The sequence below is a fragment of the Calliphora vicina genome, chromosome 2 (genome assembly GCF_958450345.1).
Source record: "Calliphora vicina chromosome 2, idCalVici1.1, whole genome shotgun sequence".
Taxonomy (NCBI): Eukaryota; Metazoa; Arthropoda; class Insecta; order Diptera; family Calliphoridae; genus Calliphora; species Calliphora vicina.
This window is the reverse complement of record NC_088781.1, coordinates 102,949,847-103,094,025: the sequence shown is the minus strand read 5'-3', so window position 1 is coordinate 103,094,025 and position 144,179 is coordinate 102,949,847. Positions and strand designations below refer to the sequence as shown.

The 144,179-nt window shown below is 30.5% G+C and overlaps 5 protein-coding genes across 6 annotated transcripts in view; 2 read left to right on the top strand and 3 right to left on the bottom strand.

Annotated features, from left to right (window-relative positions):
• Window positions 1-32,158: 32,158 nt before the first annotated feature.
• On the bottom strand, window positions 32,159-37,831 carry LOC135952343 (uncharacterized). Its single transcript, XM_065502232.1, has 2 exons — window positions 37,443-37,831; window positions 32,159-33,034 (listed from the first exon to the last, which is right to left on the bottom strand). The coding sequence occupies exons 1-2, from the start codon at window positions 37,737-37,739 to the stop codon at window positions 32,309-32,311; spliced, it is 1,023 nt and encodes a 340-aa protein (XP_065358304.1). The 5' UTR covers window positions 37,740-37,831; the 3' UTR covers window positions 32,159-32,308.
• Window positions 37,832-52,248: 14,417 nt separating this feature from the next.
• Window positions 52,249-82,180, top strand: H2.0 (Homeodomain protein 2.0). Its single transcript, XM_065500587.1, has 3 exons — window positions 52,249-52,850; window positions 81,232-81,797; window positions 81,861-82,180. Exons 1-3 carry the CDS (start codon window positions 52,280-52,282, stop codon window positions 82,086-82,088), a joined length of 1,365 nt encoding a protein of 454 aa, XP_065356659.1. The 5' UTR covers window positions 52,249-52,279; the 3' UTR covers window positions 82,089-82,180.
• Window positions 82,181-96,623: 14,443 nt separating this feature from the next.
• On the top strand, window positions 96,624-118,631 carry LOC135952101 (breast cancer anti-estrogen resistance protein 3 homolog). The gene is made up of 9 exons (XM_065501896.1): window positions 96,624-97,052; window positions 101,481-101,639; window positions 101,766-101,958; window positions 109,365-109,752; window positions 109,813-109,915; window positions 109,978-111,182; window positions 111,246-111,701; window positions 111,760-112,166; window positions 118,425-118,631. The coding sequence occupies exons 1-9, from the start codon at window positions 96,872-96,874 to the stop codon at window positions 118,567-118,569; spliced, it is 3,237 nt and encodes a 1,078-aa protein (XP_065357968.1). The 5' UTR covers window positions 96,624-96,871; the 3' UTR covers window positions 118,570-118,631.
• A 6,802-nt stretch (window positions 118,632-125,433) lies between these two features.
• Window positions 125,434-135,026, bottom strand: LOC135951520 (beta-galactosidase-like). 2 transcript variants are annotated; one of them, XM_065501182.1, is made up of 7 exons: window positions 134,664-135,026; window positions 134,169-134,210; window positions 128,088-128,275; window positions 127,870-128,020; window positions 127,455-127,797; window positions 126,636-126,783; window positions 125,434-126,567 (listed from the first exon to the last, which is right to left on the bottom strand). In XM_065501182.1, exons 1-7 carry the CDS (start codon window positions 134,790-134,792, stop codon window positions 125,502-125,504), a joined length of 2,067 nt encoding a protein of 688 aa, XP_065357254.1. In that variant the 5' UTR covers window positions 134,793-135,026; the 3' UTR covers window positions 125,434-125,501. The 2 variants fall into 2 exon arrangements, with proteins under 2 accessions (XP_065357254.1, XP_065357255.1); XM_065501183.1 differs by lacking the exon at window positions 134,169-134,210 and having other exon boundaries at window positions 134,621-134,788.
• Window positions 135,027-141,113: 6,087 nt separating this feature from the next.
• The window catches only part of LOC135951585 (beta-galactosidase-like), an 8,846-nt gene continuing 5,780 nt past the window's right edge, over window positions 141,114-144,179 (bottom strand). The window contains exons 2-6 of the mRNA XM_065501263.1: window positions 143,194-143,354; window positions 142,984-143,134; window positions 142,581-142,923; window positions 142,320-142,467; window positions 141,114-142,255 (exon numbers count right to left, since the gene is read on the bottom strand). Coding sequence (XP_065357335.1) covers window positions 141,211-142,255; window positions 142,320-142,467; window positions 142,581-142,923; window positions 142,984-143,134; window positions 143,194-143,354 — 1,848 coding nt within the window. The 3' untranslated portion in view covers window positions 141,114-141,210. The remainder of the gene's footprint in view (window positions 142,256-142,319; window positions 142,468-142,580; window positions 142,924-142,983; window positions 143,135-143,193; window positions 143,355-144,179) is intronic.

Sequence of the window (144,179 nt, the reverse complement as noted above, 5' to 3'; positions counted from 1 at the left end):
ATAGACACAACGTAATTGCATGGTGATCGGTCCGTAATTGGTCATAGCCCCCATATAAGGCCAACTTCCGAAAATCACTCAAAAATATAAATTATTGAAATTTTAAAAGAAAAATGTTTTTGCTTTTTTACTTAGTGTAGGGTAAATTTATATTTTAAATTTAACCACAGGATCATAAATGGATTTTTGGCGATTTTTTAAAAAAAATGAGAACCGAGGTGACCAATTTTGAGGCGCAACGCACTGCCCTATTAACGCCAGGAAGCTGAGCAACTGCAAAATACCTCGAAAATACCTTAGCTCCAACCACGTGAAATTTCGTAACACTATTTCCAATAGTTCCCGATATACCGAATTATTTCCAAAAAAAAATAAACCACTGTGCACCATAACATATATATATTTTGTTTAACTTAATTACACTCATTAAGAAAAAAAAACAATATTTTTTAAATTAAAGTGCATCTTTGCGTTAATATGAATTAAACAAACCTCATTATACCGTCATCCCACCCATTGTGCGAATGAATATTGAAAAATTCGCTAAATTCAATTATTGAATGACTCAACGCCTGGCTGCTTGCTGTCTTTATTATCACAACCACAAGAGGAAAACATTTTCGTAAGATTGGAATTATTGAAAAATTAATTTGTTGTTAATAATTTGTTTATTAATTTATAAACATAAATATTTATTTGAAAATTCTTTAAAATACGTACCTAAATACAATTGTTTGTTTTAATAAGAAATTTTTATTTATCTCATATATGAAGAGATCATTTATTAAAAGAAAAAATATTTTAGTTAAAGCTAATTTATATTTTTGCAAGCTAATTATGTTTATACCCTACACCACCATAGTGGGGAGGGTATTATGCGTTTGTGCAGATGTTTGTAACGCCCAAAAATATTAGTCTAACACCATTATTTCACCTAGCCCCCATACAAATGTCCCCCGAAATTGGACTTTATCGGTCATAAATGTTTAATCTATCTATGTAACTACACAAATTTCGCTTCAAATAAGTTTTATATATACAAAATTCATGTCACCAAATTTTGTTACGATCGGTCCATAATTAGTCATAGCTCCCATATAGACCCGCTTCCGAAAATCACTTTAACGTGCATAAATCGCTTAAAAATGTTGGTATACACACAAAATTCAACATACTTAACATAATAGACATAAATAACACCACCTAATTTTATGGTGATCGGTCCATAATTGGTCATAGCTCCCATATAAGGCCCACTTCCGAACATCACTCACGAATATAAATTATTGATATTTTAAAAGAAAAATATTTTTACTCATTTACTTGGTGTAGGGTATTATATGGTCGGGCTTGACCGACCATACTTTCTTACTTGTTTATTTTTTTATTAATTAATAATGATATTTCAGTAATTAATACAATTTGTGTGTATATTTATATCGATATTATTATTATTATTTAAACAAATAAAATTAAATAAAAAAGTTTTATAATTTTTAATTCTAAAATTGTTGATTTTAAAATAAAAATCAAATGGTCCATGTATGTAAAGGCATCACGTGAGAACGGCTGGAGCGATTTGACTGAGTTTTTTTTATTCGATTCAAAATTTTCAGGAGATGGTTTGTAAAGAAAAAAATTAAAAAATTCCGGGTAAAACTCGGATTTTTTTTGAGGGTCATACCTCTATAGTAGGTATTGACATACTTTTTTCACATTTTTATTCCCTATTATGTTGTCAATAAATCCCCATGTGATGATCAAAAAATTCTGAAATTTGTTTAACACAATTTTTAAAAATTTGAAATTGGAGTTTTGAAACTGCCGTTAAAAAAATTTATTTTTTTTGGTCATACCTGCGAATAGGTTAACGGTATCCTACGAAGACAAAAACTCATATACAAGTAAATATGGATATATTTTAAGTAAAAATGAGCTTTTATTTTAATATTTCGCAAAATATGTTAATTTTGTTCATAAATTTCTTGTTCTAGTGGCCTGAGACACGTTAATGGCCTGGCGATTTTTTAATAACTTTAACATTTTTTAACCAATTTTTGTCTTTTATTTCTTATTAGAACGACAATTACGTGTACATTTCGATTCTTTTAAATTAAATTGTAAAAGTCATTATTTAATGGCAAAATTTTTACAAAAACTGAAAAAATTGCATATTTTCCCCTCGTAAATGCACCTCAAAACTTCAGCGTCGTTGCGCCACCAGTTAACGTTATCCTATCATCCTAATATTTTACACAATGTGCTTCTACAATACATAGAACAATTCTAGAGGGGGGACGGTCAAAATTCGCAATTTTATTTTTTTGGAGCACTCTAATGTACATTGCCCACTTTCAGCGTACAGCATCCTAAATTTATCAAGAACACAAAAAACAACAACAACGCCAAACGAAACAAAACACCAAAAGAAAAAACAAAAACAAAATACGCAAGGCAATGAAACCAACACACATCCAAACATAAGTTTAATTGTATAAAAAACAACAACAACGCCAAAAGAAACAAAACACAAAATAAAAGCAAAATACGCAAAGCATGCACATCCAAACATACGTTTTGTTGCTTTTTTGTCAAAGCATGCAATACATTGTGTTTTTTGATGAAATTTTCAGAGGTTGTCTCGGATTTTTGCTCATATCTCCGTTATTTATGGACGGATTTTGCTGATTTTAAATAGCAAAATTCTTGAAAGTATGTCTGACAGAATTGTTGAAGATTTGGATCCCGGAGATATCTGGGGCCTTCAGAAAATTGATTTCAACAGACAGATAGACAGACAGACGGACATGGCTTAATCGACTCCGCCATCTATAAGGATCCAGAATATATATACTTTATAGGGTCGGAAAATTATATTGTGGAAATTACAAACGGAATGACAAACTTATATATACCCTTCTCACGAAGGTGAAGGGTATAAAAATAGGTGTGTTCTAAAATAGGTGCAACAAAAAATATTTAATTATCATAGAAGAATACCTAGCCACCGTTTTGAATTGTTTTAGAGGTGGTGAAATGTGGCACCCTGTAACTTACTTTGTAATTCTCTGTTGAAGGCCATTTATTTCTTTAAAGATCATTTTAAAACCTATTTTCTATTATTTAATTAAGATTGTCTCATTCGATTGCTTATTTACGATTTTGTAATTCTAAATTTCTTAATCCTGCCACCACAATTATTAAAAATAAAGAAAAAAATATTCGAAACTTTCTAGTTAGGAACAATTTTCGTATTCTGTAGATTGGTGACTATTAAAAAATAAGAAATAAATAATTTTTTACTTGGACATCATTATCCCATGTTAGCCTGAAGTTTATGATACTATTTTAAAGCAATTTTCAATCAGTAACACGAAGTCTGGTTATGTTTTAACTAATAGTTAAACTGACAGTTTTCATACTAAACTAATTTTAAAGGACTGTATAACTATTAGTTAAGGAATAACCAGACTTCGTGTTAATGGAGGTTAATATGTTAAATTTAGAACATCAAAAATCGAAAAAACATATGTATAAGTTGTAATGTCAACTGTTAATAAAGTTACGTTTTTACTTTTTAAAAACGGTGGTTTATTACCTTTAAATAAATCGGATACCTTTGATTGCAAATAAAAGCAGTTTAGTAGTTTAAAATTGTAACAACTCTTTATTTATTCAAATATACACAACAACTGTGTTTTTATACAAATACATGTTTATAATTCACAATAATACACACACTTAAATTACACTTTCTATTGTACAACAATGCAGTTGATGTTAACTCTAACATCGCCTATGACAAACTAACTACCGACTGCAACAGCTGATACTATTTATACAGGGCGCCATATTCCTTCCAGTAGCTTTATGAATGACCTTAACGGACAAAACTAGAATGTTCGAATTTTAGAGTTTTTAACAGCTTCAAACAATACTAATAACTGTGTGCTATCAATATTGTTGATGGACATGTTTATAAACATGCTGAATGTTGCAAGCAGTCGTTACATACCGTTAAATTCGAAATTTTATTTATTAGTGTTTCGGGAGTGTGACTTATATGAGAGCTATGGTAAATAATAATAAGTCAATTCCAATAGGCTTAGACCTAGTGACATCAGTCAAAGTTTATTCAATTCGCTTCAAAATTAGAAAATGCCAAAGTACAGTCAGATGAAAGAACATTACTTTATCGACACATAAACTGTAATAGAGAAGATTATAACCTATTAGGAGCAGTATTTTTGATAAAAAGTATTAATGATATAACATTTTACAATCCATTTGTTAATAACTGTCATTTTTATTGGCATAATTATAATTTCATACTTAAATTTTACAACTACAAAAAAACAATTTTAACATATAAATTTTATAATATACATACACATACATGGCACAAAATAAATAAAACCAATTAATTAATGAATGACTCCTATTTAACACCCATTTATCTTGATCGTTTAGTTGATAAACAATCATAAAGAAACCATCAAGGAAGACATAAACAGGAACAAATGCAACACAATTCAAATTAAAATCATTAATTCACATTCATGAACGAACAAATATTTATGAAATTAAAATCTTAATGGAAATTTTGTGGTTGTAGTTTTATGAAGTGAGAGACGATGTAATCAATCAAGTGCTTCCAGTTGTGTCCATCATTGAGCCAGTCGATATTCAAATGAAAAACTACAATTAATAATGGAAAAAAAGAGATTCCTCTTACAAAAGAGAGAGAGAGGGAGAGATTATCTAATATAAACAGTTAAATAATTACAGCCAGAGCTGTCTGATGAATTTGGGAAAAATTCGTCAATATCCCGATAAAAAGTTATATCGAATTTTTAAAATCGTCAAAAAATCGGAAAATTTTAAAGGTCGTAATTTGTAGTAGTAGTTTTCAAATTTTATTTTAAAAGCAAACGAAAACATAACAATTAAAATTGAGGGTTGCGGGTTCGATTCCTACCAGAGACTCTGGACTAGCAAAACGCTTCGCAGTTTGTGTTCGTTTAAAAAAAAATGTATATAGTCTCTTCTACTATAAATAAAGGGTCTTCCAATAGGGACTTTCGAACTTTGGCAGTTGATAGCGGCCATATGGTTGAATATACATTTGTCGAATTGACTGTCACTTATTCAGTTTGTTTTACCAAACCACCATTGATGGATATAGCATTGAACAATATGAAAATGGATGTTCTGTTCCTAGCGCTTCTCAAATTTTTCGGTGTAAAATTGTCGAATTTGGGACAATACCAATCCATATGAGATCATAGAGCGTCCAATGAATCCGAAAAAATCACGTTTGATCATCGCTGTAGCGAATTTTATGAAAATCGCCCCAAATTACACCAATAAGCGGCGATAAGCCCCAATAAAACACTGAATATGTTAATTCTAGAATGTATACCAAGCTAGTTTCTGTAATTCTTTTTATATTTATGTGAAGGGTATTTAAGATTCGGCTTAGCCGAATATAGCACTCCAACATGTTTTTCATTTAGGAGAGACTACCTTGTGTTTTATACTCCACCAACTGCTGCAGATACAGATCTTCTAGGTGGTTCGTAGGTTGTTCGTTTAGCCGGTTGGCTTTAACTGTTTTTGATATTAATGTTTGTTACATCAATACAACACTATGGTAATAATATTGCACCCTTGCTGTTGATAACATCATAATGATCATTATTTTAATGATAATGATCTGTATTTGTATAATGATGATTATTATAAAATCAAGATTTGTTATTATTACAAATGAGTTGAGTGGCGCTGACTTTATCAGTGCCAATGAGGCGCCTCATCTATCAATGAATGTTGGTGGTGTTGTTGGCGATGATCTTGTTGTGGTTGATCATTGTGATTGTATATTTCATCACTCTTTATATTTTGTTGTTGTTTTTGATTGTTCAATATTGATGATAATTCATCAGAAATTCCACAGCAACAACAACATTGTTGCTGTTATTTTATCAATCGGATCAATTAATTACTCCAACTAATCGATTGTTTATTTTTGTACTTTTACTTGTTTCACTTTAAAATAATTTCATTAAAATTTGTTTTTATGGGTTTTGTTCTTCGTTTTTTTTTATTTTTTTTAAACAAAATAAACACTTTGTTATTTTAAAGAGTTGCTGTGTGATTTAAGATTTTATTTGAATATTTTTGCTGTTTGTTTATTCTGGTATCTCTAGATTTGGTAATAATTTGAATTAATGATATTTTATGTGGATCATTTTTAATTAATTGTGATTTATTGCTTGAAATAATTTTGCTTAAATTTTGTTAATTTTTTTCTTTTATATAAAATGAATTTTAAAAGATTTTTATAAAATCAGTTTTCCGAAGTTTAACAATTTATTGCTACAACTAGTATTTTATTGAATATTTGTCTGGCGTTAATAAATTGTTTTAAGTGTTTATAAAAATTGATTTTTTAGAACGTAACATACACTTGTGTTTAGAATGAGAATCATGCGCCACTTATTTTTGAATGATTTTAATATAATATTTTTAGTTTTAAAGAAACACTTGTTATAAAATGAAAAATAAACTATATCGATACCAATTAGTCTGCCTTCCAAATTTTTGATAACAATTTTGAAAGTAACTCGCAGCGTTAAAACTACACCATTCATTAAACTATAAGTTCCATTAACAATAACAGAATTAAATATCAAAACTATAAATTTATAATTTCTTATAACTTAAGAAATATTTGTTAAAAAAACCAGTTAGAGTGCCGAATTTTAAATACCCTACATAAATATAATGAGAATTACAGAAACTGCTATAAATAATTATTCAGTGGTTTTTATTGGGGCTTAGCACTGAAGATTTTTTTAAGTTATGTATTTTTGTTTTATATCTTGTTAAAAAGACAAGTTTACGCAGAAGCTATATTCAAATATTTTAAACGTTATCTAATTGGCCATTTCAGCAGACTTTGTAATGATATTTCCATTTATTTGAGGCTTATTTTGGTTGAATTTCATATCAATAACTTTATTTAGAATATTTTTATGTCTGTTATCATGATTCAAATATACAAAGTTACTCCACTTCTCTCTCACAAAAATATTTTTGAAGTTTATTGGAATTATTTGAAATTAGTTTACAAAAAAACAATAAAAACAAGTAAGAAAGTATGGTCGGTCAAGCCCGACCATATAATACCCTACACCAAGTAAATGAGTAAAAATATTTTTCTTTTAAAATATCAATAATTTATATTCGTGAGTGATTTTCGGAAGTGGGCTATGACCAATTATGGACTGATCACCATAAAATTAGGTCGTGTGATTTATGTCTATATTAAAGTTAACTATGTTGAATTTTGTGTGTATACCAACATTTTTAAGCGATTTATGCACGTTAAAGTGATTTTCGGAAGCGGGTCTATATGGGAGCTATGACTAATTATGGACCGATTGTAACAAAATTTGGTGACATGAATTTTGTATATATAAAACTTATTTGGAGCGAAATTTGTGTAGATACATGGATAAATTAAACATTTATAACCGATAAAAGTCCAATTTCGAGGGGACATTTGTATGGGGGCTAGGTGAAATAATGGACCGATTTCAGCCAGTTTCAATAGGCTTGGTCCTTGGGCCGAAAAAGTAATATGTACCAAATTTGATCGAAATATCTTCAAAATTGCGACCTGTACTCTGCGCACAAGGTTTACATGGACAGCCAGCCAACCAGACGGACGGACGGACGGGCGGACATCGTTTAATCGACTCAGAAAGTGATTCTAAGTCGATCGGTATACTTTAAGGTGGGTGTTAGACTAATATTTTTGGGCGTTACAAACATCTGCACAAACGCATAATACCCTCCCCACTATGGTGGTGTAGGGTATAAAAATCGTTTCCACATATGGAAAAAGGTCATATAACGTTTAAGACAAAGAATAATAACAAGAAGTGAAACGCTGTCAAAAAAAACCTAAGTCGGTTGTCAAAAAAAACCTAACTATATGAATGTATTGGTAACATACTGTTTATATGTATTGGTGATAAAACCACTTTCACCACACTCCTCAAACACACATAGTTGTAAAAAAGCGACCTTAAAAATTATAACAAAATTATATTACAATTCAATTTAAAAATTTGAACAATTCTCAAATTATTTATTGTATATTTGACCTGGAAAGGTTTTATAAATAGATTTTTCATCTTTTTATTCAATAATTTCTGCAAAAATTAAACTTATTTGCATTTTGTATTAATTTTCAATACGAAATTTTACAAATGTGTTTTTTTCAGTTTTAATTTCAACACCCAAAAATTTAATGTCAAAAAAAATAAAATAAAATATTTTTCGTTTGTGCAAAATATGCATGTTTCGGTTAATTTAAGCGTTTAAAAGTGTGGAAAAAAATTAAAAAATTGTATGTGTTTGTGAAAGAGTTTTGAAGTAAAATCTCTCTCTCAAGTGTGTTGAATTCACATACTACCTGTATATGAGAAGAGAGAGAGGTTGTTGTTGTAGAAAAATTTAGAGGCTTCCCTTCTTGTTATTCTTTGGTTTAAGAAATGTTTAATTTTAATGTATGTATAATTTATATTAATTCATAAAAGATACATATTTAATGAAATAATTTGTTTCTTTTGTTAACCATCCAGATTTTGTAAAATCAAAAACATTGTGTAACCGACCACTTAAATTGACCTTAGAAAATATAACTTCGTCCATGATACAGTGGTGGCCACCAATTTAAGACAAATACTTGAATTTTTTCATCAACTGAATTTTAAGTGCGATAGAGCCAAAATAAAAGGACCTCTAAGGGTATGAAATTTATTATTAATGTTTCTAGTTTCTGAAAAATGTCTGGAAAAATCGGTAAAACATATATGGACAAAGATATGTGGAAATATGTTGACCCACCGAACATCCGCTGTTAATAACATGATATGACCGAAACTAATGGAACTAAAAATACGAAATTTGGTCCCAATATTTTATAGTAATAAAAATATAATGATATAAATGTGAGCAAATATGTTTATTTAAAAAAGATTTTTTTTGGTCAAGTTGTAGAAAAATTTTATGTGTTCGTGGTGAATATGTATGAATTGACACAGTCGAATAAAACACACGTGTGTGTTAAAACAGTCCTCATGCATACATATTTGTGGAAATATTTGAAAAAATAATTGACAATCACGTGGAATTTAGCAAACAATTTTTGTCTTAAATTCCTGGCCACCACTGTATGTCCATGTTGAAATAAACGTTAAAAAATTAATTTTAATATATCGTCCTTAATAAAACAATAGTGTATAATTTTGTCTGCCATTTCAAAATAACTGAGTTTAAAATTTTTGTGTTAGTAGGCATCTAGAACAAAAGTAATATTTCAATTGATCCTTTGACCCATTTTGTGGAAGTAGAATATCACCAAATTTTGACCACATATAGAATCAGTTCTGTAGATGCAATAAAAAAATAATTGTGTTTATGCTTATACATTATTGTTTTATTGAATGGACTACTTTTATAAATTTCAGAATACATTATATAAAAGTTGTATTATACCCTTCACCATAAGTAAGGTTTTACATAAGTTTGCTATTCGCTTTGTAATATTATAATACATATTAATTTGTCTGGATAAGAGGAGGCGTACTCCGTGGGAGAGCTTGTCCATCCGCCTGTAGAAATAAACATTTATTTCTACAGTAAAAACGGGATTTCATCGAATCTTGCTGTCAGCTTTTTTGAGCCATACTAGAACCAGAGAAAGTATTCTTAATCAATTCGCTGACGAACATTATGATGGGGCATCCCTCAGGCTTCAACGTGTTTAACAATATGATACATGTCCATCTTAATGAAGAGCGACTATTGTTTATTTTGTTGCAAAATAAAAAAATCAAAATCTTACACAATTTGTTTCTATTTCTTGTCATCCGTAGCTTTTTGTGTTTTATCTTTCTTAGAGACTGTGTAAGGGATATTTTCCTTTCCAATGGCACAAATAGTTTTTTCTTTTTTATTTTACAATTATTTAAAAAACGAATTTCTTTAGTTTAAATTTTTTGTTTCTGTTTTATATTTTTATTTTTAAATAAACCAAAAATGGGATTTTATAAATGAATACGGTAGCACGATTTTTCATAATTCCAATAAACGTCAGAACGTTAATATGGTGACAAAAAGAGAAAGTGGAACTACCTTGTATTTTTGTATCATGGCTGTTATCATAGACAACAACTAGATAGGTAACTGAGAACTAAAAACCTAAGTCTGTTGTCACAAATCTAATTCATGAGAATGTATTTCACTGTTATAGTGATTCTCAGAAGTGGAACTTATATCGGAAAATATGGACCGATAGTCACAAAATCTAGTAAGAAGATTTTTGGATAAAAAAATAACTGGTCTGTATAAAATTGTGGTTGGAAATCGATATTTTGAGATATGTACGTTGTGTGCAGGTGATTTTGGCCAAAAATCATCAATATCCCGATAAAAAATAATAAAATCATCATTTCGAATTTAATAAATCGTCAAAAAAAAAATAGGAAAATAAAAAAGTCAAGATTTCTAATAGTCATTGTAATTTAAACAGTAAACGAAAACATAACATAAATCTAAATATTGCATTCCATGTTCACCAATAAAATTAGTAAATTCATTGAGTATTTAATAAAATTAATTTCTACTATACGTAATCTCTTGAAATTATTTAAAAAATCTAACCTTTTTGAAATTTGCTTACAGAACTCAATAAAAATTATATTTTCATTATGCAGAAAATCGTCACTTTCGAGAACAAAAAAATCGGAATATTGTCAAATATGGACCGATATATACAAAACCTAGCAGAATGATTTTTTCAATTATTAGCCATACATCAGAATATTTGCGATTTCTATGCATCACAAGAACGTTACTTGTAAGATTTTTATGGATTTGCGGATACAAATTACTGATCATTATAAAACTTTAGTTCGATATCGATATGTATTAGTTAGTTCTGTAGGTTAAAATGTGTTTCTTAGTTTGGTATTGTAAATTTAATTAATATTGTTTGTGTAGTTTGTACATGAGAGTGTTTTACACAGCCGGACATAGCTCAATCGACTTAGAATTTCATAGAGATTAAGAATTCTTGGGTCTCAGATGAATATTCTGTATATGTACTCTCATTTCCCAATTTGTTGGTGGTGGAGGGTATAAAAACTTGTTTGTGAGATCTTCATAAATAGAAGATCAAGTACATAAGTATAGGATATTTTCACCCATTCGACTAGAAGTATCTGAATGTCAAACATAAATATAAACATTATTCTCATACCTAACAGACCACTCTTTAATACAATTCTATTTCAGGTTCATCACCACCCTGCAGCCAAACCCTGCATTCTACCTATTCAAATTTGACATTGTCTTCCATAATAAATATATTGATGCACGCAGAGAAAAAATATAGTTGGGCATGGTTACTGTAACCATTTCAATATTGTTACAAGTTTTTTAACTATATTATAGTCACAGTAACCATTTACATGATTTTGGTAACCATAATATGGTTAATTTATGATTCACATGATTGTATCAACCATATATATGGTTACAGTAAACATATATATGTTTGTGACAACCATTCATATGATGAAGGACTTATTATGGTGCCGAGAGGCTTAAGGCTTATCATAATCTGAGAACAACATATTATGATAAAATTATTCATCATAAATATGGTTGCCACAAACATATATATGTTTACTGTAACCATATATATGGTTGGTACAATCATGTGAATCGTAATTAACCATATTATGGTTACCAAAATCATGTAAATGGTTACTGTGACTATAATATAGTTAAAAAACTTGTAACAATATTGAAATGGTTACAGTAACCATGCACAATTATATTTTTTCTGTGCGTGTGGGATAAGTTTACACAGAAAATGTTTAAATCTGAAAGGTACTATAGGATAAATATGATTTCTAAATTTAAGAATATTATTTTATTGTTTGTTTTTCTCTATTCCAGGTTAAAGTTTGCTTTTAAAATCGCCACACGAAGTGCTGCTACTGCATTAAAATCTTATATCTTGGTGAAACTTTATTCTTTAAAATCAAATATATTTCCCAAGTGTATTTTCCAAATGATTCCCCCAGTTTAGTTATATTGAGTGGGATGACGATAAAGTTTGTGCTGTAGAGTAGAATAAATCATTTAATATTTGTCAAATTGTAATTATTTAAATTGTTTTAAATTTATAGTTAATAAAGAATTAATAAAATATTTTTAAAAATAAATGAATAAATCATAAATGCAATTGTAATTTAATAGTTTGGGTTATTTTTATAAAATGTTTACATGGCTTGTTAAAGAATAATTAATAATTTATTTTGATATTATTATTATGCTGGTACATATACAGTGAAGGGATTTTATCGAGGTAGGTCCTCCAAAACTAGTCGTGTATATGGCTAAAACCATTTGAATGTCCATAGATACGTTTGTAGTTCAATTTTTCAAACACGTGACATATAACATGCAAAATAGTGTTGCATACGGGTGCTATGTTCATGAACTTTGTTTTTTTTAACTTTTCAAGAAATTAATACCCACAAGATATTTAAATGCATTTTAGTCACAATAAAATTATGTCAGTTTAGTAAGAAAATATATGTATAAGAATTTAATAAAGTTCAGAAAGACAAGAACCACCTGATTTATATAATTGTTCACGTGTTTATTCAGTAGCGGAGTTCACTATTAAGTGCGAATGGTCTTACATCATTGCAAATGCAATATTTTATAGGTTTTTTGTGTATTTTGTTATTGGATTACTGTTATTGGATTTTGCATTTGCAATGATGCAAGACCATTCGCACTTAATAGTGAACTCCGCTAGTATATTTTCCTTTTACCAATTATTGTACTGTAATATGTAGCGTATACTTAATATATAATTATAATAAAACACTTATAAGACATGTGGTCATATAGAAGTTAGTAAAGGTATAAGTTTAAATTGAGAATTTACGCAGGTTTTTTAATAATATTTTACTAAGAAATTATGTCGTTACATTGTGCAAGTGCATATTGTTGGAATACACAGCATGAAAAAATCACAAGTACGAAGCCGGACCATATAATAACCAACACTGAGTATTACAATTTCAATAATTTTTTTTTCCTGAGTGATTCTCTTATATGGAAACAAATTTGTTTATTCCAGCATTAACATTTTCAGTTCTTCAAAAAATTATCGAAAACTATTGTAAATAACTGCTATTTGAAGTTGTTGTTAGATGTGAAAACAATATATTTGTAATCGTACACTGTACAAATAACACAGGACAAAAATGAGCGAATTCACTTAATTGTGAATAAATTCGAAAAGAATCCATCGCTTTTGCGATGAAGCTATAAATCTGAACAGTTTCTACCGTTTTCGATTTTTCATGATTTTTTTAAAACAAAAAATTGCTATTTTACGTAAAAAATATATTTTTTGTTTCAATTTGTTATTATAACTCCGAAACTACATATATGTGAAATAGCATGGGGAAAATGTTCAATCATTCAGAACATTAAATACTCAATTTTATGTACATATATCAAACAGAAAAACAAAAATTTTGTGAAAATGAGCGAATTCACTTAATTGTGAATAATTTCGAAAAGAATATCGATTTTTATGATCGATATCCCGTTTTATTTCTATTTGATGTGGCTTTGCGTTTAATTAATAAACCTGAAGGATTTTTGCAGTCTTCAATTTTTCATGAGTTTTTAAAACAAAAAAAAATTGCTATTTTCAAGTAAAAATGTATATTTTTTGCTTAAATTTATTATTATAACTCCAAAACTACTGAACCGATTGAAATGCAATAAATTAACGGCTTAAAGTTTATGCAAATCTCAACTCTTCTCGTTTATTTTAATCGGACTAACCCCTTTTGAGTTATCATTAATTATGTGGAGAAATGTTTAACAAAATTTTTAATTTTACTTAAAAATGTTGCTAAAAAAAAAATCTACCCATAGAGTTGAAAAATTTGACCATTTCTGTACTTATGTAGCCATGATGCATCGAATCTATAGAATGGTTAGTCGAGCCTTTTTTTTGCTGTTGACCTGTGTAATCATTGGATAAAGTTGTAAGGTACAAAAAATGTTTATTTATAAAAATCTGTATATTGGTAAAGTGTTATATTGAAGTGACCACCAAAGTATTGTAGGGATATGAAATATTACATGAAAAAACATTTTTGTCTTCTCCTTAAATAACTTTAAATTAAATTTCCAAAAATATGCATTTACGTTTATTGTTTCAACATGAATTCAATGAAATCTTATAAGAGTATGTTCTTTTTTTGTTACACATCAGATAATCCATTTGGGACTAAAACTTTTTATTAGTTCGGTATTATATTCATAAAATGAGTTTGAAGCTGAAGAAGCATGACAAGCAAAAATAGAATAATATAAAAATCTGTCACAATTGGGATGTTAAAAGTTAAACTTAAACAACTTTGTCCTTCTAAGCAAAAATTATTGGAGGATGCAAAGAAAGTTAAAAAATTTAAAATGAATAAAATCATACAGTAAACTATGCAGCAGTTATTTGTAAATTTTACAAGTTATACACTAACGTCTCTATATGATACTAATAACAAAGAAAGATTCATTAACCCTTCGTTAGTCGCAATAATTTTCAATCGAGACTAGTCGCTATGTATCAATTTGATATCCAAAAAAAAAGGTACGTTTCAAAAATAAACTCTTCACTTTTAATTTCGAAAACATAAAAACAATATTAAATGCAATGTATTTAAAAGAGTAATACAAAAAAAATTGCATTAAAAATATTTGTTTATCAAAAAATAGCTTTGTTTATCAAAAAATAGCTTTTTTTAGGGTGTTTAAGAAAATTTACAATTAAAAAATGTTTGCCTGTGTCTACCAGATCAGTTGCGAGTAACGGAGGGTTAAGTAATGGCAGATACACCCAGAGGAATCGAACCCGCAACCCCCGGATTGATAGTCCTGCTATTTATAAGAGAAATAGAAAGATTCAAACACAAAATCATCTGATGCATAGGTTGATACGAAAATTAAAATTTAGCCAGTTATTCCTACTAGCATAACCCGGTGCACTTCGCTACCCTAGTAAAATTAAAAAAAAAATGGAAATACGAAAATAACACATACAAAATTTAAGGATCTCTCAATTACTTTTCAGTTGATGTTCGGAAATAACTAACTAATTTTGTATGGGACCTTTTATGTAAATATCAAGCTTTACTTTAACTTTCCTTTATAAGGGAGGAGTCATTCCTACTAAGCCGATCATGCTTAGCTAATCTTCGAACAGGGATCAGGAATAAATTCGTTTTTAGCTAACCTCCTTAGAATGGTAATAAATTGATTGATAAAGAGTTTAATTTCTTTTAGAATTATAGTTCTCCAGATATTCAAAATTAATTATTTACTTTGCGCCACAATCACTAATGCAATCCCGACCATTTTCATGCAATCTGTGTAAAATGGTAAGAGAGCTATGCGGACAAAGTTTGAAGAACCTTGCAATTATTACTTTGTATGGGAGGTGACTCACCTCCTTTTCCGACCCCTCCCATTTTGTGTGCTATGCCCTCTAATCTAATTCCGCCTATATTCAGCTAAACTCCGCACAGTAATAAAAAATTAATTCGCTAAAAGTTTAAACACTTTTACAATTATAGTCGAAATTAATTATATACTTTGTATAGGGTTTTTTTCTAATCCCGAACAATTTCAGTGAAACTATGCAAAGTTTGAAGAATCTTGCAATTATAATTCACAAAATATTTAGAAATAACTATTTACTTTGTATGGGAGGCGACTCACCATTTTTTCCGACCCGTCCCATTTTTGATTAACCTTTATGCAGTGATAAGTAATTGATTCGTATGAAGTTGGAAAACCTTCACAATTATGGTTCGCACATATTATAAAATAACTATTTACTTATGTACAATTACATATTTACCCCCATATGCATAAACAGTTTTTAAATTTACCCCCATATGCATAAACAGTTTTTAAATTTAAAAATTGTTTATGCATATGGGAGTTAGAAAATAAAAAAAAACACCTTCAAACTATATTTTTGTGACTTTAAATTACTAAAGTCTTCTTCTTTGTTTTCTATAACAACTCTCACTTAAAACAGAGCGAAATCAATTCTGTTTAATTGTTTCTCTTATTTATTTACAACAACAAATTGGACAAACACGCATTGCTTTGGTTACTTTTTAGCATAAGGTTCACATGTACACGTTTTTGCATATGTGTTAGTAACAAACATCTTTAAAAGCTTATAACTCCTAAAAAACTGAACCGATTTCAATAAAATATATATTATGCACTTCTGTGAATAAATCCCTTCAAAATGGTATATTTCTTGCTTAAATTTAATGTATAATGTGAGCGTAAAAGGGGTCTAAAGAAATCGACTTGCCTATTAACATTATGATGTATTTGAATCATATACAATGGAATCATAATAAACCATCTCAGAGATCTGAGGTGGTGGTTGGAAAAGTTTTTCTTCAAAAAAAAAGTCAGTTTTCGGTCAATTTTTCTTTAGCCTGTACGAACATGACCAGTAACTATTTGACTCTAGTTTATTTTCCTATATCTATATAATTTTCCTTTAAAGACGACAATAGAGGGTCAAGGGTCTTTTATTTTTTTATGACAATTTAAGTATTTGTCTAAAAAACATTTGTTCTAATATTTAACTGAATGCGTGTATATCTTTATTTTAGATCTCTTTCACATTTAACGTTGAAAATAACTTTACTTAAGCAATATCCCCATTTATTTAGTATGCAAATCGAGTTATCGAATATTCAAAATCTTCAACTATTTTTTAGTTTAAAGTCATGCTACACATATTAAAACAAAGCCAAGTAAAACAAAAAGGACTCCTATCCAAAACTCAACAGTTTGTAGAGTTTGTTTTGAAATCTGATTTTTATAATTCTTCCACTCTCTACCCTTAATAAATTGGGATTGTTTAGTAATGTGGCAATGTTTAAATGCTTGATAGTAACCAATGTATAATAGGGTGGCCCTGTTTGTGTGAATGCAAAATAAGGTTTCCATTTTACCAACTAAAATTAAAGTTCAGTTTGTTTAAAGATAGTATTACTCAAAATGTTTGTTCTTTTTTAAGGTTTTTATAATTTTTTTATATTTCTCACAAAAGAACCATATGATATGTTAGTATCATGTGAAAGGTCTTTGAAAGCGTTTTCAAAGATGTATCTTGACTGTTCGTATAAGTACAAAAATATTCCAATTTTTTCCCAAAAATTTTAAGAGGTTTAAATTTAACAATAGAATTAATTAGAGTAATTTGTTTAAATAAATACGTTGTAAACCCCATAAAAGTTCACAGAAAAGGTTTTTTTCCTCGTTTTCGATTTTTTTTTTGAAATTTTCAAAATCTATTTTCTGATGTTAGCTGTATTCAAAACAATCACAATATGGTGATCAAAATAAGCATAATTTCATAAGCTTTCCATTGATATAAATATAACACTTTCAAATTTCTTTGTGCTATAAAATATACAACATTTCATGCAATAAATTGTATTTATTTGTCATAAAGAAATAACAGAGAGTTTATTGTTTTCCGACTTTATACACGCAGAGAAAAAATATAGTTGGGCATGGTTACTGTAACCATTTCAATATTGTTACAATTTTTTTAACAATATTATAGTCACAGTAACTACTTACATGATTGTGGTAACCATAATATGGTTAATTTACGATTCACATGATTGTATCAACCATATATATGGTTACAGTAAACAAATATATGTTTGTAACAACCATTCATATGATGAAAGACTTATCATATGTTGCTCTCGGCTTAAGGCTTATCATAATCTGAGAACAACATGTTATGATAAAATTATTCATCATAAATATGGTTGCCACAAACATATATTTGTTTACTGTAACCATATATATGGTTGATACAATCATGTGAATCGTAAATTAACCATATTAAGGTTACCACAATCATGTAAATGGTTACTGTGACTATAATATTGTTAAAAATCTTGTAACACTATTTAAATGGTTACAGTAACCATGCCTAATTATATTTTTTCTCTGCGTGTATGTACATAGATAGTTTAGGACAAGTTGTTTGTATCGTAAAATAAAATAAAGGGAATGTATTTTATAAAAAATTAAATGAATGTAATTAATACTAGAATTTTTTGTTAGTAAGGCTAGAAATAAATTATTTTGTTACTATTGCAAATATAAGATATATAAAAGGTTTTGTAAATTAATATAATAGAACTGAGAACTATAATATAATTACTTTCCTATCGTTGTAAGGAGTTTGACTAAAAATAGGCTGGATTGAAACTTTAATTGCAACCGTGTGACCATTGAATGTACAATATAAAAAATATCCTGCGATTTAAAAAAATCTTGATACTTTTCTTCAATGTCTTAAGGAAAATATCAAGATTTTTGTTAAATCGCAGGATATTTTTTATATTGTACTTTCAATGGCCACACGGTTGCAATTAAAGTACAATGTACTTTGTATGGAAGATGCAATATCAAAAGTTTAAATACTTTACAATTATAGCTCTCCAGATTTTCGAAATTATCTATTTACTTTCTACGGGAAGTCCCATGCCCACTAATCCAATTCCAAACATTTTTTGCCGAACTATGTAAGATGATAAGAGAGCTATTGAATAATTATAGTTTTCAAGATATTTGGAAATAACAATTTTCTTTGTATGGTAGGCGGACTCACCCCCTATTCCGATCTCTACAATTTTTGGTTAAACCTCATGCTGTGATAAGAAAATTGAATCATGTAAAGTTCAAAGAATTTCATAATTATAGTTCTACAGATATTCGAAAGTAACAATTTATTTTATATGTGAACTCTCCTTTTATTGAACTATGTAAAATAAAAGGAGAGCTATTCTGACAGGTTTGAAGAATCTCGCAGGTGTAGTCCTCAATATATTTGGAAATATAGTCGTAATATTATATCATAATATTTTCTGATGTAATCATATTATGATCAAATTATTCATTTTGTGATCAATGTAATCATGTTATCATTTAAAGTAATCTTTAGGAATACAAAATATAATTTAATAGGTTTCAGTTTTAATATACTAAATTCCCAAATTTAAATATTATTGATAAATTCACTGAAATTTATTATTGTTCGCTTTAGGAAAGCTAAATATGCATATACAAATAAAACTATAGAGCGAATGATAATTACAGATACTTAAACTTTACTTGTAAATATATCATAGCTTTAACAAACAATTAAAATTTTTGAATATTATTAGACTTTTTTTGATATGTTTCCTGTGAGAGTAATATGAAAAAAAAATCAAAAAAAATACTAAAAAAATTACATTTTTATCCTTACAGAATACAGAACTCAGGGCAAACATTTTGAGAAGCATTAGCTTAGAATGAATTAAACTTTTATTTTAGCTGTGAACTTTAGTTTGGGACTCCCCTAATGTACAATCGTTGCAACTGTATGAGAGTGGTTGTGTGGGAATGCAGAGTAAAGAAAACAATATAAACTAAAAAGAGAGCTTTATTCGGCAGTGCAGAATTGTATATACCCTTCACTTAAGAATACTTAAAGATAAAGATTGAAATAATTGTTTTGCTGAAAAACATTTTATTGGCGAAAAAAATATTTTCTTAAAAAAATGTTTTGGAGAAAAAAATCTGGTTACAAAATATATCTCAGCCGTTGGTTGCTCGATTTTCCCGAATTTAATTACAAGCGGAACTAGATCTATGGAGGCTATATTGATGTATCAATCATCTATGTATGTTATTTGCAGGCTTCAAAAAGTTGATGTCGACTACGCTATCTTTAATGATCCAGATTATATTTACTTCGCAAATAAAAAATGTAAAAATTACAATCGGAATGACAAACTTATATTTACCATTGCCACTCACGTTGAAAGGTATAATAATGGAAATAAAGACAAAAAATTGCAACAACTTTATTCTGACATCTTTAAAGTACGTTATGCTTTGCACGAGAGGTTTGTTTTTTTTTTTTTGTTTTTCTGTTTTATAGTAATTTCTGTTTTTATTTCATTATCATTACTTGGTTGTCAACTCCGATAAAGTTTAAAACGTGTATAAATATGTGTATGTGTTCACTCCTGTATTCGATTTAACTCATACGGCATATACTTTCATATATGTAAAGGAAATTGTTTGGGAAAATTATTTTAAATCTAAACCTATAAATACAGACGTATGTTACACGTACATGTTACGAAGTATATATAAAAAATCATTTCTAAATCTAAGATATGTCACATTAGTATTTGAATAACATTATTTCTTTTGAGAAACATAGCAAATTCAAAGACTGCAATGTTTATACAATAGTTTCATGCGATCGGTAGAATTGGACCTGAAAAATTATGATGAAAATAGATAAGTAAAATAAACTTATTGTTACCGAATAAATTACATCTTTAATAATATATTTCAGGTGATGCAACTTCTTCATCATTTTCTCCAGCAATGCACATATTTCAGACTTACTCCGTACATAATTGTCGCATCTGTATTGTAGTTTTATATAATTTTTATTTTAAAGCAAAATGTTAAACTTTTCGTCAACAAGAGAATTGAGCAAAACGTGCAGGAATGTAGAAATGTAAATAACTAGGAGAAAATATCATATTAATGTTGAATCAGAATTTTCAAACCAGTTAAGATTCATTCAAACCAGGGGGGTAGTTGTGTAATTCGATTGGAAAAGAAGTCATATTTTCATACTCTCAACCACTAAAATTGGTGAATGAGAGTATATATAAGTTTGTCATTCCGTGAGTAAACTTGATAAATATTCATCTAAAACCAAAAAAAAAATATATATATTCTTGATTCTTATGAAATTCTTATTTGATTGAGCTATGCGCGCCTGTCCGAATAAGGATAACATCATAAATATCTTATAAATATCGGTATCGTGCACAGATCAGTTTACAAAAATCATAATAATATTTTGGTGAAGGGTCCCAGCTGTTCTAGGACACTTTCCCGAACTAGTGATATTACATATCATTAAAGGTGACAACTAATTACATAACCTGCTACGTATTTTAATACGTACATGTCCTAAGCAGGGGTCAGTTGATCCTTTGTTATTACAACGAGACTGTCTGATAGCTGGTCCAAAGTAGTCAACATATTGAATACACATACGGGTTACATAGAATCAGTTATCTTACTAGCTACCTAACTGGTTACTTGATTGACTACACTTTAGGTTACTTAGAGACATTTAAGTGACAATTGACTTTAGGCTAGGTTACATGGAATATCAGTACTCTTAAACTGTATGAGAATAATATCAAAACAATATCTATAAAACCAGTTTGTACGAATTACTCCCAATAAAAAGTGGAGTATAAAATAAAAGTTTAACGCGACTACACTCTAGATTAAAGTAACAATTGGCTTCATGATGGATTACATGGGATGCATAAAGTAACCAATTGACTTATCTCTGCACTACAAAGAGCACATGCACGTCAAATGACCCAAAATATATAAATTGGAGTCATCCAAGTGGTCAGACATTAGTGTTACTTACTGTTTATAAGGGATGCATTCATTATTTGCTTAACTGCAGGGGCATTACATTCATTCACAAAAAACTAAACTAATATTTTATTGCTCACACACTATAACTTCATACGTCATACATGTTGCTTTTGTGAATGGATTTAATGTTAAGTCTACTCCATTCTGTTCACTTCAGTCTCAACAAGTTCTGAGCAGAATTTATGTTTGGAAACAAATGATCAAGAAAACGATGCAACAATAATTGTTGTCAGCATTTGAACAGTGTAAACAATTTACAATAAAAATTTCAGATTAAAAATAACATTTAGTTTTTTTCTTCGTTTTTTATTGCACTTTATTTCATTCCATTTAACCATCATCTTATTGAGTTTTAAGACCTTAAGGTTGTTAATCATGCTGTAAGAGTAATTTGTGACAGACCAATAAAGAAGTTCAATAAATCGTGCTTTAAAAAGACCAAATTTATAAGAGTATATATGAAAATATCATAAATTTGTCAATTAACTGTGTAAAATGTTTTCAGGTTATTTTGACACTGTATATGTTGGAACACAATTGGGTCAACAGTCCACTTAAATCCATGTACATGATCACATTTCTACGGTTACAATGATAACGATTTGATATAAGGATAGTATTTAAAACTGTAAGATGTTGAAAAAATGGAATGGAGCACATTTATAATTTTATAATTTATCTAATGAAGTACCATATAACATGTCTTGCAAACAAGAATCAATTATCATATCTTCCTTTTGACAATCAGATTCTAACTATACCGTTATTTCTAATACCGTATTTCATGTTGAAAAGTCCAGTTAAACAATTTTCGTAAATTGTTCATTGAGTTTACTCAATAATTCCTGGCAACAGACTTGCATTAAGTTTATTAAAATATGGTTAAAAAGTATTATTTAGAATGTGTGCGATAATAAAAGATAAAGTTGAGCGCACACAACAGGACATAATTGTTAATTTATTAAATTAATAAAACAACCAAAAAATAACCACAAATGATATTCAATATTCAAAGACATGAAACGTAAATAAAAATTAAGGAAAAAAAAACATATGAAAACTATAAACTGATTTTTGCTAAATGATCAAGAAAACGAATGTATTGAAAAAATTTCGATAAAAAACAGCGAAACTGTAATGGCCAACTTGTGGGCCCTCAAAGTATTTGAAAATTGCACATAAAAAACGAAACAAATATTATTCAAGTAATCGAGAAAAAAATATGTTTTTTATTTGAATGAATAAAATTTTTCAATTTATTTAGAATAAAAAATTATTCGACCAGTTTATTTTCTAGTTGAAATTAAAAAAAAAAAAATAGTTTATAATGAAATTCCAAGTTGGCTACATGGGAAATTTTATTAAACACGATTTTTATTTCTTAAAATTTGTCTCGTTTTAAATATATTTTATTAAATTATTCTATTATTTTTTACTTTTTATTCGTTCGAATAATCGAGGAAATTTTAAAAATCAATCGAATAATAACAAAAATTTATTTGATTAACATAAAACTCGAAGAATTGACAACCCTAAAATCTTCAATAAGCGAATCGACAAAAATTTCCGAAATGAAGTTTGAACGCTATAAAGTAACATAATTTTTGCACCGAATCATTACTGGCAATGAAAAATGGATCCATTACAATAACCCGATGCATAAGAGATCGTATGTAAAGCCCGACCAACCAGAGCTGCTGAAATCTAGCTAGACTATCCAGTACCGAACATAACTGTTTAATTTTCAGCGATAATTGGCCGGATAACGTCCAGAATATGCGGCCAGATATGAAACTGTAATATATATTCCATCATGACAACCCTCGGACACATTTTGTAATACCTGTTAAAAAGTATCTAGGATGAAATGGTAGGGAAGTTTTGCCTCACCGCACACTGTGGTAAATCACAAATCTAGATGGACAAAATTAAAAAATAAATGTCTGGCAACATTACTTCTGATCATTTAATGAGCTTCTCAATACAATAGGGAACTGTAATTCATGTTTTGTTTTTTTGGTTTTTAGCTCCTATTAGGAAAAACTAAGCTTTAAAGTCAATTGTTGTCAACAGGTACATTAAGATTTCAAAGATAAGTGTATTTTTTGTGTGACTATGGTTTATGATAAAAAAGGCTACGGTGATTTTATTGTCATAATTTCCATTGTAACTATTAAAAAAAAAACTATTTTTGTGAGAAGATCAGAAATTGGAAAAAATTAAATATTTCCTTTTTTCAAGTAGAGTTAAAGCTGTTTATTCCGCATAGTTCCGCTGTAAAACTATATTTGGGTTAATCTGTCAAGTGTTCACTTTAAGGTAAATCAAAAACATCTTGCGCATTTTTGCGACCGCCATACATTTTTTTTCACTTTTCCAGTATGACCACACAAAAAAAAAATAAAATATTTCCTTTTTTCAAGTAGAGTTAAAGCTGTTTATTCCGGATAGTTCCGGTGTAAAACTATATTTGAGTTAATCTTTAAAGTGTTCACTTCAACGTAAATCAAAAATATCTTGCGCATTCTTTCGACCGCCATAAACTTTTTCACTTTTCCAGTATGACTTCTACTTTTTCAGGAAAGAAAATTTTTGAAGAATGGGTAAAAACTCCCAAAATACATTGCGAAAATAAAAGTTGGTTTTTTATAATCGTTCATATATTTGAACTCATTTTTTATATGATTCATAAGTCAGAAGTGAACCCAACGTGATTTATTAATTTTGTCCAGTTATATTTGCGATCTACCACACTGTGCACCGGCTTTATATTTTTATTGTATGGTCCTCTATATCAACTTTTTAATTTGAAATTTCAAGATAAAAAGTACCAACTTGCTTCCCATACAAACGGTACCATCGTGCGTATATTGGCTGATAATGAGCGGAGTTGGATAAATGGGCGTGGCACCATCCATATCAAGTAAACAGTTATTTTCGGATATATGTAGAATTATAATTGTGAACCAATTTATTATCAGTGCATGGAGTCTAACCAAAAATGGGACGGATCGGAACAGGGGGGTGTGGTACCTCTCATATAAAGTAAATAGTTATTTTCGAATATTTGGAGAACTATAATTGCGGAAGTCTTAAAATGTTGCCCGAATATCACCCCTATTATTTTACATAGTTTGGCTGAAAATGGGCTGGATTGGATTAGAGGGCATGGAAGCTATCATAAAAAGTAAATAGTTATTTTCGAATATCAGGAAGAATGAGAATGTATTCATACTTTATATTAAACTATTTCATAACACGTTAAGAAGTTTAACCAAATATGGGAAGGATCGAAACAGGGGGTGAGTCACATCCTATACAAAGTAAATAGTTAATTTCGAATATGTGGAGAACTATAACTGTATTTAAACTTTATATGAATCAATTTCTTATTTCTGTTCGGAGTTTAGATAAAAATGGTCGGTATCGGAATAGTAGGAGTTGTGAGAGTCGTTAAATATTGTGTAAACTACGTTGATGCCAGTGTCCTGTTATGCCAATTATTTTGATCGGAGGGATATAGTGTGATTATCAATACCTAGCATGTGTTACTTTGGTACCATTTTACGTATTGCAAATGAGTGGTATCAGACATAAAAAGTAAAAGTCTAACTGGGTCAAATCGATCAAAACGATCTCGGTGGCCAGTTCACATCACCTCTACATGAGATGACCATCAAATCGCTCATGTTTAATGTCCAATGTGACATAACCCATGTCTTTGGTGTCTATATTATCCAATTCAGGTCAAAAAAGTCGTTCTCCACGAAATATGGATCGATAGCGCCATCAAAAAGAGATTTTTTTCGGGATGCATTGGATGCTATTGGATCTCATGTGGATTGTTATCGCCTCAAATTCTACAATTTTGTTTGTTGATGTAACCAATCATTCGGATCATTGCCCGAACAACAGATCCATTTGGATAAAATAATTTCATCATATGTACTTGTAATTGAAAGCTATATCCGCCCATGGTGGTTTGGCAAAACTGAATAAATTGCAGCCAGTTCGACAGATGTAGCTTCAACAATATAGCCGCTATCAACAACCAAAGTTCGGAAGTCCCTATTTGAAGATCCTTTATTAGAATGTGCCGAATGATATACTATCACAACACAAACATAATAGGGCTTTGATTTTTAAAAAGATCTATCTAGTTCAGCCGACTTAGTTCATTTTATATTTTTATAGCTAGAAAACATCGACAACAACTAGATAGGTAACTGAGAGCCAAAAACCTAAGTCTATTGTCAAAAACCTAATTCATGAGAATATATTGCATGTATTTTGTTATTGTATCACCCGTATGTGTGAAAAGAGAGTAATTTTTCCATATATTTTCCATTACTCCTTCCGTTCTATGTGTTTATTCTATGCTAGAAAATATCATTATTGAGTAGTAACATACAAATTGTTTATTGACATTATTAATTTGACACCAAATATAAAAGTTTGCACATCCCTTCCATTTAAACCATTTGACCAATAACGCATTTTAACATGATCGTTCGTACTCATATGTAAATGTGGCGTATACGGTAAAATAAACATAAAAATATTTGTCTTATCAGTCTTAATCATCAGCAGCAGTCTTAACATGATGTGGGTCTCATACAAGCAAATAAATAATAAATATTTTTAATATCACCGACGACCAACGATCATGTCTCCAAATGAGAGAGCGTCCAGTGTCTCAGTGATAATTGGTGCAAAGCATCGCTAGAGAGACACAAACAGAAAACGCATCCAATAAACCAGCACGTGACTTTTTTTGTTTGTTTTTTTTTTATTAATCGAATAAATGCCGTGAAATTGGTTTATTCTTTTAGTTTATTTAAATAATATTAAAAATGTCTCATCCCATTCACTTCTTTTAGTTTTCGTGGTTCGTTCGTTGTTGGATTTTTGGTAACTTGAGATGTTGTGGCTAGAGAATTAATAAAAAATTATATAAAAATGGTAATAAGCGTAAAATTTACCATTAAGTTATGAGATGTTTGCGTGCATTTAGTATATCGTCTGTGGCTGGATATTTTTTTGGTTCAGAGGCCTACTGTGAAGTTGTAGTCATGCAGCAGTTTACATGTACCAGATATCTTTGGCATCATTATCCAATGTTTTACTATGTTTATGAAGATATTTCAACGACTTAAAAATACGCTACTCATTAGTGAACATTTTAAGGCTGAATTAATAGGTTAATATCCTAAAGAAGTTATTAATTCGTAGGTATTTCATGTGTATGACAATATGAATATTTTGAATTGTTGCTGAAACTGTCAACATTGGAGTGACATTTCCAACATTGATTGAATACATTTTATGTAGTTGGACCCTAAAGAAAGGCTGATTTTTCAAATAATCACACATTAATTTTGATATATTCGTATAAAGCAGATTTGTTGCTTACAAATATTAATCATTGTTACCAATTATTTCCCATTTCATCACTCCACTGTATAGAGTGTAGCGTACTAAATTCATATATTCCGATTCTTATCTGGAATAAAATCATAAGACAACACAAATACATTTTATTCAATAAACACTCTCTCACAAACACAAGCCACACTCACATTATCCGTCTTCTCCACCTCCGCTATAACAGCCGTCGTTACCGTTGTTGTCGTCATCGTCTACACATAAAATTGATTAAACGGCGATTAATCATAATCTTCTGTTTCGTGTCATCATTGTCATGATTATTGGTCTCCATGTTGGTGGCATTACATGTATTTAGTGTTCCAAACTCCTTTGGTGGTAGTGATAATTGTTGTTGTGCTGTTGTTGCGTCTTGTTTGTTTTTTTTTTTTTTTGTCTTAACGTTTAGTTCTCATGTTCCTGAAGACTGCATAGTTTTGTGTGGCAGAGACAATTTATGAACAATCCAACATAATAAAGTGTTAACGGAACGAGTTATTGAACGAGTTATTAAATCACATCTGAGTATCACATAATTCAAAGAAATAAAAAATACAACAAGACCCAGACAGATTTTAACACAGACATAAATATTTATTCTGATAAATTTGTATAGACAGAAATATTTCGTTTGTTATTTATTTATTTTATTGTTTTATACGAGTTTTATTGTATTCGATTAAAATTTAAAATTTGTTTAACACAGAAGCTGCGATTAATTATTCAGAAATTTTATTACTACATACAAAATGTTATAGGTTTTTTTTTTTTTTAAATTGGCCATGAGGTAGATATGGCACAATTCGACATAGGGATACATCTGCCAATTACACCGATTAACTTGAAAACAAAGTTTTCGATTTAGTTTCATCAACAATTCAGCCCATTTTATGAAAAAAAATTCCCCGGGAATTGTTTCCCTTCACTCATTTTTCCTATTCAAATTCTATGTTAATAAAACGAAAAGGGAAAAAACTCCCGGGGAATTTTTTTTTCATAATTGGGCTGATTTTGTTTTCATTTATCGATCATGTTTGACAGTTAAATTTAACATATGATCAGGGACAGTGGTATATGTTGTTCTATGGTGACCGAAACCAACTCATCATCCAGGAACGTACTTTTTTGATTCCTTTTTTTTAAGTAAAAGCAATAAAATTTGATTATATTGGGTGTAAGACTTAAAAATGCGGGATCTACAATAGATTGCGTTAATTTAGAACGCGGTTTTGAATAAGTTATTTGTCATTTTGAAGGGTACATAAATAACTGTCATTTATTCTTACTTAGTTATTGAACATTATAATGTAAAAAATGTTTTTTTTTTTGCTTCGAAATTGTCGAATTCTGTGCCAAACAAAGCGTCATATGCGGGAAGTTTTGCTTTATTTATTTAATTTAAAAAAAGTGACGAAAAAGCACACCGATTGCTTACCAAAGCTTATGGTGAATGTGTTCTATCGTGGAGATTTTGACGCGGAAGTTAAAGATCGTTCAGGCCAGGCAAACAATTTTAAAGACCATGAATTGGAGGCATTACTCAATGAAGATTGTTGGCAACAAGAGCTTGCCAAATCAAATGGGAGCTAATCATGCAGCAATTTCAAAACGTTTGCGAGCAACAATATTCATCCAAAAACAGCGAAATTTGTACGAATTTAATCAGAGAGATTGAACGAGCTTGAACGCTATAAAAGATAATCATTTTTGCACCGAATCTTTATTTGCGATGAAGAATGGATCCATTACGATATCCCGAAGCATAAGAGATCGTATGTGAGGCCCGGCCAACCGCCCTATAGTCCAAACCTTGCCCCGTCCGAATAATATTTATTTCGATCGATGCAGAACGCTCTCTCTGGTCCTTCTACCGTATTTTTTTATTAACATTAGGCCGCCTTTTTTGCAATTTTGCGATTTTTAATACTCCCAAGGTCTGAAATTTTTCTCAATAATTAAAAAATTATATGTTAAACATTTGAGAAAATTCGAATAACGTTTAGAGCATAGAGAATTATACATAGAGACCAGACACTCCGATTTGTCAAACAAAAATACAACAAATAATATTTCTTATACAACAACAAAATACATTGTCTAGCATGTATTTTGTTGTTGCAAGAGATAGGTTTTTGGCAACAGACTTAGGTTTTTTGACACTTCCGCCTCGTCTCTATGTTACTCTATAGTTTAGAGTTTATACATTTTAGTTGAAGTTTCATGAAATAATTGTCATGAATTCAGAGGTCTTGGATTGTAAGCTTTTCGTTCAATTGTTATGAATTGTGTCTTAAATATGAAGAGTACATACTACTTAGACATCGCTTCACTTCAGTGATTCTTTTTAAATGTTGCGCATGTAAATGAGTAAATCTTTGCAGTTCCCATTCACTAATAATTTGGTATTGCTTCGGAAATGTCAGTATTATAGTTTCCTTCTATTGTAACAAACTTCCTACGAACTCAAGTTTATAATTATAGAAAACCACAAACAATGTATTTCCAATTTATTTTCGCTATTTTAGTTTTGCCAAGTATTTAGCACATGTAAAGAGGATCTATTTAATAGTATAAATAATTGTATCCTTCCAATAGTTATGAGTCCTTTTATCTCACATAAGTGTGAGATGGAAGTGCAAGAGGCAGCTTCATTTCATAAATATATGTTTTATTGAACTTTACATAATTCCAGCAATAAACCAATCATCTACACTATTAATATGGATTGTACTTCTTGTAAAAGTTACCACTACCATCCATCCGCCTATCCTTCTTCTCCTTGTTCTCATTATTTGCCACCTAAAGGTGAATTATGAAATAAAGTATTCATAATTTCGTTTATGGTTTACAAATCGCTACAAACACAACATCGTTTATTGATCCGATCAGTGATCACGTGTTAAAATTTATTGATGGTCGAAAATAAAAACATACGCTACGATGTCCTGCTGTTCGGACTATGAGAGTCAATACGTGTGGTCGTAATACTCAAACAGAAATTGTTGTCAGACCAATAAACTCAAACACATATTCGTTACACTGATAGAAATAAACATTTGGTTTTAATAACACTGTTTAACAAATTTAGACTTATTGATTGGAACAGAATAGCAACCCTACACATAGAAAACAGATTCGTAATAGCAACCAAATTTGTTGTCAATCGCATACACTTATAGTCCAGCTGGTCTGAATTTTTTTTTACAGTGTGTCAAAGTTTTAATTTTTTGATCGAAAGTAGCATTATACTAACTGAAAAAAATTTTGTAAGTTAATATCTGAGAGAATTCTTATTGTAAGAGTTATATCGTGGAATTTTATGGGGATCATTTTTGTGAAGGATCCTAACCATCTATCTATTCTCTTTAGGGGTCAATTTGACCCTTTTTTCGAGAAATTCAAAGAAGGTCCTTTCAAAAAGGACATTTAAGGATTAACATATTCTACGAAATTTTTGCCGTAAAATTTCTTTACGCTAAATTAGCAAAATTACACGCCACCTTGGGTCTCACACTTTTTTAAAAAATCGCCAAAAATCTATTTATAATCCGAATAAGCTGATATTTAAAGTATAAATAGTCCTAAAGAAGATCTACAAAAACGTTCATACACAGGTCAAGATTTATTTAGGTTTATTTATTTATTTTTTTTAATTTTGCTCGATCTTTTTTTAGTTTTTTAGATACGGAGGTTAAAATTTTTTTTAAATATCGTCTATATTTGCTATAAAATTTCGAATACTGCTATAAAATTTCGACCCCCACTGAAATTTTCCTGCAAAAATTTTCGTAGAATATTTCAATCCTTTTCGAAAGGACTTTTTTTGATTTTCTCAAAAAAGGGTCTAATTGACTCCTAATGAGAGGAGCTAGAGGGTTAAGATCTTCCATAAAAATAATCCCCATAAAATTTCATAATATAACTCTGACCATAAGAATTCTCTCAGATATTAACTTATACAATTTTTTTCATTTAGTATAATGCTACCTTCGATCAAAAAATGAAAACTTTGACCCACTGTCAAAAAAATTCTGACCAGGTGGACTATAAGTTTATTCTACAAAAATTATCTACTCAACATGTCCTTTCAGAAGTATAGGGTCGCTATTCTGTTCCAAAAATGCTGTTGGAGAATGTAATTAATTGAAATAGTCCTAAAGGTGAGTATTTCGAAAAATTGTAATTCGAGCTCTTGAAATATACTTTTGATCACAAAGACTGATTTTAAGGAATTTAGAAGATCTCACTTTGGATACTTTGTTAAGATTTCCCATAAATGTATCCTACTTTTCTCCAACTGCATTAAAGTGTATAAAATGTTAAACATTTATGCCTGCCTTCCTTCCTGCTGCCATCGAACCAAGCAACCAGCTTTATGTGTCAATGTTGTTTTTCGATTTGTTCGTTTTTATCACGCTTATTCTCGTAAATTATCTCATATTTTCACTCTTGTAGTTCTCATACTTTATCCCAGGATCTTTTACATTCAAACACATTCTCTCGTTGGCACCAACTTTAAATTGTGGGTACAACTTTGCATGACTGCATGTAAGCATTTGTTGCACATTGGGAGTTTGTGTTGTGTTGCAAATCTGTTGCATCGAATTCTGGTTCTATGTGTTGTTTTATCCTGTGTTTGTATCTGAGATTCGAGATTGTTTGCATGTTATCTCGTCATTATTGACACATTCCTTCCAATAGTTCTGTTTTTGTTTTGGTTTCCTTAACATTTTTTCCTTCGTATATGTTTGGCTCTGTGGCATGGATGTCAATAACGTTTAAGTACTGCATTCATGAATTCATACATAAATAGTCAGTTTGTTATGAAATCCATTGAAATTTATTGAAAATTGGCGTAACATATTCGACTTTGTGTCATAAAGTAAATTTGCTTCGCTTTGAGTTTGAATGCATGAACTAAGTATATTTTGTATAATGATTGGTTAAATGGTATCGATTCGTGTTAGTACATTTCCAATTGAATCTTATTTAAGAGGAAGTTTGACAAATTGAAATAAAGTATATCAAATCTGTAATTTATTTTGCTCTATTTTTCATTTCAACAAATATACAGAAGAGCAGATGAATGTAAATCATATGTAGTTTAAAAATTAAACAGAAAATGTTAAAAAAATAAATTAAAAATGCAACATCGAATTTGATTAAAGTTAATTACTTAAAAAAGCGATAAGCGATACGATGAAAATTGTTCGTATTTACGATAACGATTTTGACCTTGAACACCACCATATTTCTGAGGAAATGCTTGCTGGAGACAAGACAAAACACCACGTGTCAAATATTTCTTAGATGACCAACGACATGTACATGGTGGAATACAACCTCGACAAACTTCAACGAATTCCGAGTCTGGTGCTAAATTCGGCAAACACTTAAACCGCCATGGTGGCCGGCGATCCAAATCGCTCCAATAACATTCACAAGGAGGCAAACAAAAGCAACGTTGAGAACGTTTACTAGCTAGTGTAGCTGGAGCTGATTTTGCCTTACATGTATATAGATTCGATCTGCGTATACCACCAATTAATTCTGTATATTCGGGATCTTTTTCGAAACCCAACCAACGTTCTAAAATCTCCCAGTGCGAATAGTTTGGTTCTTTTTGACGTATCATTTGCATTTTGCGCCACAGATCAGAACATCGCGCATCTTCATATTTTGCTCCTGTCTTTAGGCGAAATAGTTTGTACAATTCGTGATGGAATTCTGGATAGAGAGTAAGACTACGTCCAAATTTAGTCATTTCAAAATAAAACAAGGCGCGTATGCCTTGAGTTATAGCTTTAATATGATCAAAGTCTTTAATATTCATGGCGGAGAGGGCAGAAGCATCAAGAAGCAATAAACTGTGTCCAGTGATGAGGTTTTCGCGAAAAGTGTTCTGAAATAAAACAAGATTGTTTTAACGAAAATCTAAATAATGAAACTAATAGCCTGTTTTCATAAAATTGATGAATTCCTAAAAAGCAATTAGTCTACAAACGAATTCGTTTAAAAATTATAAAATTAGTTTAATAAAGTCGAAAATAAAATTTCCTCGTTCATTGGTAATTGCATCAGTTGAGAATGGCTGGATATATTTGTAAAATTTTTTCTTTTAATATTCGTCATAGTCTAATTTAGGTTTTTATGTAAAAACGAATTGACCACGCCTACTTTGTTCGATTTATCTAAAATTGGAAAACGGCTGCACCGATATTTTTTTAAATGTTCGAAAAATTGACCACGCCCACTTTTTTCCATATATCTAACGGTCCAGAACGACTGGACCAATTTGGGTAATTTTTTAAAATAATCCACAAAAGTTTTTTACAGAAAGCAAAATTGCTCGCGACCACCAATACGCCCACTTATCAAATACATCTGCAAATATGACATGCTTGAGTTAGTGCAATGAGTATTCCAACGATGAAGTCACGCAATTTCAATAGTAGTAACGAAGCAATTTGGTGCATTTTTTCATTTGCCATTCATGAAGGACAACTGTTGTTCATTAAGCCGTGCATTTCGAAAATGGTCAAAGAGTGTTCTTTACTCAGGAGAATGTATTACAACGAGTTGATTGACCGCCATCTACAACATTGACCAGATTTTTTAAAATGTGCCGCAATGATGACTTAGCCCGAATGTTGCTATACTCCGAAATACTTGGAATCAATCGTTAAAAAATTTAACGGCGGAAACAATGAAATCAAGTTTCTCCTATTTATTTTCCACCGAAGTATTAGGTCGAATTTACTCAATCCATCCAAGAAACTATGAGTGTTTATATTTGATTATAGAGAAACATATCAACGCTAGCGATTGTTAGAGAGTGACACTCGTTGAGAATACACCCTCGGAGATGCTGTGCTTTCGTCAAATGCTCGTCAAATACGAACATTGTTTTCGATAATTATCTCAACTGCTTCTCATCAAACCGACTGAGGTATTATCCGATGCGCCATGCATTTATTTAAGAGTTACGACACGAAACACAATTTAATTGCGATGCCTTGAGGGAATCAGTTCGAAAAAACCTTCCACCGTTTAATCGACAACAAAAATATGTGTACGACACTCTATGAAAGTTGTAAAAAATATAACTGGAGTGTTTTTTTTTTGGACGACCCCCTCTTACTAAAACAACTTTTTTGATCGCGTTGATTTTGGCAACGATACGCTCGAATGTTATTGCACTGCAGATACCTTATTGGCATTGAATAAGCAAAAACTCAATGAAATTTTCAACGTTTTTTAAATTTGTCATTCCAAATAACAAATTGTAAAAAAAACTTGTCAAAAGGACAAGCGTCTGGACATCGAAGTAACTAAATTTTCCAGTTCTGAGGACTTTATAGTTTGCCATTCTTCTGGAAGCTTCTCCTTTAACATTGGTTCGCAAGTAATAAGATGTTTTCGGATGTTCCGTTTTAGAATTTCCCACACGTACTCAATAACATTTGAGTCTGGGCTTTGAGGTGGTGTGTACAATTGTCGCGCGACATGTCGTGGGGCATGGTAGAGTAGCCAATCTTTGACAGTTTGAGACGTATATTTCGGATCGTTATCTTGCTGAAATATCCAACTTTAACCAAGAGATAAAATATCAACTGGTGCTCTCAAATTTTGTTCCAAAATGGATTTGTACTGATAACGATCCATATTATCCTCAATAAACACTAACTTTCCCACTCCAGAAGCAACCATCACACTGCCAACACCATGCTTAACTGTAGCGAGTAAGTTTTTCGGATCCATTGCTGTATTTGTTTTGCGCCATACTTTATCTCTCCCATCACTTCCAAATATGTTATACTTCAACTCATCAGTGAACAAAACTCGCTTCCAGAATTCCATGTGCTTTTCAAAGTGCTTTTGGGCGAATTCCAAACAAAGTTTGCGATCCGTTCGCTAATTTACCATTTTTTTTTATTGTTTTTTATGAATAATTTTGCAAGTTTACATTGCAACAACATTTTTTTTGGTGCATAGTAGGGTATTCGAATTATTATTTTTTCTCTAGTTCGAATAAAACGAATAATTCGAATTATTCGATTAATTTAAATTTTTTTAAAAAAGTAAATAATGAAGTTTTGATGTCCATTTTTTAATATTTTATTGTTAAAGAAAAACAAAAAATAACGTTAAAGTTAACAATTCAAGTATTGATAATGTTAAAAAACATTCGAAAACAAAGTCCATCATTAAATTTTCATCAGAAATATTCTGATCAGATTAACTCCCGAACAATCTACAAAACAATTGACTAGCAAACACTATAGTTTCCGTTTTGGTGCTATGCTTTAAAAAATTTTAGATAGTTGGGCATGATCCTGAATTCAAATACAATATAAATTTATTCATTATTCAAATTTATTCATTAATTCGGGTTTTAAATTGATAACTAATTCTTTAGTAAATTAATTATTCACTATTTCTAAATTATTTATAACAAATTGTACTATACATCAAGGGTATCAACGTTGCCGAATCTTTGCTTAATAAAGTGGTCTTGGCAAATTACACAATAAAGGGAATCTGTCCAAAGTTTGATATCATTGTCAGTGAACGTTTCTAATTTGTTTGTTATTCGATTTATTAAATATTTTGAAACACTTACGTACGCGGTTAATAACATCATTAATTATATGTATATATATATATTAAGATCATGGCCTTCATCTATTTCAATGTAATCATTATAAATGTCATCCTCAATATCACTTTCGACGACCGTTTCAAAATCACATTCTCCATCACATTCAACTGCACTTTAATCTAAGTTAATATTTTGATTATAAATTACGATTAATATTTCACCAGCTAAATAACATACATATATTTTATTCCGTAAATATTTTTTTAATTGGTTCAAGTCCTAAGTTAAAAAATTTGAAAGATTTGTTTTTAGAATTGTAACTTCTTGCAGTAATATTTATATATTTATAGTGATCGAAGTTCCCTTTGTCTTTAGTTTTGTCTTTAAATTTTAAATTATGAAAAATTTTAAGCAATTTAATAAATTTAAATATATATGAACATTATTTTATAGTTTTATTCGATTATTCTACATAAAATTATTCGAATTATTCGTTATTCGAAAATGGCCAATTTTTAAATTGTTCGAATAATTATTCGTAAGAAATTATTCGATTAATCGAACGATCATTAGTCGAATGAATACCCTAGTGCATAGCTATAAAAACAGATTTCAAACAAAACTGCATTATTATTTTCTTTATTTACCGGGTTTTCTCTAATAAAGTGGCAAAAATTGTGGTCGTACGTAGACTTATGTCGACCACTGTATGTTCTTAAAGAAAGTTTTTTTTTAAAAAAAAAAAGAGTTAAGTCACATTTTCGCCAAAAAAAACAGCAAAAATCTACTATTTTGTTGATTTTTAAATTGAAAATCGTTTAGTTTTGGATACATAATAGACATTGCTCTAAAATCGTTTATATATTATTGGTAATTTAGTTGTCTAACTAACAAAAAAAAAATCGAGTCCATTCGGTCCAAAAGTACGACCTATATTTTTACAAAATCGGATCAATGAATGGCAAAATTTTAAAATTTAAATTTTGAAATGCCTATAACTCAGAAATTATAAGAGATAAATAGCACATTTTTTTTAAGACATATCAAAGGTACCCTACTTTGAGCCCACATAGTGCCGCCCCTGGATCATTTGTAGGGCCCATTTTAACAACTTAAACTCCAATACTCCTTGGCTACGCTCACGTCAAATTGTATACCGATGGGACCAGCCGTTTAGAAATTCCAGATTTATTTCCAAAAAAATTTGATTCTGCCCGTTTTTTATATCGTTTTTGTTAAACTTTTTAAACTGAACTTTTTTAATTGACTTTTTGAGGTCAAATAGCACCAATAAATCTGAATATAACTACCTATGTAGCTGATTTTAGTTGGGTAGTTAATAAGGTAACTGTCTCTGTGAAGCCGGTATGAGATTCCAATGCATTGACTACTTTGAACTAGCTATCAGAAAGTATCATTGTAATCAAAAAGGGTCAATTGAACCCCTGCCAAGGACACAAACGTGGTAAAATAACCAGTTACATAGCTAATTACGTAACTAAGTGTCATCCTAAATGATAGGTAAAGTCACTAGTTCGAGACTGTCTTTTTACCACTTATCTAGTCATTTGTCCTGTTTACATTTACAAAATGTATGAAATATTCGAAGATCATTTACTATGTTTTTATAAGAGATCAGCTGATAATGGCAACATGTGAATGATGTTAGTGGGATATTTGTCTGCTTAAGTTAATTAAATCTACCCACCTGATATTGTCTATATCCACAAGCTCTCAACCATTTACAAATATCCTCTATAGTCCAAGTATAAACCATGGGCAAAGGCATGACATCCACCAATTTAACGCACAAGTTCAGCAGCGTTTCCGGTGTACATTTAAATACAATTGGCACATCCGTTTTGTCAAATTCCTTCACATCTGTTTTACCTTGAATCATGGGATTTAAACGGAATTTAAAAGTTGACAAAGGATTTTTATCTATTTCACTTGTGGCCTGAGCCTTGACGTATTTTTCATCTGCATCGCCGTATAAATAACGCATTCCGCCAGCACGTTCTAATGTTTTCTTTGATACAAATCGTTTACAACTAAAAACAAACTATTAAAATATTTATCTTCAACAAAAAATAAAATAACGACATCTTATTTAGGGTTTCTTATACATTGAAACTTGTCCAAAATTAAAACATTAGAATGAAAAAGTTTTCCCAATTGATTTTCTATAAGCGAGTTACAAAACATTTTGTAACAAAAAAAATGTTTTTTATTCGTGCTGCAATTTCCACCAAATAAAAAATCGTTTTTTCCTTAAAGCATTTGGGAAAACTTTTAATGTTTTCGTCTAAGTTGTTTTTGCTATGAGAAAAGTATTTTCATTAATTTACCCCTACACTTTTGGGGTTTTTAACATGGGCATTATGTTTGCGAAAGGGGATTTAAAGGCAGTCCATATATCTTGAGACTTTTAATAATCATTGAAATAACTGCCGGAAATGTGGAAAAGTAGACATTTACTCTCCGCCTTTTTTGTAACTTGTATCTTCAATATATCTGTCATCGGATAGAACACCAGTTATCAGCTCACAGTTTTGAAATAATAATTTGAATAATGATTTCATCTAAATTTATTAGTCCAAATGAGAAAAGTAAAACGAAGATTTAATAAGTAGTGTATTTAATATTCGTTCCATTCTCAACACATTAGTTGCTAAACTATTTCTAAGTTTATGTTTTTTAGCTTCAAACCACCTTTTAATGGCCAAAGTTTGTTGCGAGCAAAGTTTTCTTTTTTTCGTGGCACAGGTTGCACGGTGGAAGGTTTGTATGCTCCAGTTAATGTTCTTACAAAAGTATATTATCACGTATAGTAGCAGCGTTATTAAATTGTTATAGGATTAATGGGTATTTTAGTTTTAAGTTTTTTTTATTATTTCTTCTTTTGTAGCTTTTATTTATCGCATTAGTGATTGATTTGTGGCAACAATAATGTTGACAGTTTTTTTGTTTATTTGTTAAGATTTAAAGAATAAATGTTAATATAATGGGTAGAATAACTTTCTTTTTAAGGTATTATAGTGTGTTTTTATATTGATTTTGTAATTTCGTTTGTAACACATCGAAATATTAGTCGGATATGCACAAATAATAATATTATGTATCCTTTTAAAATTCTAAGATGATTTAGCTATGCCCGCAATTCTGTTGATAATGCCAGAGGAAAGGAATCAGGGGGATGAAACTTTGCCCAAATTAAATTTCTATTCTGTAACACCATTCAGTATCCAAAAACGGTTCTCTGCCAATGCATATTTTTTATATATTTTTGACGATAAATATCATAATATTAATAGGCAAGTCGATTTCTTTAGACCCCTTTTACGCTCATATTATGCATTCAATTACGACAAAAAATGTACCATTTCAAAGGGATTTATTCACAGATGTGCAGAATATATATTTTATTGAAATCGGTTCAGTTTTTTAGGAGTTGTAAGCGTTTAAATATGTTACTAACCCATATGCAAAAACATGTACATGTGAACCTTAAGCTAAAATGTAAACAAAGCAATGCGTGTTTGTCCAATTTGTTGTTGTAAATAAATAAGAGAAACAATTAAACAGTATTGATTTCGCTCTGTTTTAAGTGAGAGTTGTTATAGAAAACAAAGAAGAAGACTTTAGTAATTTAAAGTCACTTAAAAAAATATATTTTGAAGGTGTTTTTTTTTATTTTCTACCTCCCATACACAGAAAAAACTATTTCTTAAACCGTTTCAATTCAAATATTTGTCACATATTGAACTGGTTTCAATTATTTCATAATTAAATCAAGTATTCATTTGCTCAAAAACAAAATTTCTTGATATTTTCTATTGAATTTTGAGTTTTGAATTTGATTATTTTGACAATTGAATATAGAATTTTCGTTATTGGTTGAATTTTAAATACAAAAATTATTGAATAGATAATTTTCGTAATTAAAAACACATTTTTGTTATTTTTTGTTTTTTCAATTACGAAAATTATCTATTCAATAACTTTTGTATTTAAAGATCAACCAATAACGAAAATTCTATATTCAATTATCAAAATTATCAAATTCAAAGCTCAAAATTCAATAAAAAATATCAGAAAATTTTGTTTTTGAGCAAATGAATACTTGATTTAATTATGAAATAATTGAAAACAGTTCAATACATGATAAAAATATAGAAGGTAGTTTCAATAAAAATTTTTTTTCAAATAAGGTTTTTTGAAGTTTTCTTATTTTGTGAGCATTATAAAAAGCGTTGCCACATTCCTAAAAATGATTTTTATTTTAGAGAAATTTTTTACAAAAAATGTGTAATTTATAATTTAGTATTTAAATAAAAATGTATTAAGTATGTTGTGTTGGAAGTTAATGTATTAACTGATATATTGCTTTTAAAGAAATGGTTCGAGCACACCATTGGATCTTTTGGCAAATCTTCTTCGCAAGTTTTACATACATCCAGCCACTGTTGTCGTTTGTTAGGTAATGTAGGGACTTTAACAAAATTTACATTTGAATTTTTGCAAAAATATTTGGTATTTTCGCAGTTGGGGAAAATGCAACTCATGTTTGTTAAATCTTAAAATAATGTTCACAAATTATCTTTGACATATTTGAAAATGAAAATCTTACCTTTGATCCCAATTTGATAGTAAATATTTTTTATATTTTTTTTAATATTTTTCAAATTAATGAAAATTATGTATTAAAACTTCAAAGAATATATGGGGAAATTTTTAATTAATATGGTATTACTATTTTAACGAAAACGTCATAATCCTTAAGAATGTCAGACGTAGAATTTTAAAAAATAAAGAGAGAATGAAACTACCTTCTATTTTTCTACTATGGTTCAATATGTGATGAATGTTTTAATTGAAATATAGTTTTTTCTGTGTATGCATAAGCAATTTTTAAATTTATCAAAGGTTTATAAAACAAAATTTCCATTCAAAATTGTTCTTATAAACCTTTGACAAATTTAAAAACTGCATATGAGGGTAAATATGTAATTGTACATAAGTAAATAGTTATTTTATAATATTTGCTGAACTATTATTGTGACGGATTTCAAACTTCATAGGAATAAATTTCTTATCACTGCATGAAGTTTAATCAAAAATGGTACGGGTACAAATGGTGAGTCGCCTCCCATACAAAGTAAATTGTTATTTCTAAATATTTTGTGAACTATAATTGCAAGATTTTTAAAATAGCTCTTTTATCATTTTGCATAGTTTCACTGACAATTTTCGGGATTGGAATAGTGAGCGTGGCACACCCAATACAAAATAAATATTTAATTTCGAATATCTGGAGAACTATAATTGTAAAAGTGTTTAAACTTTTTACGAATTAATTTCTTATTAATGTGCGGAGTTTAGCTAAATATAGACGGAATAAGATTAGAGGGCGTAAATATTGATTTCGAATATATGGGGAACCAAAATGGAAGGTTTTGGAAAAGGTGGTGAGTCAACTATCATACAAAGTAATAATTGAAAGGTTCTTCAAAATTTGTCTGCATATCTCTCTTACCATTTTACATAGATTGGCTGAAAATGGTCGGGATTGCATTAGTGGTCGTGGGGCAAAGTAAATAATTAATTTTGAATATCTGGAGAACTATAATTCTAAAAGTATTTAAACTCTGGAGAGCTAAAAATGAATTTATTCCTGATTCCTGTTCGAAGTTTATCTAAGCATGATCGGCTTAGTAGGAATTAACCCACCCTTATAAAGGAAAGTTAAAGTAAAGCTTCATGTTTACATAAAAGGTTTAAAAATGGGTGGGATCAGAGCAGTGGTGAGGTATCTCCCATACCAAATTAGTTAGTTATTTTCGAATATCAAGTGAACTGTAATTGAGAGATTCTCAATATTTTGTATATGTAGTTACGTTTTATCAGAAATCCATTCATATTTTTTTAATTTTACTAGGGTAGGGGTAGTGTACCGGGTTATACTAGTAGTAAATATTGTACAGTGATTTTACGAAATCTTTCTACTTTAAGGTTTCCTCTTGAAATCCGGGATAATGTGGAATTAAGCTGACAATTTTATAAACTGTTTATGTTTAAAATCTACGGAAATACTATTAGTGATTGTAATATTTAAATAGGGGAGAGGGGGCACCTATGAACACTATTTGCTTTCAAGCCTCATCAAAATTTATGTTTTTGTATTATTGACTTTTTATATAATTTAACTAATATATACATATGGATATTAACTTTAGTTTAAGTATACAAGTAACTTATTTTTGGTTCGATTTAATTTTTTTTTTACAGCTTTTAATGGTCTCCCAACTACATTCGGTCGACGACTACAAAACTAGCGAAAGTTGTTGACGTTGCTAGAAAATAAAGTTGACATGTGAAAAACTCGGTTAAGAGTAGAAAAAAATTGTTAACTGAGATTTTTTTAACATTGTTCAAAGATGCCCCTGTTCAAACGTGCCCCCCTACCCTATGTTTGCAGGCATTGCCAAATTTTAATTCGCCAAAAAAAGTGGTAATAAATCAAAATTTTCTAAACTACTTCATCTCCAATTGAATTTCAGAAAATTATAATTATATTCCAGAAAATTCCAATTCAATTTCAGAAATTTCTCATTGAATTTCAAGAATTTCCAATTATAATTCAGATTTTTCTAAATGTATTTCAGAATATTGCAATTATATTTTAGAAGTTTCCATTTGTGTTTCAGAAACTTCAAATTATATATATTTCCAAAATTTCCAGAAAATTCTAAAATACAAATGGAAATTTCTGAAATACAATAAGAAAATTCTGAAATACAAATGATTTCTGAAAATCAAATGGAAAATTCTGAAATATAATTGGAATATTCTGAAATACAATTAGAAACTTCTGAAATACAATTAGAAATGGTGTAGTAGTCCGATTGCAAAATGTTGTATGAACGCATCATAGAGGAGGACATGGGCATTAAGAAAATTAAATTTGTGACCACCTTGTTAGAGTTCAATGTTAGACCACCTTGGGTTAGACAAATTTATATAAAAATATGATTTTTAGTAATAATGTAAAAGTAAATATATCTTGAAAACTGACTGTTCACTCTTATCAGTCTTCTCAATACTAGTCTACTCGTATTTCCCATAGTATTTTAAAAGCAATTAAACGCATATATCTGATATGGTCTATATGTGCGCATTCCATGGAATTTAGGAATTTGGCGGCTTCTGAATGAAAACAACTCTTGAATATCGCCAAGTTACTTTATTGTATGCATATTTTAAGCAATTATTGGAGATTATTGTAGCCTGTCTTCTAATAGGTCTGCATTACTTTGTAAAAGACCAGGCACAAGGTAAATAACTTATTTCTTTTACATTTCAAAAAAATCTATTTAACCAAGCAGACTGTGCCGAACTAGTGATTTTACCTATCATTTAGGGTGATAACTAGTTACATAACTAGTTACGTGTTTTAACACGTGAATGTCCTAAGCAGAGTGTCAATTGCCCCTTTCGACTGTCTGATAACTGGACTAAAGTAGTCAACGCTTTGGATGCACATACTGGTACATAGTCAGCAGAGCTGTAAATGAATCCTTCATTCACAGAAAAAAATTAATTGAATGAAATTTGAGTAAATTTAAATGAATTTGTCAAATGAATTGCAATTCGTTTCCAATTCAAATTAATTTGTGAAAGTGAATTGGAATTCATTTGAATTGAATTTATTTTGAATTAATTCAAATGAATTATAAAAAGAATTAGCAATTAATTTACAACTCATTTGAATTTATTGAAATTTGAATTGATTTTGTAAGTAAATCTACAGTAAGCATCACTGTCGTATTGTTATTCAACTATTTTTTTATGTAAAATACAGCAAACATCGTTTTGTACATCACTTAATATAGTCCAAATACAAACAATTCTTAGATTTGAAATTCCCATGATATACTGGAATTGACAGGTAGCTGCATAATAGAAATTGAATTATTTGGTATCGTCGTAAACCTTATCAAGATCGTGAAAATTTTGTTTATTTGCTAAAAGAAACTTCAATTTTTATCAAATATGATCTCATATTTGTATATTGTGGAAAATATCATTTATTTTATATTTTCAATCGAATTTAAAAAGATTCTAGCAACTTTGGATCTCAACATAATATTTGTTGCTGTCAAAGCTGTGTTCGTTTACTCGAAATTCAAATGAATTAATATTCATTTCTGCATAATTCGTTTGAATTGATTCAAATTTCATTCAATTCTGTTTTGTTGTGAAAAGAATTACTTCAAAATTTATCTAATTCGTAATGAATTTAAATCAAAAAAAAGTTACTTGATCAGCAACATAACTAGTTATTTTATCATATACAGGTGCTAATTGACTTTGAATTGGCATATTCTCAGTGTAAAAGCAATTAGAACTGAAATTAGATCAATAGATCCAAGACAGTTTAACGATAAGGAAATAATGTACATCCCTAAAATAAATAATTAATTACTCTCAAATGTTTTTATATCATTTAATTTAATTGCCAATTACGATAGATGTAATTTCCGAAAACTGTCTTCAAGTCAAAACTTCTTCAGGTCTTTAAAAATCGAAAGCGCTTGATAATTATTGAGTTTGACACCAAACATTTTAATCGAATAAATCATTCGAATACATAATTAACATAAATATTAATAAAAATCTAATAAAGGATGTTTAAAATTTCCGAAAAATCAAAAAAAGAAAAAGATCAATAAATAAAGAGTTTTTGTACATAGTTTTGATCAAATCATAATAAACATCAACATACTTCAACATACTTGCCACACATAAACATACATGCAACAGCAAACACACAAAAAATAATGTTTATTATTGTAAATGACAAATGTTTATTTAACATTGTTGTTGAATCAAATAGGAAATAATACTTGTAAATATAAATAAAAAGTGTTGAATGAATTGTTTAGTTTTAAACACAACTCACTTGAGATTATTTTTATTTAAAACATAACAAGAAATACTTGTATTTTTAAAAAAATCAACTAGGTATTATTAAACTAAATATAAAACTTAATTAAAAATTTAAAATTTTTAATTATTTTTGAAGAAATAACCAATAAACTTTTATTTCACAATTATTGTTTTGCTATTATTTCTACCAACACTCTATTCAAACAATTGCCAAATTAACATGTTTATGGCCATTTTTTATTTCCCTCTTTATTGTGGCGCATTCATCAATGTTTCTTTGATGCGATCGATCAATGATGGATTATTGCTTTTGTTGTTGTAGCTTTTTATTTGTTTAACAATAAAACATTCACTCACAATTAATGAGTATCACTGCAACAATATGGTGTCTCTTTTATTGCTGTTGTTGTACAATAAAAAACAACTTAACTCCGCCTTTAAATTGAGTATTTTCGATTGGCGATCATTAATATCCACACATAAATAAATACGATATGCGTGTGTGTCGGAGAGAATTTGTATCTGTGTTAAAACTTGATTAGTGTACAATTGTGGCGGGTGCAATAAGACAAAATAACACCATATTTACGATCATAAAATCCATAACGACATCTGGTACAGCCCAGCAAACAAAAAATCTCTAGTAGCATGCTAATTATTATTTTATAGGTTACAATTTGCTTTTTTGTTTTTTTTATATTTTACTTCAAGAAGTATATTTATTTGCATATTTTCCGAATTTTTAATAAAAATATAACTGTTGCAATAATAATTTATTATCTGTAGCAACATATTCATATTTTTTGTATTTTGTTGTAATTTCGATCTATAAGAGATTTCGTTACCCAACTCTTCGCAGCCATTTAGTACGAGATGAATTTTAAGGTTGGATTCTATTTTAGAACACGATCAATATTTTGATGATTTATAAATTGAATTCACTTAATAAACGCTCAAAAGATTATAGTGTTAAACGAGTATAAAGCCTAAAATATCTATCGTTTTCTCAGAGAAACAATTGTATAATTAAATGAGTCAATTCACAAATTTTCGGAAGTGGGGCTATAACTAATTATAGACCAATCATCAGAAATTATGTAGCGTGATTTCTTTTTGTATGAAACTTAATTGAGTTGAAATTTATTTCAATATTGGAATCAATACATACCGCCTCTTTTTGTAATTCAATTAATTTTTAAAGATGCCAACTTCCTCGGAATTTAAAGTGTGGTTTTAGAAAAAGGACATTGAATCGCTAAAATTAAGATAAAAATAATATACAAATAAAATTAATGTTTTAGTTAAATATATTTTCAGTGAATTCAATTTGGGTCTACAAATTTTTAAAGGGTCTTTCATTAAGCGCTTCATATCACTAAATTTAAATAAAAACAAGTAAGAAAGTATGGTCGGTCAAACCCGACCATATAATACCCTACACCAAGTAAATGAGTAAAAATATTTTTCTTTTAAAATATCAATAATTTATATTCGTGAGTGACTTTCGGAAGTGGGCCTTATATGGGACCAATGACCAATTATGGACCGATCACCATCAAATTAGGTCGTGTGATTTATGTCTATATGAAAGTTATTTATGTTGAATTTTGTGTATATACCAACATTTTTAAGTGATTTAAGCTCGTTAAAGTGATTTTCGGAAGCGGGTCTATATGGGAGCTATGACTAATTATCGACCGATCGTAACCAAATTTGGTGACATGAATTTTGTATATATAAAACTTATTTGGAACGAAATTTGTGTAAATACATATATAAATTAAACATTTATGACCGATAAAGTCAAATTTCGAGAGGACATTTGTATGGGGGCTAGGTGAAATAATGGACCGATTTCAGCCAGTAAATAATGGACCGATTTCAGCCAAAAAATATTATATTATCGAAATATCTTCAAAATTGCGACCTCTACTCTGCGCACAAGGTTTACATGGACAGCCAGCCAGACGGACGGACGGACATCGTTTAATCGACTCAGAAAGTGATTCTAAGTATACTAGTATCGGTATACTTTAAGGTGGGTGTTAGATAGGGATGCCAATCCCGAAATCCCGATCCCGAAAATCCCGGGATTTTTCGGGATCGGGATTTCCCGAATCCCGGGATTTGTGAAAAAGAATCTTTTATGAAAATAAAGAGAAAATATTATGAGATTTTTGATATTTTAGGATGATTTTTGAAGCACCCAAAATACTTAGAAAGCTAAATTTCAGCATATGTTTTATAATACTAATCTCGCTTCAAATCCAAACTCAGACAGATTTTTTCATTTGAATCGGAGAGCAGCACTTCTCCCTTGCATTAACAGGCTTTTACACAATTTACACTTTTACGAAATTTATGTTCAAGTTATTTTCTAAAGAGGACTAGGGGCAAATGTAGCCCGATATCCGCAGTACTTTACAGTATAATTTCAGAGTATTTACAACTTATTTTGTGCAAAATTTTATAAGGATTGCCGCATAATCAAGATATTTATGACTGCTCAAACAGTACTCCGGGGGACAATTGTATGGAGCTAGGGGAAATCATGGACCATTTTATTTTAATTTAACGCATTAGTTTTTGATTTGTTATGTTTTTACTTAAATATATTAATGATATAATAGTTTTTATTGTTGAATTTGATGTTTTTGACGTTTAACTAAAATCCCGAAGTCCCGAAAAATCCCGAAATCCCGAAAAATCCCGGGGTCCCGAAAAATCCCGGGATCCCGGGATTTACATTTCTAAAATCCCGAATCCCGGGATTTGTAAAACCCAGTCCCGTTTGGCATCCCTAGTGTTAGACTAATATTTTGGGCGTTACATACATCTGCACAAACGCATAATTAGTGTTTATAAACCGGTTAACCGAAAAACCGGTTTTTCTTCGAAATCTCGGTTTTTTGCGAACCGGTTAATTTAAAATGTTGATTTACGGTTAACCGGTTTATCCGGTTTTTATCACTCGGTTAACCGGTTTTTAAAATTTAGGTCTAAAATTAGGAAATCTCATGGTTTTGTGCATTTTTTATATTCATTGTACACACATTATTGGTGTGATTTGAAACCTATACTGCTGATTTACATTACAAACCTATTTAGATTGATATTTTTAAGAATTATAATGATTCTAAATAGTAGAGGACGATGAGTTTACTTAAAAACTTTTTCAGAATAAATTGCACATAATGAAACTATTAAAAATTAAATTCAGCATAATTCTAGAAGTTAAGCTAAATCTTAATAATGATTCATTATAAACTTAGTGATGATTAAACCAAACGTTAAGTTAAATTTGGTGTGCATACCTTCTTTCAATCAATTTGACTTCATTAGTGTGATTTGTTCTTAAAATTTTATTTTATCGTTAGCTTAGTGTACAAAGTACTTTTCAGAAGTATTACAGGAGAGACAAAAAACGTTCTAAAATCCATAATTTTAAATATTTATAAAATCTGATAATTGAGTTTTATTACTTACATATTTGGTATGATTTATAATGACAAATAAGCACAGCTAAGAAGAAGTGCGTTTGCATCTTATAGGTTTGGGACTTGTAACATGTCGAGGTGATAATTAATTTCAAAATTATCAAATATTTAATTAAAAAATTGATTTACATATTTTGGTTGAAATTTAATGAATAAACCAATAATTAAAACAAGTATTATATGTATATTTATTAACATATTTATACTCAATTCCATTTGACAGAGATAATAATTTTGAAACTTTTATAAAATAAAATGGACTTAGCACTTTTGTATATTCATAGTTATTTAATATTAACCATTCCTGACTACTAAAAACTACAAATTTTAAAGCTGTATATACTGTATTGGACATTTTAATGCTTTCTTCACATATATGACGGTTAACCGGTTTAACCGGTTTTATCGATGTCGGTTAACCGACAAACCGGTTTTCTTAAAAAAGCCAATTTTCGGTTAACCGACAAACCGGTTTTTTAAAAAGTCGGTTTTTTATAAACACTACGCATAATACCCTCCCCACTATGGTGGTGTAGGGTATAAAAAGTGTGTATGAGATATCATCGAGGTTTTTTATTCGTTTAAAAGACCTATCGCTGCCATTGTGTATGGAATGTAACATCGTGTAAATATCAGCCGCAACTTCGCTTGGTGACCTGCATCCGAAATGTCAAATTCTCCATGACTCTGGAGCATAAATCAGGCTGAATTTCTTTGTTGGCATGGTATATATATTTGTGGCTTATTCGCATAGACGTGCGACTTAAAAACCCCCAGAAGAAAAAGAGTAAAGGGTAAAATCGTATGATTTCTGTGTCCAGTTCACATCACCTCCATGTGAGAAAGAATATTGTGAAGAATATTCAATGTGACATGAGCTGTCTTGCATAAGCGCTGTCCTGTTGAAACCACATGTCGTTTGTTTCCATATCTTCCAACGCAGGCCAAAAGAAGTTGATAATCATCGACCTTAGCTCTTGCCGTTGAGAGTGATGCCCTTGCCAACGACGTTCTTAAAGGAATATGTCTAAAATCCACACCAAACAGTGTATTTTTCGGGATGTATTGGACGCTCTTGGATCTCATGCGGATTGCTTCGTACCAAATTCGATTTTTTTTTGATGTACCAATTGATACAGAAGCGCGCGGAACTTTGCCAAAACAGAGCACCCATTTTGATAAAACCATTTTATCATTGTCACGTGTTGTAGAATGCTACAAATATCCATCCATAGTAATTTGGATTAAAAAAACTAAATTAATGACAGCCAATTCGACAGATATAGCTTCAACAATATGGCAGCTATGAACTGGAAACTAATCGTTGGTCGACTGAATTCTGTATAGATATCTTCATGGATCTCAGCCAATACATAGCGTATATTTTAAACAGATGCGATTTCTAACAACTATCTTTGGCAAATTACACATCCAATAAATTGGAGTTTCGAAGAAAAAAATGGAGATGGCTTGGGCACACGTTGAGAAAGCCCAATGAAGATATCACCAAAACGATAATTTAGTGATATCCGTAAGGTAGAAGGCAGTAAATATTTCCTTTGAAAGTCAGGCCGCAATGAAGGCACTCTAATAACACTGTGCTAGTTTAAAAATCTGTCAAGAGGGGCACCCGCTACTGGACGTATATTAATTTTCCAATTTTTAATGCCGTTTTAAAAACCAAAAATTTTGAAAATTTTCTAAAAAAATATATTTTTTCCCAAAAAAAATTTATATTTCTAAAACAACTGCGAAAATTAAAAACATATTAAGCCTTACTTAAAAGCAATTTTCGGCGGAATTTCGGTTTTTTCAGTTTATTCAAGAAACTAAACCGTTTTTGAGTTACTCGAATATATGTTGTGCAACCTCCTCTATTTTCGAAATAACGGTATATCTCGAAATTAAGAACTAACCTAAAAAAACTGTTAACACCACTGAATTCAGCGTACCCGAATTAGTTTAAGCTACTGGTGCCCTTCTTGACAGAAAAAAATTGTCAGTTTCGTGCACAGTGTAATCGTTCTTAAGTAGTCGTTTTTTTCCTAACGGAAAGGCATCAGAATTAACTGGGTTCGGGACAATGGAGGTTCTACCTAACACTAACATCAGATTTGAATGAATTATTAACCTAGTATCTTGCAACCTTACACATACCACCGAAGAAATGATCAACCAAAGTCCGATTTCTGATCTGCGTCATTCGAAATTGAAATTTTGATTTTCGCGAGTAATATAATTATATATGTAAACTGAAATGAACTCTAAGATTTACCGGATATTAAAGTTGTCTAGATACAAGGCAGATAGTCAGATTTTCTATCTTCGGCTCACGATACTATAATATATCATTGCGGTTGAGTGTGTTAGAAGCTTAAATATTTAAAAATGTCGGAACTTCAAATATTTTTTTTCAATATTTACTCCCCAACTATTGTGGCTAAGTTTCCCAAATTAGTTATTTTACATATCATTTACGGTCAGCACTGGTTAAAGAATTAGCTATATATATAGTTATTTCAACATTACAAAGTCTAAGCAAAAGGAAACTTAGAGACGATTGACCAACCAATAATTTACTTCTGACAGGTAAAATAACTACTTTAAAAAGAGCAGTATAAAAAAGCTAAAAAACAACTCTTTAGATTACTTACATACACTAAGCTGATAATTGCCTTCACAATATATTACCTGGGATATAAAAAAATAACCAATTATCTTCTCTTTGCATTACAAAGAGCAAATATGTGTCATATGACACACAAATATATAAATTGGAGCCATCGACTCCAGAAGTATTCAAAATGCAGAAATGCTGGGACTCTCAAACACTAAACGTTCCACAAAGTGTTCACTGGGACATAAAACAAGAAATTTATTGAAGAGAATAAAACAACAAAACAAGGCACCACTGCTTGTATGGCTGCGAATGACAGGCGCTGAAAAGTGTGTATGAAACACACCAGCACAGATTTTCGAATAAATAAAACAAAATTTGAATGTGTTTTAAATAGACAGTGGGCTGAAATAAATAAAATTCAAAAGATCGATTAAATATTTAATCCTAACCTCGTTGTTAATTCTAAAATTTTGTATATAATGTAAGATATCAAGTTTTTCTCTTCATATTTTCGATTTATGACTGGCATTCAAAAATCTGGCAGTTTATTTTTTACTCAACAACAAAGATATGTTTTGGGAATTTTAACTTTTTGTAGTATCTTTATATATATAATTCTTCTGTACGTGTATTAGTAAATGAACTCCTCCTTAACGGCTGGGTCGATTTCGATGAAATTTTTTGTTTAAGTTTGAGTGGGTCTCTGTATGGTTTAGATTCACAATAGACCTATATAGGTACAATGGTCGTGGCACCTCCCATACGAAGTAAAAATTGATTAATAGATACCGAGTGAAGCCGGGATGGTCAGCTAGTTATTTATATATTTGAAGATGGAACCGCCGGTTCATTAATATACAGTGATTGGTTAAAGGAGTTTTTCATATTGTAGCTTCTATACGGTTTTTTAAGATCTTCCATATTTACATGCATAATCGAACATATTCGCCATGACTGAATTACTCAATTCGACTTTGAGACTTATCACCCCACCAAACAATAATGGATCTCTATAATATTAATTATGAATTTGACCCAGCATTTAAGTACAATTTTTTGATCAATCTTCTCTTACTCTTCTTAATCTAAATTTATACACAGTGATTTCATTTGGAGAAATAAATATTATCATCAATTTAATGCGCTTAGTCCCACTGTGTACACACAATAATTTGGGTGATATGACTGAGATACCAGTCGCAATGCATGTATTAATTTGTTTAAACACAAATCGATCGCTAGAGGAATTTTCAGTTCGATGTGGGATGTCTTACAAATCGTTGCGATCGAATTGATTCGTTTTTAACGAAGCGGAAAAAGATTTTTTTTTTATTTGTGTTAATACGTTTCCACATTTCCATAAATTGATTGTGTATTTAGCGTCGGCATATTAACGCGGCAAAGTGAATAAATGTCTTGTCTGTCTCTAAAACAAAAAGGATTAAATGTTTTATTAATAAAGAGATCTATGTGTATGAAATGATTTCAAAATCTCAACAAAATATGGCCATACTTGATGATGAAATAAAATTCTCACAAAACATGAATGAAATGCCAAAAAATTTAAGTTTAGATAAAATCAACTGTGATAAAACCACATCTCTACCCCTCAAAAAGGAGGATAATGCAAATCTTGTAAATGATTTATGTGAAAATAGTAAAAATAATAGTGAAAATAGTGAAATTAAATCAAGAGAATTCCAAAGTGAAACTAGAATACAATTAAGTTTTAGTGTAGATCGTTTGCTAAGCAATAAATTGCAACAAAATAAAAAATCTCCTCCCCCTTCTGCTCAACTGGAAACTCATTCCCATGATCAGCGCAGTGATAAATGTTGTGATGAATTAAATTCATCTTACTCTTGCTGTTCTCTACCCAATTGTTTAGTTAATTCATCTCCTGCAGCATCTACAACACTATCGTTTCAAGGTAATTCGTATCAGTCTACCGACGAGGAGATGCCAACTGGACCTGCTGCCTCATTTATGGATTATAAATCAGTGGTTAGACCTACACCTGTTCGTGCAATGGGCAATAGTTCTGAATCAGGTAATAGTTATACATGATTAAAATCTAATAAATCTCTGAACAATTAATTTTAAATTCTTTGAATGTTAAATAAACCAGTTTGTTTCCGCTTCAAATATTTAAATTTCAATATCTATAATATTTAAATTAATAGTACAATGCTAAACCACTGTTAAGATTTTTAGAACAATACGTAAATATGAATCATTTACAACCGGATAATTGCGAAATATTTTAATTTTTTGAGAAATCTTTACAAGTAATTGAGGGTATCACATTTATTTATAGCACCAGGTATTTTAAATGAATAAAATTACAATAATATTAATTTTGAATCACTAAAAGTAAATCATAAGAATAAAAACGTCTTTCTCACGAACCTGAAGTTTACTGCACAAATTATATAGATATGAATCAGCTGGTTTCAGTAGTATGAAAATAGAATACAAATAAAATGGCTGTATGAAAAGAGGGACAAATATATTTCACACTCGATGCCTATTGAAAATGTCAGTTTTTCTCTTGCTCTGAAAACAACAATTTGAAAATGATTTCGGGCATATGGCCACTGCGGCTGATCTGGAAGTCCAATTTTGGGCCACTTTTCTGAGAATTACTGGCAGTATGTCACGAATAGCACGATCAATATTGGCCTCCAATGCGTCAATTGTTTCTGAGTTATCAGCATAAACAAGTGACTTCACATGTCCTCACAGGAAATAATCAAGAGGTGTCAAATCGAACGACCTGAACGCCAATTAACAGATCCATTTTTGAAATCTAGTTTTTTTCAATAAATTGATGGTTGCAGTCGCCGTATTGCCCGTAGCGCCATCCTGTTGAGACCACATATCGGCCGGATCAATGTCATCCGTATTTTCAAACAAAAATCATCTACCATGGTGCGGTAACATTGTCCACTGACCGTAATGCGAACTGCGGCTTAATTTTTGAAAAAATAAGGTGCGATAATGCCACCAACATGTAAAGCGCATGAAACGGTGCATTTTTTAGGATGTAATGGGTATGTTGTGAATTGGACTCACTATAAAAATAAAATTTCCATCTATAAGTTGAATCGACTTGGATAATTTGGTAATGTTGTTCAAGAATCAACCTATTCATGATGATTTACCAGAGTATACTGATCATAAATATCAAGAAGTGAGCTCAGTATGACAGCTCATTTAAAAGTTAAACTTTACGTAAGTTTATCGGGATTAAAAATACACACTATGCACGAAATTTACACTCTTTTTCTGTGAAGAGGGGCACCCAGCAGCTTAAACTAATTCGGGTATGCTGAATTCAGTGGTGCTAACCGTTTTTAAGGGTAGCTCGTATTTTCGAGATATACTCAAAAACGGTTTAATTTATTGAATAAACTGAAAAAACCGAAATTCCGCAACAAAATTACCTTCAAATAGAGATGGGGAATCCCATTTCTTAAATCCCGAAGCCCGGGGTTTTTTTCTTCACCTTTTTTGTAAGTTATCTAACAAAACTCAATTTAAATCCTCTTCAAATGAAATTGATTTTATCTCAGATGAGGAGCTCGAACGAAATGAAAATATTTCGATTGCTAAAAGGCTAAAAGATATTCGATTTATTTGCACCTTTTTTTTCATTTCCCCAACCGAAAAGCTCGGTTTTAGGTTCTCGCACAAAAACGATATAAGATTTTTTTAACCATCCTCGGGTGAAGTTTATTGTTAATCTTCTCTATTTGCATAGATTCATCTTTTCTGCCTTTCTTTCATTTCGAAAAAGCCCAAACATAGTCAAGTTTCTTAAAATGCTCAATAAAATTTTAGTATATTTAAACAAAAATATAAAATACGAAAGGAAAGGAAAGCTCCGTTTTGATTTTAGACCATTGGTTTCTTCGGCAAAACTTCTTAGAATTCATCGTAGATTACGATTTTGATAACCGCTTTGTCGAGAAAAAAATTGACCGACTCTAATGTACATACTTTATTATTATTTCTTCTTATATAATGTACTCATTAGGGTATTCATTTGACTAATGATCGTTCGATTAATCGAATAATTTCTTACGAATAATTATTCGAACAATTTAAAAATGGCCATTTTCGAATAACGAATAATTCGAACAATTTTATGTAGAATAATCGAATAGAACGAATAAATATTCATATATATTTAAATTTATTAAATTACTTAACATTTTTCATAATTTCTAATTTAAATAAGTAATAAACTCACAAAAATTGTATTGTTTCTGAAATTCGACAAATAGCTAAAGACAAAGGGCTGTAGATGAGTGTTACGATATCTCCTTGTATAAATATTACTGCAAGAAGTTACAATTCTAAAAACAAATCTTTCAAAATTTTTAATTTAGGACTTGAGCCAATGCAAATAAAAGGTACGGAATAAAATATTTGTTATTTAGCTGGCGAAATATTAGAAGAATCGCAATTAATAATCAAAATTTTAACATAGATTAAAGTGGAGTTGAATTTGATGTAGAATGTGATTTGGAAACGGTCATCGAAATTGATATTGAGGATGACATTTATAATGATTACATTGAAATAGATGAAGTCCATGATCTTAAAATATATGTATATAAGTCATGTTATTAACCGCGTTCGTAAGTGTTGCAAAATATTTAATAAATCGAATGATAAACACAAATATTGCAAACCAACGTTTTGTTGCAAGAAAAGCATTGAGTTCGTCTTATACATGATTTTGAACATCGTTGAACATCTTTGTCTAACATGGTAATAAACTTTTTGCGTATTTATAAATGCGTAAATTATGCACTGCCTGACTTTATATTAGCCTGACTATGACAATGATATCAAACTTTGGACAGATTCCCTTTAGTGTGTAATTTCCCAAGACCACTATAGTAAGCAAAGATTCGGCAACGTTGATAGAGCTTGATATATGTATAATACAATTTGTATAAATAATTTAGAAATAGTGAATAATTAATTTACTAAAGAATTAGTTATTCAATTTAAAACCCGAATTAATGAACGACATAAAAAAGTTCTTAATACGTTTATATTGTACGTGAATACAGCATCCTGTACAACTAGCTAAACATTTTTAAAGCATTGCTCCAAAACGGAAACTGAAGGATTTGCTAGTCAATTGTTTTGTAGATTGTTCAGGAGTTAATCTGATCAGAATATTTCTGATGGAAATTTAATGATGGACTGTATTCGAATGTTTTTTAACATTATCAATACTTGAATTGTTATAACTTTTATGTTATTTTTTGTTTTTCTTTAACAATAAAATATTAAAAACATAAAACTTCATCCTTTACTTTTTTAAAAAAATTTTAATTATTCGAATAATTCGATTAATTTTAAACGTGTGATCGAATTATTTGAACAAGTTAAAATCTCTTATTCGAATTATTCTTTTTATTCGAACAAGAGAAAAATCGAATAATTCGATTACCCTAGTACTCATGCAAGTATTTTATGCTTTTTAGTGCAAAATAAAAAATTTACTTTCAGTTGTAAAGACATAATTATGTACGTATCTTTCTTATAATTTTCGGGATTTTAGATTTACCAAATCCCGAACCCCGGGATTTTTAAAAATCAGTCCCGATTAGCATCTCTACCTTCAAATAAAGCTTAACATATTTATAATCTTAGTCGTTTTAGAAATATACATTTTTTTTTAAAAAAATAAATTTTTTTTAGGTATTGGTTTTTAAAATTTGCCGGTTTTTTGGACACTCTAATTTTTTCTGTGTGCTTATGCGGGAGTTTTGCTTTATTTCCTTAATTTGAAAAAAAAGTGCCGCTAAAGCACACCGATTGCTCACCGAAGCTTATGGTGAAGGTGCTTCATTGATTTAACAGTGCGAGATATTGTTTGTGAGGCTCGGAAGTAATGATTTTGACACAGAAGACAAAGATCGAACAGGCCAGCCAAAAAAGTCTTAAGACCAAGAATTGGAGGCATTATTCCCTGAAGATTGTTGTCAAACTCAACAGGAGCTTGCAAAATCATTGGGAGCTACTCAAGCAGCAACTTCAAAACTTTTGCGACCAACAGTATTCATCCAAAAGCAGGGTAATTTGGTACCACACCAATAAACGCTAAAAAATTTAAAAATTAACCGCATTTTTAAGTCGCAACCAATATATATTACGAATTGTATACTAAATCCTACCAAATTTTTCATCTTCTATATAAATTAAGATCAAATGTCGTTCGTTGATAATTGCATCAGTTAAGAACAGTTGGACCGATTTGAAATTTTTTTTTTTAATTTTAATGTCTTAGTCCAACTTTGATTTTTACGGAAATAAAAATTGACCACGCCCACTTTTTTTCGATTTGGCAAATTTTTTTAATGTTTGTAGTAATCCAATTATGTCGACTACGCCAACTATTTTTCGATATACATATCTAAAATCGCAGAACGCCTTGACCGATCAGGCCAGTTTTTTAATGTCCGCAATAGTACACAAAAATTTCTTAGAGAAAGAAAAATTATCCATGCCCACTAATACGCCATTGGATTCACCATTACTCTCCAAAACATTTAAACATTTTGCCATTCCGAGAAATCAATCAAATACATCAGCAAATATGTGACCAAAGGAAATAATATGGCTGTTATTGGAGTTAGTGCGGAGAATTTCAATGATGAATTCACTCAATTTTAAATGGGCCGCTATGTTATCAATAACGAAACAATTTGACGCATTTTTTTCTTTTGCCATTCATGAAAGGCATCCAAATGTTCATTTAGCCGTACATCTTGAAAATGGTCAAAGAATGTACTTTCTTGAGGAGAATGTATTACATCGAGTTGATCAACCGCCATCTACAACATTGACCAGATTTTTTGAAATATACTAGAATGAAGAATTTATCTGAACGCTGCTATACTCCGTAATGTCAATATATTACTCACTTGACCACGGCTGTCGATAATGAATCGAAGTTTTCTCAATAATTTCTCGGGTAAAACATTCGAATGTGCTCCTAGAGCTTATCGAGGATTCAAATTTTTTTGAAATTTTCGATGTTTTCTCGAACATTTTTATTTCAAAATTTCTTCATTTTAGTGAATAATCTTTATTTTTGAAATCAGTCCATCCAAGAAACGATGAGTGTCAACGCTTGGGATTTTTAGAAAATGACACTCATCAAAATGATGCTCATCAAATACGAACATTGTTTTCGATAATTATAACAAAATGCTTATGCATCCAGAACGACTGATTTGTGGATTAAATACAAAGATGCCATATGTGAAGATTTTTTGCATCAGATGCGTATTAGAACATCATATTCAAATTTGCAACTGAGCGAGGAAATATACAACGAAGCTTTGATATTAATTGTGCTTGATGATGTCGAACAAGGTATTGTATGAGTTAGGCATGACAGCATTTTATCAAGAGTTGCGACCAGGATTTGTTTACCTCCATCGCCAAAAGCTAAACGAAAAATCGCCACAAGTCGCCAAAATATTTTTTTTGGAATTCTACATACATATTTTATGAATTATAAAGTCAATTTATTTCGGTTTAAATCTAGTGAGAAAATCTAAGAAAAAATTAATATTGTTCAAATATTGTGTATGCTACCTGCATCCGCATATGATCAGATAATACGTGATTAATTTTAATTATTAATTATTGGGTTAATAAATATCAAAGAAATTATTTCAAGAAAAACAAATAATTTGTTAAAAATCACCAACTAGTCTGTAAATCGCCATGTCACCAATTAGAAATTTTGGTCCCCAAAGGCAATGAAAAATCGCCACGTTTGGCGAGAAATCGCCACATCTGACAGCGCTGGTTGCGACTCGAAAAACAATAAGATTGCGATGGCTTGAGGGAATTAGTTCGAACAAACTGTTCCGCTACAACAAAAAAATGCTCTTATGAAATTTGTTAAATAACTAGAGGGATTTTTTTGGACGCTCCCGGAGGAACTGAGAAAAGTCTAGTTTTGACTTTTTCTGTAATTTGGGATCCTCGAAAAAGATTTTTTTGATATGTCGTAGTGAAATTTTTTTTCCTGATGCCAAAAGCTATCGAAAAATCGATGGCAAAATATCAAAAAATGTTGGTCTTACAAATCGACCCACCCTAATGCTTATATAAGCTTTACAAAGTACTTCGCTAACCGTCTTACAAAAACCGGTTTGTCAAAAAACGAAAAGTTAAAGAAACCGAAATCGGTCGATTTTACAAAGAAGAAAAAATCGGTTGAAAGGTTTTCGGTTTTGGATACTCTACTCCATTTGTAAAACATCTTTAGTAACAATATATACTTTAAATTAAATAACAGAGTTAAAACGATAAAACTAAAAATAAGTGTTATAAGAAAATGTTCAAAGTCCACTAAAAAACCAAAACAAGTAATAGAAAATGAGCCGAGTGCCAAAGGAGAACTTATAGGCGCCAAGGCACTTATTCTAAACCGTGATTTGGTATTATTTTCAACTTTTTATTGACAACTTTTTAAAATTTCAAATATTTATTATATGGTCAATTTAAAGCGAACTAATATTACTAGTGGTACGTTATTGCATTTGTTTAAACATTATATTTGAAAATTTGAATATCAATTTTATTCAAATTCGAAATCTGTATTTATCATTATAATTATTTAATTAATTTTCTCATTAATGTTGTATACAGGAAATCACCGGGTGAGAATTCAAACATACAATCACATTCTTGTTAAGGCAATAAAAAGTTTGTTTATTTTCACAATTGGTGAAAACCTCTTTTTTCATCATTAATTCCAAGGGGCCCATGTGGCTTGTGCTGCTCATTTAAACTAATATCTTTTCAAATGTACAATTCTATTGTTTATATTGAAAAACGAAACCAAAAGACAAACAATGTAAACATTTGTAGACGAGTATCACTTGGAAGAATGTGAGTAATAATCTTCTGAAGAAGTGCAATTACAGAATAAAAGAGAAACCACCCAAATACATCCTAATAATGAGGCTGCTGCTGCTGCATGGTGGTAGCTTAATTTCGAAAGAAGAAAACTAGGAGAAACAAATTGTGCACTTTGATGTTTGCACAGCAGGAAGATATTTATTTGCGTTTTTTCATTGTTTTTGTATCGGAAAAAAATATTTAAATTTGTGTTGCTGTGTTATCGTCAAAAAACAATAACCAACTGGTCTTTGGTTGTTGGTTGGTTGGCTGGCTGGTTGTTTCAGCGTTCGATCGATCGATCGCTTCATTTGTAACAATATTTTAAAAATTCCTGTTTTATATTTCAACAATGTGGCCACAGATGATCTGTTTCAATAACGTTTTATTTGTTTATTATTTCTTGGTCGTATTTTCTATATGAAAATATCACTTTTGGTTTCAGATTGTGCAGGTTGCTGTGAATATGTTAGTTTGTTTTTGCTTCTGAATATTCTTTATAAAGATGAAACAATTTTATATTCTTAAATATAGAAATTAAGTGTTTCGATAATGTTTATCGACTGATGAAGACAATTTGCATAATGTTTTGCAAATTCAGCAATAATTATTTTCTTTGATTTTGAGAATATACGAGTACATGGTATTCTTATGAGAATTTATTGTTTAGAATTGAGAACATTAAGAAAAGTGTGTGTTGTTCGTTGATAAGTTACAGGTTCTAATTTATTTGTAATATTTCTGTGCCATATTGATTTTATGGCAGCTTGACTGCTTCAGGAAAAATTTCGTATTCCTTAATTAAAACGCCTTTGGGAGAATCCATCCCAAAGCGGACAGGAAAAAACACTACATAGACTTTTTGACTCGAGGCCCTTTCAAAAATATGGAGATATAATCTGAAATAAATAATTGCTTAAATTAGTTTGCAAATATTTATCATTAATACAAAACGAATAACCATTTTTAATCAATAATTTTAGTAATGAACTAAATTATAAATATTTTTTATTAATTTTATTTGTTTAAATAACAATAGCATTAAAACATTATCGGTACAACTATGTTTACGCACAAATTTTATTAATTACTAAAATATTCATTAGTTTCTCAAGAAACTTTTTTTTCAAATAAAAATCAATAAGCTGGCAAAAACCTATAAATTGTATTAATTAATATATATATATATTTTTTATAATAAATGATCTCTTCATATATGCATGATATACATAACAATTTCTTATTAAAATAAACAGATGTATTTAGGTACGTATTTTAAAGAATTTTCAAATAAATATTTATGTTTATAAATCAATAAACAAATTGTTAACAACAGATTCATTTTCCAATAATTCTACTCGCCAGCTCCCCTGCAAGTCTTACCAAATTGTATTCCTCGCAAAAAAGCAGCAACTAGCCGTTGCACAGTGGGTTCAATCGGAGAAAAGTGTAATAAACGAATCGTACAGGCGGACATAAGATTTCACAAAGTTTAATTTTTGACCACCCTGTTATTTATTATAGGAAAATAAAGGAAATCCTATTTATTTATCTAAATAATTAGTCGCAATCATTTTCAATCGAGACTAGTCGCAATGTATCAAATTGATATCAATAAAAGAAAGGCACGTTTGAAAATAATCTCTTCGCTTTTTATTTCGAAAACATAAAGCATTATTAAATTCAAAGTATTGAAAAGACTAATAAAAATAAAATTGCAGTAAAAATATATGTTTATCAAAAAATATCTTAAAACTTAGGGTGTTTAAAAAAATTTACAATAAAAAAATGTTTGCCTGTATCAACCAGATCAGTTGAGTCAAACGGGTCAAAAGATATTTAGGTTTCAATTTTGAAATTGTTGTTTTTAACCTTGCCTTTGTTTAGTTTTTCATAAATATCTTGTAGTGGTTATCCAAAAATGTTTCTAAAAATGCTCTTATCTATATATATAAAAGAGTAACGTTACTGACTGACTGATTCATCATCGCTCAGCCCAAACGGCTGAAGCTAGAATCACGAAATTTTAACTGTGGGTTCCTCCCTACCCAAAACCGATAAGAAGGGAAAAGGGTAAATTCGGTAACCTTATATCTTCAAAACTAATAAAGATACAAAAAAACTTAAAAATGCATGTTACTCCATTTAAAAAATAAGCTGACAGGTGTTTCGTACTTTTCCGAAATTCGAACCTTTTAGGGGAGAAAACGGGTAAAAACTGTATTTTGGTACTTTTTTGGCACCCTATGTATCTTTTAAACCAATAAACATAGAAACAAAATTTAAATCGTATTCTTTACTTATCAAAAAATAAAAAATATAAGTTTGGTACTTTTGGGAAATTCGAAACCTTAAGGGATAAAAATTGTGTTTATTTTTGGTACTTTTTCATAAAATATGTTTTTCTATAATTTGACATAGACATTCGAATGTTTTATTATGAGCTCCCACCACGATAAAAAAATTATTTTAATAATATTTTACCACCGCAATGGGGATAAAAAAGGTACCAAAAAGGGGTAAAATCGGGAAAATACATTTATTGCAAATTATTAAGCCGATTTTGATAATTTTTTTAACATTGGTTCCTGGATTCATACAAAAATTAACTAACAGTTTGTTATTTGGAACTCGAGTGCCATTTATGCCAAATCCGGGTAAACAGTTTGGTACTTTTTTTAAAACATATTTATTATTGGGCACATTAACACAGATTTTAATCGATAGAGACATGTCTGTAGCATAAACAACTTTTGCAAAATGAAATATTTTTAAATTTCAAACTTGAGGGGTGTTCAAGGAGGAAAAGGAAAATTGGTACTTTTCCAAATGGTACCTTTTTAATATTTTAAATTATTGCACTTATCGACATTAAAGTTAGCTGATATGTATCTGAGTGAAGTTAGTGTTAGAAATAAGGGATTATATTTAGGTACCAAAATGTGAGAACAGAACTATAGGTACTTTTTCATTCTTCTAATGGTACTTTTTGAATTTTCTATTACAATGGACTTAGAAACATGAAATTAAGCATATATGGTCCTAAGTGAGTGAGAATTCTAGGGGAAGACTTTTTGGTACTTTTGCTTTATTCGAATGGTACTTTTTGTAATTTATTCACCAATTAACCTAAAACCATGAAATTAAGCTTATATGGGAATGAGTGGGAAACCACAAGTGGGGGCTTTTTGGTACTTGTTATGTATTCTAATGGTACTTTTTGAATTTTCTGTAATAATGGACATAGAAATATGAAATTAGGCGTCTATGGTCCCAAGTGAGTGAAAATTCAAGGCCATACTTTTTGGTACTTTTTCTTTATTCTCATATGTACTTTTATGAATTTACTATAATAATGGACCTAGCGTTTCCAAAAAACCAACGAATTTCAAAACCGCGGTGTCGTTTTTTTGGGTTTTGTGATAATTTTTAAATATTAATTGTTATAGACACAAAATTAGTTGATAATATAGAAAAGGCTATACAAATTTAAACTTCAAACTTGACGGGTTATGGTTTAGTGAATGCGAATTCAAAAGTGATAATCAATGGTACTTTTTGAATATTTTATAATAATAAACATAAAAATTTAAAATTAGGCACACATGATTCTGAATTCACAAAAGGTGACTTTAGTGGTAACTTTCTTTTGCATTTTCTATAATAATGGACCCAGAAATATAAAATTTGACATTTACAATTAGATTCACAAAGGGAGACTTAATAGTACTATATCATTCTTCTAATTGGGGTGGCGAAGCGCACCGTGTCAGCTAGTTTCTAATAATCTACAAACTAATACTTAAAACGTTTCTTTGGCAATATATCAATCCGCCTAGTCGTAAAAAATAATCAAAGTTAAAAGTTAGAAGTTGTGTATGAAAAATGCATAAATTTTGACCAAAATGTAGCTGGTCACAAATAAAATTTTCGAATAGTAGATCTTACGCTTTTTTCCGATCAACCCCACTGTGCGTTGAGTCATTCAATAAGAGAATTGAGCGAATTGTTCCATATTCATTTGCACAATGGGAGGGATGACGGAATAATGAGTTTTGTTTTATTCACATTAAGACAAAGACAGACTTTTTTCTTATTGTTTGAGGAAATAAATGCAGTAAATACTACAAATGAAAATGGTTTGTGGGGAATAAAATTATGTCTGCTTATTAATCAACACTAATAAATACCTATATGTACGTAGTTATATATACATACATATGTATATAGCCCCATATTCATAAACGGTTATTATACCCATTACCAAAAAGATGGGGTGTATTATATCGAAATATTGGTTGTAGAACCTCGAAGTAAGAATTTTATAATTGGCCACCTCCAATATAATACGGGCAACTATTGATGTACATTAGGGTGGCCCTTAATAAACGAAAGTTGGATTTTGGCCATTCTCACCCTCCAGTTTGGTGAACATTAGCAAAAAAATCATCCTGAAAAAATTTTAGGTAAATCGGTTGGGGTTAAGACGTGCCGCAAGCCCTCTGAAGTTTTGAGATGCATTTACAAGGGGAAAAAATGCATTTTTTTCAGTTTTTGTAAAAATTTTGCCATTAAAAAATTACTTTTGTAATTTAATTTAAAAGAATCGAAATGTGTACGTAATTGTCGTTCTAATGAGACATAAAAAACAGAAATCGGTTAAAAAATTTTAAAGTTATTAAAAATTCGCCAGGCCATTAACGTGTCTCAGGCCACTAGAACAAGAAATGTTGGAAGAAAATTAACATATTTTGAGAAATATTAAAATAAAAGCTCATTTTTACTTAAAATATGTCCATATTTACTTGTATATGAGTTTTTGTCTTCGTAGGATACCGTTAACCTATTCTTAGGTATGAACAAAAAAAATTAATTTTTTTAACGGCAGTTTCAAAGCTCCATTTTCAAATTTTTAAAAATTTTGTTAAACAAATTTCAGAATTTTTTGATCATCTCATTGGGATTTATTAAGAGTATAATAGGGAATAAAAATGTGAAAAAATTATGAAAATATCTCTTATAGTTTTTCCGTACCTGCGATTTAAATTTTGAAATTTTCGAGAAAAACCAATTATTTGGCAATTTTTAGGCCAATGAGCTCTATTTCCTTACTCTTATGAATTTTAAGTAAAACCTATTCAGAATATTATAGTCCAGATAATTCAAAATATACTCTGAAACTTCTACTAAAATCGGAAGACGTTAACCCTTAAATCGTGAAGGTCAAAGGTAAAATTTTTCAATATTTGGAATTTCTCTTGGAAAGATTTCGAAATGATCGAAATGTTGTATATTTTTGGGCCGATTTTGATGAAATTTAACAAAAATATAACATAAACTCTAGGGTTTATAATAACAGCACAAGAATGGAAATTAACGCTTAATGGCACTTGGGGTTAAAATGACACCAAACTTTTAAAATCATAATTTTTTATGGTTTTAGAAGTTTGGGGTCATTTTAACACCAAGTGCTATATAGGGTTAATTTTAATTTTTCTGCTGCTTTTGTAAATACTAGGCTTTGTGTTATATTTTTGTTAAATTTCATCAAAATCGGCCCAAAAATATACAACATTTCGAACATTTCAAAATCTTTCCAAGAGAAATTCCAAATATTGAAAAATTTGACCTTTGACCTTCACGATTTAAGGGTTAACGTTTTTTGATTTTAGTAAAAGTTTCAGAGTATATTTAGAATTATCTGGACTATAATATTCTAATTAAGTTTTGCTTAAAATTCATAAGAGTAAGAAAATAGAGCTCATTGGCCTAAAAATTGCCAAATAATTGGTTTTTCTCGAAAATTTCAAAATTTAAATCGCAGGTACGGAAAAACTATAAGAGATATTTTCATAATTTTTTCACGATTTAATTCCCTATTATACTCTTAATAAATCCCAATGAGATGATCAAAAAATTCTGAAATTTGTTTAACAAAATTTTTAAAAATTTGAAAATGGAGTTTTGAAACTGCCGTTAAAAAAATTAATTTTTTTTGTTCATACCTAAGAATAGGTTAACGGTATCCTACGAAGACAAAAACTCATATACAAGTAAATATGGACATATTTTAAGTAAAAATGAGCTTTTATTTTAATATTTCTCAAAATATGTTAATTTTCTTCCAACATTTCTTGTTCTAGTGGCCTGAGACACGTTAATGGCCTGGCGAATTTTTAATAACTTTAAAATTTTTTAACCGATTTCTGTTTTTTATGTCTCATTAGAACGACAATTACGTACACATTTCGATTCTTCTAAATTAAATTACAAAAGTAATTTTTTAATGGCAAAATTTTTACAAAAACTGAAAAAAATGAATTTTTTCCCCTTGTAAATGCATCTCAAAACTTCAGAGGGCTTGCGGCACGTCTTAACCCCAACCGATTTACCTAAAATTTTTTCAGGATGATTTTTTTACTAATGTTCACCAAACTGGGGGGTGAGAATGGCCAAAATCCAACTTTCGTTTATTAAGGGCCACCCTAATGTACATTTTGTATAAAACATTTATCTGGATCACCGAATGGTTAGTTTTTTATTTTCTATTACTAGAAATGAATCTCAATGTGCTCCTTAAGGTATTTATAGACGGCAATACTGAGTATTAACACTTTTAAAATTTAAAATATTGAAATCATTCGGTATTTCAAGAAATCGTTTCGAAAAACATTTATTGTTTACACGATATTATTACAAATATTTTATTTATTTGTTGATTGATATTTTTCTGCAAACTTTATTTTTATTTTATATTTTCTTGACATTTTTATTTGCCTTATTTGTTTTTATAAATACATACCCGATACATATGAAAATAAAAAGTTTTTGAATTGTTTTAAACAAATTTTCAATACCGTAAATCAAAAAAATCATTCGTATTTTTTGAAAATCTAATACAAATTTTGTTTAGACGATGAAATTGTATTATGATACTTGAATTTTTGACAAATATTAATACTCAGTATTGCCGTCTATAAATACATTTATGAAGGAGCTACGTTAAAGGTAAGGATGGTTCAAGTTTGAATGAATGGTATTGGTGCCAACATTCAAACATGAACAGGATATTGTGTACATCGTACGGTGGCTCAGATCTCAATTTCATCGGCCAAAAGTCCAACTTTTTGTTAACTCCGATTTCCAAAATGTTAATGCCATTCAATAGTAAACACATTGAAACTAAGGTATCCACAAAATTAGATAAAAATATTGTCAATTATGTGCGTGGTGTGATTTGTCACTGTACCGTTTATACCTGCTTTGTTATTAAATTTATTAAAAAGTTACTATAATTTAGTCAAATTTGAATTTCAGTGGAATAAAAGTGCTTAGGGTCAAAAGGGGTTAAACAAAGGCCTCTTTAAGCCCATACTTGTTGACCTAAAATTCATCAGAAATTACTTCCATACAGACATAAATCACACGACCTATATAGCTCAAATAATGCCCTCTTCCGAAAATCTCTTTAACGAGCATAAATCTCTTAAAAATGTTGGTATAAACACAAAATGAAACAGAAATAACTCCCATATAGACATAAATCATATGATCTAATTTTTTTATTTATTTTTTTTTTTAAAAAAAAGAGAAGTAACACTAAGGCAATTAATATGCCTATATATAATTGTGTTACTTTCTTTGGAAAGGGGATAGAGTGTAGAAGAAATGGTGGTGAAAGGAGGAGAAAAGCTTTTTAATTGACAACTCTGCAATTGCGCGTTATGTTTGTTATTAGTGCAGGTTGCAGCGCCTGTGGTGGTGATATGGCGCATTAGTCAAGCCAACAACCTTTATTTAATTATTTTACTTCGGTGGCGTTTTAGTGTTATACCACCGAAGGAGGGCGCTGTGATAAATATTAGCACACAGCACCCTCACAAAATAAATCTGTAACTTCTAAACCCTTACGCCGATTTGTTAAGTTTTCCCTAATTTATTTGACATGTCAAAAACATAAGGTAGACATGTTATATATCAATGGATAGAGAATTTTGTCTACTTTTCAAAAATGTTATAACTTTTGACAATTAAAAAATTCATGGAATACTTTTTTGTAAAATATGACAAAAAATACTTTTTATTGAATTTTTATTTATGAAAATTTTTAATGAAATTTCACAGTTATGTAGATTTTTCTATTTAAAATGGAAAACTAAAAATAAGTTTTGAAATTTCCGCAATTCCCAAAAAATCTTGAAAAATCCTAAAAATGGGATTTTTTCGTTTTTTGGCTATAATATCCATAATAGGGGCGGAGTTATCGGAACCCTTTACATGATATTTAAGAACTTATTGGGCCATCTAAAATAGGTTACTATATTATGATATCGAGTATGCGATTTGAGAATTTTTGCCCTAAAGTTGAATTTTACATAAAAAATAGGCATTTTTTGAATGGACCTAATCCCGTCGGTATCAAAAATTATAAATGCTTTTTTTTAATTAAAATATTTGACGTAAAGTTAGCTTTTCAAAAAGTACAAATTCATTATACATCCTCTTAGACATTTTTTAGATAACTTAAAAAGAATAAAAGTACTTTTTTCCCAATAAAAATGCGAAAAATCGCCTTTTTTAATTTTTTTAAATTCAAATGCATGTAACTTTGGACTCAGTCATGATTTTTAAACACTTCTTTATTTGATATATAGATCTATTGTTAATCCTATAAAAGAAAAATGTATAAAATCGGAGAATATTTGGAACCGCGGTCACCACAAAACTGTTGAAAATTAAATTTTCAAATGCGAATATCTCCTAAGCTATAAGTATGTGTAATTTTTTTTTAAATCGGAACACAAACGAAGAAATAGGATCATTTTAAAAATTGAACATACCCGAGGTGTCCTACTTTGGGAACCCCTGGTCCCGCTCCTGGGGGGGTCATGAGGTCCAAATTCAGAACTCGACTACACTTCCTCTTTGCGCATGTGAAATTTCATTCAAATCGGCGTAAGGGTTTAGAAGTTACAGATTTATTTCCCTCTTTTTTTATTCTCATACCACTGTGCGGCGATAGGTCCATAATTAGTCATAGCTCCCATATAATGCCCTCTTCCGAAAATCATTCACGAAAATAAATTATAGTGTAGTGTATTATATGGTCGAGCTTGACCGAACATACTTTCTTACTTGTTTTTATCTGCTTACAACTTATTTATAAGTAAAGCTGATGCAAAAAATAAAAAAAATCCGCATTTTCATACTAAATGCTATAAAAAATTAAAAGTTCAACTTTAGCTTTCTCAACAACTGCTGAACCGATTTTAATGAAATTAAAACTGGAGAAAAATTCAAGAAGATATCTGTCCATCAAGGGATTTTGCAAAATATCTCTATCGGTTCAAAAGTTCAGAGTTTTGGCCGATGAAAAACGATAATGAGCCACTGTGCATCGGTCCATATTTGATCATAGCCTCCATATCATAGTTATACATAAATCTCTTATAAATATCATAATCAGCTTTAAATTAGATATCAATAATCCTCACGTATACCAGAATCGGCGCACATAAATTTTTGAAGAACGGCTCATAATTGGTCAAAAGTTTCACATAAGGACCACTTTCGAAAAACAGATTAACCTAACTAAATATCGATATCGAACCAAAATGTTACACAGATCAGTTGTATACAAAAATCATACTATTGGTTTTTGTGACGATCAGTAGATAATTTTCCATAGCTCGATCGATATCAGCGAACAAAATTTTAAGAAAATCTCTACTCAATAGGCTATATCTCGAACAACAATCGGTGCCCGTATTATATTGGTGGTGGGTATAAAAGATTCGGCACAGCCGAATATGTTAAATGTTAAATTTATCAAAGTTTTATAAAACGAAATTTCGATTTTTTTTATAAACCAAAATTTAGCCCTTACTTTCCTACCCATTACCCTATTTTTTTAATTTGCTAAATAAAAAAACATTTATAATTATTTTAGTTGTTTATTTTTTCATGTACATGGTTAATTATGATGATTTTCTTCTTCGATATATTAAAATATATTTATTTTATAGCATTGCTGATGTTGTTGTTTTTGGAGTTCCCATTCTCCTCCCTAACATGGCCGTTGTTGTAGATGTTATATTAGTCTTTATTGGGTTTTATACGAAAACATTTTTAATACAACAAATATTTGTTTAGTTTTGTACGATCAGTAGTACGTTTATTTACCTGTTGGCATGCTGTTCTCCAGTTATTGCCATAAATATTGATCTCAACGATCATCATCATGGGTGGTGAAATTGAACGTATGGCTCTGGCTGAAATTATTTGTTGTTTGGCTTTTTGTTCTTTGCATTTCGAAATACAGAAAACAGAATTCATTTTTGCAGATTTTGGATTTGTGAATTGGATAAGTAAAGTAGGTTGTTTTTATAAACTTCAACAGATAAAATAGTGGGATCTTTAATTGTGTTGCATTCTTTAAGTAGCAAAATAAATTAACTCAATATCGCAGATAATGACAAAGATTTCGAACACTTGAAAGTGCAAAGAAATGAGGGTAGTTAAAAGTAAGTCGAAGGTATTTCTACCAACAGTCATGCAGGGTCCTTTGTTTTTTGGAGTTAAAAGGTAGATTTTGGTTTTCTTTGCTTTTAATTATTTATTTGTTTATTGTTTTCTTCTTGTGAGAAATATCTTCGAACAACATTTGTTTAATGTTGTTTAACGCAATTACACCATAATGAGTTTAAAATAATTTTTCACACCTCATGATAATGGGAAATGATGTAAACATTGTGCTTCATGCAGTGCAGTACAACAAATGTTCATGCACTATTTTCATTGCCCTCGTCATCATTATCTCCATAATTATCGTCACCATCAGCATTGCTCCCTCATTATTTTATTTTTTTAAACATTACATTGGTTACACTGTAATTGGGTTATCATTCACACCCACTAACGATATTGTATTCTCTCTAATTTTGTGAGTTTTTACGGATCGTAAATAAAGTTTATTGAATAAATGATCTTCGTTATCTATGTTTATCGAATAGTTTTGCTTAATTAAATAATATTATTGATGAAGAATGTCATTGATTAATTAATCATTTTATAAACACATTAAGATAATTTCTTGTTTGTTATTTAAACAAATGTTAAGAAATATATTCATGCAGAGGAAAAACATGGTTCGGCATGGTTACAACAATTACACTATGTTATTAATAACAAAATATTGTTGTCGTACTCAAATAATTGTTATTTTAACTTAATTCAACAATATTTAAGTTACTGTAAACATTTTGGTGAAATAGGAATTTTCTCCCCCAAAACCGTATATCAAGTAGTGTTCTGTCGCCAGTCTCGTTAACATATATTTTGTTATGCACTCCGTATAAAATTGTTTTAATGTCGTGATCCATAAACATTTACATCCTCTCTGAGAGATCAGTAATGGCAGTGTTGGCACTTCATATTGACCAAATCAGGGTTTAGAAGGATGTTATGGTATAACACTGGCCACTAAACAGTTAAATTAACAACAATTAATTACATAGATATTTGTACTATAAAATTTGACAATTGATTTGGACTTTCTTTCTTTTTTAATGACAGGTCGCTTTAGAATCGATTTTTGTAACATATGTGGGTTGAGGACGAATTTTTTCTCAGTGTATGCTCACGTTTGTCTCCAACGGCCGAATGTTTTTGCCTTATGTGAAACCCAGATATATGAGAAGGATTTTCATATTCCTTTTTATCACCTTCTATCACTTTTAAATTTCCATCCAGGCATTAAAATGTACATACGTGATGAAGTTGTGTTCTAGTACCAGCAATCCTTAGGCACATATGATACAGAATTTAACTGTTTCTGGGTTAAATTCAAAACACTATTTGCTCTTCGAGTTTCTTTATAGAAGTCCAAATGCGGTAAGGGATACTATCAAACTTCGATGCCCTTTCCAATTCTATATTGAAGATTCTTGACTCTGATTCGAGACTCTGTCCACACGACTACAGAAGGCCAATATGTTGTTCGCCGCGCACAACCACCTTGCACAATTAGTGAATAAACCAACACATACTTCATGTGTTGAAGGACACCAACATAACACTCTTGACCTTTTTCTGACATTATATCCTGAACATTATGAAGTGGATGTTCTTGCAACTCTGAGTAATTCGGATCATTGTACCATTTCCGTCACATTTTCGCTCTCAGAACTTCGCAATGTTTTACAAACAGCTACGAAACATTAAATTTTTATCTATGGAAAGGCTCGTTGTACTAAGCTCAACGATTTCTCTCCGCATTTTAATTGGAAACTTATTTTCCTAGACAATAACGTTAATGCCATGGCGAAAATGGTTGAGAAAGTAATCATGTTGGTAATGAAGACTTTCATTCCAACAAAGAAATCTTCGATTAGACCTAGACAAAAATCTTGGTTTAATCAGACATGCAAAACAGCAATCAGATCCAGAGAGTAAGCTTTCAAAAGTTAGAAAACCAAAACGGAGAAACTGATTCGCTACGCAAAAAGGCAAGATCTTCGTGTGTAAATGTACTAAGGCGCGAAAAACTTCTATACGAGCAACGCCTTCGTACTAAAGTTCTTATTGCTCAACGGGGTAGTAAAAGCTTTCGGTCATTCGTTAAAAGAGTAAATGATAATGCTAGTTCCTCAATTCTGACTCATTTAAAGGATGACCAAACATTCAATGACCAGGTTAACTCTTTGCTGTTGGGTGGTTAGTTTACTAACCACATCTTCTATAGTCTTTAAAACAGAGTTTATTGTCACCTATTGCCATTTTGCTAAACAATTATATTTTTTGAAGTCATCGTTTATGATATTTTGAAAAACTTTGCCGTCCTGCTTTGGTTAGATAAATATATTAAATTGTAAAAATCAGTTTTTTTAAGAGATTTTCACGCATTCAATAAAAAAAGCACAGAGTGTTTATTGTTCATCGAATTCAGTGTCACTTTGATATTTCGGTTGTTTTATCAGAAATTTAGTCAAAAATATTCGATTTCTCCATTTAGCTGAATCATTCGCAAGTAATTCTCACTTGCCGGAAAGTGATCACTGCCCGAACTCGAAAGAGTATTAGTGACTATGCCAATTATATTCTTTCGAGCTCGTGCTGTTAAAAGGGTTTTATCGGACCTCAACGTAAATAAGTCTCCTGGAGCAGATGGTATACAAGCACTGGTCTTGAAGCAGTGTTCGTCGACGCTAGCTCGTCCATTAGCTTGCCTTTTTAGCATTTTATACCGTGTATGTTGGAAGGTTGCTAATGTAATGCCAATTCCAAAAAAGGGAGAGGCTAACAACTCTGTTAGACACTATTTGGAAAGTGCAATTTGTTCTGCACTTTACTCCATCTGAAATCCTCACTATATACCCCACCTATATCCGACCGAAAATGGAAAACAACTCCCATATATGGGCCGGTGCTTTAAAGTCTATTATGGAGCTTCTTGATTTCGTGCAGGAGAGGGCGAATATGATTATTGGTGACAGCAGGGTAGCCACACCGACGCAAAGTGGGTTGCGTTTCACAATTCTTTCGGTACTACAATGGAATGTGTTCTGATGAAATTAGGGAACTTGTCCCTGATACCCGTAGATTTTTACATAATACACGTGTTTCATTAACAACACATCCCTTTGTAGTCGATTAGCCAACGGGCCCCACAACACACTATAGGAAAAAATCGTTATTTAGCCGTACTGTCGGTATGTGGAATAAACTTCCCGCTGCAGGCTTTCCTGTCATTTTCAACGTCGGAAAGTTCAAATCAAATGTCCACAAACACTACTTCCTCTTTCCTCCCTCCAATAACCTATTTACCAATTTATATTAGTTCCAACACAATGCTTAGCATGAGTAGGGGTCATCCCCTGAGTGCTGGTCCAAGTAGAAAAAATAATAAATGTTGACTGCCTCGCGATCAACTTATATCGGGAAGGAAATGAGTTTTTTGAGACTTACTTACTCAGCCATTTTCCAATCGAGACTCTTCTTTATGAAAGGTAAAACATATATTTTTAAATAAAAGGAACAATTTTAAAATTAATTTCGAATATAAAAAATACAACTACAAAACCAATACAAAACACACCTACATATCGATGGCTTAATATAAAAAAGGCGTAACTCGATTTTTTGTTACTTTACAGGAGAAGAAAAAAACTTAATAAAATCCATAAAATTTTAGACACAAAATATGTTTTAATGCAATTTTTAATAAGAAACGACATCATATTTTATTTCTCACTTAAATTTTATTTTAATGAAATTATTTAATATAAACCTTTTTCATTGATATTTTTAAAAAAAAAAAAAAATAGTTAGGCCTTTTTTATATTAAGCCATCGATATACATATAATGTGTATTATATTTACATAAGTACAAGAAAACAATGTAATAACTATAAAACTAAATGAAACACAACATAAAACAAATTAATTAATTATTTAATGCCTACCATTTAACACCCATTTATCTTGATCATTTAGTGGGTAAACAATCATAAAGAAACCATCAAGGAAGACATAAACAGGAATAAATACAACACAATTCACAATTAAAAACATTCACACACTCATATCTGTAAAATATATATTCAAAAACTAAAAATCTTAATGGAAATTTTGTGGTTGCAATTTTATGAAGTGAGAGACGATGTAATCAATCAATAGCTACCAATTGTGTCGATCGTTGAGCCAATCGATATTCAAATGAAAAACTACAATAAAGAAAAACAAGAGGAAGTGTAACAAAGAAAAGAAGAGAGAGAATAAGAAATATGAGCAGCTAAATACAGAATTTAAAATAAACATCTATTAAACACTGATATTAAATAAACACACAAACAATTAAACATATTATTACACACATCTATTAAAATACCCCAGCAGTTCTACAAGTAGTCAATGTATTTCTTATAGACAGTAATTTTCACTAATGTCTTCATTTTACTGGCTCCAATTTATATATATTTTGAGTAATTACACAGGTATCTTTACTCTTTGCAGTGTAGAGAGAGAAGTAAATTGGTTACTTTACACATCCCACTTTACTTTAGTGCCTCTAAGTAATCTAGAGTAATTTTAAAAGTTTATTTTGAACTGTACTTTAGAAAATGGTTATTTTACACATCAGAAGTAATCTATTGGAGAGACAGTTGTCTCTTGGGATACTAAAGTTTAGTATATTTATTTTTATAGCCTCCACCACCATAAGTGGTGAATGAGGGTATATATAAGTTTGTCATTCCGTGTGTAACATTGAGAAATATTCATGTGAGACCCAATAAAGTATATATATTATTGATCCTTATGAAATTCTAAGTCGATTGAGCTATGTCCGTCTGTCTGTGTAAAACACGAAAATAGGCATACAAAATTGGTAAGCTTGCAAGAAAACTGTTTATTATTGTCCTAAGCAGTTTGGTATTGACAATCAGCAAAATCGGTTCAGTGGAACCAGAGTTATGAACCAAAATGTAAGACAACCTAAAAAAACATGATAATTTTAAAATAGTTTTTGTTATATTGCAGATAATACCATCAAATTTTACACACGTTATTTTTATGTTAAAAGGACTAACTTCGGTAAAAATTATAGGAATCGGTCCATGATTTTTCCTAGCCCCCATACAAATTTCTTCCCGAAATATGGTTCTATGGTCTGTAAATACCTACAAAATTGCAGTATCCACACAAAATTCAGGAAAAATAAGTTTCGTGCATAAAAAAATCACAACACCAAATTTTTTGTGGACCGGCCCATATTTGACCATTGCCCCCATATAAAGTTCACTTCCGAAAATCATTTAAATAAGCATAAATGTCTTATAAATTTCGCTATTAAGTTTAAATTCGCCACTAATTGGTCATAGCCTCCATATAAGAACCACTTCCGGAAAACACATTAACCTGCACAAATATCTAAAATAATCTGTACTGAACCAAAATTTTATACCGATCAGTAATTTGTATCCAAGAATCGTACTGAAAGATTTTTTAAATATCGGTCCATAATTCGTCATAGTTCCCATATAAGGTCCACTCTTGTTAATGGCGTTGTTTATATGAAATTGTGCAAAAATAGCACTCAAATACTTAGGACCATAATAGCATCCATATATTGAACCAAAATAGTACACAGATCAATAATTTTTAAAATCATACTACTGAATTTTGTGAATATCGGTCCATATATGGCAACAGCTCCCATATAAATACATAAAAATCATGTTAAAATATTTTATGACAATCGACTCATAATAGGTCATAGCTCCCATATAAGTCCCGCAACCCAATATCTTGAAATTTGTCTAAATATATTTGTATACCCTTTTTATACCCTCCACCACCATAAGTGGTGAATGAGGGTATATATAAGTTTGTCATTCCGTGTGTAACATTGAGAAATATTCATCTGAGACCCATTATACTCTGTTTCTTCACTTGAGGCTAATAAGGAAAAATGTTGAGCCATACGCGTAATGTTAACCAATTATTAAGTATATAAAATGTTAAATTTCATACTCTATAATAGGAATAAATGACAAACTCTGTTGAAAATGGTAAGAATCTGAATATATTTCGATTATAAATTACTGAATTAAATATATAATTTTTTTTTACATTTGAAATAAAATATCTTCTGCCAATTGTTATATTATTTCTATTGTTATATCATCATATTTAAATGGAGGGTATTTAAGATTCGGCACGGCCGAATATAGTACTCTTACTTGTTTTTATGTTCATTCCTCTTTAGGAATAAGCCATTATATTATCATGTTACTGTCCCTTGATAGATCAATATGTGGTGAATTCAAAAGTCTAATTATATTTATATTTAAGGACTAGCTTCTTAACTCACCACTAATATTATCTAACAAAGTCATTTTACACATAACTGTCCCTTAAAAGTGACTTTGTAAAAAATTTTAAATTATAATTTAGGGACTAGTTTTTTTACTTACGCCAAGTAATCTTCTTGAAAGAATGACAAGACATGGACCAGTTTTATATAATGCCTTCTGCCACTGTTTTTTAAGTCCCAATTTGACGTATAATGGATTAAAAGGATATTAACTCTGGAAACCAAAGGCAGGTTTATAATATTTTGTTTTCCAACTCTCATGTTTTCTCTCAAAGACCAGTTTTTCTTGCTCCAATGTTCAGTTTTGCTCTGCTGCCATAACCTGATGAAACATAGATATTTAGTGTACCCACATTGTTGACCTATCCTTATGTTAATCGGAGTACTTAAGTTTTTTAAAACAAGATCTACTTTTTGATACTCCTCCCTTAATTTCGTAGAATGAGTAATAGACACAGCTCCATTTATGAGCCATGTAGCTTGAGGGTCCCATTTTCGTTAAAAGGCCACAAACTACTACATAATTTTCTGATCACAAAAACGGCAGAGTTCTTTTTCGCGATAGCGATAAAATGAGACTTTCATACCTTAAGTTAAGAGATTTTCTTCATTGAGTCTAGTTGCTAGCAGCTCAGATCTATCTTTCGAAAGGTCAAGAGGTCTCTTATAAAATCACTTAACTTAAAGGCGTCGTTAACATCATGTTCATCCGAAAAATCTTCCACCATCTCTGTTTCCGGCATCTCATAGGAGATGGTAAGTCTTCTGAGTACAGTAGAGGCCTTTAACAGACGATAAATCAGGTTTAGAACACTCGGCGTTTCTCACCAAGACACGAATGATCTTATGACAGCCAATATTGAAAAATGAAGGTAGACCCTAAACTACAAGTAGGAAATGAAATTAAAAACATTACAACTAATGGTGTCTCAGCACCAATTTAATAATTTGTATTAACTTGAATAATAAATAACATTATAAACTCTTTGATACCAGTATGTGAATCCCAGGCGTTGACTACTTTGGACCAGCTATACGACAGTCTCTGGTAATCTATGTAGAATTGCTGCTTAACATGTGCTAACATAACTAGTCATGTATCTATATATGTCACTAGTGGTCACCCTAATTGATGGGTAAAATCACTAGTTCGGGACAGTCAGTCAGAATTGCTGGGTCAACACAATAACGTTATTTTCCAATAACAACAACACACACTTTCATACCTACTTCACAGAAACAAAATCAATAACGGAGATCTTTCAAATAAGAGAGAACAAATTGATTGATGTTTTTGTATTTATACATTAGTTGGGGGGAAAAGTTGATTTCTTAATGATATGATGTGCAAAATTCAGAAGTTATGATGAATTTTCTCAACATTTAAGTGACAATTGACTTCACACTAGATTACCTGGTATGTAACGTAGATTTAAGATAAATCTATAGCCTAGGTTTTACAGGGCATGCTAAGGATTCATTTTCTAGTCCTTCTAAAAGAATGAGATCCGATGATCATTCCACTCTCTAAAAAGAGGTTCTCGCTAAAGACGTTCTAGAAGGACATTGACAAACATTTATTTGAAATTTCGCAATTACTCTCATCCGTTGTCTTTTTATAATACCATTTACTTAAAACCAGCAGAAGATACAAATTTATCTAAAAAAATAGTTTTTTATATATTGGGTGTATGTCTAAAAAATGCGGGATTTACAATAGATGGTGCAGTTTTTTTACTTCGAAAATGTCGAATTTTTGTGCCAACAAAGCGTCATATGCCGGAAGTTTTGCTTTGCTTCTTCAATTTGAAAAAAAATGCCGCTGAAGCACTGCGCTTGACTATTCACAGAGTTTTTTGTTTCTAAAACTCTGTGAATAGCGTGTAATTTTTTGATAAAAAAATTTATCTAGATTAACACCTGAATTCGGCTTCTAAAATTTAAATATAATTATAAAAGAGCCTTACAATAGTGGAATGATTAGTTCTATTTAAGACTGCGGCAATTAAAAAAAACTTTTTGTTCAAGTTTTATCATTGGGGCTCAAAATACCGTTACAATTCGTATATTTCTTCCTTTCTCATTTATTATTTCGTCTATCGATATCCACGTATATTCTTTTTTAATGATTCTCAGCGAGTTGTTTAGTTTTCCCTAATTTATTTGACACGTAAAAAACATAAGGTAGACATGTTATATATCAATGGATAGAGGATTTTGTCTACATGTTATATTTTGTAGACATGTTATATATCAATGGATAGAGGATTTTGTCTACTTTTCAAAAATGTATATAACTTTTGACAATTAAAAAATTCATGGAATACTTTTTTGAAAAATATGACAAAAAATACTTTTTATTGAATTTAGCACAGATACAAATTTTTCAAATTGAAATAAAATTTTTATTTATGAATATTTTTTAATAAAATTTCACAGTTATGTAGATTTTTCCATTTATAATGGAAAAATAAAAACAAATTTTGAAATTTGTTATCAAGTATACCGCAATTCCCAAAAAAATCTTGAAAAATCCCAAAAATGGAATTTTTTCGTTTTTTGGCTATAATATCCATACCAGGAGCGGGGTTATCGGAACCCTTTACAAAATAATTAAGAACTTATTGGGCCATCTGAAATAGGTTACTATATTTTGATATCGGGTATGCGATTTGAGAATTTTTGCGCTAAAGTTGAATTTTACATAAAAAATAGGCATTTTTTAATGGACCTGATCCCGTCGGTATAAAGAATTATAAATGTTTTTTTCATTTAAAATATTTGGCGTAATGTTAGCTTTTCAAAAGGTACAAATTCATTATACATCCTCCTAGAAATTTTTTAGATAACTTAAAAAGAATAAAAGTACTTTTTTCCCAAAAAAATTGCGAAAAATCGCCTTATTTGATATATAGATCTATTGTTAAGCCTATAAAAGAAAAATGGATAAAATCGTGGAATATTTGGAAGCGCGGTCACCAAAAAACTGGAGTAGGGTGGGTAAAAATGTTGAAAATTAAATTTTCAAATGCGAATATCTCCTAAGCCATAAGAGATAATTGATAGCTACGACGAGGTTTTATGTAGTGCTCGACGAAGAAATAGGATAATTTTAAAATTTAAAATTGAACATACACGAGGTGTCCTACTTTGGGAACTCCTGGTCCCGCTCCTGGTGGGTTCATGAGGTTCAAGTTCAAAACTTAAACTCAACTACACTTTCTCTTTGCGCATGTGACATTTCATTCAAATCGGCGTAAGGGTTTAGAAGTTACAGATTTATTTCCATCTTTTTTTATTCTCATACCACGGGCGGCTGACTGTCCTTGTATCTGCAAAATAAGGCATTTAATAAGTCCTGGTTGTCACTATCAAGATTGTAGTTACCCTATATTTAAGGAATAAGTAGTAGAATACGTTTATACCACGATACTCTTTATAGCACGTTCTTGTAATTCAAATATTAAACTGCAATCATACTTTCTCATACCCAATCATTAAATATCATTATGTTTAGTTAAATGATCATACCTTTATAAAACCGTTTTAAATACATATGTATATTAATTTTTATAAATTGTTATTGATTTTTTTTTTAAATAATTTGTAGAAATATTTGTTCAACACCACAGGTGCCTAAACAGACACACTCACACAACATGAGCAATTTTTAATCAAATTTGTAAACCCAACAAATAACAAAAATGCATTTTTAATTTAACTGCCGCAGATAAAGATCTTCTAGGTGGTTCGTAGGTCGTTCGTTTAGCCGGTTGGCTTTAACTGTTTTTGTTATTAATGTTTGTTGCCTCAATACAACAGTATTGTAAGGTATTTTGCTCCCTTGCTGGTGATAACATCATAATGATCATTATTTTAATGATAATGATCTGTATTTGTATAATGATGATTATCATAAAATCAAGATTTGTTATTATTACAAATGAGTTGAGTGGCGCTGACTTTATCAGTGCCAATGAGGCGCCTCATCTATCAATGATTGTTGGTGGTGGTGTTGGCGATGATCTTGTTGTGTTTGATCGTTGTGATTGTATATTTCAGCTCTCTTTCAATTGTTTTTGTTGTTTTTGGTTGTTTAATATTGATGATTATTCATGAGTATTGTTATTGTTGATGTTGTTGCTGCTATTTTATCAATCGGATCAATTAATTACTCCAACTAATCGATTATTTGTTTTTGTTCTCTTCTCCTGTACTCTACACGTTTACTTGTTCCACTTTAAAATAATTTCATTAATTTTTTATTTGTTTAAACAAAATAAACACATTGATTTTTTAGTTAAAGTGTTGTAGTTGCTGTATAATTTGGTTTGATTTAAGTTTATTGAGATTTTATTTCAATATTGTTGCTGTTTGTTTATTCTGGTATCTCGTATATTGGTAATAATTTGCTTTAATGATGTTTTAGATGGATCATTTTAAATTAATTGTGATTTATTGCGTGAACTAATTTTTCTTAAATTTTGTTTATTTAAATAATGATTGTTTTATAGATACATATTTTCCAAGAAGTTTAAATGTTTAATTGTTCTGGCGTTAATGAATTATTTTCGGCTAATTCCTAATAAAACACTTTAATTTTCTCTTTCAGTTCCCTCCCTCTCGCACTTTTCCTCCCTGCCGCAAACATCTCTCATACGATTTCATCATGCTCACATGCAGCAACAAAAACAATTATCGCAACATTTACCCGCCCAACCAAACTTCACCTTGTCTTCCCTGATGAATCCGCTCTGTGGTCTAAAGCCTCTACAAATGAATGTCCAACAAATGGGACTGCAGAATTTTTCCACAGCAGCTGCAGCGAATAGATTCAATACGAAAGTGAATTTTGACATTCCGGTAGTAAGACCAAACATGCAATGCATATCCTCGCTAAGACATCATCATTTGTCAGCCACGAATTCCAATGAAACTCACATGAATTTCAATAACAATACAACAGCATCTTCCACAGGAAATACGGCTACCACAAATAGCAATTCGGGGAATTCCCATGCAAATATAAGCAGTGGTAAACGCAAACGTTCCTGGTCCCGGGCAGTGTTTAGTAATTTGCAGCGTAAAGGTTTGGAAATACAGTTTCAACAGCAAAAATACATTACCAAACCGGATAGGCGCAAATTAGCGGCCCGCCTGAATCTAACTGATGCCCAGGTAAGTAATAAATTAATAGAATTTTAATATAAACTATTAAGTTTATTATTTTCTTCATTCTAGGTTAAAGTGTGGTTTCAAAATCGTCGCATGAAATGGCGTCACACTCGTGAGAATCTAAAAAGTGGCCAAGAGAAACAACCTGGTGAAACTGCTTCAGCCGATAACTTAAAATCAAATGTGGACAATGGCGTTGGCAATGACTTACCCGGCTACTCTTCAGATGGTTCCTCCAGCCTAGAGATGAGTGATGTTGAGGAGGATGATGATGAAATTGATGTTGTAGAATAGTAGACTTTATTTTAAAACTGATATATGAATAGTTATAGATTTTATTTATTTATTTCTTTGTTTTTAATTTTTAGCCTAATAATGGAATATTTGAAATATTTTGTAATAAAATCATGTGTAAAATATATAAGCGGAAATTATACAATATTTCTAACAAAATATTATAATAAAATAATTAAATAATTGTAGGTTATTAAGACTATGATCTGGACTGTCTCAGAGATATTTCACTAATAAATATGATCCGATTTATTAGAAGTACCGGTTGGTTCTCACGGGGACAACAAATTAGGGAGGGAAACTATCCTACTACAATGGGCATGTCGCAATATTAACAGGGATTAATGGTTCGACTATTCTGGGACTTTTGGTCCAAGACATATGGCAGTTTTCGATTACAGTACGAAACATACATGCATACTGACGCCCTCGACTAATTATATATGGGCAATTCCACGGGAATGACTACCACGACCGAAAACCCAAAAATCCTTGAAACTTTTTTTCAAGATGATATGAATAGAAGAAAACATTAAAATATTACTATGTGTAAGTATTTAAGCTTATTACATATACCGAATGTAAATTTTCCATTCACGATTCGAAAATTTTCGCATATTTCTACATGTATGTACTTCAAAATGACTTCCGTTTTATGTCACGTACGATATTCTCTTATTTCCTCGATATTTTGGAAAACAATGTTTCGAAAGAACTTATTATTATTTTAAAATATAGTACCCTCTGAATCGAACATAAAGACCAAATTATTTTTCAGATACAGTAAAACCTTGATAATCCGGACATCAGTTTGTAATGTCGTAAAATATTTTTTTAGTTTAAATAAAGTTTTGTTGGGTTTCAAACAAAATAGTTATAAACTAATAAGACTTTTTGAACTATGTTTATGGGTTTGTCATAAAATAACACTATTTTTGTTTGCAGCACAACAAGAATTTGTTTAAACTAAAACAATATTTTACGACATTATGAAAATACGACCAAATAGCAGACCATTTGAATTCCCCAATTGTTATTTTCTTGTCTTGTAGAATTGAAAACTTGTGTAATGACATAAAATACCACCAAAAAAATGTTTAGCTTGTTCTAAGAAGGGCAACCCGTGCCGACTTAGCGATTTAGTTTTGAGGTGCATTTACAAGGGGAAAAAATGCATTTTTTTCAGTTTTTGTAAAAATTTTCCCATTAAATAATTACTTTTGCAATTTAATTTAAAAGAATCGAAATGTGTACGTAATTGTCATTCTAATAAGATATATAAGACAAAAATTGGTTAAAAAATGATAAAGTTATTAAAAAATCGCCAGGCCATTAACGTGTCTCAGGCCACTAGAACATGAAATGTAGGAACAAAATTAACATATTTTGAGAAATATTAAATCGTGAAGGTCAAAGTTCAAATTTTTCAATATTTCAAATTTCTCATTGAAAGATAGCGAAATGTTATATATTTTTGGGCCGATTTTGATGAAACTTAAGAAAAATGTAACACAAAGTCTAGTATTTACAAAAACAACAGCACTTGGGATTAAAATGACCCCAAACTTCTAAAACCATAAAAAAATAGTCAATTTCAATAGTGCTGATGAAAATTTTATGTTTATAGGAAACAAACTTTAAAATATTGTGTTGTGTATTAGAAAATAGTATAACGAATCCATTTTGAAAAATGTTCACAATTTTCTTCAATTTTGACCATACATTTTTCAAACGGCAAAATATTGTATTTATACCTGATTTTTGCTTTAATAACGTAATTAATATTTTATTGAGGATTTTTGAATAATAAAATTGATTTTAACTTGAATGATTGAATTTATTTAACTCTGAAAAACATTAAAGTTATTGAATGTGTTTTTCGTGATTTTAAAAGTTGAGTGTCTTTTTAACCCCAAGTGCTATTAAGGCTTAATTTTTGTGCTATTATTATAAATACTAGACATCATGTTATATTTTTTTTAAGTTTCATCAAAATCGGCCCAACAATATAAAAGATTTCGCTATCTTTCAATGAAAAATTTTAAATATTGAAAAATTTGAACTTTGACCTTCACGATTTAAGGGTTAACGTTTCCCGATTTTAGTAAAACTTTCAAATTATATTTAAAGTTACCGGGAATATAATATTCTGAATAGCTTTTGCTTAAAAATCATAACAGTAAAGAAATTCGGCTCATTCTCCAAAATATGGCCAAAATATTAGTTTTTCTCGACAATCTCAAAATTTAACTCGCTGGTACTGAAAAACTATAGGAGTTATTGTCATATTTTTTCATATTTTTATTCCCTATTATGTTGTCAATAAATCCCCATGTGATGATCAAAAAATTCTGAAATTTGTTTAACAAAATTTTTAAAAATTTTAAAATGGAGTTTTGAAACTGCCGTTAAAAAAAATAATTTTTTTTGGTCATACCTGGGAATAGGTTAGCGGTATCCTACGAAGACAAAAACGCATATACATGTAAATATGGATATATTCTAAGTAAAAATTAGCTCTTATTGTAATATTTCTCAAAATATGTTAATTTTGTTCCTACATTTCATGTTCTAGTGGCCTGAGACACGTTAATGGCCTGGCGATTTTTTAATAACTTTAACATTTTTTAACCAATTTTTGTCTTTTATATCTTATTAGAACGACAATTACGTACACATTTCGATTCTTTTAAATTAAATTGCAAAAGTAATTATTTAATGGGAAAATTTTTACAAAAACTGAAAAAAATACATTTTTTCCACTTGTAAATGCACCTCAAAACTAAATCGCTAAGTCGGCACGGGTTGCCCTTCTTAGAACAAGCTAAAAATTTGGTATCTTATGTCATTACACAAGTTTTCAGGGGGTACCGTCTCAACATTTCCAAAAATTTAATTCTAAGGGACACTCTAATGTACATACATACTATAAATGTACCTCTTTGAAATGTAATCATTTATTTAAATGATAATATATCATTAGTAGGTATGCCAAACGGGACTGGGTTTTACAAATCCCGGGATTCGGGATTTTAGAAATGTAAATCCCGGGATCCCGGGATTTTTCGGGACCCCGGGATTTTTCGGGATCCCGGGATTTTTCCGGATTTTAATTAAATGTCAAAAAACATCAAGTTCAACAATAAAAACTATTTATTTCGTTAATATACTAAGTAGAAATATAAAAAAGCAAAAACTAATGCATTGAATTAAAATATATATAAAGTATTTCGGAAACCGGGCTATTTGTCCCTAGTCCCCATACATGGTCCCCTTCAGAAAATGACTTTAACATTCATAATTGTCTTATAATAATTAATATAGTGATAAAATTGAATAAACAAGTTGTATATGAAAATTAATCTTTCTACCAACTCTTGTGAGGACCAGTCCATAATAATATAACCTCTATATCAGAAAATATTTTATTGTCAAAAAATAACACTAGTTTACAAATCAAACATTTTTGTTTGCTCATGGAATGAAACTTATATTTTTGAGAAGAGCTACGGACGCTAGTTAATTGAACATTTTTTGTTTCCCACCTATACGTCAAAATTTTGAGATATATGGGTTTTTATTTTTCACCTGCCCTGATTACTACTAATGCATACTGTAGTGTACCTAATTGTGGTATTTAAGTATTTACATCGTTTTTGGGTACTCAACACTCTGGAGAAGCTACAAGATACTTTCAGAGTTGTATTATTTTGACAAATTCCAACAAAAATTAACGAGAAAAAAATAAATACTGTTTAAAAGGACATCTTTCCTGTAGATAAACGTTAATAAATCGCTATTAAGTACAAAACTCTAAAGTAAAAATTATTTTAAAATATCTTATAGAAAATGTAAAATAAACCCAGACCATTTTTGTTTTATTTTCGGAAAAATTATTCAGTCAAATCGAGGTTTTCCTATAACACAAACACTGCAAAATGCTTATTTACTTTAAAAAATTTCGTAAAAGCTTTAGATAAGACAAAACCAGCATTTCAATATTTATGCAGTGTGTTCCCGAGTCTTTCTTTGGCTAAATTAAAAGAAGGGATATTTGTGGGTCCTCAAATAAGAAAAATTTTGGGTGATACCAAATTTGAGTGTCTATTAACCGATGTTGAAAAAGCAGCATGGAATTCTTTTAAACCTGTTGTTCAAGAATATTTGGGGAATAATAAAAGTCAAAATTACAGAGATATTGTTGCGAATTTATTACATAATTTTGAACTGATGGGCGTAAATATGTCCCTCAAAATTCACTATTTACATTCTCATGTGGATTTTTTCCCGGAAAACCTCGGACACTGAGTGACGAACATGTAGAGCATTCCCATCAAGATATGAAGTTTTTCGATGTTAATTATCAAGGTTTTTGGAACCAGAATATGCTAGGAGACTACTGTTGGAGTGTCGTGAGGGAGACAAATGAAAATAATTATAAAAAAAAGACTAAAACACTTCACTTTTAATTTTTTTGTCCTAATTTAATGTACATTTTTATATGTTTAGTTTTTAAGAAATATCTCAAAAGTTTGACGTCCAGGATTTTTTAAAATATTTTTTCCGAAGTTGGAAGACCTAAATACATACATCCCCATATGTTTCAATTCATGAGCAAAAACCTTGTAAACTAGTGTAATTTGTATATAATGATATTAACATAAATTTCATTCATTCATAAATACTGATTCAAGTCCCCAAGAAGACCAAAACTACATATTCATGGTGGGTATAAAAGATTCGCCATAGCCGAATATAAGACTTTTACTTGTTTTATATTAGTATTATAAGTATGCTGAAATTTAGCTTTAGGATAAAGCCTTAATACCATAATGTTTACATGGACAGATAACCCACCAGACTTATAGAAGAATTCTTGAGTAGATCATTTTTGTCTCAGAGGTTGAAGAATTGTCAACATGTTGTTCATATTTTCTTTGATTATTTACTACATGATGCTAGCAAATACAGTCTTTAGATTTGAGTGGTTTCATAGCTAATTTTTAGACAAGTGGAAATTTGAGGATCAGATGCTATCAAATATCTTTTAAAAACATTCTCCAATTCAAGAAACTAGACTATAATGTTTTATTTCAAAATTCATGCACTAGATTTAAATGTTTTTTTTTATATTATACCCTCCACCACCATAAGTGGTGAATGAGGGTATATATAAGTTTGTCATTCCGTGTGTAACATTGAGAAATATTCATCTGAGACCCAACAAAGTATATATATTATTGATGCTTATGAAATTCTAAGTCGATTGAGCCATGTCCGTCTGTCTGTGTAAAACACGCTCACGTCCAAAATATGCAAACAAAATTGGTAGACTTGCAAAAAAAATGTTTATTGTTCTCCTAAGCAGTTTGGTATTGAAAATCAGCCAAATCGTTTAAGTGGAACCAGAGTTATGAACCTAAATGTGAGACAACCTATAAAAAAACTTAATAATTTTAATATAGTTTTCATTATTTGTGCAAATATATTGCAGATAATACCATAAAATTTTACACACGTTATTTTTACGTTAAAGGGACTAACTCTGGCGAAAATTATAAGAATCGGTGCATGATTTCTCCTAGGCCCCATACAAATTTCTTCCCGAAATTTGGTTCCATGGTCTGTAAATGCCCACAAAATTGCAGTATCCACACAAAATTCAGGAAAATGAAGTTTCGTGCTTTAAAAAATTACAACACCAAATTTTTTGTGGCCCATATTTGACCGTAGCCCCCATATAAAGTTCATTTCCGAAAATCACTTAAATAAGCATAAATGTCTTATAAAAATCGCTATTAAGTTGAAATTCGTCATAAATAGTCCCCATATACACAACAATCGCTGTACCTAATTCTATGAAGATTAGCCGACAATTGGTTATAGCTCCCATATAAGGACCACTTCCGAAAAACACATTAACCTAAATAAATATCTAAAAAATATCAATATCAAAATAAGATTTTACACAGACCCATAATTTATACTTAGAAATTATATTACAAGATTTTGTGAATATCGGTCCATATTTGACCATAGCTCCCATATAAGGTCCACTTCCGAAAATCAGTTAAGTACTCATAAATCTCTTATAAATATCTTTATCATGCTAAAATTCTACAAAACTAATACTCATATACACAGACATCACTGTACCAAATTTTACGCAGATTGGCCGATAATTGGTCATAGCTCCCCTATAAGGCCCATTTCCGAAAAAGATATTAACCTTAATAAATATTTAAAACAAATCGATATCAAAATGAAATTACGCACAGATCAGTAATATGTAACCAGCAATCGTAATACTGGATATTGTGAATATCGGTCCATATTTAACCATAGCTCCCATATAAGTTCCACTGCCGAAAATCACTAAAACCTCATAAAATATAGTTATCAGGTTGAAATTCGAAACAAATTCAATTTTTACGATGATAGGTCCAATAAATGATTATAAATTTGTCTAAATATATTTGTATACCCTTTTTTATACTCTGTTTTTTTCACTTGAAGTTAAAAAGGAAAAATGTTGATCCAAACGTATTAACTAATTATTAAGTATATAAAATGTTAAATTTCATACGTTCTAATAGGAATTTCTATTACAAACTACTGAATTAGATAAAATTTTTTGTACAATTGAAATAAAATATCTTCGGCGTAAACTAGTCTTTCTAACAATTGTTATATTATTTCAGTTGTTATACCATCATATTTAGGTGGAGGGTATTTAAGATTCGGCACGGCCGAATATAGTACTCTTACTTGTTTTACTTATCAAATGTACAAATATTCAACTGACAGTTGAATTTTATTTTATTTGTTACATAATACTTTTTCTTACTACCGCCAATAACTTAGAGAGCAGGATCTAGCAAGATAAAAAACATTTAACTCAATCAACAAAAATCGTATGGGGGCTAGGAGAAATAATGGAACGATTCTAATCAAATTCAATATGCTTCGACGAAATTTCGTCGAATTATCTTTGAAATTGCGACCTGTAGTTTGATTACAAGGTTTACATGGACGGACAGACGGACGGACATCGCTCAGAAAGTGATTCTGAGCAGATTGGTATACTTTAAGGTTGGTGCTGGGACAATATTTTAGTACATTACAAACATCAGCACTAACCCAATATACCCTCACCACTATGGTGGTGTAGGGTATAAAAACAAAATTACAGTGATATTTGGTGCTTACTAATCATCAGGGAAACCGGAAATATGATCTAAAAAAGCGTTTTAAGCGCTTTAAATATGCAGTAAAAACTTTAAAATATGCTCTTAAATTTTAAAAATATGCTCTTAAAAAAACAAACTTTTACATCATTTTTAACCCAAAAACATACTTTTATTTAAAAAAATCAATACAATTCCTTTCTGTAAAAGTAAAGTAACACAAAATAAACAAAAATAACATGAACTAAAACAAGTATAACAAAAAATAAATACAACATTAAAACAATAAGCTATGAAAACGCCTCGAGAGGTATTTTTTGATGATATTTTATATAAATATAAAGTAACTTCTTCAATTAAGGTTATTATTGCAATAAATTACAAAATATTGACTTAAATTTTCAAATAAAAATCGTTGTCTATTAGATCTGAAAACATTTTTATACATAGAAAATGTTCTTTCCACATCAACTGATGTTATAGGAGCAAATTGAAAAGACAATATTTCTTTAACACTTAGAACGGTTAAGTTTGAATTAGAACTAAAATTTGATTTTAGATGGCGCTATTATTAAAACTAGCATAACCCGGTGCACTTCGCTATCCCTACCCTAGTAAAATTAAAAAAATATGAATGGAAATACGAAAATAACACATACAAAATTTGAAAATCTCTCAATTACAGTTCACTTGATAGTCGAAAATAACTAACTAATTTTGTATGGGAGATACCACTCCACTGCTCTGATCCCACCCATTTTTAAACCTTTTATGTAAATATCAAGCTTTACTTTAACTTTCCTTTATAAGGGAGGGGTCATTCCTACTAAGCCGATCACGCTTAGCTAAACTTCGAACAGGGATCAGGAATAAATTCGTTTTTAGCTAACCTCCTTAGAATGGTAATAAATTGATTGATACAGTGTTTAAATTCTTTTAGAATTATAGTTCTCTATATATTCAAAATTAATTATTTACTTTGCGCCATAACCACTAATGCAATCCCGACCATTTTCAGCCAATCTGTGTAAAATGGTAGGTGACTCACATCCTTTTCCGACCTCTCCCATTTTGGGTCCTATGCCCTCTAATCTAATTCCGTCTATATTCAGCTAAACTCCGCACAGTAATAAGAAATTAATTCGCTAAAAGTTTAAACACTTTTACAATTATAGTTCTACAGATATTCGAAATTAATTATATACTTTGTATAGGGTGTGCAACGCCCACTATTCCAATCCCGAACAATTTCAGCGAAACTATGAAAATTTATAAAAGAGCCATTTAGACTAAGTTTGAAGAATCTTGCAATTATGTTTCACAAAATTTAGAAATAACTATTTACTTTGTATGGGAGGCGACTCACCATTTTTTCCGACCCGTCCCATTTTTCATTAAACTTCTTGCAGTGATAAACCGTTGAAAATCGTCACAATTATAAAATAACTATTTACTTATCTACAATTATATATTTACTTTTTTATTTATGCATAAACAGTTTTTTAAATTTATCAAAGGTTTATAAAACAAAATTTGTTTATGCATATAGGAGTTAGAAAATAAAAAAAACCTTCAAAACATATTTATTAAAGCGAATTTAAATTACTAAATTCTTCTTCTTTGTTTGTCACTTAAAACAGAGCGAAATCAATACTGTTTAATTGTTTCTCTTATTTATTTACAACAACAAATTGAACAAATACGCAATGCTTTGTTTACTTTTTAGCTTAAGGTTCACATGTACACGTTTTTGCACGTTTTGCATAGTAACATCATTAAACGCTTATAACTCCTAAAAAACTGAATCAATTTCAATAAAATATATGTTCTGCACTTCTGTGAATAAATCCCTTTAAAATGGTATATTTCTTGCCCAAATTAAATGTATAATGTGAGAGTAAAAGGGGTCTAAAGAAATCGACTTGCCTATTAATATTATGATGATGATAGTGCTTACTTTATATTAAAAAAACGCAATCTATTTTTCAATTTTGAATTTTAAACAAAGGAAGTAAAAACCTGTAACACAACAGCGAAAAATAAGTAAGACAAAATTTGTTTTTGATAAAGTCAAAATATGCTATTAAACAGTAAAATATGCTCTAAAAACGCAAAAATATGACATAAATATGCCCTTAAAACAAATATATGCAAAAATATGCATTTAAGGGTAAAATATGCAAAAATATGCACTAACAAATCGATGCCAAAATTCTTAAATAGTTATGAAACGTGTAAATATCTTATCTTATCTTATATGTGCTCATTAGACTCACCAGAAAAAACATGCATTTGCATATTTTGGTTTCCCTGCTAATCATCAATAACTTTCTGCTAGTTATTGCTTATTTTTAAGGAAACAATTTTTGTTTCAGGAAAGTTTTGCTTCAAAAATTGTGATTTACTCAGAGTTTGACAGAATGGAAGTAAAAAACAAGAAAAAATTAAATTATTAAAAACTTCATAGAATATATGTTTTTTGTTGTGTCTTTTATTTGAAATTATGTATATAAGTGAATATTTAAGTTTTGGCAAACAAATGTGGCTCGCCAGACCAATGTGCATTGTGCTATGGTAGGCAAAAATCACCTTCAAAATTACATATGTACTTCAATAGTTTAGCTAGCACCACAGTAGAATTAACAGTGTATGTATGATTTGGCAGTAGCGCCATCTGTTGTTCAGTAGCGGATATGTGGTTTTCTGTTAAAACACCACCCTGTGTTCATTTCACATATTAATTTTTCTAGTTAACGTTATATTCAAAATTATGTATTTGTAAATTTTTGCTCAACAACTGATTACAATTTTACATGCGCTCTTATCGTAACATTTGCATCATATTTTTTTCCATTAAAGCACGTTTCTGTTCAATGGGTATGAATATGTATTTTAGCATTTATAACAGTGGTGAGCTGGTGTACAGGTATTATTAATCACGGAGAAAATTGGTATATAACAACACGGAAAACTAAATATTTTTGGATATTTGGATTCGTTGTGTACAAATTCTGCTCTACTACTTTTAACAATAAAGATAAATATTAAAAACTATCCGTTTAGAGTAAACGAAACAGTTTAAAATCACAAATTCAACTTTAAGAAAAACATTTCCAGAATTCTAATAGTATAAACAATAGGGAAATATACATAGAGTGGAAGCTCTCATGACAAAGACCTAACTCAGTTGTCAAAAACCTATGTAAAAACAAAAGCAACACTCTTTTGTGTGATTATTTTGAGTAATTTTTCTGTTTGAGTTTTTTTCTAGTTTCCGCTCTATGTATATTTTCTCTATGGTATAAACTATTGTTAATAAATGATTTCTAAATTAAGGCTCTTCTACTAAAAGGGCCTTAAATGAAATTAATAAGAAAAAATTATAAATTTGGAAAAAAAATTATGATTAATTTAAAATTCAAATCCACTTCAAATATACATATGTTTAAATTTATAAAAGGTTTGCAAAAAAAAAATATCAAAAATCTTTGATAAATTTAAAAATTGATTATGAATAAGGCCTTTATAATTTATCTACTGTGTAATAAAATCCAACAGATATTAAAGATTTTATTAATTGATAAACCCTCAACTTCGCCACTGCTTTTGTTTAGAGATACAATACACTTTAGCTAATTAAGGAAATACCGCTGTGGTCAGCGAAATTCTATATTAATTGTGGAATTGTAAAACAAATATAAACAACAGCGCCATTGAATATTTATATACAGAACCTTTTTAATTCTAATCTACATATAAACAGACGAGTATACAACAATATTGAAAACTGAATTTATCTACGTACACTCACAGATAGTTATTATTACGTTACACTTTCGTTGAGTTTATAAGACGAAACAAATAAATTAAACCATTATGGGTGAGGAATACAAATCTGGTGCTTTGGAAGGTTAATTATAATTAGAAATGTAGTTGAAACTTAATGAGTTGATCCAAAATTGTTATCCATTTGTTTGCTTGCAAATGTTCCTTTAAATATTGAGACAGATTTCTATAAAATTCTAATTTTTTTAGAAAAAGTGTCGATTTTAAATTGAGAATTGAAATTGATTTAAGTGTAAAGAATGTTCTCGTATATGAAAGACTCCAGGATTATATAAATAGTAACATTCCCAAGGACCATCCATACTCCTATCAAAATATCTCTAGCAGTTATAACAGATTGCAATTCAGTCTCATTCATCAATGAAATTGTTTTTGGCAATTGTGAGATTACACACATAATATAGTTTCAATTATAGTTTCCGACAGTGTTTAAAAAGCTACGATAACTAATAAATTTTTAACTGTTGCTACAACTACTGCTTCAAAAAAGTGTATGTAGCGGTAGCAGTAGCAGTAGCATTTGACTTTTTTCGTTTTCTTGTTTTTTTAAAACTACTGCTACCTTCAAAATATAAAACTCTTAACAGAGCAGTAGTAATAAAACATGAATTGTAAATGGAGTAGTAGCATAAAAATACAAATCTATATCGAGTTTTAATTTTTAAGGTAGCAGTAAAGTAGCAGTTGATGCAGCAGTTAAGGTAGCAATAAAAGTAGTCAAAAAAGAAAATCTTCAGTCATAACACCAAAATTTACAGAATTAAACACTGTGTGTTGTTTTTGTTTTGAGAGAGTTTGAAAGAATTATTCGATTTTATTCGTCTCAGATGTTCGTGTTGCTAACAGAAAGATCGTGTTTTCTGTGTGTATAACAAAAAAGCCGAACTTTTGTTTACAACACGACCAACATACACAAATATACATTCACAACAACAACACATAATATAATTTTTTGGCTGAAGATTTTTATTTTTGACTTATTTTATTGCTACCTCAACTGCTACTTAGCTGCTACTTCAACTGCTACTTAACTGCTGCTTCTTCTACTACCTCAACTGCTACTTCTATTACTACTAAATTTTAAAAGTAGCAGAATTAATAAAAAACTAATGACTGCTACATCAAAACTTTTTCTTTTTTAAGATAGCAATAGAAAATAAATTACTATGCTACTTTTAAATGTGAAGGTAGCAGTAGTAGTAGTAATTATTGACTCCGAGTTTTTATTAATTTTTTAACTAGACTACTTGTGTTTTTTCGTTGCTACTGCTACTTGTAGTCTAGTTTTTTAAACACTGGTTTCCGATATATCTTGAAATATTTAGTTGAGGCAAGGATGTCGAACATTAATCCATTAACGTCGAATGGGTAGAAAAATACCCAAAAATTGAGCAATTTTAGAAAAATTCTAGAAAATTCTAGGAGAGCGATATCAAAAATCTTTTTTTTGGAATAGATAAAGTAAGAACCGATCAACTTAAAATATTTTCTTCGGTAATATTAGGTCATTGCTTGGTGGGGAACTAGTGGGCGAAAATAAACGGCTCTAGAAAACGGAGGAGTGGAATTACCCCATGCCCTCCATGTGTCTAGTAGTCTTAGGTGTCCTCTATCAGTAAACAAAATAACCAAGTGATTAGACAAACTTTCTTAAGCTACAAGACGATTTTGTGGAGTAGGTATAAAAATACCCACATCGGCCATATGTGGGTTCTAAAACATATGAAATATGAATTTAATAAAAACATTTAAAGGTATGATAACACATGACTATATAAAATATTTAGATGGTGAAAGGTTGACACAACTAAAACTAAAATTTTTTCAACCATAAAATAATGATGCCAAACCAGTTCTTTTATATTGACAGTGATTACCACCATTGAAAAAAATAGTAGTTATGTGTGTATGGGTTTTTAGACCCCACAGTTCGTGGTGGCAGTCTGAAACTAGCAATCTAATCTACTTTCAGAATAGCCACATAATTAGTAGACTTGTACTAGGAGGAAGTCAATTGACTTTTTGGGGACAATAGCTACATTTTGTCGATTGCAAATGGACAATTTACTCTGTATTCGAACCTGTCATTATAGGTTGAATAACTGCTTTCTGAAGTACAATACAAAAAAACAAGTGTCAAATGTCCCCATCTCTAGATTTCTTAGGACCAGTAAAGTGACGACTGCCTCCACCATGCAATACTCTGCATTACAACGAGTACATTCTTGACGAATGACCCAATACTTACATGTTAGAGTCAACCAGGTGTTTAGACGATAGAGAAAATTAGTGTAGTTTACGGGTGTATTGAGTTCTTGTCGAACTACTGGGTAGTGTTAGAGAGTTCCATTCCTCCTCAATTTGTTATTCATTTGTGAAAACTTTGCCAGGACCATTATTAAGTTACCATTTTACCATGGTCTTAATAATAGTTATAGAAAAGTTGAATAGGAATAATAAAGTGATGCAGAAATTCTTAATAACCCCATATATTTTTTATATAATGTTTCCTAGAGTTTCTCTTCATTAACAAAAATATGGTCCTATATTATGGAGACCAATATTTTTATTATTTTCAACAACACTCCATCTCAGACTTACCAGTATTTTCATTAGTTATTTGAATTTCATCCGACATTATAATATTTTCTATATAGTATCAACCTTATCTGATGGAAAATATCTGTGGTTTGCGTCATTATTTTCCTCATCTACTTATAATTGTTAGCCAACAACTGTTAAAACTTAAAGATGTACAAGAATTTTCAATAAATTTTAGAACTTTGTCAATTTTTAACGACTTATTATTGAATTTCTTTTACTATATCGAAAAATGTAACAACATTTTTTATCAAGCCAGACCTATGAAGATCTATTGATGGTAAATGGTTAACATAACACAACAAGTTAGATATGTGGTTTCAAATTTTCAACATGTGGATGAAAGCTATGCAGGTGCGGTTCCAGATCAACCATTGGGGGTGTGTGGTTAGTTTTTGGAATTTAAAATTTATTCTAAATTTTTCTCTTTTTTTCCTTTTTTATATGAATAATTTTCGGTTTTGGGGGGAGGGGAATTCCTATTAACCCCTCAAAATGCATTAGGGGTTTCCTTTTTCTAAGTAGCAAATTAAAAACATACATTTTAGAACCCATATCAGGCATGGCAAAAAAAAAAAATTAAAAATATCCACGGCAATATAAATGCATTAAGTACTGTCTGGGGGGTTAGGCATTAATGGGTTAATAACCATAATAACTGTAAACAACACGAGTGCCACCGAAGTAAGTCCATATAACAAAAAAAAAATCAATTCTATTTTCAGGAGAATATAAATTTGTTCACATTGTAAAATAAATTTTACTATTACGAGTTGAAATAATGACTTTATTTTAGTCTTGATAGAAATATATATTTTCAAATTTATACCCCCCTCAATGGATTAATACTGAAAATTAATATCATATTTTTTTTATATGTACACATGTATAAAAAAGAAATTAATAAACACAAATCTAGTACGAGTATAAAGAAAAAATGGTTTTGCATAATACGACATTGACAATGGGTTTTAGTTGTCAGCAAATTCCCAAACCATCCGTAGTCATTTAAAGTAAGAGTACAAGAATGCTCATTATTATTAATTAATTTATTGTGAAAGTAAAGTTGAATAAAAAAAGAACAAAACTATAAACAAATTCGAAAATTGCAGTGATTTTAAGTGAAGTGTTCTAAAGAGAATAAACAATATGGGAAATGTACAAACCAGACATTTGGATGCCAAGGGCATGGCCCATCGACGCGGTAGTATTTACTGGAATTTTCGCTATTCCACAATGCGTCGCAAAGATGCCAATACCATGATGGTGTTCAATTCTAAAATTTCAATTAAAGAGTGGCTGGAATTTTTGGACTTGCAACAATATGAAAGTAGGTTGTAATAAAAAGTGTTTAAAAATATAGAAATAATAAACGAAAGTAATTTAAAATCAAAGTGAGAATCTACAAAAATATTGTATTTGAAAACTTTCAAGTGCATTTTCAAAATAAGTTAAGGTGAAATACAGTACGGGCTCGATTTGCGCAACCAAAAGGAAATCGATGTTGTTTCGATATTCGAAATGTTGCAATAAGCAACCACTATATACGCTATTATTTTTTATTCTTTTTTTAACAAAAACATGCAATTTAATTAACGAAAAGTAATTAATTCATTTATTAAACAAAACAAAGTAAAAATAAATGGTGTAAATAAATTTAATATGTACTCGAATATATAAAAAAATATTTTAATAAAAAATAACTGTGAATAAACAGCCAAAACTCTTTATGAGAGCAGTGTCGCCGTGAAAGTATTTTTTAGGTGCCTATGATTTGGCAAATAGTTTTAAATTACGCCTCTGATTAAAAAAACAACCAGAATAAATACAGAAGAGAATAGAATAGAATAACTTCTGAATAATATTACATATGAAAAAATAAATAAAGTTGCACTTATCGCATCTGTTTTTTGAAAAAAGTTGCAGTTATAAAGACTGTAATATTTAAAAGTAGGCTGTTGCGCTAATCGGTCAGTTGCAATAATAGGTAGTTGCACAAATCGAGCCCGTACTGCATTCTTTTATATCGAAATTTTTATACCCCTCAAACGAAATCGCCACCTCCCAAAAAAGAAAAATTTTACCCCCAAAAGCCTAACTATAAAAGAAATTTTAAAGTAAATTTTTGTTAAAGTCGACTTCATTTTAAAATAGAACTTTTGTTTTTTTCGTACCATAAGCAACATTTTAAAAAGCTTCAAAAACTTTTTGCAACTGTTTCCAAATAAAAAAAAATTTAAAAGAAAAACAAAATGTACATAAAAGTTCAAAACAAAAAGCTTATTTTATAAATATAAAATAACATTTTATATTATATTTGAAATTTGTTTTATGGTGCGAAATTTAAAATAATAGTCAACTTTATGGACTTAAAATCGAATTTAAGGCTTTTGTGGTTAGGCTGTTTTTTGATTTTTGTTTAAATTTAAAAATTGATTATGAATAATATAAAAAAGAAAAATGTAAATGTAAATTTATTTCCCACCAATTTGTTGACCTGGATCCGTGCCTGCCTCAGTACTTATGAAATAAGAGATTATTTGTGAATTTTTTATATTAGCGTTGTTTTATGTACTTCAGCGAAAAAAATTACGAATTTTTTGAAAAATATTTATTTTGAATTACGTTATGTGGGCTTTAGTCATTTCAAAACGATAATTCCTCTATTTACATTTGGAACAATTTGTTATATTTTACCTCAGATGGCAATGACAGTCAGATAAGTGGATTTTTTCGGAAAGAACTAAACATATTATTGATAAAGTAGAGAAAAATGGAGCATAAATATTTTGTATTTTTTTGGAATTTGATTTAATTCCACTTCAGTAACATACAATGTCCAGCATATCTCAGCGATAAGCGAATGAATGCTATTGAATTTATAGCGTTCTTCAATGGGTGCGCTGATGAAATTTTTTACCAAAATTCAATAAAAACATATTTTTTAAATTAGCATATGGATTACTTTGAGAACCAGTTGTCAACAGAATCTAATGAGCTGATGAACAATTTCATAAGACAAGCGCACTAATTGAATTGCGTAGAGCTAAACTAAATTTAATTAATGAATGCTTCCCATCCTTGCTATCGAAGGTAAAATATTAATGATTTTTAGTTAAATTTTAACTATTTTTTTTCATGCTAAATTTTTGGGGTACTTTAAACTAAAATTCTTAATAAATGCGAAATTAACCCTAAGCTCTCTTTTGTTGTGTCTTATTTCCGACTTTCTGGTTGAATTTTCCTTCTTGGTGTATTCAGGGACTTAGAGTAAAACTTCACGGATAATATTTTTGCGGAACATTTTAACCCCTTAAATCCATGTTTTAATGGTGTTTTTAGCACTTTTTTAAAAGAAAGACAAAAAAGACCAATGACTTGAGGATTTAGAGCGTTAACATATTCTACAAAAATGTTCTCCATAACATTTTACATAAATTTGCTGAACACATTTTATACCTAAAATGTAAGGATCATTAAGAAACCATTTATGCCGATTAACAATAAGAAATGAAATTCAGATGTAAACTTTCAAAACGCCGATACACGTGTCCTTTTTTTGTCTCCTCTATCAAAATTTATTGGTCGGACCTTGTAATTTTGTTTGTGTTGTATGAATATTAATGAATATTAACAGAGGTTTTGACTATCTGTCCTGCTATAGCATTATTAGGAATCCAGTTTATATTAAAATTAGGATTGAATTGTTGTTTCACGTCGACTTCCACAAGGATTAGAGGATTTGCCTATGCCAAAGTCCCGCTACGTTATCATCTTTGGAGAGTTAAGAAGTTTTATTTTTTTTTTATTTTCCTATTATACTTCACATAGAAATTAATTATTTTATCAATTGCTAAAGATCCCGGAAGAAATAAAAGATTAACCACTTAAATCGAGTACCAGAAATGGGAGATTTCGCAGAGCCAAAGCCCCTCTACGTTATCATCTTTGGAGAGTTTCATGAAGTTGTTTTTTCCTAATATATTTCATAAGGGAATGAATTAATTTTCTTAATTCCAAAATATCACGGATGATATTAAAGAAGAACTACCTTAATCGAGTACCAAATATAGCTGGACATTCACAGAAAACCATCTGTTAAAAGTGATATTTTAAAGATTATGATATTCTAATAGGAATTTGCATGAGTTCACACTTATTTTGTATACAGAATCAATCAATATATGTATATTTTATATTTCCAAACCCGGTTGTATTCGTAATAGTTTAAAATTATTATCCCCTCTATATTATCTTTGGACCGTCTAATAGAGTTTGGTCTTTCCTCAAGATCCCGTTACAAAATAGATAAACCAATTTCATTGACTATCAGATATTGCAAGACATTGACAGAGAACCATTTGTTCACTGTAATATTTCTTATATTATTATGTTGACACTGGGATTTTGTCTGTGTTCCTACTTAATCATTTTCTATTCATAATTAATTTCAAGATATATGTATATATATTCACAAGCGGTCTATATATCCAAATCCGTTATACTTAATATGTAATAGTTTAGAATTATTGTTCCCTCAATGTTGTTATCATCGGACAGTCTTATAGAGCTTTATCTTACTTATATAGTTCACAATTACAATCCTTTACAATTCCTAATGATCCCGGAAGAAATAAACCGATTAAAAATTGTATCAGGCAGATGATACAAAATCAAGGTCAGGTTCTATATTTTCACAAGTGTTCCAAATTTTATACCGGGTTTTTGGTTCAATACTTACTATTGTGGACGTTATTTTGTGTACATCGGGTAATTTTCCTGCTTTGGATGCAATTGAGTTAATACATTCCACAAATAATTATTTTTTCTGGTTGAATTGTTCGCCTATTGTCTATTATGGAGGCATATCCAAAAGGAAATTACATATTTTCAATAGAGTATTTTCGTTATCGTTAGTAGGATCAGCTTCTGAGATTCAATTCCTCATTATTATATTTTAAGGCGATACCTAACCTTTTTTTCTCTTTTAAGAGAATTTATATTTCCAGGGGAGTTTGAATCATAGAGAATAGACATAGAGCGGAAACTCTGCTGTCAAAGACCTAACTCAGTTGTCAGAAACCTAAGTGGTGAGAATGTATTAGTAGATAAAACTATGTGAAAACAAAAACAACACTCGTATGTGTGATTATTTTGAGTAATTTTTTTGTTTGAGTTTTTTTCTAGTTTCCGCACTATGTTTCTCTATGGTTTGAATATCTTTAATAATTAAAATGTTAAATTTTATTATGTATATTCAAATTATGATTTTTGCAATTATTTAAGATAACTGATAAGGTTTCCATTCTATATCACAAATGATACAGATATGAATCAGCTGGTTTCAGAAATATAACAATAGAGATCAAACAAAAAAAATCAAAATGGTTGTGGTTTGAAAAGAGGGACAAATATATAGCACACTCGTTGCCTATTGGAAATTGTATCTTTTCTCTCGCTGTACAAACCATTGATAAATACAAATAGATCGCAAACTCAGGAGAAAACCTCAAAAACCTAACTCAGTTGTCAAAATCTAAGTGGTGAGAATGTATTAGTAAAAAAAACTATGAAAAATTTGTTTTTTTTTGAGTTTTATTCTAGTTTCCGCTCTATATTTGTCAAAATAAACATGAAACATGAAATTGAATATCTGTAATAATCTGTGGTCCATATACAACTATAAAGAAATTATTTAACAAAGTCAAGACCAAACTAAATGTTATTAATATCTTTAAAAAACATTCACATTTTCCAGCCAATTTCAGTATGTACAATTGTGTTGCAGACATCTTGGATCTAGAGGATGCCGACTTAAGACTGAAGGGTGTGCGTAATCCAGAACATCGTTCGAAAATGCTCTCTAGTTTGGTGAGAGTTCAAGCTAAACGTCGTATTTCCATGAACATTGATGATGGTATGTTTGTTTAAAACTATTTTTAGACTTCTTTAACAAACATTTTTAATTAAACTAATTTCCTTTCTTTATCATTTTTTTTTAATTAACTGTTGCTGTGTTTCTATTGAATTAATTAAAATTTAGTATCTAGCCAAATATCACCACCACTACAGAGACGCAAAAACTCATGCCCACCCATGTATCTGGCGGAATACTCAAATCTATTTGATTCAACACAATCACTTAAACGTAATTCTTATCAGCGCGGTACTATAACACCAAATACTAAAAGTCCAGTGGATAAAAAACGTTTCACATTCGATGAGACAGACACCATGTAAGTTTATGGTTTATGATTGAGACAATTATTTAGCTGATGTTTCAATTATATTGTTTTCTTTTCAAAATATTTAAAATTCTTTTCTTTAACAATCACTCATCATTTGTATAAATTTTAAAATTTCAAAATAACGGTCTTTACAATCTTTACAACTCATGGTGTAGTTTTGTAAGTACTTTTGTGTTTGAACAATGTATGAATAGAATTGTAAGACCGTTACCCGTACCTTTCACATGTTCTGACATTGAACACACCCCATTTCACAAATTGTTGATGGTATCACTCTGCCTGCCTGCAATAATAAGAATAATGAAATAAATAATAACAATAGATTTGCGCATGCGTGGGAAAAATAGTTAAATAATTATTTACCTCAACAACTCTCATCATCATTAATTTCTCTCTTTCTCTTTAATTTATAAGAATTTTGTACATGATTTTTTTGATCCGGCAAAAGTGCAATCAAAACAGAGGGTTGAAAAATATGACAGCAGAAACATGCACATAAATAAGAAAGTGTCTGTACACTTAACGAAATTTAGGGTGTTAAATGTTGGAAATAATAATCTATATGTATTAATATTGGGTGTATGACTTAAAAATGCGTGATTTACAACATATGGCGTATCTTTTGAACGTGGTTTTTGCTTCTAATAACTTATATGTCATTTTTAAGAGTACATATCTGTCACTTATTCTCACTTAGTTATTGAACATTATTGTGTATAATTTGAAAAAAAAAAATGCCGTTGAAGTACACTGGTTGTTCACCAAAGCTTATAAAGAATGAGTTCTATCGGTTTTAACGTGCGAGACGTGGTTTGTGCTGTTCAGAAGTGGTAATTTTGATACGGAAGACAAATAACGCTCAGGCGAGCCAAAAAAGTTTGAAGACTAAGAATTGGAGGCATTACTCCGTGAAGATTGTTGTAAAACTCATCAAGAGCTTGCAAAGTCATTGGGAGCTATTCAAGCTGCAATTTCAAAACGTTTGCGAGCAGCAGGATTCATCCAAAAGCAGGGGAATTGGTTACCATACAAATTAAAGCCGAGAAATCTTGAAAGATGATTTTGCATATCGGAAATGATGCTTGAAAGCCAAATATCCAGCAGGATTCATCCAAAAGCAGGGGAATTGGTTACCATACAAATTAAAGCCGAGAAATCTTGAAAGATGATTTTGCATATAGGAAATGATGCTTGAAAGCCAAATATCCATGGCGCTAAGGAAATTCTCTGTATTTGGTGGAAGCAAATCGGTTCTATCTATTATGAGCTGGTGAAATCTGACCAGAACATCAGGGGGAACCTGTTCTGAATGTAATGATTCGTTTGAAGCTAGCATTGGCCGAAAAAGGTCCAGAATATGCGAGCGGACATGAAACTGTAATATTGCATCATTACAACGCTTGGGCACGTGTTGAAAGAACTGTTAAAAGGTATTTAGAATGAAGTGGTTGGGAAGATTTGCATCATCACTTTCCAACATCTTAGAGCCCAATCTACGAAAGAAAGGCGCATGTGATGGTCTTGTGGCTTTAATTCCTGCACCAGCTGTATCTTATCTTTGCGGAAAAGTTCCCACGTACTGGAAGGAGAGAGCTCCCGAATCGATACATTTGGATCTTCTTTCTCACTTCCGTTTACAGCTGCAATATTCTATTCGATAAAATTGGGTACATACAATTTTTTCGACCCAAGGATGAAGACAATTGAAACTTCCTGAAATCGGTCCATTATTTCAGACTTTATCCGTCATAAATGTTTATATCCTACACCACCATAGTGGGGAGGGTATTATGCGTTTGTGCAGATGTTTGTAACGCCCAAAAATATTAGTCTAACACCCACCTTAAAGTATACCGATCGACTTAGAATCACTTTCTGAGTCGATTAAGCGATGTCCGTCCGTCCGTCCGTCCGTCTGGTTGGCTGGCTGGCTGTCCATGTAAACCTTGTGCGCAGAGTACAGGTCGCAATTTTGAAGATATTTCGATCAAATTTGGTACATATTATTTTTTCGGCTCAAGGACCAAGCCTATTGAAACTGGCTGAAATCGGTCCACTATTTCACCTAGCCTCCATACGAATGTCCTCCCGAAATTGGACTTTATCGGTCATAAATGTTTAATTTATATATGTATCTCCACAAATTCCGCTCCAAATAAGTTTTATATATACAAAATTCATGTCACCAAATTTTGTTACGATCGGTCCATAATTAGTCATAGCTCCCATATAGACCCGCTTCCGAAAATCACTTTAACGTGCATAAATCGCTTAAAAATGTTGGTAAACACACAAAATTCATAGTTAACTTTAATATAGACATAAATCACATGACCTAATTTCATGGTGATCGGTCCATAATTGGTCATAGCCCCCATATAACCCTACTTCCGAAAATCAATCAAAAATATAAATTATTGAAATTTTAAAAGAAAAATTTTTTTGCTCTTTTACTTAGTGTAGGGTATTATATGGTCGGGCTTGACCGACCATACTTTCTTACTTGTTTATTAATATATATATCTGCTCAAAATTCCTTTCCAAATAAGTTCTATGTATACGGAAGTCATGTCACCTAATTTCATGGCGATCGGTCCATAATTAGTCATAGCTCCCATATAAGGCCCTCTTCCCAAAATCACTTAAACGTTCATAAATCTCTTAAAAATGTGGGTAGCTATACAAAATTCAACACAAATAACTTTAATATAGACACAAATCAGACGACCTAATTTCATGGTGATCGATCCATAATTAGTCATAGCTCTCATAGTTCACCTTCCGAAAATCAGTTAAATCAGCATATATCTCTTAAAAATGTTGGTATAAACACAAAATTCAACATAAATAAATTTATGTGGATAACAAATTTCATACATTTATGAAATCCAGACATTTCTCTACGTGTAAAGATGCCAGAAGGTTTGACATGTATTTTTAGGGGAGTAAAAACATAAAAACACACTCTCACACATGCCAATCTAAATAAACAGAAAGAGACTGTAACAGTTTTTTACTACAGAAAGTCCTCGTACGGCATTAAACACATAAAACAGATTGAATATACACGTTGGAGAGTTAAAGTCGTTTCGAACAGGATAAAAACGAATGTGTTGTAGTGTTAACGGTATTCAAAAGACACATACAAATATAGAAAGAAGTAGCAAGGAAAAAAATTTTCTTGGGCTGGGCCGCTAGTGAAACAGAAATGAAACAAATTATTAAATAAAATGTAAAATTTCGAAGAAGAAAAAAATAAAAATTAATTGAGAAATATTTAAAGAAAAGTGTGGCAAATAAAGGATTTATATGAAAAAGGATTATTAACAGCAAAAGGATATTAAAATGCTAGTAAGTTAAATAAAATATTGTTATAGAAAACTTTAATAATTTAATACTTTAAAGTATAATGTTAAATTTTAGTTATAGTTTTTTAAAAAAGCAATATTTCAATAATATTATTCAATATTATTGAGTTATTTAATAATTTATTTAAAAATTTTACTTATATGTATATTCCTATTACATACTTAACTATATGTAATGCCATAAAAACTCTTAAATTATGAGGGTGGTATACAAACCAAATAAAAAATCCTTTTTTTTTGAAGTCTTTAAAACAAAGTTAGGTTATGTTCTTATTTTCTGTCTCTTCACTTACTTTAAAGGAGTATCATTGTATAATAATTATATTTTTTAAATAGAAATAATATATACTTATGTAGAACTATTAAAACTTAGATTAGAAGACTTAGACTCCATCTAAATGTAACACAAGCACATTTATATTGTTCAAATATTTGATAAAATAATCAAAACTTTCGGGACAATCTGGTGATATTGATTAACTTGTCATTTATTTCAAACAATCTTCTTAAGTCAAAAACATATGGGACAACCGAATCTCAATAAAGTAACGTTTTATAATAGAAAGTAATTAAAACATTATTTACATGATATCTGGTCGACTTTATCTATATATTCGATTCGAAATTTTCATAAGATGGTTTGCAGAGAAAAAAAATTCAAAAATTCCGGATAAAACTCTGAATTTTTTTTTTTTTTGTGTCCTGTCAACTAATTAAAAAGCTCCCTAAAGTATGCAGTACAACTTTAGATATTTTATTTGCAAATAAATAAGAACAGGCAGGTTTATGTGGGTTGGAGAAACTTGAAGAACTAACATTAGTAAATGCTACCGGGCGAAGCCGGGGCAGTCAACTAGTTTATTTAATAAAGAAACAAATGCAATGTCATGAATCCTAATAATCATTCGGGATAAATAGAAATTACGTTAGACAAATGTTAGATAAATATTCTTTATAGAATTAATTCCTTACTGAATCATTAAAATTTTCTTTAATTCAAATCCATTACAAACCAGCTTAATAAAATATATTGACTGATTAAATTAATTTTTTAAATTCTGAATTAATTTAACTGTGAATGAATTCTATTTACATAAATGCCTTTGAATGAAGCTAGAGAATTAGTAAATAAAAAAACGAAATTTCTATAAATCAATTTTTGTATAAGTCTTTGACAGAGCTGTAAAGGAATCATTAATTTTTGAATTAATTCGCGAATCATTCACACAAAAAAATTAATTGAATGAAATTTAAGTAAATTCAAATGAATTTGGTAAATATGAATTGCAGTTCGTTTCCAATTCAAATGAATTTGTAGAACGAATTGCAATTCGTTTCTAATTCAAATGAATTTATCAATGTGAATTGCAATTAATTTCCAGTTCATTTGAATTGATTTTGAATTCAATTCATTTTACAAATTCATTTGAATTGGAAATGAATTGAAATTCATTTCCGCCTAATTCATTTGAATTGATTCAAATTTCATTCAATTCTTTTTTTTTGTGAAAAGAATTAATTAAAAATTTAGCTAATTCGAAACGAATTAAAATCAAACAAGTAAGAGAGCTATATTCGGCTGTGCCGAATCTTATATACCCTTCACCAAATTATACTTCAAAATACAAATTTTATAAATATGTATTTAGGTAAACAAAATTTATTTTTTTTCCAAAACAGTTTTTAAATTTTTTGTAAAAAAATTTTTTTTGAATGTTATTTCAAATTTTTTTTTAAATTTTAAAAAAAAATTTGGTGGCTTAAAAAAAAATCGGGTCGTTGCAAAGGTCTTTGAAATATATATCATTAGATATCCATATTGTCTATGTTAATGACTTAGTAATCCAGATATAGGTCAAAAATAGGTAAAAAATCGGAGTTGTTCTGGTTTTTTCCTCATATCTCAGCCATTTATGAACGGAATAGCAAACGTCTCGAAAGCATGTCTGACAGTATTATTGAAGATTTTGATCCCGAAGATATCTGGGGTCTTCAGAAAATTGATTTCAACAAACTTAATCGACTCCGCTATCTATAAGGATTCAGAATATATATTTTATAGAGTCGGAAAATTATGTTGTGGAAATTACAAACGGAATGACAAACTTATATATACCCCTCTTACGAAGATGAAGGGTATAAAAAGAATAATTCATTTACAGCTCTGGTCTTTGATAAATTTTAAATATAGTGATAATAATTTAGCTTCACTCAAAGGCTTTTATTTAAATATAATTCATTCACCGTCTAATTAATTCAGAATTTAAAAATTGTTTTTGAATTCTTTATCGAATTTATTCATCGTTGAATAAATTCTTATAATGGAATTAATTCATAACATAATTCATTCAACCTTTCAAATATTAATTTTTTTGATCTATGGGTGAATGACTGAAATTTTAATTCTATATTAAGATTTTAGCGAATTAAGCTCAAATTTAATTAATTCGAAGCTCTGATTTGCAGTACCAATATCTGTGCGCACAAAACAGTGAGTTTTTCTGGATGTAATGGTGTTTTGATAATGGCTTGTGGAGTATCATCGCTCCAAATGCTGTAATTCTTTTACTTAACATAGAACAACATTTACAAATGTTGCGAAATTTCCTTCAGCCCATTCACCAAATGTACTGCGCAGATGTACAGATGTACGAGTTGAATCTTGTAAGCACGCGAACCATGATCCTTACTCAAAATTGGAGGTACACACATTTTATTGTTGGACATAATGTCGAATTGACACATTTAGATCTGTGTGCACTGTACGGCTTCTTTCGGGATGCTTATTATCGTTAAGAGTACGTATTGCGAAAACAATCCTTAGTTCCTCGAATTAATCGATATGGGGTCAAATTACCGCATTCGCTATGCGGTAATTCGGCTCCTGATGGACGATTATAAGCACCATGAAATGCCCGTTATGCCCGATGAATTGAACCAAGATTTTCAAATTAAATTTGAACAATTTGCAAACATTGCTCTGGCTCATGATAAATTGCCAAATCAAACTAACCTTAAAACGACAGAGAACTGTCAAAGCAGCTGTCACAGAAAACAGTGCTGCCAATTTAAAGTCATCTGCCTCTAAAAAAATATCATTTGTGCCAAATTTCAGTTTTCTAGGTCTTATCTTTCAAACATCAGCATTTCTTATCAACCCACTATCTTCAAGAGACGGACGGACATAACTAGATCATCTTAGAATTTTATAAGAACCCAGCATGAATCAACACCAATATTTCGATGTGTTACAAACGGAATGACAAACTCAATATACCCCGCACACTTGTATTCTCAGTCCTTTTGTGTAATGACCTAAATAATATTGAGTTGTAGATGTCGCTTTTATTTATAAGCATCTTAACTTTTTACATTGCAACATAATCTAATGCAAACGTTTCTGTTATCAAAATAGAAAAGTTCTAAAATACAAATAAATATAGTTGAACATAGAATCAGTCTTGGGGAAATCTTAAATTATTCTTGAACAACTCGTTTTATGCAATCCCTAAAAATGTTAATATAAATCTATAGAAGTGTCTACATATTCACAATTATGATAACACTCTGTAATTAAAATTGTTTATAAGTATGATAACATTTACTGTGCAACACTAAGCAGCATTAGAAGCTCTAGGTGATCTTTGTGTAAATAGAACATTCGAGTTTTTCCGTTAGATAATTCATGAAACTACTAGAAGATGGAAGTGTGTATATAAGTAGTAATAGCGAGTTGCTGAGTAGTTAGTGTATCGTACGCACTGTTATAGTGTCTGTTCATATTTTAAAAAGCTTTAAAGTATGAACAGCTTAGTTCACTAAGTTCATATTTTAGAGTACCCTGTGGAAGTAAAAAGTGTTCATAATTTGGGGTGTTCATATTATCGCGAGTGCACTGTATTTAAATTCTGAAAAAATTCATGGTGTTACCTATACAAAAGCCTTCCCTTAAGATTGCTTTAAACAAATTTGCCTTAAATATACATACATATTTCATAAACAATCTTTTGACATGATTTCTTTTAGCTATGAGGAACTAAAAACTCGTGACAATAACATCGATAATCCAACCAACGATTCTGCTACCCAAATCTTAGACGTCACTATGGATAACGATTCTTTAAACTCGGGTTCCTTTAACCAGCCCACATCGTTTATGGGTGCCATTTTACCGCCAACAAATGAACAGCAAGAAGCTTTGGCCCTTAAGAAAGCCTTAGAATGGGAACTTAGTTTGGATTCACGTGATTTACGTTCACATGCCTGGTACCATGGTCCTCTGCCTAGACAGCGTGCCGAGGAGATTGTTCAGCGAGATGGAGATTTCCTAATCAGAGACTGTACATCACAGCCGGATAATTATGTGTTGACTTGCCGCACTAAGGTGGCGGTGTTGCATTTTGTTATGAATAAGGTGAGATAGATATACAAAATTTGGAAGGCTGATAAACAAATTTTTTTAAAAAAAATTTAGATTTTGGTACAACCAGATACCGTGTACGAACGTATACAATATCAATTTGAGGAGGATGCATTTGATGCCATTCCCGATCTTATAACTTTTTATGTGGGTTGTGGTAAGTTTTAAAATATAATTCCTAAAGTTAAACTTCTTTTAATAGTTTATTTTATTCTTTAGGAAAACCCATATCCTTGGCATCTGGAGCTCGCATACAATATCCTTGCAATCGTACTTATCCACTCTCCTTTTATGGCCACAAGATTGTAGGAAATCAATTGCATAGCCAAATGTTGGCAGGTTTAAGAGGACCAAGTCCTCTTAATTCACCCTTGGCAGCTAATGCCGGTTTTCGTTTTGGTGGCATGACCACTTCCGGCTTCAATCAACAACAACCATCACATGGCATGTTACACCATCAGCAGTCTTTGCCCACGGCTATAGGTCAACCAATGATGCAGCAACAAAGTCCCATGTCATCACCACCACGGGGTAAACTTAATACAGCTCCTAGATTACCCTGTAAGAAACAGCGTTCCCAAAGTCTAACTCCAGCCCAGGCAATTGTGGTGTCTAACATTAAAAATGCCGAGGCTGGCAACAGTGCTGATGGTGTAATACAAGGAGGCTGTTGCGGTGGTTCAGCCATGGATAATGTAGGAAATTGTGGTTCTATGAATCAACTAAATCAAGCCAATGGTCATGGTTATCGTCCCGAGGCCAGACGTTTTAGTCAGTTTGAAAAGAGCAACATTGTTTGCGGTTCTCCCAATGAAACCCAGCTGCACTCTCATTTAGAAAACCTAAATATGCATGGTAAAATACCAACCAACGGCTTCCAGACTATAGCTCGTTGTACGGCCAACGAATTGGTGGAAAATCATATGAAATTCACCACTCATTCACTGCCACGACCAGCTACTAATGCTTTTCGCAATAACCTTAATCGTACTTCAAGTTTAGCTAGAGATTTTAATAATGATTCTTCGGCTAGTATGTTTTCAAGTTTGGAAATAAGTAAAATTCCGGAATTGCCCGAAAAACCTCCCAGTCCACCACCAAAACCAAATCGTAATGGGGGTCAAGCTCCCTGTCTACCACGTCCCAATAAGGAAGTATCGGGCTTGGACCAACAATATCCTTTACAGAGGCAGGCAAATATGGCTGGTATTTATCAATTAAGTGGCTCGGATTCGGGTAATGGTTCGGGTGATTCAATGCCAGGCGATATGAACGAATTCATAATGCATCGTGGTGTGATTATAAAAAATCCTCGCTTTATGACTACTTCCGTTTCCTCTATAACCTTGAAAAGTTTGAGCGAATTTGATGTAGAGGCAGCAGAGGATCAGCTGTTTACTTTAGAGATACCAGATTTTAAACCGGTAAGACCAACATAATTTCTTTTAATCATTTATAGGAATTTATTTTAATTTTCCTAATTCTAGACCTCCAAATTTGATGTTGAGAATTTCAGTACTCTACTGTTGCCCTCTTGCGAAAATAAGCCTTTGGATGGTGATGCTTTGAATACATTCAAAATCATGTTATTGGAAACTGGCCCCAAAATGCTGGCCGAGCATATAACACGCATAGACATTGGTCTTCTAATAGAAGAACCCAACTCAGAACCCGAATCTGAAACTGACAATGAATGTAATGTCTTGGAATGTTCTGGTTTGGAAACGTTGACTTTGCCACAGGGTAAAATATTTCGCAATGATTTAATTGAGCGCACGCAATGCATGAAATTAATGGTGGCCGTCACAATACTCACTTGTCAAACTGACCTAGATCGTGCCGAACTACTCAGCAAATGGATACAAGTGGCGGTGGAGACCAAGACTGCTTTGGGAAATCTGTTTGGTTTTTCCACCATAATGTTGGGTTTGTGTATGCCTCAAGTAAGTTTTAAACTAAATTTTATATTTCAGCTTCAGTATAATTTGATTTCTTTTAAAGATCCAAAAACTTAGTTCTGCTTGGCATTTGCTACGTCAAAAATATACCGATGATGCTTTCATGTTCGAAGCCAAACTCCGACCCACCTTAATTAGCATGAATGAGTGCTCAAATCCTCAAGCTCCCAATACCACAGTACCACATGTTTTGCTTTATGCTCTGCTTAAGGATCGTCCGGTTATTGATATTTTGAATTTCAATAATACAAGCGAGAAATCTTCGCTTTACAACATGTGCATTACATCGTGGGAGAGTAAGGCTGATGATTTTGGAATGTATATCAACTATGCCCATTTGGATTCATCCCGTAATTTCCTCAATAATTTGAAACTGTTTCGTAAAAATTCAAAAATTATTTTGGAGGAATCGATATCGAGATTGGATGAGCTGTTAAGTGATGCATTTAGGTGAGTTGGAAATGAGAGGTTTTTTAAAGAAAACTTTTTTTAAATAATGTTTTATTTATGTTACAAATGTAATATAATAATTAATTATCTATCTTCTTGGATTGGGAGCATATTTATTTTAATCATTTTAGTATAGATGTTATAGGAACTGACTGTGATATAAATATCATTCGTTTTTAGGAATTGGAACTGGTACATGTTTTTATAATAACTAAGTTCTAATGTGTTTCGAAATTTCTTAATAATTTTGGCTAGTTAAAAAAAATCGGAGGAATATTCCCAACAAATTTGATAACAGTTACAATAATAACACTGTTCAACATCATTTATATTGTGGAATTTTATGGGAATAATTTTTGTGAAAGATCTTAACCCCGAAAAATCTTAAAATCGAAAAAAGTTCTTTCAAAAAGGACATTTAAGGATTAAAATATTTCACGAAACTTTTTGCCGTAAAATTTCATTGCGGGTCACCAAAGACACAAAAGTTGTTAATAGAGCCCTTTACGCATAATTATCAAAATTACTCCCCATAGCGGGCCTCACATTTTTTAAAAATATCTCCAAAAATCCAAATATGAACCGAATGAGTTGATATTTAAAATTATTTAGGTGTATTTATTTAATTTTCTTCGATCTTTTTTTAGTTTTTTAGATATGACGGGCCCACGGTGGTTCGAAATTGTTTTTTTTAAATATCACCTATATTTTCGATAAAATTTCGAATACTATAAAAAGACCTATTAACAGTCATGTCGTCCATATAAAAAGTTACACTCATCCAAAGATGGTACATGTAAACATTGCCGTATTTTTACGTTTTTCTAAAAAAAAGTACCTATATATTTTCTTTTGTAGAAAAAAATTTTCTTCCGGACTATATAAAATTTGTATATGACTCGAAAAGAGAACCTAATGCAAAAGCGTGGAAAGTAAAACTTGGCTCACTTAAGTGGACCTAGTTACAAATATTTTATAACACATGCCATGTAGTATACCGTTTTCAAAGACTACAATCCAACCAATTTAGAAAGAAACATTCAGTTCATTATCTATATATATAAAAGAGTAACGTTACTGACTGACTGATTCATCATCGCACAGCCCAAACGGCTGAAGCTGGAATCACAAAATTTTAACTGTGGGTTCCTCCCTCCCCAAAACGATCCGATAAGAAGGGATTTTTGGAAATTCGAACGTTTAGGGGGTAAAAACGGCTAAATTCGGTAACCTTATATCTTCAAAACTAATAAAGATACAAAAAAAATTAAAATAGCATGTTACTCCATTTAAAAAATAAGCTGACAGGTGTTTCGTACTTTTTGGAAATTCGAAACCTTTAGGGGAGAAAACGGGTAAAAACTGTATTTTGGTAATTTTTGCAACCTATGTATCTTTTAAACCAATAAACATAGAAATTCGAACCCTTAAGGGATAAAAATTGTGTTTATTTTTGGTACTTTTTCATAAAATATGTTTTTCTATAATTTGACATAGACAAAAAATTTTAGCAAAATGGAATATTTTTAAAGTTCGAACTTGATTGTTTCAAGGAAGAAAAGGGAAATTGGTACTTTTCTCCTAATGGTACTTTTTTTAATATTCTAAATTATTTCCCTTATCGCTGATATGTATCTGAGTGAAGTTTGTGTTAGGAATAAGGTACAATATTTAGGTACCAAAATGTGAGAACTGAACTATAGGTACTTTTTTATTCATCTATGGGACTTTTTGAATTTTATATGACAATGGACTTAGAAACATGAAATTAAGCATATATGGTCCTAAGTGAGTGTGAATTTTAGGGGTAGACTTTTTGGAACTTTTTCTTTAATCGAATGGTACTTTTTGTAATTTCTTCACCAATTTTTTTTTTTTTTTTAACGCTTTATTGATTTGTTGAATCTGTCTATTTTGACCTTACAATAAGTATTTAAATCTTATAACTAAAATTAAAACTATTTGCTCTTCAGCAAGAGAGCCATAATGGTAAACTGTCACTCATCTTAGCGGGGTGGTAGATCTGCTCTACGGAGCCTGGATCGGGTTTGGGTCTGCACAAGTTGTCTTGCAAGCGTATTGGGATGGTTTCGCAGCTTCACAATATATTTCTCACGGACTTTCTTGAACTCTTCCTTTACCAATGTCACTTCTAGGTCTCTGTGGATGTTTTCATTTCTTATGTACCATGGTGCTCCCGTCATGGTCCTAAGAATTTTAGATTGGGCCCTCTGTATAAGATCAATACTGGTGTTGCTAGCCATTCCCCATAATTGAATTCCATATGTCCAAATTGGTTTTAAAACGGTCTTATACAGGATGACTTTATATTCAAGGCTTAATTTTGATTGGTCACTGATTAACCAATGAAAGCTAGAGGCTTTTAACTTCATGTGAAGTCTCTTGGTTTCTATGTGTCGGCGCCAAGTAAGCCGTCTATCCAGATGAATACCAAGGTAGGTGACATAATCAGACTGCGGTATATTAACGTTGTTGAGTGTGACAGGTGGTCAATTTCCTCTTCTTAGAGCGAACGTAACATGTTTACTTTTCAGCTCATTTACCTTTATTCGCCAGTTTTTCAACCATGACTCCACACGTACGAGGTAATTCTGCAGTTGACTAGATGCCATGAGTGGGTTTTCGTCTGAGCTAATAATGGCGGTATCATCAGCAAATGTTGAAATTGTTAGTTTATCGCACGTAGGGAGGTCGGAGGTGTAAATCAAATACAGCGTAGGTCCTAGTACACTTCCCTGTGGAACGCCAGCTCCAATCTTGTATTCTCTCGTCACATAATCATTGTACTTAACTCTGAAAAGTCTATTCGATAAATAAGACTCCAGCAATTTATGAGTACATAGTGGTAGTAAACATTTGATTTTATGTACTAGACCCTTATGCCATACCTTGTCAAAAGCCTGAACAACGTCTAAAAAGACGGCAGAACAATATTTCTTTAATTCAAAAGATTTTCTAATCTCTCCAGTTAAACGATTGACCTGTTCAATGGTGCCATGATGTTCACGGAAACCAAATTGGTGTACTGGGATAATGTTTCCATCATTCAAAAAAGGTATTATCTTTTCCTGGAATATTTTCTCGAATATCTTCGACAAACAAGGGAGTAGGCTAATAGGTCTATAAGAAGATGGCAGGGTTAAATCTTTACCCGGTTTAGGTATCATTATTATTTGAGTAATTTTCCAATTTTTTGGATAAATTCCTAGTTTCAAGATCGCATTAAACAATATAGATAGCACAATTATTGCCACATTTGGTAGGTTCTTAATCATTGATGGCGTTATTAAATCACATCCCGGTGATTTTTTCAAGTCTAATTTATTTTTAATTACTCTATTAACATCCTCAGGACTAATATCGAATTGGGCTGCATTAGCCATTGTTGAAGCTGGCAGTTCTTCTAGTTCAAACTCATTTGCCGTGGAGTTGGGTTGAAATACTTCACTTAAATGTTCAGCAAATACTGAGGCTTTTTCTATAGCACTTCGTGCCCAGGTTCCGTCAGCTTTTCTTAAAGCGCTTTGTGCCTCTACCGGTGGCTTAATGTTCCTCGTTGCCTTCCAAAGAGAGAAATTTGTGTATTTTGTACTCGTCAAACTTTTAATATAATTTTCGTTTATGCGATCCTCTTCTAAATGAAGGGCTCTTTTCAGTTTACGTACTGCTGCGGACAGCCTCTGCTTTGCAGCAGGTGATCTATTATGTTGCCATTCTCTTCTGAGTCTTCTCTTTTCGAGAAGAAGTCTTTCAATATCCGAACTTGAAATAGGCGTATTAGTTTTTGGAGGGATCTGGCACCTAGAGTGTTCCCGAGCCGAAACAATCAATGACGTGAAGTCATTGACGGTCCTATCTATGTCTTCCTCACACTGTAAATTAGGATTTGTGTGGATATGACTGCTGATATATTTCCTATATTTTAGCCAATTTGTCTTAAAATACAAAGAGTCCTTAGGAAATCTTGGGATGTTGGGTCTCTCCCAATAATTAATAATTACAGGAGAGTGGTCAGAAGACAGATCATAGGATATTTCTGTGGATATTGCATTCCGAATAATATTTCTGCATATGGCGAAGTGTATTAGATCAGGAATTCACCAATGAACCTAGAAACATGAAATAAAGCTTACATGGGCCAGAGTGGGTGGGAATCCACAAGTGTCTGCTTTTTGGTACTTTTTCTATATTATAATGGTACTTTTTGAATTTTCTATAATAATGGACCTAGAAACATGAAATTAAGCGTATATGATCCTATGTGAGTGAAAATTCAAGCGGATACTTCATGGTACTTTTTTTTATTATAATGGTACTTTTTTTAATTTTCTAGAACAATGGACTTAGACACATGAATTTAAGCATACACCGTCCTATGTCAGTGAGAATTCTAGGGGGAGACTTTTTGGTACTTTTTCTTTAATAAACCGGTTTACCAAACAACAATATTTAAATTAACCGGTTCACAAAAAACCGAGATTTCGAAGAAAAACCGTTTTTTCGGTTAACCAGTTTATAAACACTAACGAAGTGGAAGCTATGTGGAAGCTATGGACAATTATGTACTGATCGTCACAAAATCCAATATTATGATAACTGCGACACATTTGTGTAAAATTTAGTATCGATATAAATAGTTTTAAAACATTTATGTTGTTTAATATGTTTTTCTGAAGTGGTCCTTATATGGGAACTTATGACCATTTTTCTGAAGAGGACTTTAAATGGGGCTGTGGTAAAATATTGACCGATCAAAACAAATTATTGGTTTACGATTTATATAAAATTTTCAATTGGCATTTATGTACCATTTTGTATGGGGTCTGGGAGAATTCAGTTACCGATCCATCTCCCTACATCCTTCTTTGGAGGCGTTACCGTGCCAACAACAGACGAATGGTTGTATATCGTCTTACAATTTTATAATGACCCAAAATATATACTTTTTTGTTCTATGACCAATATTTCGACATGTTACAAATGAAATGAAAAAATTCACTGATCTTTTTGGTGGTTTATATAAAAATGTTTTACTTTTAAATTATTTTTGGTAATTGGTCTTGTGTACGAGCTATGGTGTTTACTGTTGCACAGTGGTTTAGAAACTTTTTTTTTTGGAAATAATTCGGTATCTTGGGAACTATTGGAGATATTGTTACGATATTGTATTTCACATGGTATGAACTGAGGTGTTTTCGAGTTGATTTACGTTTGTTCAGCTTCCTCGGGCCAATGGGGGCAAGTACGTAGCCCCTCAAAGTTGGTCACCTCGGGTCTCAATTTTTTTAAAAAAATTGCGAAAAATCCATTTATTACCCGAATGCGCTGAAATTTAGAACGTAAATGGTCCTTGAGAAGATCTACAAAAACTATGCTTACAAGTGCAGGTTATTTCTATTAGTTGAAGAGATATTCAGGTTTTGTGATTTATTTTTTTTAATTTTGCTCGATCTTTTTATGGTTTTTTAGATATGACGGGCCTACGGAGGGTCGAAATTTATTTCTAAAATATCAGCATCCAAAGTTGGAACTTGTAAAAAGGGCAGTATTTTTTACGTTTTTTCCCAAAAAAGCCCATATATTTTTTCTTTTGTAGAAAAAAAATTTCTTCGGGACTATATAGAATTTTTATATTATCCGGAAAGATAACTTAAAGCAAAAGCGTGTAAAGAAAAATTTGGCTCACTTAAGCGGACATACCACCCCCCAGTCTTATCCAAACTTGGCCATTTTAAAAAAAAAAATTTCGGTTTGAGTAAAAAAGTCTAAAAAGGCAAAGCACCGATCCACGAAAAAGCTTCAGTTTTGGAACACATTTGCCCGTTTTAGGAATTTCAGTATTTTAAAATAAAAAATTTCAAAAGTTGTAATGTCATTGATTTAAGGACATTTGAGTCTATATTGGTTTCAAATTTTGTTATGTTATCTTTAGTTGTTAAAATTTTACATTAATTCAAATTTTATATTTTTATTCGTGGAAAATCACCTCACATATAAGGACCATTTTAATAAATATCTAAAACATATCGATATCAAAAAAAGAAAATTATACACATATTAGTAATTTGTATCCAGTTATCATTCTAATGAATTTTGTGAATGTCGGTCAATAACGTGACAAAAGATATAGTATAACTTGATCTGTAAATATAGTAATCATTTGTCTATAGTTTTAACACGTATTTTGATAATGCTGAAATATGTATATAATCAAAATTATTTTATTTTTAATTACAGAACCGAATTCCACATCAAATTTCTGTGGGGTAGTAAGGGAGCTACAGCCACTGCTGATGATCGACACTCGAAATTGGAAAAAGTCTTAGCATTAATGGCTGATAAATTTTGCAATGCCGATAATGGATCAACTACAACTGCCTAAATTAGACAACTAAATAAATACTGCGACTAATTTTGTAAATAAGTTAAATATAAATAAAAGGTTAAAAAACAAACTAAATTTTTATACGGTAAAAGATAAAACAAAAAAATTAAATACAAACTTATAAAATAAGGTTCATAAGATAAGAAATTAAAAGAAATCAATGATATTAGATATGATATTAGTAATTTATCCATCATATGAGCCTTTTCTAAGACAGGAAAATTATGTTAAACGAATATGATGGCATTTACCATATACATATTTGTTTAATACAAATCCCTATTAACTAAAAAAAATCAAAATTTCTATACCACAATAAATACTAGTCATACCCTTTGCAAAAATCAACATTTAACAAACAAACAACACCAAAGTAATTTTTCTAGTTTAAATTTGATATTTTTAAAAAATATAATTTCATTCTTAGTTTTATTATTTTAAATAATGACTACCTCAACATAAACATAACAAATTGCTTGATTTATAACAAAAAATAGTCAATAAATTTGAAAATAACCATGCAATACACCAAAAGAAATAAATGCTGTAAAGTGTTTCCAACAAAATAACCATCAGGCATTAATAAAAAAGCGAAATTGGAATAAAATCATATCGTTTTTAAGGTTCTGTAACCAATTTTTTAAATTTAATTTTTATTACTTTTAATTTTAAGATCTCTATCTCTCTTTCTTTGTGATTCAATTGAAAATTGTACACATCAATTTGTTAAATAATTTTATGTTTTATTTTTTTTTTAAAGTAAGGCAAAGTTGCAAATCATTTGTAAAATTCTCTTTAGTATTAAATATTCTTATGACCATAATTAGTTTTACATACAATATTACACTTTAGATACTCGTTAATAAGTTGTATTTATTTGTTAGTTATTTAATTCTATGTTTTTATTTATTTTAAATGAGTTTTATTAAATTTCATATACATATATCTAAGCTAGGATAACAATTACCAAAAATTTCTATGTAAAACTAAGTTTATATATTTATACAATACTTACATAAATAATTAATAAAATATTTGGAATTATAAGAAGATTACAAAATTCTATTAAGTAATTTAAAAAAATAAACCAGTAAAAATCTATAAAAAATAATGAACAATTAATCTGCCGATTGTCATGAAATTTCACAAATGTTAATTAAAAGTTTATTTTTTTAACTATGAACGGCGCTGTGGGGTCTCGAGGTAGGGCACCTCAGATATGTAACATTTTTAAACGCTTGCCAATTTTTTGTGATTTTTCCAAAATATTTTAATTTATTCTCTAAGACCCCGATTAGCATATCTTATAGTAAGCGAGTTATTCGTATTTGAAAATTAATACGAAAATTTAACATGGCCCGGATTTTTCACAATATCGGACACAATTTGTAAACGATTTATTTGAAAATTTTCTTGTTATTTTAACGACGTAATAATTTTAATTGGGATATGTTAAAGAACAATTCTTTTATTGAATATTATAGTATATTCATTATCCAGTCACTGATCTAAAGCAGCGATAGACATAAAGAGTACATTGATTATAATAACATGTTATAGTCTCTTTCTCTATTGTAATCATAACAGCTATTTATAACGATTTTTGTTTCTTATTTGATAATTTGTTGACCTTCGTTGACATTCGCGTTGCTAACAGGCAAATAACCCATTCGGCCACTGGTGGCTACTTATAATCTTAACTCAGCAGTAATCTGTACCGAATCTTGTATAGCCACCATCAATATGTAGTTTTGGCCTAAAACCTGTTTATGCCCAATTTGATCGCGATGTTGCCCGATTTTCGCCATACATTACCGGAACCTAGAACTAATTTGTGCAAAATTTTTCAGGATTCCCGCATAATCAACATATTTATGACTGCTCAAACAATATTCCGGGGGGACATTTGTATGGGGGTTAGGTGAAATAATGGGCCGATATTGCTCATTTTCAATACCAAACCAACAGATAGAATTTGAGGAACATTTTAGCCAGCTAGCTGCTTTCGTTTAAGCCCTATCGTGTTTTCAACAGACAGGCGGACATAGCTATCTCCCACTGTTGTGCCAAAAAGATTGGAACAATTTCGATTTACAGCTAACTGAAGTAACATTTACTTTATTTTACTGTTTACAATTTCAAGTTTAAATTTTTAAGAATTATATCGCAAAAGTTATATTTCCATAATGTGTCTACATATGATATACATACAGTAGCCCAAGAAAGTCTACATACAGGAAAAATTATTATGTTACTTTAATTTAAAGCAGTTTTTTTAGTTCTTTTTTATGAGATATATAATAATAAATGTCTTATGTCGATTTTAGCAAAAAAAATTCAAATAACGCCCAAAAGTTCTCCGTTATTAGAGTTATTGATTCTGAGTAAAATGGCGAAAAATTTATTCTCGGTCACGCCTACTTTTTGGTGGGTGGGGCTATTAAGTTTCATAATATTTTGAACATTAATACCCAAAAAACCCAAAAAAAAATTCGTTTTTTGACTCAGAATCAAAAATTCTAATAACGGTGAAATTTTGGACGTGATTTAATTTTTTTTAGTGTGAATTTATTTTTTTAACAAATATATTTCATTACTTTTAACTTACAAATACAGCTTTCAACGTAAGAAATTTAATTTGAATTCCTGTATGTAGACTTTATTGGGCTACTGTACATATTTCTCATTAAAATAATAATAAAATTTTGAGGATGATGATAACTAACTACCCCAAGTCTTTCAAGTATGGATACAAATACAAACAAATTAGTATTAAAAACTGATTGAAAACATTTTTTTGAATCAAATCAAATGCAATCATTAAAAACATTGACATAATAAATCCCCAATTGTTCGATACCAATATTTCTGTAATATTAAAACATCCTTTAGTTTTGCATTTCCCAGAAAATGTTCAAATGGATGAATTTAATGAAATTGATAAGGAATGCTTATAAGGCAAATAAAAGATGTTGATAAAAATGGCATTCTGCTGTTTTACAAACTTGGTCCTATATTCAAAACCCTCTATCTTTGATATTCATGAAAATTTCTTTTTGATGGTAAAATGTTCAACATTTATGATGCCCTCATCTATGATGTGAATTTCTTACAAGCATATTGTTTTTTGCTATTTTATTTGCATTTTTGTTATTTCTCTATATATTATTATTTCATTTTTTCCCAATGCAAAAGTCTCTATCTTTTCAAATAAGTAATATTTAAATATTTTTTTTGGAATAATTTGTTCTTAATAATTTTTGAATTTTACTTAAAAAGTGTCTACGTTTAAAGTGTTTTTTATCTTATGTTGTATTATTAGCCGTTATCTAAATAAATCACGTTAAAAACTGACAGATGGCATAAATGAAATTAAAATAATTTAATTCTATTAAAATGCAAAATCCTCTATCTTATCATTTTTATACATACACATTGAATATTTTGAGAAGAAAATATAAATAATGCAAAATTTTAAAAACAAATTGTATGTGAGTTTCAGTAGTTGCTTTAAAATAATAATTGTAGCATACCGAATTTTAATAACTTAAGTAATACGCGAAAAAACATTTTTTTGGCTTTCCTGAAAAGTTGTGTTTTTTAAGATAGAGAGTTTTGAATATAGGCCCTCGATATATTGAATTATAAAAATAAACCTCTTTCAATAAGATAATATTATTATTTTTGTACAAAACTTTGCATACGGTAATTTTACTTAAAAAACGGTAATTTTTTTAGTGCTGTACGGTAATCGAAATTAAAAAGTTAACATCACTGCATATACTAGGTCTGTTCAATTACTTTCCCAGTAAATACTTGCAACGAGAGAATAAAATCAAAATTTACAAAATTACTCTCTTAAATTCTCAAAAATAGTAAAAAGTAAATGAACGCTTTTCCAGTAACAATTGTTTTATACACACAATTTTCTTATTTTGTTTCTTTTAAAATGTATAAATACTTACATTTTCTTCAATTTTATTGAAAATTCTTTTGTTTTGACATTTTTTCACCACAAAAATAAAATTTTAAATAAATAAAGAATAACACAAAACATATGAAATATAAGCTGCTAACTATTACGAGTTCAAAATAGAACTTGTAATAGTTTGCAACGAGAGAACACTCTTTAAAATTTATATGCTCTTGATTTTTTCTCTACTTGCAAGTTTTTGAGTTAATGAACGCTTTTCCAGTAACAATTGTTACTAACTAGTAACAACTTTTAGTTATTGAACATAGCTACTGATACAAAATCAGAATTACTGGAATTTTTTTACATGACTGTGGATTTGTTCAAATCTTGAAAAACTTAGTAAATTCTGAGAAATAGTAAATTTTTTAGACACTGACTCAAGCGTTGACTTGTCAAACAAAATATTGTTTTATCGTAATCAATGATTACCAAATTTATGGAGATTTGTTTTATAATAATCTTGATTAGGTTATAAAGGCAGCCTATCAGTAATAGCATGGCTCCATAATATAATCCCTTTATTACAACCGAAAAGGCTCCTATTTCGTTACCTATAACAGGACATTTGCATGTCCATGTGCGGTTCAATACCAAATCAACCCGATGATAGAAATATCCATCAGTTATTGCAGAAACAGATTGTCAAATATCGGTGTCATTATACTCGAGATATTAGGCCAAAAATTTAGAGCAGTTATTCAACCTCTTCCAAATCACTACAATCTAGGTTCTTTAGGGCCTAGGTCATGCAAATAACCGCGTTTAGCTCAACAAACAAAAACTACGGATGCTCTAAATGATAAAGTTCCGGACTACATTGAGGAGATAAGTAAAGCATTTTTGCATCTTGTACGTCAAACATTTATGAATAGAGCGAACGTCTACCAACATGCTAGAAGTAGATATTTTCCCGACGTCATATTCAATTATTAATATTTTACTTTGGTATAAATAAAACAGAATTTGACAAAAAAAAGTATCTTTTTACTGCAATTTATTTCCTAACATTAATATGCCCACTGCATATTATACCCAATGGCTCAGTCTGGATATAACCTTCATTTACCCGAATACCAGAAACACAGCCTATCAGTAAATCGGGAAACGGAAATGTCAATTGCAGATATCTAGATCCATTTGAATTAGGGTGAGTCATATTTTTTGCGCAAAAGGCTCATCGCTTTACACTCTTGAAAATTCCAAAAAACTTTGTCGAAGAATCCATAGTTCAAAAATTAATTTGTTGCCCTCTGATTTTTCACCCACTAGATGGCGAAATTGTTGTGAAAAATTACTAATATTTGATTTTCTTATAATGAAATCCGGGGGCTCGAAATTCATTATTGTACTATGGATTCTTCGGCAATGTTTCTTGAATAGGTATCGTGATGCGCCTATGTATATCTTTTGACCCACCCTAATCTGCATATATATCGAACTGGAACGCTTCCTCTGTCATAGGTTAACCGTTCATGATCCATACAGAAAATCGTTTGACGAGGAATGGAGTACAATAATTAACATTAATTTTATTTTTATGAAAATCATAAAAACTATCCATCGATTACAATTTAAAAGTTTCAGTTTGTTGGAGATTGAGCTGAATAATAGATTTGGTTCTGAAAAAAAGATTTAAGTCGGACTATAATGATTTTCATGATCTTAAAAAAGAATCAAAAAATTCACTTTTGAAGCTCTCTGTACATAAAATAGATTTCTGCTAAAAAATACATTTCGATTCGAAGTTGACGCAAAACGGCTAAGAAAAACATTTAGAAACTTTTAATTTTAATAAATTCTGCTTCATTGTGAATTTTATTTAAGATTTATACTGCAAGGAGATTCTTATTGAGAACAGATTTCAATCATTTCAAAAGACACTACTACCTTTATACGCTCTGAGTTCTTATGAGAGTTAATTTTTTAAAAATCAGGGGACGAATTACCGCATTCATGAACGAGTTAAATTGATCGTAAATTTCTTATTTTAGATTATCATATTCGATGTCGAGCAAATAATACAGTACATACATATTACTATAATTTCGATATAGAAATTATTTTTCGATACGAAAGCTTATTCGATAACGAGTGCCGTAATCCGGCCAAGTTTACAGTCATATGATTGTTCAAATATCCCTTATCTCTCAAAATTTGTTCTAAATGGCCTGATAATTGCTTTTAAACTCAAATGAATTAAACTCAGTTTAAAGTTAGCTATACCCCCACAAACAATATTTTCTTTATTAATTCAATTTCATACAAATAATTAAGTATTTGCCTGTGGCCCACTTATCATTACAAACAAATATTAATATAATTATAATATAAAACTATATATAAACAAAATAAAAATGTATATCGGACAATATATAATAATCAAATGCATTTACACAATTTTTACAAAATTTATATGTGAAAAAGAAAACCTAAAGAAAATACTATTTGTAATAAAAGAAAAAAACTGAAAATAAATGAATAAAATATGAAGGCAATATTAAGAAAAGTTTAAATATTTATTTAATAAAACCTTAACGAAAATGCGACTAGATTTTCTGTTTCAGATTAGACAAATAAAAATCGTTTTTCAGTCAGTATTCGCTTTCAAAAATAATAAAATGGAATTTTGTAGCCCAGTATTTTACTATGAAAATATTTAGGATATTATTCAACAGCCTAATTTGTTATTCCTCAAGCCGAATATCGAATACCTAATGTAAGTCGAGATATAGTGCAATTAAAAACTGTATTCTAACATAATTTATCGAGAAGAACAACTGAGACTATAAGTTTGTTGAAAGATACCAGAGTCGTTGGCGGGAATCCAGGCAGCACGATTATGTTTAAAGTTTTTATTTTATCAAATTAAACAATTGTGTTAAAAGTATAGTTAAAAATAAAATTCATTTATTTCTATAGATTATACACATGTCTACAATAAACTCTTACTTATTTACATATCTAATTGAGGCTTATCATCTAAAGTCACATAAGGATCGAGATCCTTACTCACACGATTAGTTTGTTCGTATTCTATAAGAAGTAATGAATTGAGACCGGCATGTAAAATTTCTTGCGGCACATAAACTGTTAATTGAGGTCCAGCTAGAGGCCAATAACGGCCCAAATTAAAACCATTAACAAAAGCCACACCCTTGCCCCAACCCGAGGGATTAAGGAATGTATGATGAATATCGGTAACCAAAAATTCACCATAATACACCATGGGTCCATTAGTCAATGCACTTTTCTCATCTGCTAAATCTTCTGACGAGGTATAATTCTTATAAATGCTGTTCAAGAGATTTGATGTGTGAGGTTCTTCTAAGGTATAACCGGTATTTAACCAGTTTTCTAACTGTATCTCTTCGCCATCTTTAGATTTTTGCAGTAACACGCTACCCATAATACCCTTAGTATCATTTGCTACATTGAAATTAATGCGTCCCTGATTTTCCACTAATATTTGTAACATTGAACCAGAAGCTTTATTCAAAGTTAAAGAGAAATTGCCATTTTGTCTAGATAGAATGCCCATAAATTCTTGATCCACATAGATTAAAGCACGATCTCTTAACTCGTTGACGGTCAGTAAAGCAGATTCAATATTTATGCCCTCTATACTGGTTTCATATAAAACTAAACCCGAATATTGATCTAGTTCTTCAAATGTTTTAGGTTTCAAAGATTTTTGACCCAATCCACTGCCCAATGTTGCACGACCTTCATTAGACAGCAAATGCATTACTGGTCTCATATCAACTTTGCCATAGGCAAACGATTGTTCTTTTATTACTTCCACTTTAGGTATTACGAAATGCTGGGCAATAACGTCTCGCACCAATTCAAACTTCTTGGTAATATTTCCCGGTTCATCCATGACCGCATCGTAATCGTAGGAAGTAATGTCGGGTACATATTTGTTGTCGCCAAAATCGTTAGCACCAGCTGTGAAACCGAAATTTGTACCACCAAAGAACATATAGAAATTAACACTGGCATTGTAAGACAGAATTGTTCTGAAATTATAAAATATATATCAAATTTTAAGGATAAGAGAAGCATTTTATTAATTTATTTATCTTACTTTAGGGCATCTGCTACTAGTTGACCATCACGCCTTTGATTTGGTTCTTGCCAATGTGTTAGCCAACCGGGATAGAATTCTGAATTAACCAGAGGTCCTGTGGGTTGCACTGATCTTAAGATGCTCCAAATGTTATCAATTTCATGGACTTAAATTAGAAAGAAATTAAATTGTGAATGTCTTTACATTATTCCATAGAACTTTAACTAAAATATAATAGAACTGAACTTGAACTAGAACTGAACTAGAACTAGAACTGAACTAGAACTGAACTAGAACTGAACTAGAACTGAACTAGAACTGAACTAGAACTGAACTAGAACTGAACTAGAACTGAACTAGAACTGAACTAGAACTGAACTAGAACTGAACTAGAACTGAACTAGAACTGAACTAGAACTGAACTAGAACTGAACTAGAACTGAACTAGAACTGAACTAGAACTGAACTAGAACTGAACTAGAACTGAACTAGAACTGAACTAGAACTGAACTAGAACTGAACTAGAACTGAACTAGAACTGAACTAGAACTGAACTAGAACTGAAATAGAACTGAACTAGAACTGAACTAGAACTGAACTAGAACTGAACTAGAACTGAACTAGAACTGAACTAGAACTGAACTAGAACTGAACTAGAACTGAACTAGAACTGAACTAGAACTGAACTAGAACTGAACTAGAACTGAACTAGAACTAGAACTGAACTAGAACTGAACTAGAACTGAACTAGAACTGAACTAGAACTGAACTAGAACTGAACTAGAACTGAACTAGAACTGAACTAGATGTGAACTCTAAACCAAATATCATACTTACTCCGATCTATACCAAAATCTGTTGTAGCAAACACTCCCTCAATTTTACCACATTTTATTTGATCATTCGGTATGTCTGTAGTAAACAACAAAGCCTTGTCCCCCACATACTTCAAAGTTTCATCTCTTAACCAATTCAAATAATCACGATCACAAGCACTGAAACTTCCGTACTCATTCTCCACCTGGACCATTATAATCGGACCACCATTGCCATACAAGAAACGTTCCATTCTGGGCATTAGTTTACTATACCACTCCGAAACTTCGTGAATATAATTTGTATCACTAGTACGTAGTTGAATGCCGGGATATTTACGGAAAAGCCAATGGGGAAGTCCACCCTATTACGAATAAAAAACAAATAAATAAAATCAAGAAGTGGATAATTTTAGAGTTCTAAACAAATTACTTACATTATCTCTCTCCGCACATATATAGGGACCAGGTCTTAATATCACATAAAAACCTTCCTTGTGGGCCAATTCAATAAATCTTTCTACATCAGCAATGCCCGACCAATCGTAGACACCATCATGAGGATTATGCAGAGACCATTCAACGTAACTGTAGTATTGGAAATTTTGTATAAGTAATTCGAAATATTCTTGGATATAATTTGTTGAAAACTTACGTATCAAGTACATTTAAGCCAGCCGATCTCATAGTTCTCAGCCTTTTATGCCAGGCATCTGGTAAAGCGCGAAAATAATGAAATGATCCGGACACATATTGGAAGGGTTTTCCATCCATTAGAAATGTATTTGCTTCATGATCGATAGTAAATGTACGACTCATAGTTACGTTAGGGTTGAGCGCTACCTATAATAGAAAAGTGATGATATTAATCATTGCTAGTTAAAATTTGTTTTCTCCAGAATTAGTGTTGGTAGTATTGCGGTTTCAAAACGCTTAATAACTGATTGTATCAGTGCACAATTCTCTATATAGTTTTGAGCATTATTCCAATAGGATGTTAGCAAAAGGTCTACATAATATAAAATAAACTCAGAAAGTAAGTTAAATCTGCTCAGAAAGTAATCGTTACTATCGTTTCTTTGTTCACAAAGTATTTGTGAACATTTTAATTGTATTTACTTTCATCTAAGTAATGTTTATTATTTACACGGATAAAGAGACTACTACTTAGTCAAAACATTCGATTATGATAAGACATACAAATCCTACTGTAAATATTCTATTATTTATTGGATCTTAGATAAATGTTTGTGTCTGGTTTAATAAAAAAAATTAATAGTGGTCATGTTAGATAATATTGCATTATATTGAATTGTTATGAAATTGCAATTTAAATGTAACGGTTTTTAATGGCTTGTAGCGTTAGTTCCAATATTTAGTATGTTTATCAATGCCACTTATGGTTTATAAGTGGAGATTCTTGCGATAATAATGTGTTACTAATGCAACAAAAAATAAAAAAACTGTCAAGAATGCTCTGCTATATAATTCTGGAAATTGTGCAAACATGACGCTGATATATAAATCGTGACATTAGATTTACCAAAAATCATATGAATTAAAACCGATAGGTTTCTATTTTGGGATAATTTATAAAATACTAAGAATTTGTAGAAACTGATCTTCAATCTTTCAAAAAAAATTTTTAAAAACTTTTTTGACTATTTTTTCAAAATGGGCCCTTTTTTTAATTTTGACATACAATTTTTGTATTACAACATTTATTTTGATAGATATCCCTCTAGCATCCAACTAAGCGACCAAATATATCTTAAAGGAGCAAAAAAAAAGTATGTCTTTCGTTACAAAATATTTATTTTTATAGATATCCCCCTAAGCGATTTTTGAAGAAAAAAAAAACAAGGTCAACAAAGTTTTTGATTTTGAAAAATAGTAAAAAATTTTATGTTTTGAATTACAAAACATTTATTTTGATAGATATCCAACTCGCATCCCACTAAGCGACCAAATAGATATTCAAGGTAAGGTAAGCTATCTTTTTAGAAAAAAGGTCCAATTTGAAAAAAAAAGTCAAAAAAGTTTTTGATTTGAAAAAAAAAATTCAAATTCAATTCGTGAGAAGGGTATATATAAGTTTGTCATTCCGTTTGTAATTTCTACATTTTTCATTTCGGACCCTATAAAGTATATATGTATATTCTGAATCCTTATAGATAGCGGAGTCGATTAAGCCATGTCCGTCTGTCTGTCCGTCTGTCTGTCTGTTGAAATCAATTTTCTGAAGACCCCAGATATCTTAGGGATCCAAATCTTCAATAATTCTGTCAGACATACTTTAAAATCAGCAAAATCGGTCCATAAATAACGGAGATATGATCAAAAAACCGGGACAACCTCGATTTTTGATCTATATCTGGATTGCTAAGTCATTAATATAGACAATGTGGATATCTAATGATAGATATTTCAAAGTCCATTGCAACGATGTAGATAAGGCTATAGTAAGTTGGACCTACAATGGGTCAAAATCGGGAAAAATATTTTTTAACCCGAATTTTTTTATCATCAAAATTTTTTTTGCCATACATTTTTTTTCCAAAAAAAAAAATTAAAAAAAATTTGGAAAAAACTTTTTTTAAAAAAAATTAAAAAACAATTTAAAAAAAAAAAATAAATTTTGTTTACCTAAAAATATTTAAAAAAATTTATTTTATAGTATAATTTGGTGAAGGGTATATAAGATTCGGCACAGCCGAATATAGCTCTCTTACTTGTTTTTTTTCGAAAGGTTGCAGAAATAGCTATCTAAACTATTTGGGACACAGTTTGCTAAGAACAATAGGTAATAAGTTACATGGATGCTTGGCCGAATTGCCAAATTTTGACCCCCTCCAACTCAGAGAGTTCTACACCGATATTGTTGGAAAATTGCTAACCTTGCAAGGCCTTGGTGCAAATTTCATCCCGATCAGATGACATGATTTCAAAAGTTGGTGACAAGAAATCCCCCATATACTTATAAAATACAAAAAAATTTTCTACCTATGTAGAATAGATTCTGAAACCGGTTTTATTAGAAAGTTAATTTTATGAAGATGGTAAAACACTGCATTTGTGAAGCCAATTTTCGAATTTAGTTTTAGTTTTTGGTTTCAACTCAGACAAGTATATTTCTACTTTAGTAATTAATAATGAAAATACGACAAAAGTGTGAAATGTTGGTTTTTTTCAGCGCATACCTCAATTTCAAATGATTTTAACTGATTTTTTCCTTCGATTTCAAGCGGTTACAGTCTGGCTTTCGACATAACCATCAACAAGGCTCAAGGCCAATAGCTAAGTATTTCAGGTTCAGAATATCTTGCTAGCTCCAGAATTGGTACGCCGAAAAATCTTTATGTTTACACACCTAAAAAAGGTAATAAATAAACAAAATTTCCTTTTTTCAACAAATAAACAAAATGTGTTTATTTTCCGCTAGTACGGTTTAAAGGAAATAAACCACCGTTTTTAAAAGGTAAAAATCTAACAATATGTTATCGAAAACAAAAGTTGTCCACTTTGATCCAAAACTATTTACTAGTTTAACATATTTAGCAATAACTATTTGTGCTAATGTTCTAGGTCCCCTCGTTTAGACTCTATCGTACTTTACTTGTTTTTTTTTACGTCGAAAAAAATTTGATCTAATTTTCTTTTTGTTGTTGAACCGATTTTTCCATATTCAATAAAAAACATATCTGATAAACAGAAAGCAGAAAATTATAACCATGTCTATAGACCATAACGTGACTTCAACAGAGGCACAGTCTTAGCTAAATGTATATTAGGCCGGGTCGATTTGTATGGAGGATCAAAAAGTAAAAAATGGTATAGCAGAAACGCAATCTACGGAAAATTCTAAGAAAGTTTCCTCAAGAAACCATAGGTCTAAAATCAAATCCTATCTTGCGCATTTCGTATGACCTCTTTTTGAGAAAATCCAAAAAAGTCTGCCGGAAAATTTCAGTGGGGGCCACAAAGATACAAAAGTTGTAAATAAACCTCTTTACGCTTAATTAGCAAAATTACACGCAACTCGGGTATCACATTTTTTTATAAATCGCCAAAAATCCAAAAAACATGCATATGTAATGTATGTTTTTTGGATTATGTATATGTAAGATATATCTTTTAGTTCAAGAGATATTTAAGTTTATTTATTTATTATTTTTTTTTTTAATTCTGCTCGATCTTTTTTTGGTTTTTTAGATATGGGGTGTCGAAATTTTTCTTAAAAATATCAGCTATCTACATATCAAAAGTTGGAACATCGATCAAAAAATTAAAACTTTGACCCACTGTAAAAAAATTCAGACCAGCTGGACTATAAGTTTATTCTACAAAAATATTCTAGCCAACATGCGCTTTCAGAATTATATTGTCGCTAGTCTGTTCCAATCAAAAAGTCTCAATTTGTTGGGTAGTGTATAGGGTATTCATTCGAGTAATGATCGTTCGATTAATCGAATAATTTCTTACGAATAATTATTCGAACAATTTAAAAATGGCCATTTTCAAATAACGAATAATTCGAACAATTCTATGTAGAATAATCAAATAAAACGAATAAATGTTCATATATATTTAAATTTATTAAATTGCTTAAAATTTTTCATAATTTCAAATTTAAATAAGTAAAAATGACTCACAAAAAATGTATTGTTTCTGAAATTCGACAAATAACTAAAGACAAAGGGACTTTCGATCACTGTAGATGAGTGTTCCGATAGCTCCTTCTATAAATATATAAATATTACTGCAAGAAGTTACAATTCTATAAACAAATCTTTCAAAACTTGAATCAATGAAAATAAAAGGTACGCAATAAAATGTTTGTTATTTAGCTGGCGAAATATTAGAAGCATCGCAATTAATAATCAAAATTTTAACTAAGATTAAAGTGATAAATACAAATATTGCAAACTAACGTTTTGTTGCAAGAAAAGCATGGTGTTGGTCTTATACATGATTTTGAACATCGTTGAACATCTTTGTCTAACATGGTAATAAACTTTTTGCATATTTGTGAATGCGCAATCATGCACTCATTATTACGTTCATGGACTCAAATTAGCCACGTTAACTAACAATGATATCAAACTTTGGACAGATTCCCTTTATTGTGTAATTCCCCAAGACCACTTTATTAAGCAAAGATTCGGCAACGCTGATAGAGCCTGATGTATAATACAATTTGTTATAAATAATTCAGAAATAGTGAATAATTAATTTACTAAATAATTAGTTACTCAATTTAAACCCCAAATTAATGAACGACATTAAAAAGTTCTTAATACGTTTATATAGAATTTGAATTCAGGATCATGTCCAACTAGCTCAAATTTTTTAAAGCATAGCTCCAGAACGGAAACTAAAGGGTTTGCTAGTCAATTGTTTTGTAGATTGTTCGGGAGTTAATCTGATCAGAATATTTCTGATGAAAATATAATGATGGACTTTGTTTTCGAATGTTTTTTAACATTGTCAATACTTGAATTGTTAACTTTAACGTTATTTTTTTTTCTTTAACAATAAGATATTAAAAAACCTACATCAAAACATCATTCTTTACTTTTTTAAAAAAATTTAAATTATTCGAATAATTCGATTAATTTTAAACGTGTGATCGAATATTCGAACAATTTAAAATCTCTTATTCGAATTATTCGTATTATTCGAACAAGAGAAAAATCAAATAATTCGAATACCCTATTAGTGTAATTTAAGTCATACCGAAGTTACCGTTGTCATTAAAATGCAGTTAAATCACCGTTACCGAAATAATCATAATTAGCGTCACCGTAACCTTTTTACCATTTCGAATCGGTAGCCAATTTTGTTATTTTCGGAATTCACAACGTTTCTAAAGATTTTAAACATTTTTGGTAAATTTTTACTTTTATTAATGATTCCTTCTGTAAATGCATCACCAAACTTCGCAGACTATGCTATTATTTGCTGAACATGTTTTCACAATCCAAGTAACAATTTTAGAGATAGTGATACTGCACTTTTGTTGCTCACTGTACACTCATTGGTATACTATCATAATGTACATATATATTGCATGTATATCAGGGGTGCCCACAAGTTCCTTATGGAAGAGTAAACACCAATACAGTTAAAGAAAAGCTACTTTTTATTCAATATTTGTTGTTGCTAAAACCAATTCATACAAAGAAAAAAGAAAAAAAAACTCACTTTCAACACACACATTTTTAAAATATCATACGATAAACAAAAACAAAATCTACATGGATGATCGCAGTCGTCAATGTTTACCAGCAAGCATACGAAAGTGTTGTTGCTTTCAACATGCGTGTATTCAGTGAAGAACGACAAAAAAAATAATAAGACAAAGTTGTTTGTGTATTTTGTATTGCTAATGCTGAGTGCTCTAGTGAGTATACAAAACACACATCCTATAGCTAAGAGCAATTACAATAACAAAAGAGTACCAAGAGTATAGGGCTTGGGCATGACTGATGTATATTATCTATTTTATTCACAAAAACCATTTGATTTAGTTTTCTTTATAAAAATATTATAGTTTACCATCTCCATGAATTTTATTTACACAAATATTTTATTTTTATTGACACAAAATGAAACTAATAATGAAATTCACATACATATTACAAACATTTCTTAAGTATTACATTAAAATGGGGTTAGTGACACTAATTCTAGTATTTAATTGAAGTCCATGGTCAACAAATCAAGTTAAGCTTACATCGTCTACCGCTCCAACGAAATGCATTATTAAACTATAAAGCAGTAATGTTCACGCCATACAACAATTGTTTGAAAAATTTACACACATTTGTTACGCTCTTTTAAAAACTTTTGTTCATTCATCGTTTAGCTCTCGATGAAAACACATGCGATGGACTATCGTCATTTTTTTCAGACATTTACTAAGCATTGTTGTTGGTTGTTTTTGGACGAAGCATAGCAAACACAAGCGTTTCAATTGCAATTGAACACATAATAACAAAGTCAAAAATAAATACAAAATTAAATAGAATTTAGGCCGTATAATGCATATTTTTTCTTTTCCTTAAAATTTAAATTACATTCATTAAATAAATTGGTTATATGTGACAAAAATTCTAAATCTAAACTTTCATTATTTTGTTCTTATTTTAAATGTTTGACATTATGTTTGCTGGGTAGCTCTCTCACCAATACAACTTCATTTTTATTTTTGAACATCACTGCTATAAAGTATGACCACAATTAAGACCGCACATATACCGGACACTACCATGGCTATGATATCACTGCGCACGAATTTTTGTTTTTTTCTGGGTTCCACCTCAACTGGTTGTTGGGCCTCTACTTCCAAGTCGCTCATATTTTGTTTAAATAATTTTTCAAAAGCTCTTTAGTTAAACACTCTCTTAATTCTTGGATTTTAAGAGTTAATTTAAAACCAGACTTCAAGCAAAAAAAAGCTTGTTTTTTATTATTCGTTCAGTTTTTATATAAAAATTATTAAAAATTATGGATGCCGCTTTTTTGAAACAAAATTAAACAATGTACGTGTGAGAAGGTTAACGGCTGTTTAATTAATCGCAAATGGCAAATTATTATTACTAAATGGAAGTTAATAAATTTGTTTGTGACGTTTTATTTTTGAACGACTTTTTTGGTCATCAAACCCTTGAAGTGTTTGTTTATTTTGGTATTACTTATTTTATTATTTATTTACCTAACATTTTTTTTTTGCTTTTATTAGTTTGAATTATTGGCTTGTTTTGCTTTGTATTGCACTCTTGTGCATAGTGATAAGATACAAAATGTGTAAGTGAACACTTGAGAAAAAACGAATCACAGTGGTACAGAAAAAAGAGGGAAATAAATCTGTAACTTCTAAAACCTTAGTCCTATTTGAAAGAAATTTGCTATGACCAAAGAAGAAGTTTTGTCGAGTTTAAGTTTTGAATTGGAACCGCATGGGCTCACCAACTCTGTAACTGTAACCGATAGAGATATTTTCAAAATTTATTTTTTAATGGAGAGATATCTTCTTGAATTTTTCTCCAGTTTTAATTTCATTAAAATCGGTTCAGCAGTTGTTGAGAAATTTAAAGCTAAAGTTGAACTTTTTATTTTTTATAGCATTTAGTATGAAAATGCGGATGTTTTTTATTTTTTGAACCGGGTTTCGGAACCGGGTCTTATATTTGAGCTATGACTAATTATGGACCGATCGCAATGAAATTCGGTCGTGTGATTTACGTCTTTATCGAAGTTATTTATGTTGAATTTTGTGTTTATACCAATATTTTAAAGAGATTTATGCTCGTTAAAGAGATTTTCGAAAGAGGGCAATATATGGCAGCTATGGCTTATTATGGACCGATCGCAATGAAACTAGGTTCACATGAAGTTTATTTCTGTTAAATTTTAAGAGATTTATGCTCGCATTTACGACCGATAAAGTATAATTTCGGGAGAACACTTGTATGGGTGCTAGGTGAAATAATGGACCGATTTCAGTCAGTTTCAAAACACTTCGTCCTCGGGCCGAAAAAAATGTATGTACCAAATTTTATCGCAATATCTTCAAAATTGCGACTTGTACTTTGCGCCAGTCATGACCAGGTAAAATAAAAATAGAAAAAAAATTTGGGAGTAATTTCATTCAAATGAAAAAAGTGTTCAACAAACAGGTCAAAAAGTATATATGGGCTTAAAGAGGACACTTTGGCCTTTCTCGTGGTAATAAAATGTGTGTAACTATTTTTGACCCTAAGCACTTGTATTCCACTGAAATTCAAATTTGACTAAAATATAGTTCCTGAGAAAAAAATTAACAACACATCAGGTATGAACGGTATAGTGACAAATCATACAAGTTCTTAAAGATTATCCTACCAACATAATAAGAAAAAAAATCATCCAATTATCGATAATAGTTTGCGAGTAATAATAATTTACTTCTGATCAAATTTACAAAAATCACATTTTTTATAAAATGAAATAAAATATTTGACTTTAACAGCATACCACGCACACAAGTGACAAAATTTTTATCTAATTTTTTGGATTTTTTGAATGGCATTAAAATTTTTGAAATCGGAGTTAACAAAAAGCTAACTTTTGGCCGATGAAATTGAGATAGGAGCCACCGTTCGTCGTAGCTATCAATTATCTCTTAAATTCGCATTTGAAAATTAAATTTTCAACATTTTTACCCACCCTACTCCAGTTTCTTGACAATAGCGGATCCAAATATTTCCCGATTTCCTCCATTTTTATTTTATTGAAATTCGGTTACTAAGGTAGAAACATTCGATTGGCAACAAATTCGGTTGCTAACACGAATCTCTTTTCTCTGTGTATTTTTATACCCTTCAGCTTCGTGAGAAGGGTATATATAAGTTTGTCATTCCGTTTGTAATTTCTACATTTTTCATTTCCGACCCTATAAAGTATATATATTCTGGATCCTTATAGATAGCGGAGTCGATTAAGCCATGTCCGTCTGTCTGTCTGTCTGTCTGTCTGTCTGTCTGTCTGTCTGTCTGTCTGTCTGTCTGTCTGTCTGTCTGTCTGTCTGTCTGTCTGTCTGTCTGTCTGTCTGTCTGTCTGTCTGTCTGTCTGTCTGTCTGTCTGTCTGTCTGTCTGTCTGTCTGTCTGTCTGTCTGTCTGTCTGTCTGTCTGTCTGTCTGTCTGTCTGTCTGTCTGTCTGTCTGTCTGTCTGTCTGTCTGTCTGTCTGTCTGTCTGTCTGTCTGTCCGTCTGTCTGTCTGTCTGTTGAAATCAATTTTCTGAAGGCCCCAGATATCTCCGGGATCCAAATCTTCAACAATACTGTCAGACATACTTTCGAGAATTTTGCTATTTAAAATCAGCAAAATCCGTCCATAAATAACGGAGATATGAGCAAAAATCCGAGACAACCTCTGAAAATTTCATCAAAAAACACAATGTATTGCATGCTTTGACAAAAAAACAACAAAACGTATGTTTGGATGTGCAAGTTTTGTGTATTTTGTTTTTTTTGTGTTTTGTTGCTTTTGGCGTTGTTGTTGTTTTTTATACAACTAAACGTTTGTTTGGTTGTGTGTTGGTTTTTTTTACAAAAAAGCAACAAAATGTATGCTTGGATGTGCATGCTTTGCGTATTTTGTTTTTTTTTGTGTTTTGTTTCTTTTGGCGTTGTTGTTGTTTTTTATACAACTAAACTTTTGTTTGGTTGTGTGTTGGTTTTTTTGACAAAAAATCAACAAATCGTCTGTTTGAATGAGCATGCTTTGCGTATTTTGTTTTTCTTTCTTTTGGCGTTGTTGTTTTTTATACAATTAAACGTATGTTTGGATGTGTGTTGGTTTCATTGGCTTGCGTATTTTGTTTTTTCTTTTGGTGTTTTGTTTCGTTTGGCGTTGTTGTTGTTTTTTGTGTTCTTGATAAATTTAGGATGCTGTACGCTGAAAGTGGGCAATGTACATACATACATATATACTAATTATAAAAAATAATAATGCATCCACAACAAAGGTGAAGGGTATATAAGATTCGGCATAGCCGAATATAGCACTCTTACTTGTTTCTTTTTAACTTATCTAAAAAATGTCTATGTAGATATTTTAAATGAAAATAAATTTTAATAATTGTTGATACCGAAAGAACCAGGTCCATCTAAAAATCGCATATATTTTATATAAAATTCAACTTTGGGGTAAAAATTCTCAAATCGTATAGTCGATATCAAAATATAGTAACCAATTTTAGATGGCCAAATATGTTTAAGGGTTTCGATAATCCCGACCCTGGTATGGATATTATAGCCAAAAAACTAAAAAACCCATTTTTGGTATTTTTCAACACTTTTTCGGTTCCATTAAAATCGGCCCAAAATATATAACATTTCGCTATCTTTTCATTAGAAATTCCAAATATTAAAAAATTTGATCTTTGACCTTCACGATTTAAAGGTTAACGTTTTCCGATTTTAGTAAAACTTTCAGACAATATTTAAGATTACCAGGACTATAATATTATGAATAGGTTTTACTTAAAATTTGTAACAGTAAGGAAATTGGGCTCATTCGCCAAAATATGAACAAAAAATTAGTTTTTTTGAAAATCGCAAAATTTAAATCGCAGGTACGGAAAAACTGTAAGAGGTATTGATATACATTTTTCATCTTTTTATTCCCTAATCACAATAAATCCCAATGTGATGATCGAAAAATTCTGAAATTTTTTTAACAAAATTTAAAAAAAATAATTTTTTTTGGCTATACCTGCGACTAGGTTAACGGTATCCTACGAAGACAAAAACTCATACACAAGTAAATACGGATATATTTTAAATAAAAATTTCCTTTTATTTTAATTTTTCTCGAAATATGTTAATTTTTTTTAATGGTCTGGCGAATTTGTAATAACTTTACCATTTTTTAACCAAATTTTGTCATTTATATCTCATTACAACGATAATTACGTAAAGCATTCAATTGCAAAAAAAAGTAAAACGTATTTTTTTAGTAGCAAAATTTTTAAAAAAACTGAAAAATTTGTATTTTTCCCGAATTTTGGTGATAATACAGTTTTTGGGTCATTTTCAGGGTCAATTTCCAAAAATTTTTTTTAATGTAATATTCATTAATATAAATAAATCTACATATTTCTAGAAAACAATGCACAAAGTTAACGATATTTACCTATTTATTTCATATAAATAGTAAAATTTTGCATATATCTGAACTTTGACCTCGATGCGCGTCCAGAAATCGTTGTCCGATTTGGCACAAATTTTCAGCACTTTACTTTTAGGCCTAGTGTCACAATATTCCACCCGGCACTCTTCAAAATTTTAACAAAAATTTTTTTCCATACAACTGATTGTCACTCTAATATACATATAGTTACGAAATTGCACTTGAATTCAAATATAACGATTTTAACGGCTGATTTAAAGTTGCATAAGGCTTTCAAATAGCAGTGCCTCTCAGCTCTAGGCTTTGACAGTTAAAGAACAATCTAGAGTACATATGGCAGTGTTATAAATAGTGGCAGAGGTTGCAGTCGTTAGCTAGTTTATCAGAGACGCCATTGCGCGCCATTCGAATAAACATCAAGTGAGTGCCTTAAAGTGTGTTGTATTTTTCAAGTGAATTCGTGTACATTATAAAGTGTGTCTGTATTTCTGCGAATTTATAAACGTGTATAAAAAACATTGAGTGACTATTTAATTCTGTGGTTGTTGTACATTTTAAATAAGTAAAGAGTTGTTACAATTTTTAAACTACTAAACGGCTTTTATTTGCAATCAAAAGTATCCGGTTTATTTAAAAGAAATAAACCAGCGTTTTAAAAAGGTTAAAACGTAACAATATTTTTTGAAAAATAGACAAAATCCCCTATCAATTAATATATGTACATATAACATGTCTACCTTATTTTTTACATGGCAAATTAATCACTGTCACTACATCCACAAAAAGATACCAGTTTGGTGCGGATTTTAGGACGTCGATGTTATTTATTATTGAATTAGGAATTACATGCCGCCTCAAATGATTTGTGGGTATGGTTATCGAGTAGGTGACGTGAATTGGCCAACCAGATGGTGCTTTTTGGTCCCATATAATAGTTGGACGTTGGTTTGTTTACAAGAAACCGGTTATTGGACTGTATCTTTACAAATAATACGTTCCCTAAAAATGAGTCAACTACTAAGAACAGACAACTAGACCGTCTTCTTAGATTGCGTACAGGGATAAATCTTTTAAACTGACTATTTGGAGCAACTAGCTTCCACTTAGGAGACGTACAAGTTAAACTAACTAATTATGGAGCTAGACAAGTAACCAGTTACTCTATGTAACGAATATGTGAATACCATGGGTTGACAACTTTGGACCAGCTATCAGACACTGTCTTTGTAATTTATGTAGGGTCAATTGACCCTTTGCTTATGTTAAGATAACTATTCACGTAGCTAGTTATGTAACCAGTGGTGACCCCGAACTGATCTTGGTTACTTCCTTCTCTGTATTCTGCTGATAAAATCTTATGACACCTCTCTGCTGTCACTGCAGACACTCTCTGATGTTGACCATCTGCTGAAAACACTCTGCTGTTGTCATTCTCAATCAATATAGAGGTACCGGCTGTACCTGGGTTTATTTCATTATCTGAAATTTTGGAGGATATTTTGCGCCTCACTTGGTTTGATGTCATTCATCTTCTATACAATAAAACGAATATTATTTTCCTTTATTAAGCATATTACTAAGTGTAGTACAAACCCGCATAAATCTTTTAAATATCTATGTATCGACAATATTTTTGTGACGATCGGTATATAATTGATCATATAATTCCCTCTGTTCGGTTCTTTTTCGAACCTTAACCTCATAAATCTCAAATATCTTAATATCAGAATCAAATTAACATCAAATTAAAGTATTGTATTGTATACAATCTACAAAATGTTATAATGACATAAAATAAGAAATTTGTTTCCAATAACTATTTTATTTACTCATAGTGGTATCTTAAGGTCGGTCATGCCCGACTATATTTTCTAAATTGTTATACATACTTATATGACGAAAATTCACTGGTATTGTTTTATCAAGTTGGATAAGTACTTTTTGAAGTTAATATTAAACAGTTTTTTTTATTATTTATTTTGAATTGAACTTAAAAATTACATTAACACTTAACTAATATTAGCCTCTTTTTAGTTAATATCACTTTAAATACAATCTTAAATATTAAAACTATATATCAAAGTCATAAAACAGTTCTTACTTAATTATCTAATTGAGGCTTGTTATCTAAAGTTATATAAGGATCAACATCCTTACTGACACGATTAGTTTGTTCGTATTCAATTATCATTAAAGTATTACGACCTCTCTTTAAAATTTCTAGAGGTACATATAACGTAAGCTGAGGTCCAGCTAAAGGCCAATAACGACCCAAATTAAAACCATTTACATAGGCAACTCCCTTACCCCAACCAGAGGGATTTAGAAATGTATGAAAAGGCTTTTTTACGTAGAATTCACCAGTGTATACTACCGGACCTTGGTATAATAGATTATTGCTTTCCTGTAATGGTTTTAAGTTGGAGGATAATATGTTTTTCATATTAGATTCTTCTAGGGGATAGCCTGTATGTATCCAATTCTCTAAGTTGGTAGTAACTCCTTTAGAATTTTGCAGCGTTACCAGGCCCATAATGCCCTTAGTATCATTGGCTATGTGATAATTAATGCGGCCTTGATTTTCCACCAAAACTTGTAAATTTGAGCCCGATGGTTTATCCAACATTAAAGAGTAATTACCACTTTGTCTGGATAAAATTCCCACAAATTCTTGATCTATATAGATTAAAGCACGATCTCTTAGCTCATTTACTGTTAAGGTAGAGTTTTCAATATCCATGCCCTCCACCGAGGTTTCATACAATATTAAGCCAGAAAATTGATCTAGTTCTTCAAACGATTTTGGCTGGACAGATTTTATAACCTCTAGCTGGCCCAATGTGTTACGACCTTCTTGGGATAGCAAATTCATTACTGGTTTTAAATCCACTTTGCCATAAGTATAGGTTTGTTCTCTCACTGGTTTCATTTTGGATACTCTGAAATATTTTCTGATCACATCGCGGACCAACTCATATTTCTTGGTGATATTTCCCCGTTCATCCAAGAGGGCATCGTAATCATACGAAGTGATATCGGGTGTATATTTGCTCTCACCAAAATCATTAGCGCCGGCGGTGAAACCGAAATTTGTGCCACCAAAGAACATGTACATATTAACGCTGACATTTGAGGCCAACATTTTGCTAAAATTGTAAAGAATGAGTTTAAAATATCTATCGGAATGTTTAATTATTCAAATTTACTTACTCTAATACATCCGCTACTGCTTGTGGACCAACTCTTTGATTTTTTTCATGCCAGTGGGTCAACCAACCCACATAAAATTCGGAATTAACCAAAGGCCCAGTAGGCTGCACAGATCTTAACTTTTGCCAAATTGTATCCAGATCTTTGGCTGAAATTTAAAATTAAACAGAAATCAAATATTTTAATATAATACCAAGTAAATAGCTGACCATTTGATGATCATACATTTTCTAATTCATTTAAATTGTTGGTCGAACCTACTTTCATCTACCCCAAAATCTATGGTCACGAACACGTCATCAACTTTGCCACATTCCAGCTCTTCAGCCGGATAGTCGATGGTGAAAAGCACAACCTTATCGCCAACATGTTTTAAAGTTTCATCTCTTAACCATTTCATATATTTACGATCGCATGCTCCAAAACTGCCATATTCATTTTCAACCTGAACCATTATAATCGGACCACCATTGCCATACAAGAAGCGCTGCATTCTGGGCATTAATTGGCTATACCACACAGAAACCTCATGGGTGTAATTAGCATCACTTGTGCGTACTTCAATGCCGGGATATTTTCTAAAAAGCCAATAGGGCAAACCTCCCTAATAAAAAAATAAATTAATAATAACGATTAGTTTTTTGTAAAGCCTATACCAACTTACATTATCTCTTTCCGCACAGATATAAGGACCAGGTCTTAATATCACATACAAACCTTCCTTCTGGGCCAGCCTTAAAAATCGTTCAATATTTGCAATGCCCGACCATTCATAAACTCCATCACGAGGATTGTGTAGAGACCATTCAATGTAACTGCAATATTGATAATTTTATTAAGAAGTTTTCTGTCTTATGTTTTAAGATATACTTACATATCTATTACATTTAAACCAGCCACCTTCATAGATCTTAATCGTTTATGCCAAGCTTCTGGAACTACTCTAAAATAATGAATCGATCCGGACACATAACGAAAAGGTTGGCCATTCATGAGAAAAGTGTTACCCACATGATCTATAGTAAAGGTACGATCCTAGAAAATATGTAAGGTAAGTATTACATAATGTGTTTTGTAAAGGTAAAAAATAATGGTGAAGAAAAATAAAATCGTGTTTAGTGCAGAAAGAAGTCAAGTGACAGTGCTTGACTGGTTTCTGCCTATATAATACTAGGCCCTAATCTATTGTTTACATAAATGTTTTTGGTCTCAATAAATGAGAAAAAATAAAAAAGTTCTAAAACCCTACTTTGTTGGATATGAAGAGTTTTATGGGAATATTTTGCAATCAAATTTTTTGAAAATAAATCTGGTATTTGACGAGGGCGTAGACAAGGAGTATTCGAGTTTAAGTTATTAAAATGGACCCTAAAATTTCTCCAGGGGCGGTGCTATGGGAGCTCAAAGTAGGGTATCTAAGCCATGTAAATTTGTTGAACACGTGCCATTTTTTTGTTTTCTTATCCGATTTCACAGATTTTTACATTTGCTTAAACATGCTTGCTTGTGCTATTTATCTGTTAAAACTTCCGAGTTATAGGCATTTGAAAATTGAAATTTAAAAACAATTATGTGTTTTTCTGTAAGGTATCTTTACGACAAATATTTTGATATAAAAAACATGTCCTATTTTTGGAATATATCGCCCCTACGCCCTTCGTAATTTGACCTATTTTTTATAAAAATTTCAACTTCGGGACACATGTTCCAAAATCCCGGAAAGTAGCTTTGGAAACATTGATGTGTTCTCTATTTATTCCCAAAGCATTTTCCCAGCCCCGAAGGAAATGTGGACACTATGGGCAAAATTTCTAGGAAGTTTTCTTTGATTTTCTCAAAATCAATAATTTGTTGCTTGAC

Excerpts from the sequence above, each read along its gene's own strand:
- LOC135952343 (XM_065502232.1), bottom strand. The coding sequence starts at position 37,739 with ATGCGTTATTTATACGGCGATGCAGATGAAAAATACGTCAAGGCTCAG. Across the intron at positions 33,035-37,442 it reads GTGGATATAGACAATATCAG|AACACTTTTCGCGAAAACCT; the intron begins GTGGGTAGATTT and ends GTTTTATTTCAG.
- H2.0 (XM_065500587.1), top strand. The coding sequence starts at position 52,280 with ATGATTTCAAAATCTCAACAAAATATGGCCATACTTGATGATGAAATA. Across the intron at positions 52,851-81,231 it reads GGGCAATAGTTCTGAATCAG|TTCCCTCCCTCTCGCACTTT; the intron begins GTAATAGTTATA and ends TTTCTCTTTCAG. Across the intron at positions 81,798-81,860 it reads TGAATCTAACTGATGCCCAG|GTTAAAGTGTGGTTTCAAAA; the intron begins GTAAGTAATAAA and ends TCTTCATTCTAG.
- LOC135952101 (XM_065501896.1), top strand. The coding sequence starts at position 96,872 with ATGGGAAATGTACAAACCAGACATTTGGATGCCAAGGGCATGGCCCAT. Across the intron at positions 97,053-101,480 it reads GGACTTGCAACAATATGAAA|CCAATTTCAGTATGTACAAT; the intron begins GTAGGTTGTAAT and ends CACATTTTCCAG. Across the intron at positions 112,167-118,424 it reads CTGTTAAGTGATGCATTTAG|AACCGAATTCCACATCAAAT; the intron begins GTGAGTTGGAAA and ends TTTTAATTACAG.
- LOC135951520 (XM_065501182.1), bottom strand. The coding sequence starts at position 134,792 with ATGAGCGACTTGGAAGTAGAGGCCCAACAACCAGTTGAGGTGGAACCC. Across the intron at positions 128,276-134,168 it reads TCGTTGGAGCGGTAGACGAT|GTAGCGCTCAACCCTAACGT; the intron begins GTAAGCTTAACT and ends TTTCTATTATAG. Across the intron at positions 126,784-127,454 it reads AGATTTTGGTATAGATCGGA|TCCATGAAATTGATAACATT; the intron begins GTAAGTATGATA and ends TTCTAATTTAAG.